The sequence below is a fragment of the Hemitrygon akajei genome, chromosome 2 (assembly GCF_048418815.1).
Source record: "Hemitrygon akajei chromosome 2, sHemAka1.3, whole genome shotgun sequence".
In the NCBI taxonomy this organism is placed as follows: domain Eukaryota; kingdom Metazoa; phylum Chordata; class Chondrichthyes; order Myliobatiformes; family Dasyatidae; genus Hemitrygon; species Hemitrygon akajei.
The window spans coordinates 43,371,589-43,515,767 of NC_133125.1; the positions used below are offsets into that span (position 1 = coordinate 43,371,589).

At 39.2% G+C, this 144,179-nt stretch overlaps 1 protein-coding gene across 3 annotated transcripts; it reads right to left on the reverse strand.

The window, feature by feature from the left end:
• Nucleotides 1-13,473: 13,473 nt before the first annotated feature.
• Nucleotides 13,474-90,624, reverse strand: ptch1 (patched 1). 3 transcript variants are annotated; one of them, XM_073071380.1, is made up of 25 exons: nt 90,470-90,624; nt 82,086-82,278; nt 62,888-63,077; nt 62,555-62,624; nt 62,360-62,451; nt 58,583-58,781; nt 58,226-58,347; nt 57,158-57,305; nt 55,292-55,423; nt 54,884-55,039; nt 53,185-53,265; nt 52,417-52,515; nt 51,162-51,287; nt 48,005-48,123; nt 46,271-46,682; nt 45,212-45,524; nt 38,866-39,008; nt 37,277-37,460; nt 31,886-32,166; nt 30,010-30,147; nt 28,863-29,005; nt 21,327-21,426; nt 18,235-18,489; nt 16,514-17,038; nt 13,474-16,263 (listed from the first exon to the last, which is right to left on the reverse strand). In XM_073071380.1, exons 1-24 carry the CDS (start codon nt 90,470-90,472, stop codon nt 16,514-16,516), a joined length of 4,224 nt encoding a protein of 1,407 aa, XP_072927481.1. In that variant the 5' UTR covers nt 90,473-90,624; the 3' UTR covers nt 13,474-16,263. The 3 variants fall into 3 exon arrangements, with proteins under 3 accessions (XP_072927481.1, XP_072927461.1, XP_072927471.1); XM_073071360.1 differs by lacking the exon at nt 90,470-90,624 and adding an exon at nt 83,425-83,956; XM_073071370.1 differs by lacking the exons at nt 53,185-53,265; nt 90,470-90,624 and adding an exon at nt 83,425-83,956.
• Nucleotides 90,625-144,179: the final 53,555 nt, after the last annotated feature.

The following is a 144,179-nucleotide window of genomic DNA, read 5'->3' on the forward strand; positions in this document are numbered from 1 at the left end:
TATATCCTCTATGCAGTTAGGTAAAGCTCCGGGACATGATGGTTATACGGTAGAATTTTACAAGACCTTTCATGAAATGCTTATACTGTGGCGACCCACTTCCTAGCGCATTCGAACCAGCTCACAAATAGCCAGTGCACCGGCATAAAGGCCAGTCCCAAAAGGGCGCCAAGTCTGCTTCACCAGCAAGGGGAAAAGCCCGCGCGGGACTGTGAATACGTGCCCCCTACAGCATCCGCACCCGGGACAGGATTGTGAATACGTGCCCCCTACAGCATCCGCGCCCGGGGAGGGCGGGATCAGGGAGGCTTTAAAGCGAGGCCGCGAAGTTCAAATAAAATCTTTTTGTAACTGCAGTTCATTGACTCCGTGTCGTTATTTCAGCGCTGCGTGTAGCACACCGCTACAATTGGTGACCCCAACTGCCCAAACGATATTTGGGCCGAAGATGACCGACGCCGCATCTGTTCATGCAGTTTCGTTGAAACTGCCAAGCTTCTGGACGCTGCGACCTCACCTATGGTTCCAGCAAGCAGAAACCCAATTCCACGTTCGGCAGGTAACCTCGGAGGACACACGTTACTACTACGTGGTGAGCTCCCTCGACCAGGACACAGCGGCCCAGGTTGAGGAGTTCATACAGTCTCCCCCAGCGGACGGCAAATACACAGAATTCAAAGCCCTGCTCCTAAGGACTTTCGGACTCTCACGGCGCGAGCGGGCTGCCCGCTTACTGCACCTGGATGGTTTGGGGGACAGACCACCATCGGCTTTGATGAATGAGATGTTGTCTCTGGCAGGAGGACACAAGCCCTGCCTCATGTTTGAGCAGGCATTCCTGGAGCAGCTGCCCGAGGACATACGCCTGCTGCTGTCCGACGCGGATTTCAGTGATCCCCGGAAGGGGCAGCCCGGGCGGACTTGCTGTGGAAAGCCAAGAAGGAGAGTGGGGCATCCATCGCACAGATCACCAGGCCACGCTCCCAGCAGCAGACCAGACCAGGCCCGGCAGCAGAGCCCACTAGCCCCAGAGGGAGGGGTGAGGAGACCAACGAACAATGGTGCTTCTACCACCAGCGGTGGGGAGCAGAAGCCCGCCGCTGTTGCCCGCCCTGCAAGTTCCCGGGAAACGCCAGGGCCAGCCACCGCTGATGGCTACGGCGGCTGGCCATCGGGATAACCTCCTGTATGTGTGGGACAAGCGGTCGGCGACCCACTTCCTAGCGCACTCGAACTGGCTCACAAATAGCCAGCGCGCCGGCATAAAGGCCAGTCCCAAAAGGGCACCAAGTCTGCTTCACCAGCAAGGGGAAAAGCCCGCGCACGGTACAGGACTGTGAATACGTGCCCCCTGCAGCATCCGTGCACGGGACAGGACTGTGAATACGTGCCCCCTACAGCATCCACGCACGGGACAGGACTGTGAATACGTGCCCCCTACAGCATCCGTGCCCGGGGAGGGCGGAATCAGGAAGGCTTTAAAGCGAGGCCGCGAAGTTCGAATAAAATCTTTTTGTAACTGCAGTTCATTGACTCCGTGTCGTTATTTCAGCGCTGCATGTAGCACACCACTACAATACCACATCTTCATCAAACGTTTACCGATTCTACATCCTCTGGGAACCTTCCTAAAACTTTTTATGAAACACTAATTTCACTGATTCCAAAAAAGGAAAAGACCCACAGGAATGTGTATCCTATAGACCTATTTCTTTACTGAATGTAGATTTTAAAATCTTCTCTAAGATTCTAGCAAATAGGCTTGAGATTATCTTGCCTAATGTTATCTCAAACGATCAAACAGGATTTATTAAAAATAGGTCCTCACATTTTAATATTCGAAGATTATTAAATATCATTTATTCCCCCTCAGCCAAAGAATCGGAATGTACTGTATCTTTGGATGCAGAGAAAGCCTTTGATAGGGTGGAGTGGCCTTATCTATTTCAGGTTTTGAAGAGGTTCAATTTTGGTCCAGGATTTATTTCCTGGATTAAATTGATTTATCACGCCCCGGTAGCTGCGGTTTTAACTAATAATCAAAAGTCTCCTTTCTTTAGATTATATAGAGGTACCCGTCAGGGTTGCCCCCTTAGTCCTTTATTATTTAATTTGGCTTTAGAACCACTTGCTATTGCTCTTAGGATTCTAATTCTGTGCAGGGTATTAGGAGAGGGGATAAATTACATAAGGTTTTGTTATATGTGGATGATTTATTAGTTTACATTTCAAATCCTAAGAAATCTATTCCTTCTATGTTATCTATACTTATGGAATTTGGTACTTTTTCTGGATATAAACTTAATTTACATAAAAGTGAATTATTTCCTATTAATAATTATTCTGATTATTATGATCAAATACCTTTTAATATTGCCAAAAACCATTTTACTTACCTTGGTATCAAAATTACAAAAATTTTTAAAGACCTATATACGTAGGTATAATTTCTTCCCTTTAGTTGAATATACTCAGCAGGCGCTTTCTAAATGGTCACCTATGTCGATGTCATTGATAGGTTGAATAAATGCTATAAAAATGGTTATTCTACCGAAATTTTTATATATATTTCAAGTAGTTCCCTCTTTTGTTCCAAAAACATTTTTTGATAAAATAGATTCTCTGATTTTGTCTTATGTTTGGAATAATATAAGCTCTAGAGTGAATAAACTTTTATTGCAAAAATCAAAAAAAGATGGAGGACTGGCTTTACCAAACTTTAGTTTTTATTATTGGGCAATTAATATTCATTATATTACTTTTTGGATTTACGATATAGACGACCAAGATCACCCTTCATGGTTACAGTTGGAGGAAAATTCAGTAATGGGATTTTCGTTAGCTTCTTTATTAGGAGGTCCTCTTCCGTTTTCACTCTCCAGAATAGGTAGACAAGCTCTTAACCCTATTGTTAAACATACCGGTACTTAAAAAATTTGGTTTCAATTTCGTAGATTTTTTGAATTAAATGATTTTTTACTTTCTAGTAATATTTATTCTAATTTCTTTTTTAAACCATCAACTTTGGATAAGGCTTTTTTAACATGGAAAATTAAGGGAATAAAAACTTCTTTAGATTTGTTTTTACAAGACTGCTTAATGTCTTTTTCACAGTTAGTGGATAAATATGATATCTATAATACACATTTTTTCAGGTATTTACAGGTTGGGAATTTTTTACGTGATTTTTTACCGAATTACCCCTTGGCCTGCTCTTTAAATTTGGCTTATGTTATTTTTCAGTTTAAACCTTTTCAAAAATGATTAATAGCTATCATTTATAAACAGTTAATGAATGCTCGCATGTCGCCTAATGATAGGGTTCAACGCACCTGGGAAGTAGAACTTCAACGTTCACTTACAGATAATCAATGGAGTAAAATTTATTATTTAGTCAATAATTCATCTATCTGCACACGCCATATCTTAATTCAGTTTAAGATAGTACACAGGGCCCATATGTCCAAAGATAAATTGGTGCATATTTTTCCTAATATAAGCCCGATTTGTGACAGATGTAACGCAGAAGTGGCTACTCTAACTCATATGTTTTGGTCATGTGTAAGTTTAAATAATTTTTGGAGGGATGTGTTTGGAATATTGTCTAAAGTTATAGATATGGATGTTCAACCTAATCCACTTACAGCAATTTTTGGGATTATTCCAGAGGAAGCAAGCAAAGTGTCTGCTTCTGCCCAACATGTGATAGCTTTTTCAACTTTACTGGCTGGGAGAGCTATTTTGCTGCACTGAAAAGAATCTAACCCACCTACTGTTTTCTATTGGCCCTCCTCCATTATGTCATGTCTAAGCTTGGAGAAAATTAGAAGCCAGACATTTGATACATCCTTTAATTTTGAACAAGTCTGGTGACCCTTTATTCAATATTTTCACATGATTTAATTTATTTTTGTTTATTTATTTTTCTTTATTCTCTTTGGGGGAAATCCTTATCCATGAAGGTTCGGAGATGACTGGAAGGATGTGTTTTTTTCTCTCTGTCTTTTTTTTCTAATTTTATCCTCAATTGGACTGCCCAATCTTTCTTTTTCTTTCCTTTTTTTTCTCTTCCTCTTTTTTTTGGTTTCAGTTTAGTTAGTGGGTTTTTTTCCTTATCAATAAAATTTCCAATCTTTTTTTTATGATTGCTATGAGGAGTTGTAGTTTTTTTTTACCATTGTATATATAACAGCATAATATTTTACCTATTTGATTTTGACATTATATACTTTCTGTTTTTACTATTGCTGTTTGTATGTCTTTTATATTATCTACTTGTTAAACTCCTCTTTTGATTTGTATATTCTTTATTTGGAAATCAATAAAAAAGATTGAAAAATGAAATGAAAATGAAAGTAATGACACAATGATCAGTAGATGCAAAGTGTTTGCTTAGACAAACTGTCACCTTCCCTGTTTCATTCCCAACAGGAGATTCAGTATCGCACTCTCCCTAGCTGGAACATCAATATATTGATTTAAGAAACTCTCCTGAAGACATTTGACAAACTCTCTCCCATCCAGCCCTTTCACAGTATGGAAGTCCTAGTCACGTGTGCAAAGTTAAAATCACCTATTGTCACAATGTTGTGTTTCTTGCAACAGACTGCAATCTCTCTATAAATCTGCTCCTCTAAATCTCTCTGATTCTTGGGAGGTCTACAATAAAATGCCACTAATGTGCCAATCCCTTTATTATTCCTCAGTTCCACTAATATAGCCTCAGTAGACTAGCTCTCCAGTTTATCATGTCTGACACTGCAGTGACATTTTCCCTGACTAGTAATACCACCCTCTCCCTTTAATCCCTCCCACTCTATCATGGCTAAAAGAATAGAACCTCAGAACATTAAGCAGCCAGTCCTGCCCTTGCTGCAACCAAGTCTCACTTATGGCTACAATGTCATAATTCCACGTGCAGATCCGTGCTCTAAGCTCATCAGCCTTACCCAAAGTACTCAATTAGAAAAAATATTCAATAAAATCTTCAGTGGATAGAAACAGGCCTTCCATTTGCAAATTTCTAAATCAGCCTAGAATCGATCTCTTGAATTTCATCTCACTGTTGGTGAGATGGGTTTTAGGATGCTGTCAATTCCCTGGAAGCAGATATGTTACAACAGAAATAAAAATTGAAAGGTTGTAGGATAGTTTACTGACTCATTCTCATCTGATTTGGTACTTTCTGATTGGAAGACCAATTTTACTCTGGTGATTAGATCGATTCTTGACCTCACAGTCTACCCTGTGATGCTCTTGCATTGTATTGTCTACCAGCACTGAACATTTCTGTAGCTGATGCTCTTTATTCTGCATTCTCTTATTGTTTTACCTTGTACCACCTCATGTATTGTGTCGGCCCTCCTTATCCTCGAGTTCCGCATGTGCGAATTCAACCAACCGCGAATCAAGAAAATCTGTAAGTGCTCTTCCAGCACTTGCTGTTCGAGCATTGTTTGCCTCGCGTCTCATTCATTCGCTACTTCGTTCCTGTGAAAAAATGGCTCCTAAAGAGCAATGAAGTGGTCAAAGCAATTCCTCAAAGGCTAAGAGGGAGCAAAAAGTGCTATCTCTTGCCCCGAAAGTAGAAATATTAGATCTTTCGAGAAGTGGCATGTCGCATTCTGAGGTGGGCTATAGGGTCAGTAAGAACGAATCGAGCATTCGCACAATAAAGCAGAAAGAAGCTGAAGTTCGTGGAAGTGTTAGTGCTGCCCCTACAATGGCAAAAATGCTCTCTCTGGTTCGTGCTAAAGTGCTTGCGAAGACTGAGAAAGCATTAAGTGTGTGGCTAGAGGACATGTCACAGAAGCATATCCCTGTCGATGGCCAAATTATATGTGAAAAAGTATGAGCACTACTGTGACGGGGTTGATGAGAGCGAGAGAAAAGAGTTTAAGGCTAGTAAGGGATGGCTTGCTGGCTATGTAAAGCGCTACAGCCTCAAGAACGTAAAGGTCACAGGAGAATCGGCACTGGTTCATTCGCTGCTTGTGTTGTGAGCAAGAGGAACATGTACAGTTTTTTTTCCTTGTCAATATTTCCTAAACATTACAGTATAACAACTATTTACATAGCAACTACATTGTATTAGGTATGATAAGTAATCTAGAGATGATTTAAAGTATATGGGAGGATGTGCGTAGGTTATATGCAAATACTACGCCATTTTATATAAGGAACTTGAGCATCCGCGGGAGGTCCCGGAACCAATCCCTCGCGGATAAGGAGAGCCGACTGTAATTTGATCTGTATCAACAGTATGTAAAACAAGCTTTTCATTGTACCTCGGTAGATGTGACAATAATAAACCAATACTGGCATTTCAAACCACCTGGCAACCTAACGGAAGGATTCAGATTTCACAGACGATAAGCCATGAAATGAAATGCAATTATACACCCATTGGCCACTTTATTATGTACAGGAGTGGAGCCTGGTGTTGTCTTCTGCTGTTGTAGTACATCCACTTCAAGGTTTGATATGTCATTCATTCGAATATGCTCTTCTGCACACCACTGTTGTAATGGATGTTAATTTGAGTTACTGTCACCTACCTGTCAGGCTCAACCAGTCTGGTCATTCACCTCTGACCTCTCTCATCACCCACAGAATTGCTGCTCATCGGGGTTTTTTTTGTTTTTCACACCATTCTCTGCAAACTCTAGAGATTGTTGTGCATAAAAATCCCAAGAGATCGGCTGTTTCTTAAATCCTTAAATCACCCTGTCTGGCATCAATAATCATTTCACTGTCAAAATCACTTAGATCATTGTTCTTTCTCATTCTGATGTTTGGTCAGAACACCACCTGAACCTCTTAACCATGTCTATAGACTTATATGCATTTAAGTTGTTGCTACACTATTGGCTGATTAGATACTTGCATTAACAAGGTGTGCAGGTGTACCTAATAAAGTGGCCACTGAGTGTATGTACCTAACAGCAAGATTCAGATTTCACAGCCATGAAACCAAATGCAAATATATATATGTATATATATATATATATATCACCTGAAACTGAGATGACACTATAGGTTTAATTAATGTTCTATGAAGTCAAGTATTTCCACATTATTATGCTGTGTGTTCTCTTTCCGATTTTCTATGTTTGTTAGTTTTTGGAATGTCTGTGGACATTCACAGAATTAAGCACTTTGCAAGCATGGTATCTAGTTTGACCAATCATCATGCCAGTACACAATACAGTAAATTGTACAAAATAGAAGTGCAACCAGATGGTCCCACATGAATTTGTATCATTCTGTTCCCATGTCTGCAAATTGATATTCCTCATTAGTTTGCCATTAATGAGGCCATACAATTTTAGAAAAGCAGTCACCTGGTAATAGTCTACTTTATTTTCTTGGAAAGCAAAGGTCCTTTTGCTTTTGTGAATCAGTGGGCCTGTGGTAATCTTGAAGAAAAAAAAAACTGGTTGAACAAATTCAGAATTTTGAGGTAATATTTTGCAGCTCACCAAGTAGAGTTTGTTGACAGAATGGGGTCAAGGAGGCATTAATATAAAACACAGAATGTGAAGCCATTTATTTTCAGACACCAAGAAACAGTAGCTGTATGCCTGAGGAATTGGCACTAAATTTATGTGAGCACTGAACAACTGAGATGCAATGATGTCTTCTATGTTGACTTTGTAGAAACTGTTCTTTATCCAGTTTCATGATTGCCTTCAAAACATCGTTCTATAATGTTTACTGTAAATGAAGCAGGTACTGTTAACTACAATGCAAGAAAGGCTTCCTGCAAAAGAAGTCTTTAATGACCAGATGCACAATAAACACAAATAAGACAAGTAATATACCAAAGATATTGCATATTTAGGAAAAGTCATCTTAGTTAAAGTCAAAGCTGTTAAGAGTAAAACTCCTTAAATGAAAGGTTGTTTGGTCAATAAAATTATTGGTTGAATCAGAGTTTTGGATCTGTATGCCCAATTCAGTATCCCAAGTATAATGTGCTACATTATGAGAACATTATCATTCACCTGGTGAATGATTAAACTATGCACTCACACTATGAGATAGGGTAATTGATATTAAATATTAATTTATCTCTGTAGATGCTGTTGAATCCAAGTAATTTTAATATTTTTAGTCTTTGCTTTAAAACTGTCCTGGAGGAAGTTTAAGTAAGTTCTTCCTACTTTGTGTTCTTAAAATAAACATGTTTAATAGGAGGTTATGAACACACATTTCCTAGGTTTCAGAATCAGAATTCAGGTTTAATTTCACTGATAAATGCCATATAATTTGTTGTTCTACAGGAGCAGTACATTGCAAAACATAATAATAAAACCTATACAATTAAAATAAGTATATATTTAACAAATTAAATTTAATTAGTAGTAAAAAAGAGAAGAAAAAATTAGTGAAGTAGTGTTCATGTGGTCATTGTCCTTTCAGAAATCTGATGGTAGAGGGAAGGAAGCTGTTCCTGAAATGTTCAGTGTGTGTCTTCAGGCTCCTGTACCACCTCTTTGATGGTAGCAATGAGAAGGTGACATGTCCTGGGAGATCTGCATGCTTCCCCTTCTGAAAGCTGGCAAGTATAATATATTGTGAATGAACATGCACCCCTCCCCCCAATAAGATAAGTTGCTGGCACATCTCTGTCTTGTAACTGCTATGTAAAACAATCACTGATATTTAAATAGAAGTTTTACACAAAGTATTGACAAATTTAATTAAAAAATTAAAAAGATTGGAGACAGTGCCGGTAATAGAGAAGGGATGCATTCAGACCGATGGTTTGAGATGTGTCTATTTTAATGCAAGGAGTATCATGAACAAAGCGGATGAGTTTAGAACGTGGATCAGTATTTGGAGCTATGATGTTGTGGCCATTACAGAGACTTGGATGGCTCAGGGGCAGGATTGGCTACTTAGAGTGTCAGGATTTAGATGTTTCAGAAAGGACAGGGAGGGAGGCAAAAGAGGTGGGGGATTGGCACTGTTGATCAGAGATAGTGTCACAGCTGCAGGAGGAAGTCATGGAGGGATTGTCTATGAGTCTCTATGCATGGAAGTTAAGAATAGGAAGGGATCAATAACTCAACTGGGTGTATTTATAGACCACCCAATAGTAACAGGGACATCAAGGAGCAAATATGGAGACATATCCTGCTGAAATGTAATAAAAACAGGGTTGTTGTGGTGGGAGATTTTGATTTCCCAAATATTGATTGGCATCTCCCTAGAGTATGGGGGTTTAGATAGGGTGGAGTTTGTTAGGTGTGTTCAGCAAGGTTTCTTGACACAATATGTAGATAAGCCTTCAAGAGGAGAGGCTGTACTTGATCTTATATTGGGAATTGAACCTGGTCAGGTGTCAGATCTCTCAGTGGGAGAGCATTTTGGAGATAGTGATCACAACTCTATCTCCTTTACCGTAGCATTGGAGAGGGATAGGAACAGACAAGTGAGTAAAGTGTTTAATTAGAGTAAGGGGAAAAATGAGGCCATCAGGCAGGAACTTGGAAGCATAAAATGGAACAGATGTTCTTAAGGAAATATACAGAAGAAATGTGACGGATGTTCTGGGGATATTTGCATGGAGTTCTGCATAGGTACGTTTCAATGAGACGGGGAAAAGATGGTAGGGTTCAGGAACCGTGGTGTACAAAAGCTGTTTGAAATCTAGTCAAGAAGAAAAGAAAAGCTTACAAAAGGTTCAAAAAACCAAGTATTGATAGAGATCTTGAAGATTATAAGGCTAGAAGGAAGGAGCTTAAGAATGAAATTAGGAGAGCCAGAAGGAGCCATGAGAAGGCCTTGGCGGACAGGATTAAGGAAAACCCCAAAGCATTCTACAAGTATGTGAAGAGCAAGAGGATAAGACGTGAGAGAATAGGACCAATCAAGTGTGACAGTGGAAAAGTGTGTATGGAACCAGAGGAGATAGCAGATGTACTTAATGAGTACTTTGCTTCAGTATTCACTACAGAAAAGGATTTTGGCGATTGTAAGGATGATTTACAGCAGGCTGAAAAGCTTGAACATATAGATATTAAGAAAAAAGATGTACTGGAGCTTTTGGAAAGCATCAAGTTGGATAAGTCACCTGGACTGGACGAGATGTATGCCAGGCTATGTGGGATGTGAGGGAGGAAATTGCTGAGCCTCTGGCAATGATCTTTGCATCATCAATAGGGAAGGGAGAGGTTCCGGAGGATTGGAGGGTTGCAGATGTTGTTCCATAATTCAAGAAAGGGAGATAGCCCAGGAAATTATAGACCAGTGAGTCTTACTTCAGTGTTTGGTAAGTTGATGGAAAAGACTCTGAGAGACAGGTCATGCCTTACGAGCCTGATTGAATTTTTTGAGGATGTGACTAAATATATTGATGGAAGTAGTGCAGTAGATGTAGTGTATATGGATTTCAGCAAGGCATTTGATAAGGTACCCCATGCAAGGCTTATTGAGAAAGTAAGGAGGCATGGGATCCAAGAGGGCATCACTTTGTAGATCCAGAATTGGCTTGCCTACAGAGTGGTTGTAGATGGGTCATATTCTGCATGGAGATCAGTCACCAGTGGTGTGCCTCAGGGATCTGTTCTGGGACCCTTACTCTGATATGGATGAGGAAGTGGTGGGATGGGTTAGTAAACTTGCTGATGACACAAAGGTTGGGTATGTTGTGGATAGTGTGGAGGTCTGTCAGAGGTTACAGTGGGACATTGATAGGATGCAAAACTGGGCTGAGAAGTGGCAGATGGAGTTCAACCCAGATAAGTGTGAGGTGGTTAATTTTGGTAAGTCATATATGATGGCGGAATATAGCATTAATGGTAAGACTCTTGGCAGTGTGGAGAATCAGAGGGATATTGGGGTCTAAGTCCATAGGACACTCAAAGCTACTGCACAGGTTGACTCTGTGGTTAAGAAGGAATACGGTGCATTGGCCTTAATCAATTGTGGGATTGTGTTTAGGAGCCGAGAGGTAATGTTACAGCTATATAGGACCCTGGTCAGACCCCACTTGGAGTACTGTGCTCAGATTTGGTCGCCTCACTACGGGAAGGATGTGGAAACCATAGAAAGGGTGCAGAGGAGATTTACAAGGATGTTACCTGGATTGGGGTGCATGCCTTATGAGAATAGGTTGAGTGAACTCGGCCTTTTCTCCTTGAAGCGACGGAGAATGAGAGATGACCTGATAGAGCTGTATAAGATGATGAGAGGTATTGATCGTGTGGATAGTCAGAGACTTTTTCCCAGGGCACAAGAGAGCACAGATGTAACGTCCTTGGAAGTAAGTACAGAGGAGATGTCGAAGTAAGTTTTTTTTACACAGAGAGTGGTGAGTGCATGGAATGGGCTGGATATGATAGGGTCTTTTAAGATACTCCTGGAAAGTAAATGAAGCTCAGAAAAATAGAGGGCTATGGGTAACCCTAGGTAATTTCTAAGGTAAAGACATGTTTGGCACAGCTTTGTGGGCCACAGGGCCTGTATTGTGCTGTAGGTTTTCTGTTTCTAAAACTATTATTAGATCAAAGAAAATTTGTTTTTTATTCCCTCACGCCACTGGATAATAACTGGATATAGGAATTATAGAGATGCATAAAGCTGGAAAAGGTTACAAAAGAATTTCTAAATATGAGTGTTCATAAGTCCAGGTAAGAGAAATTGTCTACAAGCAGAAAAAAATCAGTACTGTTGCTACTCTCCCTTGGAGTGGGTGCCCTGCAAGATCACGCTAAGGGCACAGCGTGCAATGCTGAATGAGGTGAAAAAGAACTCAAGGTTAACAGCAAAAGACTTCCAGAAATCTTTAGGACTTCAAGTCTCTGTTCATGTGTCCACTCTAAGAAATACACTGATCAAGAACGGTGTTCATGGAAGGACACCACTGCTCTTCAAAAAAAACATTGCTGTATATCTCACGTTTACAAAAGACCACCTGGATGTTGCACAACACCTCTGGGACAATGTTCTGTGGACAGATGTTGAGACAAAAGCTGAACTTTTTGGAAGAAATGCATACCACTAATATTTGGAGGAAGAAGAGCACTGCATACCAACACCAAAAACCTCAACCCAACTGTTAACCATGGTGGAAGGAGCATCAGGGTTTGGGGCTGCTTTGTTGCCTCAGAGCTTGGACAGCTTTCAATCGTTGAGGAATTCAAAATTGTATCAAGACATTTTACAGGAGAATGTAAGGCAAGTGACCATCACCTGAAGCTTAAAAGAAGTTGGATGATGCAACAAGACTGTTCCAAAACAGAAGAGTAAATCAACAACAGAATGGTTTAAAAAGAAGAAAATTCATGTTTTGGAATGGCCAAGTTAGCGTCTGGACCTTAACCCAATTGAGATGCTCTGACATGACCTGAGGAGGGATGGTCATGCAAGGTATCCAAAATATTAAGATATTAGGTACACAAGATATTAAAGAGGAATAGATAGAGTGGACAGCCTGCACCTCTTCCCCAGGGCACCACTGCTCAGTACAAGAGGACATGGCTTTAAGGGGTGGGAAGTTCAAGGGGGATATTAGAGGGAGGTTTTTTACTCAGTGAGTGGTTGGTGCGTGGAATGCACTGCCTGAGGCAGTGGTGGAGGCAGATGCACTAGTGAAATTTAAGAGACTATAGACAGGTATATGGAGGAATTTAAGGTGGGGGGTTATATGGGAGGCAGGGTTTAAGGGTCAGCACAACATTGTGGGCTGAAAGGCCTGTACTGTGCTCTACTATTCTATGTTCTATCCCAGAAATATTGAACTGAAACAATTCTGTGTGCAGAAATAGTCTAATATTTCTCCTCACTGTTGTTCAAGTCTGATCAGCAGCTACAGGAAACATTTGGTGGAGGTTATTGCTACTAAAGGAAGTTCTACCAGTTATTAAATACAAGAGTTCACGTGCTTTTTTCCAGCCTGAACAATGAGTGATTAAATAATGTCAATAATGACATGAAATATACAATTGTTTCTGTTATTAGAAGGCAGATTGTGTTTGTCTTATTATTGTGACTTAGATGAAGATTAGACCCTATTTTATGAGTAATTAATGCAGGTAACCAGGTAATTGCAAAGAGTTCACAAACTTTTTCTTGCAACTATTCGGTCAAGTTATTTTTTAAGATCACCATAGATCATTCTTATGTGTGCAACTTGCATCAATATGAACTGTTTCCACTTGAGAGATGGAGGATAGAGGCGAGTTTAGCCAAAATTCTTTTGGCCTCTGATATTGTGTTGATCTGCTTTTTAAAAAAAAAATAACTGCACACTGCAACTGAGCATGCTTATGATTGTTTTCCTAACTCAACCAAAAGAAATTCTCAGGGAACATATAGCTTGGATGAATGAATAAATAAACTATTTTTGCTACCGCATACACTTTTTCTAACTCGAAGTTTTCCCTGAACAAACCTTGTGGTGTATGACGGCAAATTCAAAACATTTACACGCAAGCCGAAGTATTAAAGGACACCATTCCAAAGTTAAGTTATATTATTTTTATTTGTTAGAAATTCTATCAGTGTTTGAACATTAATATTTAGGGAGCTTGCACAATATCCATTTCCCATGATGTAAAATGGATAAAATTAACAAGGCACGTTTTCCATGGAAATTGAAACCAAATTAAGTAACATTTAGAATAGTTGTTTTCTTTTTTAACACTGTAAAACATCTTCTCCAATTGTAAGTTATAATGAAAGTGTGCACTGAAACGGTCTCAGTTATGATCCAACACAATGGCATCATTACATATAAACTCTTTAAAAATATACTTCTGTCAAAAGACTTGATGACTACTATGTACACTACAAAAATAAATTTTCATATAAATAAATTATATGGCATACATTTATCTTTGTAACTGAAATGAAACAAACTCACCCCTACCGACACTGGCAGGCAATGAAACCCAGTTTGAATATTTTTCCTTTTGCATCCTCATACTAAAATCTACGTTCTTAATGTAACTGTTATATATCTTTCCTATTTAGTTATTAACATTAGTAAGCACTTTATACAGATTAAAAATCCATTACAAAGTAAAACATTACTGTAATAATGTTTCAAACAGAAAAATCCCTGCATTTTTGTTATAAACTGGCATACAAATTCTGTAAGAAACAATCTTATGATACAAAAATATAAATATCACAAAAATACATTTTTTCTTAAAAACATAGTTGCCAGCCATTGAGAAATTCTCCCTTTGCCAGTATGACTACAGGAGAAAATGTCTACATTGTGCAGAAGCAGCAGATAGTGGAGGAGGGAGAGGAGAAAGTACATAAACACATATCTGCTTTCGATAGACTCTGTGCTATTAAACAAATGGGGGGGGGGGGGGGAATAGCTGGTGAGAATTGATGTACACCAAAGCAAAAGCAGTGGGAAGCCACTCTGAACTTTTGACACCATTTATACTATGGCAGCTGAAGTTAGTTCCAATTAACACCATACATTTTTTTTGTGAATTCTGGATGATAATGGGTCACTGCAAGTGCCATATAGAATATCACACATTTCAATGCCAGACGTTCTTTCAATATATTAAAAAGGCAATTAAGGTTAACCCTTAGTGTGCTATTTGCAGTAGCTTTTTTTCCCAACATTTAAAAGAGAAGACAAACTTAGCTTATCTGAAACACAATTTGGCATCATCTGTTACTTCAATCAAAGTGGCATAATTGAAAAAGATACGCAAAATTCAAATCGAACTTTTGGTGTTAGCATTAAAATTGGCTGTTCATTATAAAGCTTTCCTAATTTTCCTTTCCATAAATCCAAGTTAGGGAAATACATAAATGGTGGTAGATCCAATATTGAACATCTGAAATATTCTGATGAACATTTGTTAGTTGTATAGAATTCCTTTGTCTGTTATCTCAATACATCTGATTATATCATTGTTAAAGAATTCATAAAAGCATTCACATATGAATTTTATGTGGATGTCTGTTACAAATATTACAAAGGAATTTTTTCCCCTATCAGCGTTCATTCACCATATATTAAAAAATCTAAATGAGGCACCTGGATAATTATTAACTGACGATTGTGCTTCAAGTTCTTGTTAATTTGATTTCAGAATATTCAACAGAAAGAAAATGAGATACTAGAGGTCATGATCCACAGATCCCTCTTAACACTATAGCCAAATAAATACATTCGAAGTGCAACTGCTGTTGGAATGTAGGAAATGTTTGTAATTCTTTCATATATTATATTTATATGTATAAAAAATTAATTGAGGTTGCTGTTGGAAAATTATGACCTTGTCTACCCACTTGGTTTGAGTACAATGATGCCAAACATGTATTACAGTAGATGAACTTAACATTAATATAAACCAGTGTTTTGAAGGCATAGTTCCTGTGTGCCTCTCTACATATTTACAAATAAAGATGGAACTGCAGTTAAACCTCCTTTCACAAGTTCACTTGACTGGATGTATTTTTACAAATATACAAATCTTTGCTAAAGAAAACAGTGTATGAGCTTACTGGTGGGAATTTTGCAAAAACATAGATTGACAATAAATAAAAAAAATTAAAAACTGTCGCTCTGTTAGTATGACAGTTAGAAACTGCAGATACAGTTTATCATTCAAAGCATCTGAGGGTGTCAATAAATATACACATACACACACTAAGGGTTAAATTAAAACAACATGGACATGTATAATACACCACAAAAAGAATCAAATAACTACAACTATCAAGGTCATAAAGATTAACGTGCTTTTCTTCATATCTGGTCATGAACCACGCATAGCGTGTTTGTAAGTTAACAGTGACATTTTATACTACCACAGATCTGTGATATACAAAATTAAAATATTTTAACAAAATGTGTACCTTTACAAAATCCTATCACATGAGCAATATTTGCATAGAATAATTATACAATTATACAATATTTCAAGCAGCAGCAACATATGCTGACATTTATGACTAAGTTAAGCTTAAATGTGGCACAGATAAACAGATCAATGTACATAACATATGGATCACATAAAATTGTTCCCAATCCATTTACTGGAGTTTTACAACTCGCAAAATTATACCTACTTTACATTGTACATTTGTATAATACATATGTATACATCCTTTAAATATTATAGAGAAGCAATATTTAACAAATACAATAGATTAACAGTTACAGTAAACTGTTTTCACAATTCAAGATCGCCTGTGTTCATAGCCTGTAGCTTTCAGGATCAGACTATGCAAATTAATTGTTTTCCCATCTTTGGCCATATCAAAAATTCCATTCTGTAACAGTGAAAAGAAAGTAAAACTATTAGGTGATGATAACAATATCTTCACATTGTATAAAATAGTTTTCAGACCATCATCTTTCTTGAATGCAATATGATTTACTAACACAAATGAAATTAAATCAGTTACTTTCTATCTGCTAGAAGAAACAATTTGTTTTTATTTTCTACCTAATGTAATTTAACTGTTCAAAGTAATTTTAAACAATATTGCATCTTTCACCAAACTTCCCTTGTAAACCTACCTAATGCGTTTTGTTTCCATTGCTCTGTGTTTCACATTCAACGTCTTCCAACTCTAAAACTTCCACCTTTGAGTCTCTTTCATAATGTGCATCAAAGGGCACATGAGGATCAACAAATGCTCCTTCATCAGTTTCACTGTATTCCTCGTAATGGGGGCATCCTCCAAATGCATTTTGGCTGGGGATTGGAGGATGGACAGCAACTGTAACCGAGGCCGTAGCAGTCACAGTGGTGATAGGCTGGCAGTACGTTGGTGCAGAAACACCACTGGCAGTGAATGTTGGATTCCTTGTCTTATGAAAATGTGATCTATGACTCGAATAATCATTATTGCTTATTCTGGAATGCCCATCGTGAGCAGTTTCAAAAGCATCCACACGCGGTCTGTAAGGAGGTGGTCGAAACCCTTCCCTTGCCTCCGAACTGTGGTCCCTGCAACTCCTCCAGGATTGCTGATGTTTGATGTTCTGTGCAGGTGGCGGCCTTGGTCTTGGCCGATGGAATCTGGATTCTGGCTGAACAACCTGAAAGTGAATTATCAAATGGTAAGGAAGTATTCACAATAACAATGTAAAGATTCTGAGTGAAGAAACTTCTCCTCATGTCAGTCCAAAATAGCCATAATCTTATTAAATGGTGGAGCAGATTCAATGGCCAAATGGCCTGCTCCTGCTCCCATTTCTTATGTTCTTAGATTCTCTTGATCCATTAAGCCACTTGTGCATTCCAATGAGATCACTTCTCATTCTTCGAAACTTGAGTGAGAAGGGATCTAGCCTATTTAATCTCTCCTTGTATGATACATGTGCCATCTCAGGAATCAGTCTTGTGTATCTTCCTGGCACTCCATCTATAGCAAAAATATTCCTCTTTAGAAAGGGAGACTAAATTATAGTAATCAAAAACCTGCAGCTGCTGGCATTCGGAAATAAACAGCGAAAGGACTGCAAAGATTTAGTCAGTCAGGCGGCATCCACAGAAAGAGAAACAGTTCATATTTTGTGTCTTCTCTTTCCATTGATGCTGTTTGACCTGCTGAGTGCTTCTAGATTTTGTTTCTACTCCAGATCTGGTTGCACCAAAGCCTTACATAATAGAGCAAAGGCGGCTTTTTCCCCCTTGAAATCAAATCCTTTAGCAACAAACATTGGCCTTCCTTATAGCTTGCTGCATCTGCACGTACAAGGATATCAGAGACCTTTTGAACATCATCTTTTCCCAATCTCACGCCATTCAAAAGATACTCAGTTGATTTTTTTTTTTACAAAGTGAAATAGTTAATCGCACGTTTCACCTACAAATGTACTGTCTACTACACTGCTGTGCACACCTGTGTATATAATATACATGTGCATCTCCTTGAAGACTCTTTGAATGCACATTGCTCCACACATTCCCACTAATCACCATTCTCCTACAATAACAGAAATATTCTCGAAGAACTCCAACAGATTAGTCAAACACAAATTCCCTTCATAGATCCAGGTTGGTTTTGCATTATCACGTTAATATTTTCCAAATATTTTGATGTTTTTTGCTTTATCATAGATCCTAGGGTAACAGGATTGTAATTTCCCCTTTTTTCTCCCTCCCTCCTTTGTTAAATAGTGGAGTCCATATCTGTACTCTTCAATTTATTGGAATCATTCCAGGATCTATCCAACTTTGAAAGAAAATGATAAGCAAAGAATTTTTTTTTCAAAAAATTGGCTTCACTTACTGCAGATCTAGGGAAGACAGGGTTTTCTGTGGCTTCCACCATGATTTGATGGGGTGGTGCTGAAGCACTGAGGCTAGATTCATAATGCTTGAGTTCTTCACTAATCCCAGAAACTGTAGTTTGAGAGCTGAATTCAGAATCTGAAGAATCGGATCCATTAGTCCCTTGTTCAGGTGGAACTGCAAATCTCACAACTCGAGGTGGTGGCTCTGGTGATGGAGTAGGCAACTTTGTTCTTCCTTCGGAAGGTGAGATCTATGGAAAATGTGAAGAATGATTAGTAATCTTCTGGAGTTCTCTTGGTTATAGCAGGTTACAATGAGGTGGCTTTTTAAAAGTCTGAAATAATTAGCCAAAAGCAGAGTCAATAATTCAGTTGATGGTTACCTCAGAGCCAGAAAAATTTAAGGATAAAACAATACTTTAATTGTGATCAAATGGTGGAAGACCAGAGAATAAAAAGTGGCCTTTGAAGGAGTGGTAACAATTGGATGACAACCATTAGCTCTGGTGTTGGCCGAAAGGTGGTGGCAAAGGCTAGTGACCAGCAAAAGCTGGGAATGTGAGCTATGAAAATCTGAAAAGGTGGAATTCAATAGATTGAAAACTTTAACACTTTCTTCTGCAGAAATTACTTGGCTTGCACAGAGTTTTAATGTGTAAAAACACTTAATGTTGGAAAAATAGTAAATGATATAGAATTTTTGAAATTAGATAAATTGACAACCCCAAATTAAATACAATGAATTCCAGTTAATGGGCCATCGCTTAATCAGGTCAGCCACTTAATTGGGACAAATCTTAAAGAACAAAAGAAATTCAAGAAAATAGCCAAGACTCCCTTAATTTGGGACACTATACCACTTAATTGGGGCAGAAGACTGTTGCTGAACTGGTTTCTAACTAGTGTCAGTCACGTGCACTTGTGTGGCCGTTAGACACTATACAATGCTTTAAGCGAACAGTTTTTAAAATAGCATCAGTTGTGTGTGTTTGTCTTAAAAAGGCAGCGATTTTTTGTCATTAATAGTTGGCAAAAAAATAAGCAGCAAGACAATTCAGAACTATTTTGCTCACTGAGGTTTCAAGCAGTCAGGCTTGGAGGTGCTAGAAACATCTGGGAGTGAAAACAAAACAATTTGACTACATCAACAAGTTGGAAACTACGAAGAATTTGAAGATATCGACAATCATCTTGAATGTTACAACTAAAATGAATATTTGGAAGAAAGAATCATCGACAGCATTGTACGAAGCCTGTCCATTATCGGCACTGATTTTGTGCATTTATTGTCAAAAGACGAGAACACAGATGAATTCCTCTGTGGATAAATATTAAGAACTAGTAAGTAGCTTTATAGTATTGTAGTAGTACCGGTAATTTTCTAATTTGTTCTGTATTTCATAGAAATACAGAATTGTTATTCAATTTGTCTATTTTATTCCTTTGTAGCTACTTCCATGTAACTTCAGCTATTTCAGGCAGCTACTTAACTGGAATTCACTGTATGTCCCAAATTGTTCAGAAAAGTAAGGGAGGGAAACAGAAGATCTTGGCATCATTTCTCAGATCTCCTGTTCTACAGGAATTGTGGTCTGGTAACTCGCACGAATTACAGATCGGTTAGTTTATTTTCGTTGGTGAGCAAGAAGTTGCTAAGATAATGTCAAGGGGCAATATAAACCTTTATTTTGAAAGCCATGGATTAAACGGGAATAGTTATTACTCATTAGTTCAGATCCTGTCTGACTAACCAGAGGTAACAGAAAGCTTCAATGAGGGCTCGTAGGGGATGGGTGAGTGGGTAAAAACAGAAGAACCAAAGGAGGATTTTCTTGGGCAGGAATGTATAGACAACAGTTTAAAAAAGGAAAGAGTGATGGTGAACAGGGAAAGTTTAAACAATAATGCCCCACAAAGGAGTCAGTACAGGTTAATGGGTAAGTCAGAAAGATCATGGGAGCAAAGCCTCAATCTTGTGGAAGAAATTACATTACGAAGAGAAGGTGGTTGATGATGGAGAAATTGCAAAGTGAAAAAGGCTCAGAATTGAAGTAGTTGGACAATGTTCTTTAGTCATGTTGCAGATGGTTGGATTTTCATCTTCAAGAAATAAAGTGGTCAGATGTGAGCAGCTAAGCTCACACACCCAGGCAAGCCTGAGCCTCCCATATTTCAGGTGAGATAACAATCTGGGGACCCCATCTGCTTTGCAGATTTTAATCATTAGCATTTTGAAAAGAAGGGAAATCATCTCCAGTTCTCTGGCCAAAATTCACTCAATTAGCAAAACTAAAAAAATGGCTACTTTTGCGAAATGACAAAGTGCACTCTGCTTTCTACATGACTACATTTCATAACTGGCTTTGAAGTGCTTTAAATTATTCTTAGATTAGAAAAGGTACTATAATCTTGTGAATAGAGCGGGAGCAGAAGCGGGATAAATGGAGACAGATGCATGGATTTCAGAAACGACGTATCCTTGAGTTCTAGCATGACATTTGAAAACTGCAGGGGCAGAAAAGGAAAAAAAAAGTTAAGGGGTTACTTTTCCTTCATTCATTTATAAAATGAATTTGGTGTTGGTTTGACCAACCATTAAGACAATGGAAAGCTCAACATGATTAAGTCAAACGTAGCAATTGATGGTACATCAGTATACCAAGTGTGTTCAAGTTTCCTTTTTTGGTTGACCAAGCCACTATTTGATAAGGTTGACATTTTCCTGGTGGTACAAGGATCAAAACTGAACTTGGTGCTCATGAATCTAGCATTTAAATCCTTATAACTTTTGTGGGCAAGATTTTAAATAAATGTTTTCTTTTACAGTTTTTGCAATGCAGTAAAAATTCATCATCTGCATCTGAGTGACTTCGTGGTAAGCACAATTTTAATGGCTTAAATACACCAACCCGAAGCCATGCTTGAAGATTTTGGATGTTAGAAATCAGACAACATTGTTGTGCTGTTTCTCTGGACTTTGTTTGTCTTCAGTCAGAATACAGTATTCACAAATTTACCTTCATTCCAATATCAACTCATTAGAAGCACAAGTATTCAACAGTTATCATGAAGAAAATGATAAACATACCTCTGGAAGTGGTCCAAAGTAAGACAGCAGCACTGGAAGCAAGACTAACCCATTGAGAACACCCAGAATGGTTAAGATAGCTAGGACTGCAAAGAAGTACCTGTAATAATTATAAAGAACAGTGCAATTAGTTTCAAGGAATTCCTTAAAATGCTAATTTTTTTTGCACATTAAACCAAACCTTAGTGTAAATATAAATTCAAAGAAAATATCACAGCAATTATTTACCTTTCACATCACTGAGGATATATCCTACAACAAGTGTTAGTTGACCAAAAAGAGAGAAGAGTAAATTAGTTGGTTAATTATATTGACAAACAGTATGAACTGTTATTCATGAAGCTGTTACACATACAGAAAAATACGGAACGTGGAGTGAATGACTAAAGAGGTTCATACAGCATGAACAATGAAAGAGGCCCCATTATCGTAACCCCAGCAGAAGCAAAGGGTGTAGAATTTAAAGAAGTTAGTCTAGAGCAGGGGTTCACAATCTTTTTTATTTCATGGACCTTCACCATTAACTCAGGGGACCGAGGACCCCCAGGTTGGGTACCTCTGTTCTAGAGGCAGGGGAAGAAATGTATTGGGCAGCTAACCCACTGTGAAACACTGCTATATCTCACAAAAGAAGATGACTGTGCTGCTCCAAAGAGTGCTATATGAGATCATTCTTACCCTCAACCATTAAGCTCTATAATGAGTTAACTTGTAGCTGGGGAAGTGATGACCTCCCCCCCACCCCCCGCCCGTTAGTCTGTTTGAAGCAACTTATTTTTTGTTCTTTCTTACTGCTCAATTAATATTTGTATACCTGTACTTTTGTAATGCTACTGTGACACTGTCATTTCCTTTGGGATCAATAAAATATCTATCTAATTATTATCTCACAAAGTTTATCAAAACTTTTTGTCTATACCACTTAGAGATGCTGAATTGCAGTTTTACTAAATAGTTCATATTAAAATCCATTATAGAGCATAAACCTGGATTCTACTGCTGCCAATTTGACAGTAGATTGTAGCAGTGTATTTTATAAGAGCAGTTCACAAGTGTCACCACAGTGCAAACAATATCTTTTGTAGTATAATTTAGCACCTATGAATAATCTTGTTTTGGGTCAGGTGTTAAATACATTTATTAAAGTATATATACACATATACTGTACAAGTTTGAGATTCAAAGACAGTCATTCAACGTGAGAGAAAGAATAAATTGTGCAAACAATTTTTTAAAAACGTGCAAACAATCCACAGAACATGAACCACAGAGACCAAAAAAAAACAAGTCTACAGCCACGGAAGTTGATGCAAGTGGCAATGGCTGAAAGCTGTAGTTGCACAGTCAGTTCAGCGTTGAGGCGAGTGGCAATGGCTGAAGTCCGTAGTTACACAGTCAGTTCAGCGTTGAGGCGAGTGGCAATGGCTGAAGTCCGTAGTTGCACAGTCAGTTCAGCGTTGAGGCGAGTGGCAATGGCTGAAGTCCGTAGTTGCACAGTCAGTTCAGCGTTGAGGCGAGTGGCAATGGCTGAAGTCCGTAGTTGCACAGTCAGTTCAGCGTTGAGGCGAGTGGCAATGGCTGAAGTCCGTAGTTGCACAGTCAGTTCAGCGTTGAGGCGAGTGGCAATGGCTGAAGTCCGTAGTTGCACAGTCAGTTCAGCGTTGAGGCGAGTGGCAATGGCTGAAGTCCGTAGTTGCACAGTCAGTTCAGCGTTGAGGCGAGTGGCAATGGCTGAAGTCCGTAGTTGCACAGTCAGTTCAGCGTTGAGGCGAGTGGCAATGGCTGAAGTCCGTAGTTGCACAGTCAGTTCAGCGTTGAGGCGAGTGGCAATGGCTGAAGTCCGTAGTTGCACAGTCAGTTCAGCATTGAGGCGAGTGGCAATGGCTGAAGTCCGTAGTTGCACAGTCAGTTCAGCGTTGAGGCGAGTGGCAATGGCTGAAGTCCGTAGTTGCACAGTCAGTTCAGCGTTGAGGCGAGTGGCAATGGCTGAAGTCCGTAGTTGCACAGTCAGTTCAGCGTTGAGGCGAGTGGCAATGGCTGAAGTCCGTAGTTGCACAGTCAGTTCAGCGTTGAGGCGAGTGGCAATGGCTGAAGTCCGTAGTTGCACAGTCAGTTCAGCGTTGAGGCGAGTGGCAATGGCTGAAGTCCGTAGTTGCACAGTCAGTTCAGCGTTGAGGCGAGTGGCAATGGCTGAAGTCCGTAGTTGCACAGTCAGTTCAGCGTTGAGGCGAGTGGCAATGGCTGAAGTCCGTAGTTGCACAGTCAGTTCAGCGTTGAGGCGAGTGGCAATGGCTGAAGTCCGTAGTTGCACAGTCAGTTCAGCGTTGAGGCGAGTGGCAATGGCTGAAAGCTGTAGTTGCACAGTCAGTTCAGCGTTGAGGCGAGTGGCAATGGCTGAAGTCCGTAGTTGCACAGTCAGTTCAGCGTTGAGGCGAGTGGCAATGGCTGAAGTCCGTAGTTGCACAGTCAGTTCAGCGTTGAGGCGAGTGGCAATGGCTGAAAGCTGTAGTTGCACAGTCAGTTCAGCGTTGAGGCGAGTGGCAATGGCTGGTCCGTAGTTGCACAGTCAGTTCAGCGTTGATGCGAGTGGCAATGGCTGAAAGCTGTAGTTGCACAGTCAGTTCAGCGTTGAGGCGAGTGGCAATGGCTGAAAGCTGTAGTTGCACAGTCAGTTCAGCGTTGAGGCGAGTGGCAATGGCTGAAGTCCGTAGTTGCACAGTCAGTTCAGCGTTGAGGCGAGTGGCAATGGCTGAAGTCCGTAGTTGCACAGTCAGTTCAGCGTTGAGGCGAGTGGCAATGGCTGAAGTCCGTAGTTGCACAGTCAGTTCAGCGTTGAGGCGAGTGGCAATGGCTGAAGTCCGTAGTTGCACAGTCAGTTCAGCGTTGAGGCGAGTGGCAATGGCTGAAGTCCGTAGTTGCACAGTCAGTTCAGCGTTGAGGCGAGTGGCAATGGCTGAAAGCTGTAGTTGCACAGTCAGTTCAGCGTTGAGGCGAGTGGCAATGGCTGGTCCGTAGTTGCACAGTCAGTTCAGCGTTGATGCGAGTGGCAATGGCTGAAAGCTGTAGTTGCACAGTCAGTTCAGTGTTGAGGCGAGTGGCAATGGCTGAAAGCTGTAGTTGCACAGTCAGTTCAGCGTTGAGGCGAGTGGCAATGGCTGAAGTCCGTAGTTGCACAGTCAGTTCAGCGTTGAGGCGAGTGGCAATGGCTGAAGTCCGTAGTTGCACAGTCAGTTCAGCGTTGAGGCGAGTGGCAATGGCTGAAGTCCGTAGTTGCACAGTCAGTTCAGCGTTGAGGCGAGTGGCAATGGCTGAAGTCCGTAGTTGCACAGTCAGTTCAGCGTTGAGGCGAGTGGCAATGGCTGGTCCGTAGTTGCACAGTCAGTTCAGCGTTGAGGCGAGTGGCAATGGCTGAAGTCCGTAGTTGCACAGTCAGTTCAGCGTTGAGGCGAGTGGCAATGGCTGAAGTCCGTAGTTGCACAGTCAGTTCAGCGTTGATGCGAGTGGCAATGGCTGAAAGCTGTAGTTGCACAGTCAGTTCAGCGTTGAGGCGAGTGGCAATGGCTGAAAGCTGTAGTTGCACAGTCAGTTCAGCGTTGAGGCGAGTGGCAATGGCCGAAAGCTGTAGTTGCACAGTCAGTTCAGTGTTGAGGCGAGTGGCAATGGCTGAAGTCCGTAGTTGCACAGTCAGTTCAGCGTTGAGGCGAGTGGCAATGGCTGAAGTCCGTAGTTGCACAGTCAGTTCAGCGTTGAGGCGAGTGGCAATGGCTGAAAGCTGTAGTTGCACAGTCAGTTCAGCGTTGAGGCGAGTGGCAATGGCTGAAAGCTGTAGTTGCACAGTCAGTTCCGCGTTGAGGCGAGTGGCAATGGCTGAAGTCCGTAGTTGCACAGTCAGTTCAGCGTTGAGGCGAGTGGCAATGGCTGAAAGCTGTAGTTGCACAGTCAGTTCAGCGTTGAGGCGAGTGGCAATGGCTGAAAGCTGTAGTTGCACAGTCAGTTCAGCGTTGAGGCGAGTGGCAATGGCTGAAAGCTGTAGTTGCACAGTCAGTTCAGCGTTGAGGCGAGTGGCAATGGCTGAAGTCCGTAGTTGCACAGTCAGTTCAGCGTTGAGGCGAGTGGCAATGGCTGAAGTCCGTAGTTGCACAGTCAGTTCAGCGTTGAGGCGAGTGGCAATGGCTGAAGTCCGTAGTTGCACAGTCAGTTCAGCGTTGAGGCGAGTGGCAATGGCTGAAAGCTGTAGTTGCACAGTCAGTTCAGCGTTGAGGCGAGTGGCAATGGCTGAAAGCTGTAGTTGCACAGTCAGTTCAGCGTTGAGGCGAGTGGCAATGGCTGAAAGCTGTAGTTGCACAGTCAGTTCAGCGTTGAGGCGAGTGGCAATGGCCGAAAGCCGTAGTTACACAGTCAGTTCAGCGTTGAGGCGAGTGGCAATGGCTGAAGTCCGTAGTTGCACAGTCAGTTCAGCGTTGAGGCGAGTGGCAATGGCTGAAGTCCGTAGTTGCACAGTCAGTTCAGCGTTGAGGCGAGTGGCAATGGCTGAAGTCTGTAGTTGCACAGTCAGTTCAGCGTTGAGGCGAGTGGCAATGGCTGAAAGCTGTAGTTGCACAGTCAGTTCAGCGTTGAGGCGAGTGGCAATGGCTGAAAGCTGTAGTTGCACAGTCAGTTCAGCGTTGAGGCGAGTGGCAATGGCTGAAGTCCGTAGTTGCACAGTCAGTTCAGCGTTGAGGCGAGTGGCAATGGCCGAAAGCTGTAGTTGCACAGTCAGTTCAGCGTTGATGCAAGTGGCAATGGCTGAAGTCCGTAGTTGCACAGTCAGTTCAGCGTTGAGGCGAGTGGCAATGGCTGAAGTCTGTAGTTGCACAGTCAGTTCAGCGTTGAGGCGAGTGGCAATGGCCGAAAGCTGTAGTTGCACAGTCAGTTCAGCGTTGAGGCGAGTGGCAATGGCTGAAAGCTGTAGTTGCACAGTCAGTTCAGCGTTGAGGCGAGTGGCAATGGCCGAAAGCTGTAGTTGCACAGTCAGTTCAGCGTTGATGCAAGTGGCAATGGCTGAAGTCCGTAGTTGCACAGTCAGTTCAGCGTTGAGGCGAGTGGCAATGGCTGAAGTCCGTAGTTGCACAGTCAGTTCAGCGTTGAGGCGAGTGGCAATGGCTGAAAGCTGTAGTTGCACAGTCAGTTCAGCGTTGAGGCGAGTGGCAATGGCTGAAGTCCGTAGTTGCACAGTCAGTTCAGCGTTGAGGCGAGTGGCAATGGCTGAAGTCCGTAGTTGCACAGTCAGTTCAGCGTTGAGGCGAGTGGCAATGGCTGAAAGCTGTAGTTGCACAGTCAGTTCAGCGTTGAGGCGAGTGGCAATGGCTGAAGTCCGTAGTTGCACAGTCAGTTCAGCGTTGAGGTGAGTGGCAATGGCTGAAGTCCGTAGTTGCACAGTCAGTTCAGCGTTGAGGCGAGTGGCAATGGCTGAAAGCTGTAGTTGCACAGTCAGTTCAGCGTTGAGGCGAGTGGCAATGGCTGAAAGCTGTAGTTGCACAGTCAGTTCAGCGTTGAGGCGAGTGGCAATGGCTGAAGTCCGTAGTTGCACAGTCAGTTCAGCGTTGAGGCGAGTGGCAATGGCTGAAGTCCGTAGTTGCACAGTCAGTTCAGCGTTGAGGCGAGTGGCAATGGCTGAAGTCCGTAGTTGCACAGTCAGTTCAGCGTTGAGGCGAGTGGCAATGGCTGAAGTCCGTAGTTGCACAGTCAGTTCAGCGTTGAGGCGAGTGGCAATGGCCGAAAGCTGTAGTTGCACAGTCAGTTCAGCGTTGAGGCGAGTGGCAATGGCTGAAGTCCGTAGTTGCACAGTCAGTTCAGCGTTGAGGCGAGTGGCAATGGCCGAAAGCTGTAGTTGCACAGTCAGTTCAGCGTTGAAGCGAATAAAGCCACATGGAATAGTGAGCTGACACCGGTTCGTCTATCACCTCAGCCTTGACGCCTTAATCTGCCCCGGCGCTTAAATCAGATCTGCTCTCAGATCTGGGTCCCTCAGCTTCAATCCAGCCTGAAGTTTTAGTCTGGTCCCAAGCCTGCTCCAGTAATGGTCACTTCAGCAGTAACTGTGTTCTCGAGAGTCCAGTTTGCCAAATATTTCAGGATACCACAAAAAGGCCAGGGCGTACAGACAGTTCAAAAACACACCTCCCAGAGGAAAATTACAGGCTGAAGGTTGCAGTAATCGTAGTCCCGAGAAAGTATATTTAGTAGAATTGTTACCAGTTTCGTTACTTGCCTGCAATGCTTCACCATGTCTCGCCAGCACCATCTTTGTGAACAGGTTTATTCAAACATACAATTGCCCAAATGGTTAACCATTCTAGATTTCAAGATTATTTCCCTGGAATCTTCATGAATGCAAAGTAAACTTTTAACCAAAGGAGAATATCTTACTCTCTAGTATTTATTCTAGCTGGGGGGAATCCATGTCGATGCACTTATGAATAAAGGATTCTAGGGCACAACAATGGATAAGGCTTTAAAGGACATCATTGTACAGCAGCACAGTTGGCCTAATACCAAATGCAAAATTTTCTTCTTAAAATAAAGGTTACATCAAGTAGCAGTGACCATCTTCTTTTTAAACTAGTAATGATATCCATTTGTGATTTTGTTAGCCAAGTGCAGACTTTATCATTATAACTCAATATAAACTGGTAAATAATCTTATCATATGGATAACAGAACCATGTTAATGAGAGATTACATTATAACCAAAAAATGGTCTGTTCACTTCAAATATATTGCAAAAATTAAGCCATCATTGTCATTTAGCTTATTGGCTGCCCCATTTTGAAAACCAGTGAAAGCTGCTTTTGAGCCCTATCCCCAGCCTTGCAACAAAATTCTGTGTTTGTTTTATATTTCACTTACAAAAACATGCACAGACCAAGCTCAACTCTGCTGTAGCAAAGACAAAAAGCCGAACAGGCTTCTCACTTTACAATAAATAAACTATAAAATATTGAATCCATAATTACAATTCAATCATATAATTTAATTCATAATCAGGGGGAGAAAAAAAACCATACCAGTTCACTAAATAAGGCCAGTATAACGCTGATAATCGACTATCTGACTCATTTGGAATTCGTGATGGCTTGGCACGTGGCTCACCAGGTGCAGTTTGTTGTGCTCGTCTCCTAACTCATGGGGCACCCTAGTTTCTGTACTTCCTTTCAATTCATTGGGCCCAGGTGAGTTGTAAAAAAAAACAGGAACCCCAAACCCCCACAGGTTGGAATTAGTCATTTCCCATTGTTGGAATTATAAAAATCACAGACCTGACAAAGGTTAAAAAGCAAATCGGGTAAAATAATTCTCAATCAGTCACCATTACGTTAGTTTAAATATAAATTTTAGCCTATAAATTATTAGAAGGTTTAACGGCAAAACAATTTACAGTCAGCATCAGTGACAAAGCATTACAAAATTTAAGATGAGATGACCACGCAGTTCAAAAGGAACATGGCAAATGAGGTACAGAATTTCTGGCACTAAACAAGAACAGCAATTCCTTACCGTACAATAAAGTCAAATTCAGAACCGGCAAGCATGAGAACTCCAAGAAGTGTTGACACAGCTCCGTCTAGCACAGGTGCAAACATTTGCTCCAGTGCAAGAACTACCCGCCTGTTTTTGTCTCCTATGGCTGTTAAAAAAGCCTGTGAATGATAAAAATCAATGGTGTCAGATATGGATTTACTAAAATACATTAAATGAAATCTAGAAAGCCGTTCCAATGGCTCAGCTGTGATTTTGCCGATCAAATTAAATATCTCAAGTATATTTTAACCATAAAAGTAGAAAAATCATCCTTCTTATTTAATAACTTTTAACCCAATGATGTCCAAGAATCTTTTTTAAAAAAGTTCAATTTATCTAATTGTTTTTGGGTTTTAATGGAACTTAGTTATGGCAAATGGTTAGGAAGATGTTTAACCCAGAACATCTGTGCAAAACAGAAATGTATATGTAAAATGACAGCCATCATCCATATGGTGACTCCTCAGTTCTATTGTTTTAAAATTTCCTTTTTCTCATTGTAAAGTAAACCAAGCAGTATTTAAACTGATTGTTATTTATGATTTCATTCTGACAAACAATGTTTTATTTGGAGTACTTGAACAGTATTTTTCAAAGGGCTGTTCTCAGTCATGTCTGCCCTTATGTACAGAAGGTGTTTTAACAGTCAAATCCTACTACACTACACCATGCATTCCTCAAATATCAAATCAGCACATAGACAAGATTTGCATCAATATGTTAAGCAGAAATATATTTTTACTTTTATTGAAACATGCTATTAAACTTCCATTTAGTGAAGGCTTTATTTCATGACTTCTTTTAATTTACATTTTTAAAGATGGACTTTACTCAAGGCATGTCATCAAATACTTACTGATACACAAAATTTATGAGACGCTTCTGACCTAACCAACTTCAAAGTCATATTCAGATTAAACACCGTTTTTGTTACTTGAAAGTAACCAAAACAGTTTTTTTTGGTATATTTTTCGATTAAGAATTTCTATGTGTAAGTAGTGAAGATTTGTATGAGTCTTAAATCTGGAAAATACAGCTGCTCAGAGTGGCTTTTAATAAACTACATGCATTGTTTGTACTCAACTTGTCATAAACACAAGTCAGTTAAGAATGGTTTACATACCAAAGCTACATGAACGGTGAATTCCACTCCAATTCCAACAGAGGCAATAAGGATCACTACAGGAACTGCACTCAGTTTTATTCCAATGAGACCCATCATTCCAAAAAGTTCCACTGTCATCAGTGCTAGAACCAATACCTTAATGGAGTTTAAAAAAAAACATGAAATTACATTAGCTTGCTATAAGAATTTTGTAATTTGATTGGATATTCCACCCCACCCCACAGACTTAATATTAATCTCTTCAAAAACCTTTTTTCCAAAAGCAGTTTGAAATGTTCTAAAAAGTGATTTTAAAGCCTTGCATTTTTGAGTTTGACAGATTCTGATAGAGCTCTCTAAATGAGGCAGCATAGCAATTCCCTCACCCTGCAAATAATGCCTCCAATATCACACTGCAAATAATATTCACCAACAACCCAATTTAAAAGTACCTTTTTAAAACTTATAGCACTTAATAAAAAGATGAAACAATAAAAGCGTTCTGAGCCAGAGGTGATATTAAGGAGGGTGATGAACAGCCTATGGACCAATGAGGACAGAATTGTTGGTTTAGGATGTGAATGAGTTGTGTTTATGGAGGGTGGACGATGAAAACCTGTCAGGAAAGCACTGAAATTATCGAGTCTAGTGCAAGTTAAAACATGTATCACTGTTAACAGTAGACTGACTGAGGCAGAAGCAGAGAAAAATAACATTACAGAGATGGTATCTATGATAGAAAGGACAAGAAGTTTATAATTAAACAATTTGTGAAATGGTGTAGACATATTTGTACAATATATTCATAATGCAACATGCAAGTGAAAAATAGGAATAGGGAGCAAAGACATTTTGGAGCCACCAGAACTGCAAATCCAAGATGAGAGTGTGCAAGATCCTCTAGCTACAAATGATTGAATGATGTTGCAACCAGGGTAATAACATTGTGGCTGAAGAGCTAGGCAAGGAGGATGTTGAGCTCTCCTGCATAAAATCAGTGTCAGGTCTGTGACAAAGACAAAGAAGGAGATTGTACCTAGGTCAGATTCAGAGTTGTTCTTTGTGTTGTGTAGGGGCAAAAGCCACATTACACAGGTTCAGAAAGAAATCCAGACTATCCTAAATACTTCTTCAAAATGCTTTGTAAGTATTGATGAATCTGGGTATGCAAAAGTCCTCCAAAGACTTACATGCTTCTACCAGCTAATATGTTTCAAATTACTGGTCTCTTTGCTCCTTGAATTAAAAAAAAAGGTCTAGTTTGATTAAATTTGAGCCAAAGACACTTTTCCATCTAGTTGCGACACAAAGAAATATGTACCCCAATAGAAAAAGTCACTAAATTTCACACAGAATTTCAATGATGTTTCGATAATGCAAAGCAGAAACCAAATATAATTTTTTTCTTTTATGTTCTGACCAACTATCTATTTAAGAAAGTCCTGCAGTGTTTGATGTGAAAGCACATTAAACTTCAATGAAATTTCAGGGCAAAATCTTAAATCATTGAACACTCCATTCAACATGTTGCATACTAAACATTTCTCTTCAGAAAACACACTGATACACAAAATTTGCTAGAGTATCTGATAATTAGTTCACATCTGGTATTATTAACCACCTCTAATGCTTTCACCAATTTTGCTCTCACCCTGAAATTAGTTAAAGCAAGAGCACATTTATTGCTTCAGATGACATACTCTTTGCTAAGCTTGAAACTAACTCCTGGTTTTTCTTTCCACTGCTGAAATTTTCACCCGCCGTCAATTTTCCAAGCCGAATAAACACCTCATGGATGATGTCACAGGCATACCCAGACATAAACAAAACCTTTCCCGACTAAAGAGCTATACCAAAAGGAATTCAGCAGGAACAAAGCTCCTTCTAAACTTACAATGATCCCAGCCGTCCACGGGTTCAACAGGAAAAGGGCACACACCAGGAAAGTGCATGCCAAGACTACGCTGATGGCCAGCAGCAACCAATGTCGGAGTCCAATGTATTGTTCCCAGAAGAGAAATGGATAGCCATTTGGATAACTGGCAAGTCCTTGGTTAGTGAAGTTGCTGCAGATATTTCTGACTTTCTCAATAGCTTCCACAAAGTCCGATGTTTCACGCAGTACATTGAGGTAGAAAGGAAACTGGGCATATTCAATCGGCTCAGCTGCTGGAACTAAACAAAATAAATCAGTTTACATTTATATATTTAAAAAAAACTTGCATTTTCAGTGCTATCTGAATTGTGCGAACGAGACTTAGAAATGCTTAGATTTATTCTACTATTGTAAATCAAAATTACTCAGCAAGTAAAAAAATTTTCTAAGCCTACAAAGAAATGGCTGTCCCTACAGTTCAGATGAGGCCCAAGTTCAGATCCTAGTCTGTGCCAAATTTGCTAATCTTAGCCAAGCTCTTGAGCTTATATAACCAGTAGCAAAGCTCCTGTGTGGAAGTGAAAATATCTTGAGTTTCTGGTTGCTATACATTTCTTCCTGATGTTGGTGCCTACATGACAAAATGAAGACAGAATTAGGGAAAGGAGGATAAATTATTAGAATGGGAATGAAATTGAACTTTGAGCAGGGCACAGAACAAGGAATACTTAAGATGCAAGTAATCCACTAATTTGGAGATAGCACCCTTGCCAAATTTCAGTACCACCCCCCAACTGCTCCTTTCCAGTTTGCCTTATAGCATCAATAAAACTGCTGCATCATTTGTGAAGCAACCTTCAGATAATTCTTTGGTAAAAGCTTAAAACTTTTGTGAAGACTTTGCAGATACCTATCTGGCCCCCCTACAAAAAAAAAGTAGAACAAATTGGTCCATCATTTAAAAGCAATACAATTCAACTCCTTCACTCCAAGAGCCACAATGCATTGTAAAACCAATTATTATAATCTAAGTTTCTTGCCAATAATTATATATCTATACACATATTAGTAATCTAAATAGCATTAGAAAATAATAATATATTTGTAAACTATAATCACAATACTTTGTATTTTATGTACAGAATCAGTTTTTGAATCCATATCAGAAGTTTGTATCTGGGTGGCCTCAGTGGCATAAAATTTAAATATTCAGACCTAATTAACTGGTGAACCCAAGTTTGATCATAAATATGACAATTAAGCTTTTGTTAGAAAATCAAAATGCAAAAAGATCTCTACATTTGCAAGTCTAATGGTTATTTTTTTTTCAACTGAATACCTTTCCTTTCACTTAAATGCAAGACTACAAAAAAAAATCCCCAACAAAACCAGCATTTAGTTTTTGCTGCTGTGTGTTCCAGACCCTGCAGGGTCATTCAGCTGACTTGCTAAACATGATTTGCCCTATTATAATCTCAACTATAAATTTTCATTAAGACAAGACTTGGCTGGCTGCCACCAGGCTCCAGGGTTTGGAATACAGTGAAACTTCATTATCCAATCACATTTTCAGGAGCTCACTCCACAGACCAATAACCTCAACTAGCAAGCAGTCATATAACTGAAACCTGAATTGAAATTAAATCAGTCCAAGTTCTCTCCTGGAGACATAAAGGACCCCCCTCCCTGACCAATACTCCACTGAATAACGGTGATGAAGCGCAGGTGTGCAAGAACCCACAGACTGGTATCATATCATTGACTAATGGTTATGCAAAAGCCTTTACAGTCTGTGGAGGGAATAATACATGTTCCTTTCCGACAGGAAATATAATGAATTCTAGAACAAAAATACACATGTAATATTTTCCCTCACTTGGCCTACTGCTTTCTTTTTTTAAAAAAGACAGTGAAAGGGTTTACATAGAAGTCTGAGTTATTTTTGAAAACAGAATTTAGGCAGGGGCGCCAGAATGCAATGCATTCTTTTAAAATTATTCATTTACTATATTATTATAAGAAAATAATATTTTATAAATAACTTTGATGGACTTCATTAAGAGCTTTCCACACCTTGCTCCAATTTACAATCCCCAAGCTCCCCAAGGCATCATAATTCTATAATAAGTTCCAAGTTTTATTATTATTGTACTGAGAGTTACTGTCATAACATCACAAAAACATCAGTATCTTTGAGATTTCTGTGCCTGCATATTATATAGTGAAATCCCAAAGATTTTTTCAGTCCATCTTTTGTTTTGATTATTTTATTTTAAAACACAGCCTTCTCCAAAAGCAGTCATGAGAAAGCAGTTTGAGTTGGTATGAATGGGGTATTCATAAATTAGCCCTACTATTAAATCCCCTAAAATGTGAAGTTTTGTTGCATAACATTTCAGGAAATTTGTAATGATGTACTATCCAAATTATCTGGAATCTCTCATCAAAGCTTCTTTGCAAGTACCTCCCCAACCTCTCTGCCAAGAAGGACAAGAACAGGCTATACTGTGAGTTACACACAACCCTGACCTAGGAGTATATCATCACATCTTTATGGTCACTTGGTTCCTGGATATTCCTACTCAACACCAATCTGGGAGCACTTGCGGCAGGAGGACTGCAGCTGTTTACTATTGTCCACCCAATCTCTTATGGCGAGGGATTTTACTGAATAGTAACATGCTTGTTTTTCATTTAATGGTCATTTCTGGAAGACCACTTTCCTTTCCACCCATTTTTGTTTTGTCCTTGAAAAAGTCTACCTTCTTGATACTTCCAGTCTTCGCGGTGAAAGTGTTTGAACTTTTTTAAAAAAAAGTTTTATAAATTATTTACTAAAGTTATTAAAAGTTGTGCTATTCCATCAATAGCTTGCTCTCTATGACGATTCTATACAGGGGTTCCTAACCTGGAGACCACGCACCCCATGGATAATGGCAGGGGTCCATGGCATTAAAAAAAAGGTTGGCAAGCCCTGCTTTCATGGAATTGGCTATCCAATAAGCTCGATGCCATCACAGCTGCCAATACACAAAATCCCTTTGACTTGACAGCTGATAGAAACTGACCTTGAACACAAGAATATAATAAACAGGACCAGGAGTAAATCACTTGACCTCTTGGGCTTGCTTCACCGCTCAACAAAATAATGGTCGACCACCTCAGTGCCACTTTGCTGTATTATCCCACATTTTAGAACAGCATGCTTGTTCCTGGTTAGTGGGCATTGTTGGATATGCCAGCATTCATTATCTAGGCATAACCGTCCTTGAACGGAGGGAGCAGTTAAAAGTCAACAACACTGGTGAGCCAGATGTTACATACAAGCCAAAGAGAAAAGGATGGCGTATTTCCCTCCTTTAAGGACATTTGTGAACTAGGTGGGTTTTTGCAACAAGCCAATAGCTTCACGATTGCTAATACTGAGACTAGCTTTAATTCCACATGTTTATTTAATTACTTGAACTTGTATTTCAATCCCACATAGTAGCTGGAAAATGTGTCTCTGGCTCAATGTTTCAGAATTTTCACTGCTAGCTTGGCAACCTAACTACTATGCTACCTTACTCCTTGATGCCATACAAATCTCTCAACACAAATCTTGATTATGGCCAAGGACTAGACCTCAATATCCTTGTTGGGTAAACAATTCCTAGATTTATTGCCCTCTCAGTGAGGGTTTCTTCTCAATTCACCCCAAATGACTAATCCTTATTTTGAGACTGTGACCTCTACTTCCAGGCACCGGACAGCAGAACAGATTTTAAAAAATCAAGTACTCTCAGTCAAACCCTGTAAGAATTTTATATGCTTCAATGAAATCACTTCTCATTCTTCTAAATTCAAGGCAGAATACATTCAGTTGGCTTAACAACTCCTCACACGACATATTTTCAGGAAACTATCTATACAACACTATCACAAGTTTAACCTTCTTAAGTCAAGAGATACTTATAACAAACTTATTTATGAATACACAATCTACATTACAACAGAGATCATGACAAATGAAAATATGTTTTCAAATTCCACTGACATAAATTATGAACTTAACCAACCTGCAGATACCCGAGAGCGAGTTTCACCTTATTTTGCAGTGGCAGTGTTCTCTTAGTTTCCTGCATTTCTATTTCTAATATAGTGAGTTCAATCCCATTTCACTGAGGTACAAAAGTTAGTTTTGTGCTTTGACGCATGTCTGAATAATTGCAGCATTAGCAGTCTAGCCGTCACCTGTCTGAGATGTTAAACTGGTTTCCTATCTCCTCTGAAGTAGAGGAAGAAAAGCATTATAAAACTGGAAAAAAAATTTGCAGGTAGTGGGATGACTTAGAGCTCCCCCGTATCTATCACGTTAGCTTCCACTTTGACCTCTTGACCTGTGGCCTCCTGCCACAATATGTCCGATACAAGCTTTAAGAATACTTCACTTTCTATCTCAGTACATTGCAGCTTCTGGACTCAATGCTGAATTCTACAACTTCAAGTAACCCACTTGCTGTCCTTATCAGAACTTCCCCTTCCACTGTAAGTCATCCATTAGTTCAAGTTTTCCTGTCTCTGTTTGCAGGGCATATCATTCAGTCTTACACTTTGCACTTTTCTTAACATACCTTTGCCGGTACTCCTGAACTCTAACTGTCTTCACTTCAGCTTTCATTGTTTTTTCTCTCATTAAACTTTGACCATATGACTTCTACAACTTATCCCCATGGCAATCTTAGCTTCACTTGGAGACAGATCATCAGGAATATTCCCTTCATCCTATCCATCCTTTCCTCACCTTTTCTGCAACTTAAAGCAACGTTGTTTTCGCTCTTTTCCAGTTCTGCCGAGGGGGCCTTTGACCTGAAATGTCAACTCTGTTTCTCTTTCAACACACACTGCCCGTCCTGCAGAGCGACTGCAGCATTTTCTTTTTGTAAAACCTTAGTACTTCTCAAAGAAGAAAAGATGAATTATTCCTGGCTAAGATTTATCCTTCTGTTATCATCACTTTAAATTATCAAGCCATTTGTCAAGGGCTACCTACAGAGTGGAACTGCAATTCCTGTTTTCTGGAATCTTGTAGCGAATAAGTGAGTGACATCACCATGTATTGGCATCAAATAGATTTCTACCAACAATGGTGTAGAAGTTAAATCAATGGTCAACCAGAAGACTGAAATTCTTGCCCATTTTTAAAATTTTCTCCAAATATACACCGAACTATTTTGTCCCTCCTTCCTCACCCCCATTGTTTTAATCTGGCTTCGATGCTAAAAATAGCATTTGCTTTCTTTAAAATAATAACTGCCATAATAAAACAGAACTTAAAAGATCTTTAATTACAACTGCACAATCGGCCCGAGAAAATGACTAAAATTAAGAAATTGGTCCAAACAGGGGAAGGGGAAACAGTGGACTTACTTCTAAGTGCAGTTTCAGGCCTGTTGTCCACCTTATCATGAACCCATTCAGGAGGATGTGGCCGGATGTTTGCTTGAGAGGCAGCGTATGCCACAGGGTCATTGCTGACCCAAGCTGTCAGGTAGATGTAAAAAGCATTGGGGTTGATGATTCCATCAGCACTCACTAATCGCTGTTTAGTCAACTGCAATGGGATGAGAAATTGTTTAGATCACAGCATTTTTCTTTCACTAATTTACCTCACAGCCGTGAGGTAAAAGGAAGAACCACAATAATCCTCATATAAAGCAATCCTGCTGTCAAAAGGAATACATCACAACCTAGTTTTACTTTTATTAACAGCTTCAAAGTATATCACAAATTTTACAGCATGTACTATTACATATTTCAATACTTAAAGCAATATAACAGACAAACCTAAAAAGAGAGCGAAAGAAAATTTGGCAAGAGTCCACATTCACGTCTGTGTGCAGTTAACCTGTTGTTAATGCCAAAGGAAATGCCACCCAGCAAATGGGGGAGAGCTATAAAAATAAAACAACATCTGCGCAAATTTTGCTAGCATTGTTCATCTGATCTGTGTATATTCCGATAATGCACCCCGCAAAAAACAGACAGAAGCAGAATCCTGCATCGTTCAACTGTAGAGCACTCTTCTGTAGAATGCTCACCTCAAACAGAAAGCAGCATGGATTTTAATGTCAAAAAGAGCTGCTTTCATTGCCAAAATTTACACATTGTGGAGGAGGAAATGAAAAGTTAAATGACATATATGGAACATGTATAGTTTATCTTTTAAGTGCACTTGTCATGTTCTGCTTTTACTTTTTCCTTTGAATGACAGGAGTACTGAAAAATATTTGATTCACAAGCTCTGGATTCAATTAATCAACAGGATTCTCAACAACTGTACGCCTTCAGCTGTATATGGAATCAAACAGTGTGGCTAGCAACCCCTGTGGGCATGGCACACTTTTCTCCCTCCCAGGCACAGGAAATTACATCAGAAGTTACAGTTCCAACACTTATTCCCACAAGTTACACCTGGTAAAGAATGAACTACTGTATTTAGAGCTTACTAGGGTAAATATTCATTCGGACAACTCTAAATCAGTATTTCGTGTCTTAATTCATTCAGTGTTAACGGGTACGCTGTAGCCTGCAGTAAAGCAACACATTCTACACCACATAATAATTTTAAACAATGTACTCTGTAAAACTGTCATCTTGAATATGGTGGAGAACATAGAGAATAAGCAGGACTACTCTCAGAACATAATTGATGGGACTTTGCCAAAGAAAGGCAAAAAAGACAAATGGCTAGAACGAGAACCTAATTGCTTTTTCAGAGCTTAGTACTATTTCAACTGAGAGTTCACATTGGTAATGAAAGCAGGCAAAAAAAAACTGCAATTCTGTAACCTTGTGTACAGAAACCATGTGGAGAAATAATGCATTACTGCAAAAGAGGCCACAAAATTGTTCAAGGAATTTTGGGTTCACACGTAGTAACTCAAACACAGACGAAATTCAGCTATTTTTTCCCACTTGTCAATAAAGAAGATGTCGATATGTTTGTAAAGCCTTACCTGACTTAAGTCAATTGGCTTGTGCCTATTGCCAGTCTGAATTAACAACTTGTACGCCAGAACACCATCATCAGACCCATTTTTGTAATTGTTGTGAGTAATCTTTCCAGCTTTCCATTCCCTATCAAAGGTGTCTTGCAGACCTGGTGACCAAGAAGTTGAAATATTTTGTAAGTAATAAATAATTTGCATTTCCAAAACATACTATTTTTCACATAAAGGACTTCAGCCTCACTGCCTGCAACCCAATTGAAAAACTAATTCCTTCCTTATTGGATCAGAAAAAAAAATACTACTTTAGAAGATCGGCCTTGAGCAAACTCTTCTACCCTCTCTACCTTTAACATATAATTATTCCAGTTTACATTGGAATAAAATCCACCCCCCCCAAAAAAAATTCAGGCACCACAGTAGCGTAGCAGTTTGCACAATGCGATTACAGCTTGGGGTGTCAGAGTTTGGAGTTCTGATGTCATCTGTAAGGAATCGGTATATCCTCCCTGTGGAATGGATGGGTTTTCTATGTGTGCTGTGGATTTCTCCCACATGTCAGTTATTGGTCATTGTAAATTGTCCCCTGATTTTGCTAGGGTTAAATGGGGGGGGGCTGCTGTGTGGTGCTGCTCGAAGGGCCGGAACGGTTTATTGCATGCTATGTCTCTAAATAAAAATATCTACAGCTTTTGCTCTCTAGAAGCTCTTTATTTCTTTATAAGCTATTTAATAATAAAACCCTTGTGTACTGGATATATGCACCTTGAAGATAATAAGGTCAACATAGCCTCATGAAAACCCTTGAGAGGAGTGGAAATCCAGTAGCTTTAACAGCTGTTAAAATACCAAAAAATTAATCTTGCATGCTATAATTGTCATTATATACAACTTCATTTTCAGCGTGACTGGCACCAAAGTATTTATTCTACCTCCCCCCCAAACATTTAAAAGACTTTGCCTCGCAATTTACCTCATTTATGATCTTGCACTTTATCATTTACTTTCACTGCGCTCTTTTGGTAACTATTACACTTCATTCTGCATTGTTATTGTTTTACCTCTTTCTAGTTTAATGCCAGACATGATTTTCACCGTAGTTGGTATATGTGACAACAATAAACCAACAGTTTCTGTCTCCAAATCCTCCAACTTAAGTTTTCAATGTTTAAACGTCTTTAAGCTGCCTGCAAGTGTCCTTCTTTGTTAAAACCAAAAACCACAAACACATATATGCAAACACTTGTGTACTTCATGGTATACACCTTTCTCTACCAGTAATATTACAATACCAGGTTTCACGGAACGGGCTGGAGGAAAATGTATACAACGCAGAGAGAAAGCAGTATGAAACATCCAAGTTATAAAGAGAAAGGAACTCAGCCGTTCCTCAAGCACAGCATGAGCTAGCACTGTGTCCTCAATTCATTCCATCTGTTTGACTTGGGCAGCACTTACAAGCCGTGAGATCTGTTGCCAGCACGTGTAAAGATCACAGCCAACACCTATTCACTCTGAACTGCTATTTTCCTCTGCACCCTTTTTTAAAAAAAAGTACCAAAGATCAGTGGCTGTTCCAAGCAGGTAATCTGGATCAGATTTGGAACAGGAAGCCACAACCCTTACAACGTGCCTCTGTGTGAGCAGATGACAAACCACATACCCGACATTTAGACCCACCTCACAGCTGCACTGAAGCTGTAATCAAAACCATCATTACAGATCTGATAGGTTAACTACAGCTGTAAGGAGATAAGGGTAAAGAAGCCAGGCACAAATGCCATTGCCTGAGGCCTGAGCTAGCTCATTCCAGATTGAAAAAAACTCCCACGTAGACTTGCAGACTCCAACTTAAAACAAACTGATTTGAAACAATGGCGAGAGCTTCAAAAGCACAGAAAGCACACCTGCCAAACTTGATGCACATTCCCAGACATGTCCTGGAATGAAGAGGAACCAAGTCATAAATACCACCTAGGTGATTTCAAAGCACTTCACTCAGTGTGGCCTCAGTTTGCACATGCTTTCAAAGCTTAGTTTCCCTAAATAATAATCATGCAACTGGATTATCTTCCACCCCATCACCACAAATACCTACTGGCACTACAGTCATGAACATGTTGTCCAACCAATAATGAAAGATAGCTGCCCAGAAATTGAACACAACTGTGCTTTTTGAGAAAAAAAGGTCATGCATGATGCAAATTCATTCCGAATCTGGAATGAATTGTATTTGGAATCATCTCTAGATGAGAATGACAACCCTTGCAAAACTGGACCAGGCTCTTCTTGTTGCAGTTCACATGGGTGTGTCTGACCCAAGGAAAACAGAGGCCCATCCAATTACAAAACAAGTTCGACATTGCACCATTACCTATAACCAACTGAAAGCAGACTTTCCACATCAAGAGAATGCCATTCATAATGAAACAAGCAGCAAATCTCAGGGAGGTCATCAACAGGATTGAGCATTCAGATGGTCTTCATTCTGACATCAATGTTAAGCATTTGACAGCTTTTGTTTTACAATGCTCAAGATACAAGTCTCTCTCTCTCTCATTACCAAGTCTAATTAAAAGAAAGCAACTGTGCAACATGCTAAAAACTGCTTCATGGATCACCTCACAACACTGGGGTGCTGGCATTTATTCATGGGTCTGCATCAGCATAGGAAAATGGGGTGAGGGGAAGGGTTTGTCACACACACAGTACCTAAATGGGTACCATTTAATTTCTCACTAATTTAGATATTAACAAACCAAACAGTATTTTGTTGTTTTAAAAGTGACCAGAACATTTCCTAAATTTATCATGAATTACAATAGAAAAAAGAGTCAAAATTATAGTGCATCTCAGCTTATAAAGACAATCTTCCCTTGTTTTGCAATCAACAAAGATAGTTGAATGGCATAGATGCCTTTCATTACAATCCTGTTGGACATCATTATTCCTACTGCTCTCCTGTTATCTCTCTACCACTGTTGTTATGAATCCGAGTCTTCATTGGCCACAGTTCTCAATGTGGCAACACTAACAACACTGGAATTGCTGCCAAAAATCATAGCAGACTCCAAAACTAGAATGAAGAGGCAACTTCAAGCGGCAACCAGCAACAGTAAATCAGTTAGTGTAACAAAATTATGGAGATGACTGAAAACTCATGGTGAATAGTGTTGATGAAATCAAATGACTTTTACGTATTTAACAGCAAAACAAGCAAGTGGGTTCACAGCTAAAATGGATTAATCCCAGCTATTAATCTGCTTCAGTGCACACACGGACGCATGTTTTCCAACAGGGGTCACTAGATATTGTTAAAAGGCAGGGTTTGCCTGACCTTTCTCTTCTCAGATTAGCGATGCTGGGCCATCTGTCACAACCACAGTTGTAAATGGCTTTGTTTATAGTGGCTTCTGCATTTGATGATCAAAGTTTCATAACTCAGCATTTAGTGGGAACTATCAGCAATTCTGTCAAAAATATACCCAGCAGTTAATAAGACAGGCACTTGATATGCCATTCTCAAATAACTACAGAACATGTGGAGATATTGACAACTTTTGTTCTTCCTCTACAAAAAAATTCTAGTTTTTCTATGAACGATTATACAGGCTGTCCTTGGTTTACAAATGCTGCACTTATGGATATATTATAAAAATATAATTATTTTATTAAATACAAAAGCTCATTGTACATATACAAGTTCATTCCTATGAACGGCAGAGGTAGTTTCTGCTCTCTCATTTTTAGTAATTGTTCTTTCTTAACAGTTTTATATGGCTTTCATGCAATTTGTTACAATACTGTGGTTACACAAAAATATCACCCAATAGGGTATCATCTGATAAAATCAACATGGATGCCTGCAAAAGCAGAACTTATTTGTTACCTGGGAATATTCTGTATGTCACAGTATCACCATTTGCTTACATGGGTTCTAAAAATGCATCTCTTTGTAAGAAGTCATTTATACTGTCATCACTTTCTCTCGTACTATTTTTCAGAAGCATGATTCTGCTAGCAGGGTTCCAATGAAAAGTCATCAGCATGGAAGTTCACGGTTTCAGTCTCTTTAAAATGTTGACTGACCTGCTCAGTGTCACCAGAACCCTATGTCTGAACAGCAGATTTCCAGCATCTGCACTATTTTACTCTGCATAATTTGATAGTAATAGTTTAATTTCCTCCTCATTAAGAATATGCAGCAGACTTTACCAGCTGCAAACATGTAAAGTAGTGGTCACCAACCTTTTAGGCCCAAGATCCCCTACCTCGGCCTTAGTGAAAGGCAAGATCGACCCCAGATCGATTAGTTACATGCATGCACACCGGGGCAGAAAAGACCAGAAGTAAAACCCCGCAACCCGGAAGTAGAAATAATGTATGAACACCAGGGCTCACCACTTTATTTTTTGCACCGTGGACCGGTTTAATATTGACAATATTCTTACGGACTGGCTGATGATGGTGGGGGGGTGTTGGGGTGGTGTTAAACGCGACTGGAATACAGCGATACTCGAAGCAGGTTCCTTATGTCCAGTCTATTCCGCAATTTAGTTTACGTGGCTCTCAGCTGCTGTCCCGCTTTCTCACGTTTTTTCCACTGGGAAAAAACTCAACGGGTTTGTCTTTAAGTGCAGGGTGCTTGGACTCAAGGTACCAAAGCAGTTTTGAGTGCTTCATTGCCTCATTAGACAGCCTCCGGGCCCGAGCTCCAGCCTCCCGCCCGCCAGCCAGCCACCTTGACAAGGTGCGGGGGCCGCAGCAGTCACAGTCCGGAGAGAGCGACCAACCAAGTGAGGAGTGCGACAGGGCACACGTCCACTCCCTTGTAGGATCTATCAGCTGACAAAAGTTTGTTTCAGTAGATCACAGTGAGGTAGCTGCTCTGCTGCTTACAAAACCCTAAACCCAAATTAGGTCGTCTGTGAATATTTTAGCACCAGGTTCCCCATGAACAGTCAGTGTGCTAAACTGGTTTAGAGGCGCCGCCCATCTGTCTGCGCTCCAGGCCAGTAACAACGGCTCTTCTCGCCGGCCACATGAAGCGGCCGGTTACCCGAGACCAACCAGTGATCCCTGACGTGCTTGGGTAATGACCTTGCGTGTATTCAAGTTCAACAGCGGGCGTGACAGGGAATGAAGAAAGGTGCAGCTGACTCATATCATTTTCTCGTAGCCCGGTGGTTGGGGACACTAAAGTACAATGTAGTGCATGGCGGGGAAGCTACACGCATGTGCACTGGGCAGAAAGAATGGAACTAAAAGCCCGCAACCCAGAAACAATCTCTCAACAGTACTTGTGTATTTATTTTTCTTCCTTCCCCCCCCGCCCCCCACCCCGGGATCTACTGGGAAAGTCTCAAAGATCGACCAGTCGATTGCGATCGACGGGTTGGTGACCACTAATGTAAAGGGTGAAATCTGCAACACTGCATCGGAAATATGCAGTGGTGCATTCTTATAGTGAAAGCAGGTGGGTTTAGCATCCCAAGCTATCTGTATAGCCTTGCAAAAATGAAGTTTCTACCCATTCTAAAATAAGACTATCACCCCAAGGGAGGCAAAGGGTTGTCAGCTAGCCATACAGTGGGAAACCATTACTTCACTGGGTCTACACTGATCATCCTTAATAATCCCAGTGTTCACAAAGAGTTATTATTTGTCCTAGATAAAAATCAGCCCATCTTGCCTTTAGGAGAACCAATGCAAGCAAAATAACAGGTATGATGTCTGTGTGGAGTGGGGGGACAGAGGTAACTACAAGGGAGCTGGTAACTAGGTGTCAAATGCAGGGAGAGGTGTGGCCAAACACTCCTTTGCTGGCTATTCCTATTAAACTTACCAGAACTTTTTTTTCCTGGAGGTAAATGTCCACAATGCACCTTTTGTATCACAGAGATTTCCCGTTGAAAGGCTAATCAGTACAGGTTATCCACCCCCACGAACTCCAACTAACTCAGCAGCACACAGAATTAAACATTCTCACTTAACTGCAGATTTTTGAGGACCAGAAATCTTAAGAAGATTTTGACTGATTTTCTACATTAAAGATCAAGGGTGTTGCTAAAGTCATTCCTCTTGATTCTACCAAATATATTTGGTCATCGGAATAAAATTCTTTCTTCTAATAGTAAATATACATCATTTACAACTTGTGGTTATGTGATAATAAAACCTCAAGAAACATATCAAAAAAATCAATAACACGTTCATACAAATGTCAATTGGAAACTTCTGGCTCTGCATCTCTGTAAAGTGCTTTTCTGAAACATGTACAATTTCTAATGATTTTTTAAAAATTTATCCTCCTATTCCACAACTTAAAATAAGAGGAAAAGATTGCTGTTCTTACCTTGTAACCAGTCACAAAAATAGTGCAGCCACATTCTTGGAAGTTCTCCATTTTCTTCCAATAAAACAAATTTCACATTTCTGAAGCTTTTGTGCAGATTATACAGCAGATATTGAGCATTTGGATAGTCTGTTTCTTCTTTAGTTACGATGTACATGTTGTAGAAAGAAAAGTATTTGAACTGTGCTGCAATAAAGTCATATTCTCGTGTGTCACGAGGCACAATATCTGTAAGATCCAATCCATCTCTGACTGTTGTTGTTCCATACAGACTGATCCCAAGTAAACCCAAAAAGAGTAATATGACTGCAATCTGTGATAAAAGGGGGAAAATAAAAGTCAGATTAAGCAATAAACTATTTAAGGCAACATTTTGTCCCAGCTCAAAAGAATTAGAATCAATGGCAGTGAGAATTGATTAAAAAATTAACCGGTGATATATTCATATACAGTGATAAAATTTATTATTTCCTTTTCAGGTTATATTCCCACTTCATACTTTCAAAATTTGCTGTATTTCACTGCATCACTCTGATCGGTGGAAATTATTTGTTTTTCTATGACTTAGAAATACTGTTCACAATCAATCAACCAGCTCCCTCCAATCCTCTATCTGTACACATTGTTATTCAGCCTTGAAGTAGTTGCATTATCTAGGTTTCTGGATGCAATGAGATTTGGTAAGCTTTATGAAACTACTGCTCAGACAGAAAATATCAGAATTTTCTGACTTTACCTTCCCATGTGGCTGAATACAGATATTTTTTGTAATACCTTTTAATTAGCAAAACAAAGAGAATATAAAAAGGAGAGAAAATCTGCAAATGCTGTAAATCCAAGCAACACACACAAAATGCTGGATGAACTCAGCAGGCCAGGCAGCATCTATGGAAGGGAATGCAGTCGGTGTTTCAGGCCGAGACCCTCACCTTCCCGTCCTGCTGAAGGGCCTCGGCCCGAAACGTCGACTGCACTCTTTTCCATAGATGCTGCCTGGCCTGCTGAGCTCCTCCAGCATTTTGTGGGAATATAAAAAAGGGGTTTGATTCTAGTACTCACCTTTGTTGTGGGTTTTAGCAATAGCAGTGCATAATGTTTTTCGGCAAAAGAAGAGAGAGTCCACTTAGTGCAGGGTGGATCTACACAGTTAGTACTGGGCTCTGTAAACTGGGACAGAAGATCCCGTGTTGAACTGGCGGTATCTGGACTCTGAGTGGTAAGTGAATCCTGCGTAGACTGAGTGACCGGCTGAACGGAAATCTCAGAACGAGGTTCTGCAGTTGTATAGTACGCCTGGGTATGAGGATCATATTCTGTGCGCAGCTGGACTGTAGACTGCATGGTAATTTGGGTTTCATGGGTAAAGTTTTGATTAACATAAGGGGGCGGTGGTGCTGGTTGACGAGGATGGTTGTCATTCGTATCTCTATAAGCTTGCGGCTCAATCTGAATCACTCGGTTGGCACAAGGGCTGAAAGAAAGTAGAACAAAAGATGAATGCGATGGTAGTGCCATTACCACATTCACTCCAACTGTCACTTCATTCTTCTCAAATGCAACCAAACACACTGAGATTACCAAACACATATCAGCCCATTACAACACACACAAAAATTCTGGAGGAACTCAGTAGGCCAGGCAGCATCCATGGAAAAGAGTACAGTTGACGTTATAGCCTTTACACTTTTTCCCCCCCCTACTGATGAAATTTAAGTTAGGGAGAAACTCCTATATTTAATGCTGATTAGCCTGATACGAAGGATCAAGTGGCTAACGGTGGCTGAAGAGCTACAAAAACTAGGCCACTTTAAAAAAAAACCAAAACAATCTCTTTTGACTCACTGCAAATCAGCAGCATCCTTTAATAAGACCCAAAAAAAATGAAATAGATTTTAAATTTAGGAGTCAGGGAAGGATAATGGGGCTGATTCAAGGTCTGGAAACCAAAAGAACTGTGCATTCCGCAGGCTCTGCCAATTTTAACAGCAGGTTCTGATGACTTTTGTTATGCCCTTGCTTCATGCCAATCACCAGTCAGACCAATAGGCTGATGGGTGGACCAGAGACACAAGGCCATTGGTGGTGGTGGTGGTGGTGGTGGGGGGGGGGGGGGGGGGTGGTTGGTGGTGATGTATGCGAGGGAAAGTCCGGAGTTCTGAGCTAGGCAACAATAAAATGAATGGGTTGAGGTCAGTAGTTTTACATTTTAACCTGCGAAAGGTTACAATGTTATGGTGAGACAACCAAATAAACTTTGTGGCCTTCAGCTTTACTTCATTAAACTCAGGAACATTCATAATCTACGATGTGAAAATTCCTTGTTAGTTTTGCTGCAACTGAACATCATTCAGATTGAATGCCATACATGCATTGCTGTCCAAAACCAAAATCTTGGTTATTCAGAATTGCTGATTACAGACGCTTTCCCCTCAATTTCATACATAATATTTCTAGATCAATATAACTAAGTATTTTGTAAAATGGCATGACAAATTTAAGTAGTTAAACATGAATGGAATTAAATCAGTTCTACTAAAATCCATGGGAAAATCAGCAATTCTCTCCCGCAGACCATAACTACTGATTTATCTCTTACTTTTCCAGGGGACAAGAGTTTATTGCTCTTCAAACAATTGTGCTTCCAGTAAATTATTCAGTCAGAAAGCACCATAAAAACTTATTCTTACTCCACCTCTCAATAAAAGCAGTATTACAAAACTGTAGGGGATATTTATTCACATACCACAGAACCTTAGTAAACTTAGAAAATTTAACTTTTCAGTTGCTTCATACCTTGTAAAACAGCAAAGGATGTCGAGCTTCCTCTCCTCCCTCCGATAAAGATCCATGCTGAGAATGGCAGGGAAGATGAGAAGAACCATAGCAAAGTTAAAGACCACAACAACAGCAGCCTGAAAACAGAATTGAGTAGGTAGTCCATTTGAGAAGGCGGTGAAGAAAATATCTGTATACAGGTATATTACACATGAAGTTAGCCATAACTTCAACATTTTTAAGCCCTGCCTTTAAAACGTTTAAGAACAAAAAGGTTTACATTATCCTTTAAAGGGTTACTTTTATCTTTTGTTATTTGTACATTTAATGTCTTATTCAGTTCTTTGGATTTATTAGTAAATGCAGCTTGCACAATAGTTATCACAAGTCAAAACTCCATGTACTACATATGCTCCGTGCCACAATGAAACAATAAGAACTGTGAAAGGGTAGCACCAGCATGAACAGCAAGACTTTCTCTACAATCCCGTGATAATTCATTCCTCTCTCTCAACCTACACACTGCCCACAATAAATTTCACAATCATATTTGCAATTGTGTGCTTTCATGGCTTATGCAAAACTATTTTTATACTTTGTTTCTTAAATACATATCAACCCAAATGTTCCAGAAAATGTTTAATCTTTTATTTCTTTTGAGATAACGTCTCAGTGGTGCTCTGGAGAGATAGAAAACTGATGGCCTTTAAAAGCATTTTTCATAGAAAAGTAATAATTTTGACAGTGACAGGGATTAAGATTTAGAACCAAAATTAATTCAGGTCTCTGAATTTTCAAATACAACATGTATTCTCATTATTTTAGAATTCAAATAATTCAAACTCCTCAAATATGCATTATCAATAAGCTGTTCAGGGCAAAACTGGTTACTTCATGCTAAGGTTAAAAAGAATAAAAGCCTGTGCAAAAGATCCATAAAGAGAAGCCAGCATGACTGGCTGCTGGGGCCCAGCCCAAGGTACGGGCTGTATGTGCCATTCCCGGGGGACCACCCAGAGAGCATGGGTATATACTGCTCATCACCTCTGGCTATGCAGATGATGAGGCCTGTCACCCACAGTTCCCACCTTACTTCTGCCTGCTTGCAACTCTGCTAGATCCTCCTTTTGTTGTCCTTTTCAATACCCTGTTCTTAACTGCTGGAACAGCTTTTCTTTAGAGTGCAATTCTATTTGTCATACAATCAAGGCAGGGGTATACAAAGGTTAAGGAATTGGGGAAGGGGGCTACGTAGGTCATTCACTCCACTTACTCAATCTGCCACAATTGTGCCAAGGATTTCACCACCACCACCAACCCCCACCCCATACTCTCTAAGGGTTTCCAATGAATGTTAAACATTTTATAAAAATGTATACAAATGCACTTAGAAGTATTTCATCCTGTCTTCTTGCGCAAATTCCACAAAATTACCAAGCTAGATCTGATTAGCTTAAAATACACTACCACACTGTTTATCAACTGTGACACCATAACCTGATCAAACGTAGATTAGCTACATGATCAACAATACATCTGGAGAAAACTACATCAAACATTCAGAAGAAAATAACAGTGAAAGAAACGAAACTACTGACGTGCAAGGCTGAAAGCAGTCTGCGTTTCCAAGATCTAATCCGGAAACCATTTATTCTCCCTCAGCAATTGGATTGTTTTACAGATACTGGGCCTCAAAAGACATAGATACTTTGATAATTATCTCACGCTGTCTTAAGGAAATCATCAAAGTCAATTCCCATTCTGCCATATGAATCAATAGGGGAATTACTTCTTTTTATTACATCATAAGGGGAAAAGAAGAGAATAATAAGGAAAACAAGAAAACATCGTTTTCTGTTTAAAGTTTCATTCAGTGCAACTAAATGTGTCTTTTGGCAAGCCAATCAAATTGATTTGAACAAGTGGTTTGGAAACTGAAATCTGTTTCATCAAAACAGTAGTGTTTTGTTTCTAATCGGTCTGATTAGTCTGTTATGACAGTTCATTTTATGCAATGCTTTATATAAAAATACTCTTAACCTTTTCTGCCCCTCTCCACTTCAAACCTGTAACTGTAACCAAATGGACAAATTATCACTTTTGATTTCAAAGAACTAGCTCTGGGTCTTTGAATCTAGCTGCTGTGATATTATCCCAGGTATTGTGAAAAATTGTAACCCTTCGCTTTTGTTGGGGAGGTTACCATTCAGACAACGTGAAAAATGAATGGAGACTTAGGTTACAAAATGCAAAAATGCTCCTCTGAAATATTACAGTTAACCTCCTCTGCAAATGTTAACTGACCTCATAAATTGTTTCCACGTTAAACTGGAGCAATTATGTTTCAAATAAGCAATACTGAAAATGAATAAGGTCTTCCTGATGTCAACACCTCAGCTAACTAGCAAGATTTACCTTTGATGTTTCTGGCTTTGGTTAAAAAAAAACTACTTGAAACAAGAAAAGTTAAATTTAGATTTTCCACATTTTTACACTATAGATTTTAGCTCAGATCATAATGAATTGAGATATTTTATTGGCAGTCATATTATTGGTTTGCAGACATGCAGAGAAAGAAACTAATATATAAATAGATATGGAAAACTTACAAAATATCTAGAAAGATAAAGGTGATTTTAATAATAATTTTAATTTGATATGCAGAGCAATAAAATCAACTGAAAACAAAAATAAATTCAAAGGATTTCAGTTTCACTCTAAATTCAGGGTCTATAGTTCTGGCAATTGAGACATTGTTATGTCAATGAACTATCACCACATTCAAAATATGACCAAAATTTCATGATAATTGTGCAAATATATGAGAAGTGGGACTACTGCAGTAAGCTGCAAAAGGTTTCTCTGCTATTCCTCTACCTAATCATCGAAAACTTTGTGCATTTTGGCTATATATTTTCTAACAAAGGATAACGTGTTGTTAGAATCTTACAATAGTAACAGAATTAATAGAGTGAAATTCACCCAAGAGCAAATTGTTACTTTGTTAAATCAGAATTCCTATTGTTTCACACATTATCGATGACTATTCCTTATTTTCAGACATCATAACACTATGTTCACACATCAAATACAACAGTATATGACTTTTAAAACAAAGGTTCTGAATAGAATTCAAAATTCTGAATAGAACATTGTATTGAATAGTTTCACGTACTTGCAAGGAAAATGCTCGTAGGGCAGGGATGGGTATTAAAGCAGCCATAAAAAAGGCAGTCACATTGCTGATTGAGGTAAGGGCCACACTTGCTCCAGTTCTCTTTAAACATTCTCCTGTTCGGTCCTGTGGGAGACAAGTTAAAGAATTTCAAACCACAATCATCTTGGTTATTCCCCCCAAAAATATTAAATGATAGAACACATTAAAAGTAATACATTCATTCTGAATACAAGCATAAAGCATACAGCACTGGTACTGTTCAACAAAAGTAACATTAGTGAATGAAGGCAGTTTAGATTACCATCTTGGCTTGGAAAGCCAATGTTATTCAAATACTACACTAATTACAATCAACTTTCCATTTTAGGAACTGGAAAAGTTTTTAAAAAAATTTTGTTTGAAGACACTCTTCATGTTAACTCTTTAAAGGCTATAGCCACCATTCCAAAGATACAGGTTGATTTTAAAACCATAGTTAGGCATGTTTTTTTATAGCTCACAAAACTGGACATTGTTTTTGAAGTCAAAAGCTCCTCATTATGTCAGGGGGGAAAAAAAACAGCCTCAGCCTTCTCCAGTGTATGGAAGTCTAACCACATTCCCTTCAGATAAAAATGCATCCCAATCCTATTGTGCTAGGGAAGAAGAGTTCTTTTTAAAAAAAAATTAAAGCCAAACTATTTGCGTTTTTGATACAGTTATTCCTGTGGCATCAACAGATCCAGCTGTTGGCATATCTGCGGGACGATAAACATAGGCGCCACTCCTCTTCTTATACGTAAATAAGGGTGCAGCAATAAAATACAAGACCACACACATCAAGTCAGTCTGATATTCAGAGCTAAAAGGACAATGTTCTCCTGCCAACTACACTGTTTACTATTTGAAACCACTTCTAAGCATCTGCAGAAGCACGATGCTTCAAGCTTGCCAAAAAAGGAACTGACAAGTCAATCTTATCTTTGGCGAGTTGGAGTTAGGTTTGGGGTAAATGTGAAGAAGAGATAACTGACCAAATGGAAGAGAAATTTCCTTTTGACCACCACTTTAATATGGACCTGCAGAAGCCTATGCCCAAAATAAAGATTAACTATGTCCTTTGCTACAATTAAAATACTGATGACTATTTTCTATTCAAAGTACAGGTAGTTGCTAATTAGGTCCAAAATACTTTTGTATGATTAGAAATAACATAAGAAAAAGTAAACAAGTTTCAAAATGATGATGAGTTTTCATAAGTTTTCCTTCTTACCTCAAATGGAATTCTTTTATTGTGTCCCGTTTCACTGAATGCATGTGCTAAGAGGAAGACATCATCCACACCAACACCAAGAGCAAGAAAGGGCAAAACCTGCAGAACGTGAACACCAACAGCATCTCAATTCACTCAACAAGTACTTCAGATGCTGAATTATTAACCAAATAATGTACCATTTTAATTCGCACAACTGGTAAAATGAATAAACAATCATCACTGAATGCTTGCATTAAATACTCTATTCCACAAAGTGCTTGCAAAACTCTCAATATTTCAATGCAAACTCCAACAGACCTCACAAATCAAAATTCTGATTGGCCTGCTCTGCTGGCAGAGGCACTTTAGACAAAGCTGTATGTGTACCCTAAGTTCCAACGTTATCATGTACTGCAGGGATGAAGTTATTTGTGTAGACAGATCAGGCAACTAAGGTACCCAGAGAGCATACATGTAGAGTCCATCATGATCCAGCAGTAGATAGCCCAAAATAACTATGCAAGGTTACGTCTGAATCTTTCAATGTGGCAGAAAAGTCCCCCAAGACTTTGATCTCCAAAGAAATGCTTGAATTTAGTGACAAGTAATGATGTTTGCTGAATGTTCAGTACCATTCTTAGCTAGTAATAGCTCTGCTAAGGCCTTCTAGGGGTGTGCTGGACAAATTCCAACTGTGACATAGGAACTCTCCCAAGCACACCCCAATGATATAGGGTGCAGGGGAGGGGGAATGCAGATTGATGATTTTCCCACAGCCTCCCATACCTGAAATATGGGACGGAATCTCAAGACGCACCAGGTTCCACCCCATTCTCTGGCCTTCTGTCCGGAGATCCACTGGGGTTCCTTAATGTTTAAGTATTAAGAATCAGTACTTTGAGACATTTATCTATGTTAAAGGTGCTATATAAATGAAGATGTTGCTGCAGTAGCAGTAATGAAGACATCAAACTCAAAAAAAAATCACAAGAGTGAGGATGTTTATTTCATTAGTATTTAATCTCATTGTCATCTTCAATAACACACTTTACATTTCTTGATTTGTCAAATTTAAGCTCTGGAAGTTAAACAGTGTGTTTAGATTTCAAATGGACTAGTTTACATGAATTTTAAGCTATGAGTCAATAAATTTGCTGCTAGTGCTGTATTGTTCTATAAACAATATGCAATGATAGCAAAATGACCAAAGCAATATGAACACAGTGATGTAAAATTTTACTGTCATGGCTAGTGACGTACTAGAGTGTCCACTGGGTAACACAACTTCAGAGTCAGCAGTTCAAACAAACCTATGGCAATACACATAGGTTTACTCCAGATGAAACGAAAACACTGCTACGAAGTCAAAGAAAGACACAGTCTAGGACTCATTCAGATTAAGGGTTTCATTGTTTTCCATGATGAAACTCAAATTTATACAATTTTCTGACGAGTCTTGATTTTATTGACTTTCAGGTCAACGACCTGTGATCAGGATGTAGGACAAGGATCAGGACCACTATCCAAGATGTAGGGTCCATAACTCAGTAGCCATGCTAACTAACCCGGGTAGCCCACTGAAAATTTGGTTTATAATTATGTTGCAGAAAATAAGGTGAGATTGCTTTGGGAGTAAAAAAAAATGCTGGATTCTGGTTCACTGGTGCTGCTGACCCTTGTATCTAAATGAAGCAAGCATCAGAATAAACACTTCTTCAACTGGGCATTCAAAATATCTGAAATGACACCAATACTTTGAGCAGAAAACATTACTTCGTCACATTGCATGACCCGGATGATATTGAAATTACAAATTTTTGTTTTATCATTTTGACAGTTTTGAAACAGAGCCCAGATAAGGAAATTTTAAAAAGGCTGGAAATTTTGTTCAGGGTAAGATTACATGAGAGCAAGCACCCCGAGCATTAGGTATCCAGCTCTGAAAGCAACCCATTTAATTCCCTTTCCTGAAAATATATTCTTTTAAGTGATTGTATTTTAAGTTTCTCCAAGGAGCTATTCAAGTAATCCAACTGCTGAGTGAAACACTGCAGTAAATGTGTTCTGTTGACATTTTTGGGTCACACCTACCTCTTTGTACTTGTGAAATTTTCAGGATTGCTTTAAAAAAATCTCAATTTAAAATTAAATGCTGTAAAATCTAAAATTCAGCAGGTTGTGATCTAACGAATCAAACAGTAGTTACTGCACTGTCAACGATGGTAGGAATTTGAAATATTGCAATAGAGTTTTAGCCGCTGAGTTTGCAAGGAAAATCTAGCCTTATCTACTCTGTAAATAGCCTATTCAGGCCCTTGATGGAAAGGCCAACACCAAGATATAAATCAATTTAATCTCCAAAATAAAAATTTGATCTGCAGGCAAATCCACAAATAAATTACATCTAATGGATATCACAACACAGCATTAGTAAATATGACTGACTAGGCAAATACTTAACAGATTACTTGACTTTATATTATACCTGAGTTGTTGCAGCATTAAATGAAATTCCAATCAACGAACAAAGGCCCAATCCTGCAGCCACTGACAGTGCAACCAACAAAACACCTGCTAGCCCAACAGCACCCTGGGACTTAGCACAGTCCCATCGCAGCATGGTTAAACAGGCATAGGCAAGCTGCAAGCAGAACACAGGAGAAACAAACATTGAAATCCAAATTATTCTGATGTTTTTCAAACAAGAAATTACTCAAATTCATTTCTTAATCACTGCTATAAATTCACACTTTTGTTCCATACACACATAAATGCCATAAACTATGTTACAAGGCTGTACATAACCAGTGCTTAATTGGCAGACATTATTTCTGAGTGATAAGCAGTGCTATTGATTGTATGGTGACACCTTGAGATGCACAGAATGACTTACCATTAATAGATAGCCACCAGCAACTCTTATAACACTGACATTGGAAAATGACTTGAGGATGTCCTCAAGGGTGGTAGTAGAGAACGAAAGAACCTTGTGGGTCGAATTCTGTGCAACACTTTGATGGACAACCTGGAACAGAAGTATACATAAAAGAAACTTGAAAAGGCGATTTAACTAAACATTTTCTGTGAAAATGTTAGCTTTCTTGTAGTAAAGCATAAGAAGATTGAAATAACCACTACATCATTTAAAAACCAATTAAAACTGAACATTATCCACGAGTAACCTAAATCAAACCAGAAAATAAGATAAACTACTGCATATTTGTCACCATAGTTTAGCTGCAATCCTGATTTACAAGCATTTAATGAACCTCCTTTTCTGCTTGTATGCAAAACAACCTTTGTTTCTCCAACCCCCCCCTCCCCCAACCAATAGCAAAAGTCACAGCTTAGGCAATTCATCAAGTTCTTCTTCACTCCAACAAAAAAAATTCTTCAGAGCTCCTCATTCACACTTCATTGGCTGGCCAGCGCACAGGGTCACAGGCTGCTTTACAAAGGTCACTGCCCGGGAAACAAATGCCAGATGATGTCACATGACCCCACCAATGGGACTGCAGCTGTGAGAAGAATCTGCGCCTAGCTAATGTTTTCCAGACACCTTTTTTTTTTAATAAACAGAGTAACAATCACAGTGGGTGACTGTTGCTCAATTCAGTTTAGGCTTTGTTTGTTTCCATATTATGCTAGTAAAATGCAGCTGCAAACAAATATTATCGTAAATATGCTTGAAACTTTAGCCCAATGTCTGTTTGCATTAAACTTGCAACGGTCATAGGCAGCACTGTGAAGAAAAACTATACTGATGATTCTGAATCCCAACAGGTTTACCTCAAAATCAAGCACTGCATAGCAAGACATTAAAAAAAAACTGTGCAAGCAGAGACAGAAGCAGGCTTCACGGCAGGAAGCCACATCTGGAGGCTAAATTGACCATTTGACAGACACATCCTTCCTATTACACATAGCCTTACATGCTATGTTTTCTAAACTGAAATGCATCTTATTTCCAACACTCTATTTTAAAAGAAAAATATACAGAAGATCAAATGTGATTTTACTTCAGCACTGGAATTTTTCACTGATTCTAGGGGTTTTATTTTGTTTCACAAGGTCAGGTAATTTTGGTTTTTAAAAAATTTATATGCAACACATTAACTTCCAGTTTCAATTATAAATTCCAATAAAATAGCTTACAACAGTAAATAATCCCTGTACAAAGTCTTTCATTGTTGTGCATCATTTTATTAGAGTAATTTTTACCCAGTTATCTAAGCATATCACTGACTAGTTTAACAAACATGGCTGATCATTAATTTAAGTACATTTGGAAAGTCATTTTCATTGCAAAATGACTGACACAAAATATTTTCCTAACATGTAATTTATTGGTGTAGAAAACACAAAACTGAATGTTTAAATCAGGTTTTGAAGGTGTTTGCTGTTACTGGGGGGAGGGAGAGGGAAAAATATAAAAAAAATTAAAGCCGAATTTAACAGTTATCCAGGGGCAGTTTTGTACAAAGGAGCTGGAAGAAGTGCAAATCTCTGATAATTGTTTCAAAGTACTCATGCAACATATCTTTCCCTGAAGTGCATTGACTGGTGTTATGTAGAGCTGACAGAACAGTCATACAGTATTGCACCCAGCAAGAAACAGCAATGACATCACTGATCAGAGACGGACAGTGAATGCATACAGTAGTAGATGACCATTTCCTTAAATGTTAGTTATATTCTGATCCAACATACAAATTTCAGCATGTACATAAGAACTTTCATTGCTTCTTTTTGATTTTACCTCAACGTATTTCCTTTGCCAGGCCTCTAGAATGGCCGCAGCTTTGTCCAAATTCCAGTTGATATCCGAAACGTAGTAATAACCCTTGAAATGCTCGTACATCTGCTTGGGAGTCATTAAATGAAACATGCTCTGGAAAGCTTGGGCACTGAACACAGGTACAAAGGGATGGGGGATGGGGCAAAAATAAACATCATCAACTCAGTTTACCAAGTCAGAAATGAAAAGCTCAAAATGTCTCAGCTACTTTTCTCCACCTTCTAAAAACCTGACTTTTACATTTTTGTGACTTGTAAATGAACATTCAAAGGTATGACTCAGATTTTCTCTGTGACAGAGAAAGAACACATTTTATTGACTATTAGCTCTCCTATTTCTTATTAATTATTGAATAAGTTCTACATAGTTCGGAGTAAAAGCAAACACCACTTTAAGTTTTATTTCTAATATGGCTTCAAGTGTAAGCTACTTATTGCTTCCCTCCTTTTACAATGCTACTTCCTTCGTGGACTAAGGTTAACAATGTCTCGGAGGCAGAAAGTCATAACGAAGGACTGGAATATCATTGTCATTAGTGATACAACATTAGTATTCAGATAAAAATTTAAAAATGGGAGTCAAGCCGAAGGAAACCCTCCTCCCTAGTAAGCATCGCTTTCCCATCGAAGTCGATGGGAAAGGATTCTAGATTGCACTTTTTTTATAACAATTTTAACACAACATCCACCCTACCCAAGTAATAAATCATATATACGGAGCACATCTGCTGGAACCATCCGGACTAAAAAAAAATCAAAAATAAGCATATTTATAATTATTCTATAAGATCCTTTAAGTGCAACAGGAATCCAACTATTTTAGAGGTGTCTTCCTTTATTAAAAATTGGCCATTATCATGACAACCTTTTCTAATTAAAAAAATCTTTTGGAGTGCTTCCTTTCACCCATTTGCTTTGTGAATATTTAGAGCATGGAATGAGGCCCTGAGACAAGATTACTCCATTTGCATACAATTCTGTTATTTTACGGTAATTAACTATAACAATGGTTTCTGGTTCAGTTGCCTACCTGCGGAGTTTTCCACTGCTGTTCTTGGTGGTACCTCCTAATATTAGCTCCTCTTGCCAATGCATGTACTTTTTAGACAGGCCTTGGCAGCCACCACTTAGTATATGGGCAATATTAAGAGGCTGTAAATGTAATAAGCATCATCAGGCATACAATTATATAATGTCATGACTATATAACTCGAAAGCTTATCAGAATTTTCAGTTTGACTACAAGCATATTACCATTGATACTGCAATGCTTGAGAAGGATTGTTAGGTTATATGCAAGTCAAAAATCCAGTAATAAACGCAAATCATCCCTGATATAAAAGAACTGTACAGAAACAGAAGTAAAATATCTACAGTTACTGCTTACTGTTGTTGAGTTCTTGTTAGGGGCAGTATGTGGGCAGTCAGGATCTGCGGGGTTCAGGCAAGGGCGATCCATGTAACCATGTCCCACACCAGCCTTGGTCAACATTTCTTCCCAAATATCCACCTCATGCTTTAAGTTCTTTAACTCCTCAAGGAATTCTAAGGGGTCAAGATTTGTCCATTGCAACTGTGGCTTCCCTCTGTCAAGAAATAAATTGCACCTTTAAGTAAACTTTCACTAAAGACAGCTGCTACTTATTTTGGCAATTTGTGTTTACTATTTGGGCACAGGTCAAAAAAAAACCCCTAAATATCTAAAACCTGAATGTTTGGGAGGCACGGGGTGTAGCTGGTAGAGCTTCAGCAATACAGACTTAATCTCTCCTTCAGTGGTGCTGCATGGTATTTGCCAATTTGGTATCTGCCAATTCCCCATGTGGCTGCAAAGACTTCCCTTGGTTGCTTAAATTTCCTCTCACATTCCGAAAGAGTGGTGCTAGGTTAATTGGCCACTGCTAATTGCTCCTAATGTGGCTGAGTGAAAAAAATCTAGAAGTTGATGCAAACGTGAACAGAAAAAAAAGTTTCAGGGAAAAAAAAGAGGGAATGTGCTGCTCTGCAAGCAGGTATAGACTGCATAAGCTAGAAATTTCTTCCCATTTTTAGGGAGGTATAGAATGACATCACTGGCTTGTAAATACTAGAAAATGCAGGGTAATTATATTAATTCAATTAATTCACACAAAAATCTACATTACACAAAACTTTTCAATATCTCTCACAGATATTCTTCGTCACAGAGAATGAATCGTTCTGCTGAACCCCTGTCAAGTCTGACCTGGTGAAAGATCCAGCACCCAAATTTTCCAGTGTAATTGCAGATAGTCCACCTCTGTCACTAGACTCCACAAGCAGTCTGACATTAAAGCATGGTCAGACTGACAGTGACAAGTAACTCTCAGGATGTTAGGAGCATCCACATTTGCATGACTGAGCTTCAGAAATCTTATGGATTGTCAATCTAGCCTGCTTACATAAAGGTAGTGCACTGATAGTATAAATTTTCAATTATTGTTGCTTAAGTATTCCTAATTGGTTAAAGTGTTTTAATTTTCATTTTTAGTAAGTTATGCTTTTCTAATTATTTGTTTTGAGTTCAAATAATTGGGGCTACTATTAAAACACTCAGCAACATTTAAGATTCTTGAAAGATTTGACAGTTGACTAAGCCCAAGGAGATGGCTGAAGTTTTTTGTAAGCTCTTTTGCAGGCTTGTTCTAGGATTACATTGTGCAAAGCCATTTGAGAATTAAATTAGCAGATCTGGTAAATGTATAAAAAAAACCCGTAGGATAGGTTAGAAGCTAAAGCGGACGGCTCACCACTGGCTGCAAGTGCAGTTGCATTGTACATGCAGTGAGCCATGATTTCATGTAAGCAGAGAGGTATCCGACTATAGTCAACTTTCTGTTCTGTTTGTAGTAATAAAATAGTGTTAAATTGAAAAGGGGTGGCATAAGTTCCACTGCCAAACAAAAAGCTAATGAATAGAGTGTATTGGAATTTAGGAGTGGAAAATTAATAATACTGAATTTACCACTTAGCTATGAATTTAAAATCTATTCCACCACATTCTGCTGTGAATTTTAGTAACACATTTAGTCTGGCATTTCAAACACATTCAAAGAAGCTTAACTATCAAGTTTAGTAATAATCTGAAATTGCTATCAAAAAACACAATAATCTAAAAGGATTAGACATGATATTCAAAAGACTGAATGAAAAATTCATAATTCATTGTATCATTGCAAAAACAATTTTTAAAAAAGTATTTTTGAAGAAAACAAGGAGAAATTTTGAGAGGACTCAGTTGTTAAAAGGTCTAAAAAGGCATGTTACCGGATTAATTTCAATTCTTGATCTGCATCAAAAAGGGAAGCTAATGCATTTCACAGGAGAAATTATAGAAATTCAAATGAACTCTAGCGCCTCCTGTCAACTTCCAGCAGCAATGAAGTGCTACAAATGCACCCTTTTATCATTCACCAGACTTAGCTGAAAACCTAACAATAAGTTGCCAAAAATTCCTCCCAAAATTAAAGGATGTCGATGACAAAAATGTGAACATTTACATGTTGGAACGTGATGGTATCAGCATTTCTTCAAATCCGACCCACGTAAGCACCAAAAATGTGGATGGTTTTATTCTCAAAAAAAACCGAATAATTCTTTTTCCCCACAGGGTTTAATATAAAATACAATCATACTTCAACTAGATATGCTCTTCCAAATTCTGCCTCTTATGCTTCATTGGTTAATATTGAGAGATAAATTTGTTATGAATATGCAGGCTCTGCCAGCCCGCATACACAAGTGTTTCTGTCATTAAAGGCTGTCACATTTACACATTGACAGGGTAAGAAAAAGACATCCAAATGGATCAACAGATCATGACATAATGTCTTCTCTATTATAATAATCAAAGCTGTTTTTATTCCTAAATCGTAGAACCTTACCTTTATTACTGCTAATGATACCTTACTTCTTTATAAACTTTGACAACCTGGCAATCAACCAACATCCCCCTCCCCTTTTGAATTTCTTCCTGCTGCTGACAGATTAGAGAGCTTTTGGCTGGGTTACTTTGCGGTTCAAACCACATTGTATCTGCCTAACCAGGCTTGAGTTATTATTTCAATTCTCCCAACCAGAAAACACAAAACCCTTATTTACAATTCAATTTTTTTTACATTATCTGCTTCTTGACCCTGCCTACATTTACAAGAAGTCTCAAGACACAGAGGGTAAATAAAATAACACAATTTGATTTGGGAATCAGAATTTTGAAATCTACACATTCCGTGATTAAAATGCCAAACTTAACTGACTGATAAAGAGCCACATGTGAGAAAATATGCTTTCATTACTCTCTTCTAATTGATGTTAGCAGCCAAATATCTTTGTTGATTGATGAGAACGGGCAGTAGAACAGAGACCAATGTCATCAAATTATTAGCTATGTAAACATAGTAGAAAGGTTGTAGGGTAAATATTCGTTCAAGCCCCACTTTGGTTCCACCAGGAGACTTGAGCCTTGCAAAAAGAAAGTAGTCATTGAACCCATTAATTGGCTGAACTGCTGGTTCTTGTCAGGATGGTATGGGCATCTTACCAAGCTGAAGGAATGGATACTAGGCCACATGCCTTGTCTGTAGTCAAGAGGGTTTGTGTGGTTGTGAATTGGCATTTGGAATGCCATGGACTTGATGAGCATGCCTATTTCCCCTGGATCAACTGTTAGTCGGTGAAGAACAGGTGCTGAGCCTGCCTTGGTGCACCATGTCTGATTTCTCCATGGCAACCCTAGACTGGTGAAAAGCCTACAAACCCAAGGGTTCTAAAACCATCTGCTTAACTCTGTTTAAATAGTTGTCTTTGGAGAACAAGTTCTTAGTGCCACTCTCATTGCACCCATTTTGCCCTTACAGCAGGCACTTCAGTTCCAGTGTCAACTTTATTATCTAGACAAAACGTTAGCTCAAGACATAGCTAAAGAAACAAGAGTTGCCTGGTTCTCAAGTTTTTGAGTTCACAACAATGAATGAACTCATGGAAATTCTGAACCTATTTACTGACTGCATTCTACTTTGTAGTCTGTTATGCCTTTTGAATGATTTATATATATTTAGTAAAAATATAAAATGTGAACAAAAAACCTCACATAACATTAGCTTAAAAAATCCAAATGTTGACATTATAACTGAAGGCAATTACTTACGGTAGGTAGACTGTTCCTAATTGTAATTTAGCACCTTCCCAGAAACAGTCCAAAGGTGTGATTATTAGACAGGGATACAATTTTTCGATAAGCTGATAAAAACAGAAGCAATCACTCATTTTAGCAATGATCAAAATTGAAGTAAACTTTTATTTTCTGTAATAGTTTTGAATTTCAATGGTACTCTAATCTCACCTGGTCCATCCAACCTGTTTCTGTTACAAGTGCTCCTGATTTATAACACAAGTGGTCTAAGGTCCACTGTCTAAAGAAAAGAGGGAGAGAGAAAAAAGTATTAAAACATGCACACAAGTTAAATATGTGCATGCAGGAAGATTAGATGGCAATGCAACAAAATGACACGATGACAGGACTAGACTTCACAGACTTGAAAAGGTAGCACTTAAGTACATTTCCAGTTAGAGTCAATTTTCTTGGAAGAACAAAGATTTCCTTTGAAATAGGAAATAAAGTGCTTCACGCAAGGTAGTTAACATTGAGAGATGTGATTAATTCAATGTGACTTACTTGTTGTACAAATAAACTTGCACTCTGCTGGCTTTAAGTGCAGAGTCAAGGTGTTGCTGCAGTGCTTCAACTGTTAGAATATTAGCACCTTCCTCAGGTGGTGTTTGAATCATGATCTGTGGATTGAACATGGCCTCTTCTCCTATCTTCTCTCGCGTGTATGATAGTTCTCGACTCACTCTGCTACCAACTATGGAAAAATACAAAATAGCTTAGTAATATTGGAATGCAGAATGGACTAATCAATTTCAAAACTATTGATTACCCATAAATTAAATTGCGAAGTTTATTTTAATCAGATCATATGACAATCACATTGCTGAATTTCTGATTGATACCATGATTATTTTTGCCATAATTCCTTACAGTATTGATACTTGTGAAAAATCAGGAATATGATTGCTCAAATATTTAAAAAGATAAATACTGAATCAAGTTGAAATGCTGTTGGCACTTGATATAGATGGGCAGTACTTTCATGGGTATTCTATGTATGTCCTGCAACAAAATAATCTCAGAATAAAGCAGTAAATAGTCATTCCCCATTCCAAATGGTTGCTTTACACATAGAGCCATTTCCATTATTTGCCTGATCCTGAAAGATGCATGCCACAGGCAAAAATCATATTCAAAATAACCAATAACCTTCTCATATCTTACTTTACACAAGTAACAAAATCCCATGGCCAAATTACTACCCTACGCCTTCCTTTGATCCAACATAATTTCTCTTAAAAAAGCTTTTGAAAAAAAACTTTTCTAGTTATGCCATTTTTGCTGCTTGTGCATTTAGAATCGCTCAAGAAGAAACAAAAGCTTGGATGTGTTTCCAAGTCACTAGCACAGACTCTTCTTTAAATACGAAGCAAAAGGGCAGGCACTATAATAGACATGCAATTCACCCTACCTACCTATTTTCTCCATTATATCTAAAGGATTTTTAACATCCCATGTTATACACAAAGGTTTACCCCAATGTCTCCTGCTAAATCATACATCTTAGCACTAATATACACTTAATTTAACTTTTATCATTTGCATAGTTACACAAAACACTATTAGTTAATGTATGAGACACCTCAGTTCCTTGAATCGAACAGCTAAATAATATTTCATATCCCCAATTTATTTAAATGTATGCAGCTTGGATATTAACTGCGCATTATGTAAATCAGCACACTTCTAAAATTGATTGCAAAAAGAAAATCCAATGTTTTGTATTTTCCTATTTTAAAAAAATCTTTGCAGTAGGCAGGTAGAATGAGCAGAGAGACATTTCAACTTTCATAATGCTAAGAAATATTGTATCTGCAGCTTCAAAATGAAGAAAGATTCTGTAGAATATGGAAAATGTATTATAGTCTTGGTTTCTACAAATTGCATATATTCCATGATTTTGTTTCACTTTATTGAAAATCTTAAATATCCAAGTACTTTTTATACATAAAATCTTTGTCAAGATTTTTGTCAAATGTTAAAAATTAAACTTTTTCTAAATATCTAGAAGTTATTCGCAACTTCAATATTTGTCATTTTCTTAATGAATCAAAATATTCATCTGAAATCTTATGCCATCTTTCTTAGAAGCTATAGGTTATAACATCCAACATAAAGTTTAAACAATATATTTTTGATTAAATTTTATAGATGCTTTAATTTGTCATTCCAATTCTTTAAAAATTTGATATTCCCAGTGAAGATTATTATTGGGAATGGATTTCTGTTCTCTACAAAACTGTGTCAGTCCCCAATATTCATGCTGAATGGTTTCAGATCCAAAGGCCTGTTTCAATGTTCCTGAAACCACAATCTCATTTACCAGTATTTCTAAACAACACTGGAATATTCCTGGATTTTGAAATCCTAGTACAATGTTAGACTCCAGTCTTCTATCAGTTCCTTTCTTGATATTACAAATGAAGAACATAACTTTTCATTTGAAACATATGACCCACTACGAGCAGCACCACCAGGACGAGGAACTGTATATTGCGACTTAGACATCATCTGTACAGGAAAGCCACTCTCACCATCAGCAAATGAGATGTGGGTGCTTGTTACTCAGATCAGCCAGATGAATTGGACCATTTGTTTGGGGTACAAGCTCACAGAAACCATACAGGCCCTTTTCCGTAGTGTCTGCAGTACAGTGCATTTTGTACGTTACCAGAATGACAACCAGCTTCTGAAGAACGAGAAAACCTGCAGATGCTGGAAAACCAAACAACACACACAAAATGCTGGAGGAACACAGCAGGTCACGTAGCATCTATGGCAAAGAGCAACTAGTCGATGTTTTGGGCCTAGACCTATTTGCTGCCTGACCTGCTGAGTTCCTCCAACATTTTTTGTGTGTAACTCCGAAAGAACTTCACTGGGTGAAATCTAAACAACTTTACTGTGGCCATTTCTCTGAAATTAGGTATTTCTCAAAAACTGATTTCTTTGCTGAATACTTTGGTAATCGAACATAGTATACTTGGGAATTTATTTCCAGTAGTCTCAGACTTGAGAACTTTATTACAATAAAAGAAACAAACAACATGTGGACTAAAGGTAACATTTCAGTATAACAGAATAAATTCTCTTTAAATCTGATTTTTTTAAATCAAATGTGTTATTACATAGGCTGGAAGATTATTGTATAGTACTTGACTAATTTTGCAAAAAATTTGACTTATGCACACAAAAGGACTGATAACTAATGCAATTCCTAAAATGAACCAATTGGTCTGTCTACACAAGGACCTCAAACCTGTAGCAAAATGACTATTTTCTACTTAGACCACAACTTTAAGACAAAAATTTAACTTAAAGATTGTTCTAACTGCAGAATTTTAATTAATAAGCCACTTGACAAACTTTAGAGATTTGCTTCATTTGTCTCGCGTACATTGAACCAACAGTGATGCGTAGTTTGCAACAGATCAAATCAACAAGAATTGTGTTGGGGAAGTCCTCAAATGTCACCATGCATCCAACACAGCATGCCCGCAACTCACTCACCCTAACAGTACGTCCTTTGACACGTGAGAGGAAACCCGCACCGCTACGGGGATAACATACAAACTCCTTACAGGCAGCAGTGGGAATTGAACCCTGATCAGTGACTGCTCGTGTTGTAAAGCATTGCACTAACCGCTATGCTGCTGAGCGGCCCTATTTATGGGAAATGTTGCAAGTTATCCTCACAACAGGTAAAATAATCAAAGTGAGTTAGAAATACTCAGCATTCACTATAATAATTTATTTTCTTTACTTCAAATCCAAATTATCAGTGCAACCGGGAAAGTAATTTTGTGCACCATATACCATTATTTCCCATCATGACAATTACTTCCTGGTTCTAATTAATCACTATATTGTGAAACTCGAACTCCATGTTTTTTTTCTACTCTGAACCTTAATTTTCCTTTTCTGTAAAGAGTTAGGCTTTGCAATAGTAATCAGCGTTTTGCAGAGAGCCTGAAGTGATTCACTTACACAATTCATTAACAATCACTCACACAGAGCTTCCATTACTCTAGCAAAGAGACAGTCAGCACTAGTGTTTAGTATCAAGATTGCTGTAACATTTTCCAGCACCACCATCAGCCTAATCAAAGAAAAGCTGAAATCTGAAACAGTAGAGACCCTGACATCCATACGGATAAAATATTGCCTAATAAGATACATTAAATCCTCAGCAGGGTCATGACAAAAAAAACTTCAACTGCAGAACCTAGCCTTTCATTCAATACCAAAGCTACTCTATTAGGAATTCTTGCTTGAGATGATATTTCCTTTTGGGATCAATGGAATTTAACACTAATTTGCATCAAAGACAAATCCTGACCAGGACAAGCAAGTTATTCTTCATCGTTTCTCAAAATGACTAACTGTTTACTATCAACAGTAGTTATTATTTCCAAAACAAGCCGCTGTCAAATTCCATTAGAGATCTGAAGAAGTTGGACTGTTGATCAATGTTATATGACATTGCCTCCACATTTGGAAAGAGGAAAATTTCTGAATCCCACCATTGGAATGTACTATACAATCACACAGGCAATTGACTCCACAGTCTTTGCCCCTCTGTCTGTACTTTGCAGAACTTTTTATGTAATTAACTACAAAATACACAGAGGTACCTCATTGTAATTTATCATTTTCCAGTGTAAGATTTCAATAAATAGCCTGTATTTTTGTTACTTTCAAATGAAAGCAAATCTTAAATCCAGCACAGAGATTTTCATCAGTATCAAAAATCCATAATTTTAGCTGCTTTAACCTGGATATCTTATCTATCTTCTGTCATCTCAGTTTACATAGACCTGAACAATGAGAGGATGGGAGCAGAAACATAATTTGGGACAATAGAAGAGTAAATATTAGTACAAGATGAACAGGACATGGGGCTTTAAGCGGGAATATAGGATCAATGGTCTGAAATGTTTATGATGTTCCTTTTAGTTAACCCAAGCAGAATATTTAAACATTTTTCATTTCCCCATTTAATAATACACTTGACAGACCAGAAATGTGTTGTGGGGAATAAAGCAGCTTTTGCTGCACACTATTCTAACAGAGGAATTCTAAAGGGCAGATATGCTAGCTATAAAAATGGAATTTTTCAAGCTGGTGTCAATGATTTTCTGCTCAATCAAATGTACTGTTTTGTAGTATTTTCTAGAATTATGTGTAAATAGCTACCAAAACCTTTAAATTGTAAACTACATTGTAAGAAACAGCTTGAATATTTTTATTACACATTAAACTAGGTGCAACAGGATTTTAAAGTATAATAGTCATAAAAATCACTTGGGTACCAAAAAATTAATTTTAAATGTGAACTGTCATTCTCTTATTTTTCAAAAATCAAAGTTGACATAAATAATAGTTTTTAAGCATAACCAAAAACTGCTCCAAGTATGTGGGTCAGGTAGCATCTGTAGAGAACTGAAATTTCCCTCTTGCTCTTTCTGAGGATGCAGCCACAGTTGCTGAATCTTGCTAACATTTTCTGTAATTTCAGACTTCCAGCAACTACAGGTTTTCTTTTCAATTTTATTATAATGGCTTTTGATATAATTTTAATTGTGCTCTTCAAAACATTTTAAAAGTTTAAATTTAATTTAGACCATAGAGGTTTTCAGCACTAGTGTCTGAAAATCTATTTTTTTCTTGGAATGGTTCATAATCTTAAATTTCCGGGTTAGATCATGTGAAGCTGGTGACACCAACTGATACAGCCTCCAAGACTGTCATGTCAACACACCCAACAATGCTCACTCCTGTGCAAAATCCCTAACCCTCCAAATGACAAACTTCTTGATTCCAACTAGCCCGTTCCATCTTCTGATCTCCCATCACCCACTGAGCCGATCGTCTCTCAGCATAACCCCCATCACCCATATGGGACATCTGAACAGTAGAAATCACAGTTCCAGGGTAATGTCAAATCAAATTTCTACTCCCCTCACAATGAAATGCAACAATTAAAGTAAACTGATGCAAATGTTATCATTATGTATCTACACTTATTGAAGTCATGTTAAACTCCTTAGATTCTAATCACAAAAAAAATCATTAGGAACTCCATTTTATGAATTTATTAAGTATGCCAGTCCCTAGAAACAGATACTCATTTAATGGACTGAAATTATCTAACATCCTCCAAGAGCCAATTCAACCCAATCAGTCCATCAATCCCATTCCCCAATTTACTTCCTTGTAAACTATTGTCTTTCACATGGCTTGACTTCTCCTATCACACACCTACAGCCTGCAATGTTAAAATAACCAAACAATACTTAACTTTTCCAGAAGTGTCTTAGGGTCAATAATGCTTTGGGCTGATGATGCTATTTAAAACAGTTGTGATAGGCCACCAGCTATTCAGCTGGGAAAACCTGCTCTGTGGTGTAGGTAAAAGCTCTCTCTCCCATTTTCTCCTCCTTTCAATACGGTTTATCAGCATAGGATGATCAACTTTTTTTATATCTGCACCTCCCTTTTCTGATCATTCCCATGGGTTTCACCTGAAGGGAATTTTTTGCCAACATTTTTAAAATCGATAAAACAAAAATCATTAAACTTCTCAAATGTGTAAAAAAAATTAAACTGCATGAATCTTGAAAAATAATTTTTTCAGCAAATACAATAGTAAATGTCTACCTTCAGTTATAAACAAAGGCTGTAATTGATAAGACTAGATTGATTTTCAGGTACAAACTTATCAAGGTCTCAAAATAACATTTGAAACACTGCACCCCTACTTTGAAAACCATTTGGCCCAAGTGTCAATCAAGATCATCCTTGCACTTGCCTTTACTGCCTATCTTCTTCATTTTCATTGCAGTCCATCCTCACCAAACTCATCTTCTGCTGGATTCATGACAACATCACGATTACAGTTCTTACTGCTCAACTTCCCTTACTTGCCCCAGCCTGTCAACCCAGTAATAGTTCCTGTTCATGGGTACTATTCCACTCCATTTGAAAATCCAAATTCCCTCCTCAAAAATTGCATCCTTGACTTCTCTGTTGTCAGCAACTAAAAGCTTGCCTCTTACACAAAGCAGTTTAAAATGCTAGTTTATGATTCATGCACGTGAATAGAGCCACGATCTTCTAACTTTTCGACATCTTGGAATCAGTGACCTACAGAGCTGTTGAGCTCTATAGAATTGCTATTGTTTGCTTCCAGTCATATCTGTCCAATTGCAGACAGAACAGTTTTTAATCAATGGTTCCCTGTCCTACACTTGTAGTGTACCGTGTAATTCTGGAGTTCCTTCCAGGGTTAATCATAGGCTCCTTCCTCATTCTTATCTACATGCAAAACCAGAAAAACAGAAGAGGCAGCTTCCATAACAAGGCAAGGTCATGCATCAGAACAAAATGAACCACAACGCTGACAGGGGTACTTGCCTAAAACCAAAGGTGAGGTGCTAGAATCATTCATGTTAATCAGCACTCCATTATAAGGAGGAATTTCAAGTTTCTGATGTCCTCTGTCATTTCATGAACTCCAAGGTCAGCAGTTAATTTATAGGTACTGCATCAAGTGCAGGCATTTCTATATTAAAATATATTGTGACATGGATTAATTAGAAGTGTTCAAGAAATTTCTTACATAAGCATGGTCACAATAATTTACTTCAATAAATTGTATTGAAGGAATTGAGCCCCTTATCACGTAAGCACTCAGGTTTTATTTTAGATGACAATAAAGGCTTTTACCTATTGACCAAACTGAAATAATATTGAAAATGCTACCATCTGCTGTTTGCACCATCTCCCTTGCTGTGACGTTTTACTCAAAAGTGCCTTGCACTGGTGCACATCTTCAGAATTCCTTTTCATACTCACTCACTCTGCCAATCCTGATCAGGTTGAATCAGCATTTCCAAATGTGTAAATCTCAGATCATGTCACTGCCTGCATGGTTTCACTGCTTGTATGTACACTGTGATAGTGCTGTTAAAATCATTCAAGCAAACCTCTGTCTCACATGTGTGAATTAAAGTTGAAAATTACTTCTGAACCAATATAACGCTACACTTTTTGTTCCATCTGTGGTAGCGATGGAATTTGCAGTTTAATACTTGAATATTCCATTAGCCATCCATTAGTACTGAAGTTTACTTTGGGAATTTCAGCAAGTTTCTGCTACCCGCAGACATAAAAGTTATCTAGACTAGATCAACTTTTAAATGAATGAAATGAGTGTTCAGTCTCACCTATACTTCATGGCACAAAACTGAGTATCAACATTGGATATGAATAAAATCGGAAAGTGAAGCCCTACTGACTGGCCAACAGCAGCAGTAATGGTGGTCAAAATACCCACTTTCACCTCAGTATTAGTGTGTTAAAATATCAATCCTCATTCCTAAAATGGCACGGGGGACATTTCTTCAGTCAAAATTGTCTTCTTTTTCACTTTAGTTTCAACACTAAAAACAGAAACTTCAAAAATAATCACATTGGTATTGATACAGGATACGAATGCAGCCCAAAAATCAATGGACATGCTTGTTCTACTAGCACAAGCTTAACAAAACCAGCACTGATAACTCCATCTCCTAACCTAGCTCGTGCTAATAGAGCTAACCCTGTACAAGTTTAAATCTGAGGATTAGTTGATTTTTTAAAAATTCAGATTGCAATGATGATTTTATACTGACTGTGGAGATAGAGCAAAACAATTCTGCGGGCTGGTCTGGCAATCCTCAAGAAAGTAAAAATTAACCAGGTCTGGGATATCTGTTAAATTGCCCAATTTCTGTTTGGGATTCTGAGCTGGGAAGCCGGGATTCCCGAAAGAACCCGCACGTTGAATTAATCGTGGTGCCTAATTTGCAGAATCTGAAGTCAGAAAATTTATAAAGAATGGAACAGTACCCCTCCAACCCCATTCCCAAGTTACTCTGACGCACCTATTTGAGGCAAACAAATCCCCTCCTCTATTACATCCCATTTCAATTACCAGGAGAAAACTGGGTCTTCCATCTCACTCAGGCTTCTACAAATAACTTCCACATTCCTTCAGTCAACATAATGTGAAACTGAAAAGAGTTCATCTTTACCATTTACACAGCATTAACATGCGTGTGAAACATAACGAAGCCGATCAAGAGTGGTATTAAGATTTTGCACTTTAATATCGAAGATACTGTTTCAGCTTTCTTTCCTGAAGGAGACAAATCAGGTTTGGGTACCATCCGATGGACGCGGAAATCTTCTAATACCATGCATAAACTAGTTCAATACTGACACTTGGCTGAACTAATTCTGCCGTCAGTCAAAGTTCAGGCATGCCTATTTTCCAGCAGGTGTTTCTGATAACAAGCAGGAAACTTGGTTTGATTTTATTTTCCACCTAACTGCTGGCTTGGAGACCAACTGCAGAGTGTGCTTAACTGGATCACTTAACTCAGCAAAGATCAGAGATCAGACTTGAAAGCTTGGTCTACCCGAATATGCACCCCACCATTCAGTGCATTTACTCCTCGCGGCAACACAGAATTAGTGGTGACAGTTTGTAGAATTCAATTTTTAGGATTTCCCTGAATCATATATTACAGCAAACATTCACAAATGGAAAGCTATGAGAAATTAACTTTTACATTCTTTTTCAAAGCTATTTGATTTTTATTTGTGACAACATTAAACATCGTTGGTTAAAACTGAATTCAAAATAAGGAAATACTATTTACTTCAAACACCTACTCTTTTAACTCAACCAGTTTTGCACAGTGTCTCATGAAACACAGCGACCGGTTTTTAGGCTGCAACTTCATGTCAATACGTTCACTTCTGTTGCGTCACACTGACCCCATGCCTCTTTTGAAGCTGACATCACCAATCAGTTCTGAACAGGCCTCACCTCTCGGCAACAAAGTCTCTTTTCATTGGTTTTCCACTGTAGGCCACATGGGCAAACACAATGGCAGCCTCCAGCTTCACACAAGCTCCCCAGTCTGTATGGATCATTTTGGAGTGATTTATAACCAAAACTTTTCCTTCTGCATCTGTGCAGGGAAACACACTTCACTGGGGGCCACTTTCATGATTTTGTTGCAACTAGGATTAGTTGGATTAGGGACTGACTCATAAGGACCCCCTGCAGCTATGAGGAAGTTTCATCGCTGGATCAGTGTGATGCTAACCATTCTTCACCATCAACACCACAAATCTGTCATAAAATAGATACAAAAGTAAAAACTGCAGACACAATTTATAACAAATGACTGATTCCACTGAAATATCCAATTATTTTCTCTTAATGTTTGTTTTCTTGTAATGGGGCATGAAACTTGTACTTAGTTTCCCATCAAATGAATGAAAATGTCTCCAAAAAAAACCTTGATGAAAAAAAAAGCTAATAAGCCCTTTCTTTTGCCTCTCATTCCAAAACTGTTGCTACTTTTTAAAAGTACTTCACTAACTTAAGACCTTTTAGTCATTGAAATAGATGCGACTTTACTTGGAAATTCAGGTGAAAAACAGTCAATCAACAAATATAGGGATGCACTGAAGCTGGAAATCCACTACAGAAAACAAATTTTTGGAGCAACCATGATGTTTTTCCGAAGTGTTATATGTTATACTTCTTTTGCTCTTCTCTCTCTCGTTCTTTTTCTCCTCTCTTCTGTTTAGTGCATTCACTATCAAAAGAAAGGGGGTAAGAAAATGGAGGCTTTGACCTGCAGCTGTAACACAATACTTTCACACAGCCCTGTCGACCCCCTGACATAAATTTTACACCGCAGCTGGCATTTACACACTTAACATTTCCATATGTATAGCGTGGTCTGTGCTAATTATGCTAATCACCTGTCTAACTCGCCACTGCGAAAAATGGTTGTATTTAGCAGTCCACTGCTTACAAATACAGCTTACTGTGTGGCTGAAATGTACATTCAGACAACCCTGAATGGTAAGATTTTTCCACGTTGCTGGCTTCATTCAGACTGCAGAAAAATTTATTCAAGTCAACTGGTTTCGGCCTGCAACAAAAAAGTTACGAGAAAAAAGTGAGTGTGCTCCTGCCCTAACATTCTAAGTCTGCTTGCAAGCAAAATGATAAATCAATTGGTGTGGGAAACAAACGAAGAGATATATTGTGCAAGGCATGTGAAACTGTTGCCTTAAAAAAAATGAAAACCGCTAGGTCCACCCATTTTTTCCCAAAAGATCTCAAGGATGAAGAACGTTTGTTTCTCTTACAGCAGGTATTGAAACGAAAGTGGTAAGAAAAACTTGACAGAAACCAACTCTTCTATTAAAAAAAAAGAATTACCACTCAACAATAGAAGAATTTTAGATTTTTGGACTTGTCAAAGAGAATTTGCCACAATCATTTTTGTTTTTGAATTTTGAGGGAAATAAAACACTTGTATCTTTAAAGAGAAAATTATATCCATTTTGAGGTCTTGCATAGTAATCACCTGCGGAATGAGGAATAAACCACAGAGATTGGACAAAGATTTAATTTAAGTACTATCACTTTTCAAATTTAATTATTTTTACATCAAATACTTTGAAGAGTTTTAAATTGCACAATCCATTTTGCAGAAAACTAGCAGAAATAAATTGTGTTAGTAGGATTTGAAAATTTCTTACAAATAATAACCTTTTTCAACAGGGAGGCAATTACATTTAACTCAAATTCCACTTGATTTTAAATTCAGTTGCAGTTCTTTGGCAGTCCAGAGCCTTATAATAATTCAAATGTTAACTGTCAGTTTTGTTCCAAAACCCAGCTCTGCAGCCAAAAGAGAAATAACACTACAACTACTGTGGTCATTTCACAGCAGAGAGAATTTTTAAAAGGGTGGGGGGGGGGGGGGTGCTGCAGAGAGTAGTGGGATGGAGGTTTAGACCACCCTGATTCCATGGCACAGTATTCTGTTTACATTGTAGGGCTTGATTGTGTAATACATATGGCATTTTTGGGCAGGATTCCTGAGCCTTGGGCCAAAAGTCGTTTAGTAATACTATTTTAAAAAACTGTACACTAGCCATTTATTTTCTTTTTCCTTTTTGGAAGACTTTTATTTGGATATTTATCACTAAGCACGATAGCATCAACCACTTTGCCCTCTATTCCATCAACAATGACATAAGTACTTTTTAAATCTAATTTAATCATAAACACTTAACACTGAAACATCTTAATCTACATATACAGCAGGCCAATCTGTTGTCAAAACACATTCCCAATAACGTAAAAACATGTTAATTGACCAGTTCCTTTGAACCACCAACATCTCAGCACTGGGTCCAAATTTATCTGGACCAAGTTAGTCCCAAAGCAGAACAATGAAAACACAATGGAAATTAAGGCGCATTCTAACTTTTTTCAATCTGAGATCAGCTGCTGCCAGGATGTGGTGAGTATCTGGTGGACATAGTCTATCAGCAGGTCACGGGGAGGTCAGCTTTGAAGGAGAAATCCAAATGAAATATAAACATGGCAGGATGGAAACGAAACAAATCTCCCATAGCTCTGTCCAGCCAGCACTAATCTGGGCATCAGCTGCGAAGCAAGATCCAAACAAATGGATCTCTCAGCTCATAAATCTGGAAGCTGTCTTATTTTAGCCTTCAAGCACAGAAGGGCACAGCCTAAACATTGATCCATCACACAAAACCATTTATAAAATCATGATTGGATCTTGTAAAATTCATATTAAAATGTACATGCATTGTTCCGGGCTGTCCAGCATTAAACAGAGAGGGGCTTTGAATGTCAAGGGGCTTTGCAGTGAGATACTGGTAACACTATATTAAGTAACTTCTTTACATAATTTGCATTTGTCTTACACTTAAATGCTACTTCACTGACATATTTTAAATCAATACAAAATATAGGGCATGATAATGTAATAGCTGTGTAACTGGCCAAGCCCCCAGCATTCTGGACTATTGAGCATGCAACTGCAATAACAGCAGCAATAAATTTTAAATTGAATTAATTTAATCAATCCGGAATTAAAACTAGTTTCAGTGATGATGGTAGTGAAACTAAGCCTGTTGTAGAAGCTACTACATGGTTCACAAATGCCCTTTGAGGAGGAGAATCTTCCACCCTTATCCTTTCTGGTCTTCAGATCCACAAATGTGACTTGGACCAATAATTGCCCCTGAACTGAGACGACAGTTAAGGATGGACAATGTGTGGCAGTACTTCTTATAATATCCACACTCAGTGAATGAAAACCAATACAGGACTGAAGCAGAATCTATTTCAACACACAAATATTTAAAATAATCTACTTCATTTATTTACAGCAGTGAAGAGTTTTTGATGAATGAACTTTCCAATGTATTACTGAACTGTAAAGTTCAAAATATTAAAACGTTATACCAACTTCTAAAGTTTGGTAAAGCTATACCGATGTCTAGCTGAAGACTTTCCTGCTTACAAGTGTTAAAAAGATTAATGTTCAATGTTGAACTCTAAATTAGAAATATTACAGATTCATGATTAGTTTGAACAGGCAAGGCAGCTAACATTTTTTTTTAAAAAGCCTTAAGGCCATGAACTAGTAATCTGACCTTAATGTGCAAATGTAAATAAAAGTCAAATTGTTTACTGCAGCAGTTGTAGAAAAATTTAATGAGCTTTTATGATAATAAATAGCAACTTATTAAATCAAAGTCTAGCATTTCATATGCCTAAGACACTATTTTTGGAACTCCTTGTTTATTAATAGTTACTTAAACCAATAAGTTCCCTGGGCTAAATGAGCTTTCTTTATCCAAGGGCATGTCTGCAAAACTGAGAGTATAAATGAATCTAACCTGGAATTGCAAAGCTGTCGACTGTTCAAAATGCACTACTATGAACTATAGAATATAGCGCTGAAGACCAAAGGGGGAGAAAACATCAAGCACTGGTCCAAATACTGGTAAGCAGGTCTAGCTTAGATGGGCATCTTGGTTAGCATGGACCACTTGGGCAGAAGGGCCTGTTTCTGTTTTCCATGATTATGGCTCTCCACATCTATACACCCTCCAACTGCAAACTCTTCCATGAATCTTTTAGTGTCTTTCACAACGTGAAACTTTCCAAGGTACTGTATGGGATTTAGGGAGTCAGAACACTTTAGCAAGAGGAATAGGTGCTTGGGGAAATTGTCTGCACAAAATTAAAGTATTAGTATAACAATCTGATGCTTTTACAACTCAATGCTAAAAATTACTTTGTGTCTCAATTAAAATGCGGAGCAACTGGTTCTACCCTTCATATTAGATGCAGTGCCACATTTTAAATATTGGTTGCAACTTTTGGTGCCTTGGTTATATGAGAATAGGTGTTTAGGAGAAAAATAACAGTATTAGAACAGCACTGCACAGTACAAGTCCTTCTGGGATTTTTGTGGTGAGGAATTAATCATTGGTTCATAACCTTAAATGAGTAAAAATTTAATCACTAGCCAAAAAAGTCACTGAAGTCAAAGGAAAAGAATGGGTAGGAATACAAGAAGCAGCCAAGATGCTCATGTGAAATCAGTATTCAAATCCAAAGGTGAATCTCATCCTCGAACAGATGATGTTTCATTTGAGATCAAGAAGGATGTGACACAAAATGCTGAGAGCCATACATGACGTAGATAACAGCAGTTCTGATGCAGGGTCAGTGTAATGTTAACTCTGTTCCTCCCTTCATAAAGCGCTGTCTCACCTGCTCATCGCATCTGTAGTCCCCACCACCACCCATAGATATCAGCAGAGTCTGGCCAGCATTGAAAATGCTATGCAAAATTGAAATAAACAAGTCTGAAAAGAGACAGAAGACCAGAAAAAACTCCACTCTACCTCAGCCACCCAGCACCTGCCACAACACTCTTCATTCAGGTCTTCCCCTAAGCTAAGATAACACCTAGTGAGTGCACTCTAGATACACACCTGCAATGAGGTTATAAGTTTAAGAACATACTGACATGATCAGCAGCACTAAGGATATCAAAAAAACAAATTTGCTCCTGTTCATATCGTTCTGGACACCTGACATATACTTCTCTCAGAGAACAGAATTCTCTTAAGATTTGGTGTTGGAAATACCAACCAACACCAACTTTAAAGCTGGATGCCTGCATTTTGAACACTGGGTACAAGGAAGATCATGAAAAGCCCAGCGTTTCGAAAAGTAATTTATTATGCACTCTACTGTTAAATTTGCATACTGTCATGTCAATGCTGCCCATTTGATTGGTGGTTCTGTTACATGCATGCTTGGGCTGTTACATTGAACTACACTGCAAACTGTTAATATTAAATTTTGTTAATGCTGACTGCCTTGTCACAATTTGTATGTACTGTATTGTCGAGGTTTATTTTGCGCAATAACTGAAAGCCATATACACCTTCAATGTCACTATACTTTTCATTTTGAATTCACCATTTCTGGTAATTTTAGGTTTGTCCTTCAGGTAGGTTTTTCCACATAGGACAGGGAAGTTCAGTAAAGACCGGCATTAAGACAAAAAAGTATCCTAATGTTCACTAGCCATTAAATTCACTTCATGTTCACACAGTATTGTGTGTAGGAGGATCTTGGAACTGCTGGAAATGTCAATAAAGAATAATTAGTACATTTCCTAAGAGGAACCTAACCATTAAATTTATATCATGGCAACATTATGTAATACAAGGGAGTATCCTGGAACTGGGAGGCCCCATTTGTCAAATAGCTTGCTTAGATTGAGATAGAGTGACATGCTGTCGCCAGGAATATTAACGGAGATTTTGTGGACCGTGGATGCAAAACTATTGGATGGAGTGGGAGTACGAAATATTTGGGGGAAAAAAAACAATTATTTCTCTAACAGTCTTTGAAAGACATAGTCTTTATACGCCTGCAGGTCACTTTTCTCATTTTGTTTCTCAACCTACTCCTAGACACTTTTCTGCTTTAGATGCAGTCGCTGATAAATTTAAACTTTTCATCAACATCAAGCATTTTACTGTACAAGGATGATGATCAAATAGTACTGCGAGTGCTGAAATGTTATCATTATTACACAGTGGCAGAAAAAATAAAGAAATCTTAAAGTTGACTGTAAGATGCAAGGCTGGTAATTTAAAATATTATTTTAAGATTATCAGTATTAATTACATCAGGTTCCAGAAGCAAGTAAACCAGTTTATGCAGTGCAGGATAAAGGATATAGTGTATTTAAGTATGGCACTTGGCAAGAAACAGGTTGGATTTTTATCAAAGAGGTCCCTCTCCTGGAACATTATTAAACAAATTCATAACAACTCGCAGTTCCTCCTGTTTCGGGCCATTGCTGGCACAGCCAGTCCTTTTACTACTCATCTTTTATTGCCCTTGAGAAAGTACAAATAAAGTTACCACCTATCTTGAAATTCTGCAGTTCTTCCTATGAATGTACCCTCATAGTGCTGTTTGGGAAGCGGTTCTAGGATTTAGATCCAGCAGAAACCATGAAATGCATCCAGGTCAGGATGACAGATAACTTGGAGGGGAACGTGCACTTGGTGTTCCTACGCACTGTTGCCCTTGTCCTTCGTAATGTTAGATTGCAGGTAGGGAAATGCTGTCAAGAGTAATGAAGATGAGTAACTGTAACGCTCTTTGTAGCTAGCACACATTATGGCAATGGCCCAATGTGAGAGATGACATGCCAATCAAGCGCCCTTGATGGTGTCAAGCTCGAATCTTGTTGGGTGCTGCACTCAAACAGGGAGCCATTGGACCTCCTTCATTATTTCCTTTTACAGTGGTAAAGTCTTTGTGTGTCAGGAATTACTCACCACAGAATACCCAGTCTCTGATCAGACTGGTTGTATCCTGGCCTGCTACGATGACTCCAATACACTGTAACACAAGGAGCTGCAGAGAGCAGTGGTCGCAGCCCGGTCGAATAGGGGCACAGCTCTCCTCATCACTTGCATCATTTACAGGAGGTGCTGCCTCAACAAGGTAGCATCTAACATTAAGGATACCGACATTAGGGCCATGCCCTCTTCTCACTTCAAGAGTACAAAGGCCTGAAGTCGCAAACTACCAGATTCGAGAACAAGTATTGCCTACAACCATCACATCCAGAACCAACCTGCAAAAGACTAAATGCTACATCAGCAACAGAACACTACAGACCACCTGCTGCAATATATGGATTTTGTTCAAATCAAAACATGAGTGCAAACACAAAATAGTCTTCCTTCCCTCTTCACAGTGTGATAAATTAATTAAAATACAAAAATTTATGTTTTACATGGTGTTTGAACCTGTAATTGCACTGACGATTAAATGTTTTGTTGCTCCTGTACCTCGCCAAGCTTGTGCACTTGACAATAAACTCAACTTGATCTTGCAGCAGCAGTATTTTAACTGACTAATGTAACAGGCCTTCTGGTCAATGGTGGCTGCCAGGATGCGACTGGTGGGAACTCAACGACAGTAATGCTATTGACTGTTCAAAGCAGGTTGTGAAAGACTTTTTGGAGATGGTCATTGACGGTTAGTTGTGGCATGAATATTTGTTCTTTCTTATTTAGCAAGAGTGTTTGTGCTGAGGATTTCTAATAGATAGATGACCTAAATAATTTTCATGTAAACAAGGACATTTTAATACATGTTCAGTTTTTTATATCATAAAAAGCAGAAATCCAAAAGAAAATGATTTTCTTCCCCCGAAGGAAGCCTATAAGAGTTTCAACGATTCTAGAAGCAAATGACATTTAAGTTTGCCCACAATCAATCGCGGGAGAAGGGTATTTTCTTTTTGGTATTGATTATGCCATATTGCTTAGGGGTGTCAGTTTTTGAATTACACTGGGAACTGTGCACACACTGATGCAGCAAGTATTGATTGAGTTGCAATAGCTGAGAAAGAGGCCAAGAAAAGTTAGGGCAAAAGGTCATTTCTGATTATATTAAACCTTTTCCAAACAAATTTTATCCACTTGAGGGACTGTTTGTATCATTCAGGTAAATTGCGCATTTGTTTACTCCAATATCACTCACGTTTGTTGAGATTTATTGAAATTTCTAGCATTTGGTGTGGTTCACAGTCTTTAGAAACCAAAAATCTTGTGAATGTCAAATGCAGTAAAGATTGTTTTCATCCATGCTTCTTTAAATGGGCTGATACTGTACCAGTTTCTCAAATATGCATATACAATACACGTGTTATTATGATATATGAGAAATGTTTCAAATCTTTGATCAAAAGCTGCCAGACTGAAGCTTGTAAAGTGTCATGGCTGGTATTTTTCCTGTCACTGCATACTCCAAATTTTGCAAACCAAGTTGGGTTTGTCCCTTTAGAGAACCCAACCTCCCACACCCGTCCATCACCTGCATAACTCCCCTCTGTTCAATTCTTTGCTCTGTATTGCCTTCTGTTTATACACTTAACCACAGAAGTATGCAACTGCTGCTCTTTTAGTTTATTTGTGCAGTGCCCATGTTGGTGACCAAAGAGTTACACACTCCACTGAGAACACACACAGCTACACAAGATTCCTGCTGCTGTCAGCCATTTGGGGAGCGGGAGGGACGACAGAGGGAAAAAAAAAGGCAATATGTGAAGCAAAAGAGAAGGTAAAAAAAATTTTCTTAAAAAACACAGCCACAAATAACAAAAAATAGTTTAAACAAATAAAAGTAGAGGTATAGCTAACAGAATAAACTTTGGAGCTGTTACACTAAAACGTATATAAGTAATCCTTGAGATACTGGTAAATATTTAATAACTCAAAATGACTTATGATTAGTCCCAGTTATTCAAAGTTATGTTAGTCCGAGTTATGTTAGTCTACTCACACCTTCAATTAAATCGTCCCTTAACACAACATATTCGCATGCTTCACAACTATTATTAGGTACTGCATGTCAATCATTTGACAGGATTTGGATAAATAACAATGTTTTCATTTCTCTCTACTAAACAATGAAAGCTGTTCACTTGCAGTATTAAAAAGTTCAATAACTGTATTTCAGTTCGTAAACTACTCACGCATCAATGAACAATTCACCATCTTAGCCCCATTGTTTTTAATCACTATAATGTAGATCAAAGCTCACAAAATCTTTAATTGAACTTAGCTTCCTACCACAGGGAAAAAAAAACACTACTTATAGAAAACTCCTTTTAATGCAATACTGACTTGCAATTACATTAAACATACGTCACCTCCCGCTAGCTTACATTAATCTACTTTGCAAACATGCGTTCCAGTCTGTACGACTTCACTTTTTTCCTGAGACAAATGTTTTTTTGAAAGTTGAAAGCCGTCCAAAACAGGACCACACACACACACACACGCTCACTCACAGAGCGCTGCAGCGACCAGACTCGGCTGCTGGGGGCACTCACAAAATGGCGGCTTTGACAAGCTCCACAACTAAAAAAAAACTTTTAATCTCACCCCCCCCCCCCCCAATTCCCGCCAAGCAAGGTGCCACAAATCACTCTCCTCACCCCCAACACCAGACGCCGTGAGCTTTACACAAACGTAGAAATTCATCATAAAGGATTACAGCAACTTCTTTGTAACTTTGGCTTGGCTGTTAGCCAAACAGACATACAATAAACAATCCCCACTCTGGCATGATGTTTCTTCATCACTGCGCCCCCCCCCCATTCTTTTGGTAGCATTCATTCTCTATTTTAAAGTTGGATTCGGTTTAATAAAACAAACGCTCCCGGGGGAGGGAGAAAGGTCTTACCTTCCACCCACAGCTCCTCGACATCGGTTTCTAGATTAGCAGCCCTTAATCCTACTGCGAACGCCCCAAATATTAACAGGCCCACAACGAAGAACTTTCCACAGTTCCTTTGAATGTAACAGCCCAGATTAAAAAACAGTTTCTGAAATTTAGCTCGAAGCCACAACGGTGCTTTCCTTCCAGTAGCCTTTCCCTAAAATAAAAGAAGACACACTTGAGAATCTGAGGGAACTCATCGGGCAATTGCATCCTTAAAGAGACAGCACTCCTTCCAACTGACGATTTCTAGTTGCAACAAGTCGTTCTGTGAGAAAGTACAGCTTTAAACCCAATGTTTTAAATTAAACTAGCCCCATTAAAGAATTTTCACTGCCCATTGGATTATATTATATTACGTATTGTGTTACTAAACGTGACGGCAAACGACTGTCACTTCATCTGTCTAAATTGCAATCCAACCTGTAAGTAGTGACAAAGCGGGGGTGAAATACTGTTGCAAAATGAATTGGAGTCTCATGCTTTGCAATCCATCGGCGTAATTGTTTTAAAATTGCAAATAAAGTAAGAGGGCAGCCGAAATACGTGCAAATATTTCATTATATGGGGGGGGGAATAAAAGTTAAACTTCGAAAGGATTAATGTGTTAAATTGTCGTCATTAATGTATTCAAGTAACGGCCAGATTTTTCTGGGGGGAGGAAGATCTAATGAGATACATGATAGCAAAGAGTGCATCCACGTGGTTGCCCTGCTGTAACATCATAAGCCTGAGTAATTCATTTCCATAGCAGTATCAGGACGCTGTGATCAGAATTAGGAAGTGAAGCAGCCATCTGAGAGTTACGACAATATTTGCGAACGGAAGAGGGAGCCACATGGATTTCAGCTTATAACTGAGCAGATACGATCGCTTAAAGAATGTTTCGCTTTTTGTTTACTTTAAAACTTAGAGCATGCAGCCAGGGTTTTTCAGTTTTTAGTATCTTTTCAAAGACACGCCGGAATCCGCATTGCCGTAAAGCATTTCCACGCAAAAACATGGCGAGTTGGAGAAACAAGAAATCCCACACACACACGCACACACACACATCCAAGTGGGTCGGTGCTCCCTCCGTGCTACTTGGGACTGCAGCAATCGTGGAAGCAGCGCCTGGGAGAGCTCAGCTTTGTTTTCTCTCGCTTTAAACTTTCACTCCTACTAGCAGCTCAGTGATAACACGGGGAATGAGCACCGATGCCCCGGCGATTCGCTTCCCCACTCCACCGCTTCTGGGGAACACAAAAGGCTCCCAATGCACAAAAAAGCAAAAACAGAGAGGTTTTACAAACTGGAAATGCACCTTTGAGATCTGATCCAGCGCGAAGGCAGCATCGCAATAGCTCGGCCGTTCCAGATAATCTAAAACCGCTGTCGGATGCCGCAGGTTTCTCCTTATCCTCCTCCTCTTTTGCTGAACATGGTCCTCCTCCTCCTCCTCTGTCCTTCGGCGCTCCGTAATGTTAACAGTCGAGGCCATGTTGTTGATGGGACTTGGGCAGTATAATCACACACCGTCTTAGGTTCCACCAAACGGGCACTTTAATCCTCAACAAAGTAGACGCTGCCTGGCAAACTTCATACTCCTCGTAGCGATGGCGAGTCAAAGTTTGCGCCTTCCATTCCCACATTTCGCGATCTGGGGGATCCTGGCGTTCTTCTACATTCACGGGGCACAGTGCACTTTAAAAGAGATTCGGAGAGGGCAGCTTGAAAACGTTCACCTTCTTGCAGAGACTCGGGAGTTTACCCGCACCGATCACTCGCTTGAACCATTCTGTGCAACAGGCCCTGAAGCTCGCTGAGCCTTGATTCAATAGGGGAAAAAGCCTCTCTCTCCATTTGGGGGGTGGGGGGGTGGTGGTGGAAGGAAAGCAAAAACCCGCCTCCAGGGCCGTCAGATGGCTGGGAGAAGGCTTGTATTGCCTGGCTCTGATTGGCTGAGGAAGGTTGAAATTACTCAGCAAACACGACTATTATTAGCTGCTTAGCAACAGCTCACCAAAGTAGAGAGACCACCCAGGCTGTGAATGCATCCATCCCCACTTCAGGGGAGCCGCGGTTCTGCTGAAAGAAATCACAGTCCTTCACTCCGTCACCATGTCTCTCCCTCTCTCTCTTTTGCACGCACTTAGTAAAACAACTTCTATACTTTAAACAGGGATACAATTTCGATATTTCTCCCCTTTAACAGAAAATTGGGGTTTCTGTATTCTACAGGGAGGCAGATTCTCAAGAGTGTTTTTAAGATTTTTGTTGAACTGTTTGCTCTTGTTTAAATGAAAATTCTTTATCTTGGCCTGGAGTTGTAACAAATGCTGGGAGGTCTCAGTTGAATTAGCAGGCTTGCTCGAATGACAGTCCTCGTATCGTGCAGTAGGAAGTGGGAGATCTGTGTGTGTGCGTGCTCATGTTTTCCTCCGAAACCTTAAATAACTGCTCTTTCCAAAAATGCGCAAGTGATTTTTTAAAATCCTCCCCTCCGCCCCACGCAATAAATAAGAAAGACATCCGAGTGGATATAAATTTCTGGAAATGTTTAAGCGTTGTTTCTTGTTCCCTGTCTGGGACGTTAGAGACAAATCGAGCTATCTTCATTTTTTCATATCATAGAAATCCCACACAACCCTCCCACCGCCTCCACACAAACCACCCATACACATTTTCATTTTATTCATTGAGAGATAGGGGAGTTTCACTAGGGGTCATGTGACCGGCGTACCCAGGGCGACGCGCTGCCACAATGTGAGAATGGCTGAATTACGGGAGTATCAAAGGAAGAAAACAAAATCCTCACTGGTCCTGTCAAACCCCATCAGGATCAATGTGATTTGCATGGATAATTAACAGACTTCTGTTAATTTCTAGAAGGGAAAGGGATAGCAGGGGACAGGACGAGGAAAGGAAACCTGCGAGGTTGAATTTCACATTCATGTGCGCCTGTGCGTAAGGAATTTGAGGAAATCCTGAACTCTTAACAAGGTCTATCTATTCGCCCTCATTCCGTGCTTTAAGTAAGGTACATGGCGCCTTTCAGAACACTCCACATAGCGTTATAGTCAATGAAGTCGCAACTTCAATGTAAGACACCTAGCAGCTACCTTCCTCACGGTGAATTCCCCGAAGAGAACAGGATGACGGACAGGTCATCTGCTTTCTAGAATGCTGAACTGAGCGAAACTATCGGCCAGGACACAAGATTAATTGCTCTGTTTTTCTGGGAAACATGGGGTACGCGACATTGTACATTCACTTTGGGGTACAGAAAGAACCTCGCTCTAATTTCTCGTCCGGCAGGAGGAACAGTACCCTTTCAGTGCTACATTTCGGCGAGTCTGCCTAGACTTTGTGCGGAAATCTCCAGAGTGGGATTTCGACTTTCTGACGCAATCTACTAAACTGCAACCACACAGGGTGGAACATTTGTTAACTCACTACGTGAAAGTTTGAAGGGGGTATACGGCCCTTCAGGAAGACTTTATCCCGATCACTTCATTCGATATTGAACTATACAAAGGCCGTAAATGGACTTGTTGATGCATAGAGACATTCAACCCAAGAACTGCACCTTCATCCCACTAAGTCGTTGCCGAACATTCAGTTCGCAGCTATACGAATCCCATTTCTCATATAGACACGAGAGATTCTCCAGATGCTGGAAATCCAGAGCAACAAGCACAAAATACTGGAGTAATTCAGCAGGTTAGGCAACATCTATGGAGAGGAATAAACACCCAACTTTTCAGGCCGAGACCCTTGATCAGGACTTATTCTGATGAAGGGGCTGGGCCCGAAACGTTGACTGGTGATTCCTCTCCATAAATGCTGCCTGACATGCTGAGTACCTCCAACACGTTATCAAATCAATACTATAAGTTTGCACAGGGTGTTCTAATAAATCCACGTTAACATTGGGGTACAGTGAATTATTTCGTAAGTAGACATCGTCTGGAGTGCTGAAATGAGAATATATTGGTTACATGCACAGTGTTTCGAATGGGTGTACGGAATAGTTTATTCATTATTTCTAACATTTTCATGAAGTTACATGGAAGTAGATTAACATTACATAGTCAACAGAAGAAAATGATTCATTTTAACCAATAATGTCAGAATAAAACTTATAAAGTTCGAGTTAGATTCAGATTTAGACGTCAATACTATTTACCATCAATTGACCATACTTTTCACAACAAAGCATCTTGGTGATGATACTAAATATGAACAAACTTAACTCATTCAACAAATGTCTACTACTTTCTCAACCTTACATTAAAACAAATACAATAACTTTTTATTTCAACTTAGAACAATTATATTTCATAATTCATATTCATATTTACAATCATCAATTCTCATTCACCGGTTTAAATACTATAACTTCCTTCACTATAGCTGAATAACTTAAACGTTAGTTAACTATTGTTTCATCTTAGTTTATCTCAATTCCAATACAACTATATTTAACTCATCGCACAGATATACAGCGAATATATATAGCATTTTTATTAGTATTAACTTTAGAGTTTGGTTTTTGAATGAAAATATGGTCTCTATTATAAATTGACCTGCAAGTATATAGATTGATATTATATGCTGCCTGCCCTGCTGTGTTCCACCAACATTTTGTGTGTGTTGTAGATTGATATAATGTTCAATTTGGATCTGGTGTAAAAAGTAATGAATGTCATACCCCTAAGCGAACCTGCTTTCACAAAGTACATCGTACACTGCGCCCCTTAGAGGTCCCAAATAGCATTGCAACAAAGAACGAAGATTGATGAATTGGTCAAAATGCATCTGCCACAATAGCTGTTTTTTTTGTTCAAATTGGGTTTTATGTTCTCTAGATCTGTGTATATATACAATTCAGTCTTCTGTTTGCGCATTTTTGTATCTCGTTTGTAATAAACATTTATAAATATCAATACCACAACAGATTATACGTGACAGACGAAAATAATATCCAATTCAAGAGATAAACATAATCCTGAAAAACGTCAAATGATGGCAATTTTTCACAGGAATAGATCCAAGAAAAGTAAAATTAATCTTACCCTTTCAAATGGATGCCTTTTTTGCACATTTTAAGCTACATTCAAAATCTATTTTTTTCTCTATCGTAGCTACCACGAAAATAAGATCAATTTTCTTTGTATGTAGTCTACAAATGGCATCATTTAACTTTATTAGCACGTTTTGTTAACTTAAAACTTTATAAACTTAATCAGAAACTTTCAGTTAACCCAACTAACATTGGTACAATGACAACATGAGGAATGTGTGTGTTATCTTGACCGAAATGGGAATTTATCATGTTTCACTACAATCAATCAAAAATTGTTGCATACCTCACTTTCGTGCATCGATTATTAACTTCCTGTATTACTTGTTGTGCGCACTTTTGCAATAAGTAATGCCTTTGTAGGTGATAAAGCATAATGGCACGAAATGTTTGACTTTAAAAAAAGATGCCATTTCACCTTTGCTTCCAATTTATTAAGCGATTGTTCTACTTTAAAGAAAATGTTTAAAAGGAAGGCGCGTTTTAATCTCGTCTCCATAGCTAACTGCTTTAAAGGCAAAGGGAATGGATGGGGTACATTCGGCATGTAATTGCCTTGCTTCTGTATGGCTGCAGAGAAAGGGAGAAGCGTGAGCTCAGACGCACAACCTGGGTGGTCAGCTATGGATGCCCTCAATTTGCCTCATTACTAATGCATGCGAGTGTTCCATTCCGAAGCGATAATGTTGTTCGTAATCAATCTAGCCTTATTTACATTTGGAAGCTTTGTTGTCTTTAATATGCATGCCTTGTTCATGTAAACGCGTTCGACGACCGGTTGGGTTAACTTCAACAAATCATTATAGCCCCCCCCCCCCCCCCATAATAGTCAGAACCTTTTTTTCCCAAATAGATTTAATCAATTTCATTTGTCATTTGGGGATTACTGAGTACTGTATTTGCACTTTCAGAGTTTGACTCTTTCCTTCTGCATTGGAAATATTGCACCATATCTTCGGAGTACATTGAATCAACTATTTAATGTATATTAACACATATCCACGATTTACCTGATGTAACATTTTAACTTAATTTTGCTATTTCTCATTTGAGATTATGATTAGCTGGAAAAACACATAATCCAATATCACGCATCCTTCTTTCTTCCATTTTTCAGCATTCTTATCTGATTTGATGACCTCCACCATGTTTCATACTTAAATTTTACAGAAAGGATTAAACTGTTATCTATCCAGTTATTTGTTGTTTTTTTTTTCAAAAAAGGAGAGTTTTGAACTATTACTTGCTTTCCTTAAGTGTTTATCCATCCATCTACAGTGTTCTGTTTCTCCAGTCTTTCATTCGTCCTGTCACTAGTCTATAGATCTTAAGGCATTTCATTACTTTCTTCTGTAAAATAGAAAATGGTAGTGGACATGCGTCCATGACACTCTCAGGAATCACATCTCACAGCAATCTTCTCTAAATCCAACATACACATGTTTTTTTCATCTTTATGGTTTACAGATTTCATTCATTTTAAGCAGACATGGAGCCAACAGTACAAAAAGAGTAAACTCTATAAATTACTCTCTGATTGACATAAATCATTCAACCCATTCTCGATTGCAATAAGTATGAACGAAGTGCGACCCTCCACATGAGTTCTGAGAGCTCGTACCAAGTGTATCTTTGGAACTATATATTGTAACCACCAGATATGAATTAGAAATAAGTATACATGTATACACACGTAATGTTTAGATTCATCTGTGTGCATTAACCCCGGCTCTAGTTCTAGAATACTGAAGGAAAAGGCATTGCCCATCACTTTAAACCACCTCTAAATCGCAACCCATTTTACATTTTCAGTGTTGCTGATTTTGTCCAGTCTAATTGATTGGTCAGTTTGTGAAAGATGTTTTCAATTTTCTTTGAACTAATTTCAGCTAACAGATTTTTCAACTGAAGTTGACGTTGTCCTCCAATGTGCTTTAATCTTCAAACACAGCACACAGTAGTTTTTCTTGTAGCTGGTTTCAATATGTCAAGCCTCCCCTCTGCTTCTCCCACACACGATGGGGGGAAAAGCACTACTCACATAAACTGTCAAAATAACGCAACTAATTACCCCTGATCGAGCTGAAAGAGAAGTACATTGCATGCTGCCCGGAGCATGGATACCGAATTAGAGATAGAATACACAGACATATATACATCGACAAACTCACACAATTCTGCTTTCAGTAAGTAAGTTTAATCATTTCAGGGGCCATTCATTTGACAGCCTAGCATCACGTCTTGTCGAACACGATTGGCGACACGATCCTTTGACCTACTGCTGTAGCAACAAATTTATTAGATATATAGGCGTGAGAAATGAAAGGAAGTAAAACAATTCCGCTTCATTGTACTCACCCTTTGACTCTGCTAATCCGGTTTACACCTCACGCCTACATCACTCAATAGGACTATTACCAGCAAAAAATAAAGGGGGGGGGGGGAGGAATGCTGAAGTCTAAGAGGGAAACTATTTAAGCGAAAATGAAAAAAAAGATTAAAACATTCATTTACACGCGCCGATTTTCAACACTCATTTTCATGGTGGGACTTACTTTTTCAAATGGCCACGCTTTAAATATAATTATCGAGTTTCATTTGAGCCTTTGATCCAAATAAATGATTTAAGAACTTTTTTTTATTGTGAGGAATCGCTCTGTTTTATAAGACACAATTCGGGTTACGTTAATCGACCGACTCACTGTATAGACGTTACTTAGGTAGCATTTAAGGTATAATCTACACAATTGGTAGAAGTAAAGCAAATATTGTATACATGAACACTTCAACATCGTACGTGTATTAAAGCCAATGGCAAGTACACCGGCACGCCCGCTACTTACAGAAGTTCAACTTAAGAAAATATAGATGTCTTTTTATTTCTGATAAGAAGGCAGCAGTAATCAGTGATTTCTCGTCCCAGACGTGCACCTCTAAAAGAATTGCACTAAACGGAAGCTGGGGGCGACCTCTCGGATTCGTGAAAAAGTGTTCGAGGGATCCTCAGGACCCCCAGCTCTGATATCTTTTCTATTAACCCCCCATCTGTTTCAGCAACCAGTCCAAGCTAAACTGAGTATTTCTAATGGAATCAAACAGCAAATCGCCTCGGATCTTTATCAACGCTGTTATACTACCCAACCATAATAATCCCACTATTAGCTACAGAAGCAGAGGCTAAAATAACTGTATCAGTAACACAACAAGCTTATGCCATCTGCCAAGAGTTCTCTCCAAGAATCTGCGGTCTCTCTGTGTTCAAATCAAAGATAACTTCACTTACCATCTTTCTCGAGCCTCCCCTGTATGACCGTGCTGGTCTTGCTTTGCGCGATATTTTCAGGAGTTAAGAGATGTTATTTTTCCACAAAATTAAAAAAAAATGATTTTAAAGGAACAGGGATTGTAATAATCCTGCTAGGTTGCAGTCATTCTGCTGTGTGCTGGAAGGTCTCACAATTACATGCCTGTTTCTATTAAGCAGCGCGGTCTTCGAGGTGGGTGGTCTGCTCTCAATAGGCAGGACCTGTCACCGTCACGTGACTGCCCAACACCACCGCCACCCCCCGCACAATAAACTAAACTTAAATCTAAACTAAACTAGCGTGTTATCAGTCCTGTGTAAACACCCAGTACAGAGCAAACTATAAGAAACCAAGTACTGTGTTCAGTCCCTGTGAGATCCCGACGAAGCGTTCCGAAATATTGACAACTAGAAAAGGAGATTATTTATCCACTGTTTGACATGACACCAACTAATACTCTGTGAGAAATGATAAATAAATGGTTACATTCTCGTGGATAAACTATCGTTACATAAACACGACTCATTTCAAAAGGCGGAATTGCGCAATTGTATATTTTGCATTAACTCGTTTGACAAAATCATTTAGTTAATCTTTTGTAGCAGCAATTGAAATGCCCCAAAATATTGGTCAATACACAAAGATTGCGATAGATGTGAACATGTGCCTACATTCTATTTCGGCACTGCATCCGCAAGAGAAGCGGTCTTACTGCATTCTGATACAATTCAAAGCATTTTAGGTGTTAAATAATATACTGTTATTTCATTGCTTAAAATCTACATCTTCAGTTTTGGGGAGGTGGAGATAGGAAAAGGGAGACGAGCACGCAAGATTCAGGAGGAAAAGATGCATAGCATTGAGTTATGGCGAAGAGAAGATGCGAGGAAGAAAGAGATACAGGAAGAGACGAAACATACGCGAAAGGCAGAAAATAACTGGGGGAAAAAACGAGACACCAAGACGGAAACTCCGAATGAAGTAGAGAGATACACAGCAAGATAGATAGTTTGCAAGAGGGTGTGTGGCTGAGAAGGGTAATATTTGTAAGGGGAGAGGGAGACTGGAGAGGAGGTGGGTGTTGAAGGAGGTTAGGGCAGAGAGGCAAGTAATAAGATTGAAGATGCGGGTGGTAGGGAAATCCAGTTTGAACGTGTAATACATCCACTTGCAACGTGCAGTGATTAATTTATCTTGCCGTAGATTAGTTTCTACCTATAAGCCAGAGCCAAGTTATAACCAGATACTGTAAATGCATACCGGCCAATCTTGAATTCCATGTTGTGTTAGTTGCTTGCGGATGCACAACTGATAATCACGTGGATTGCTCTCTCCGCAAACTGAGTCCAGGTCGAGTAGCAACTCAATTCTGGCAATTTTCATCATCGGAAGATACATTTGTTCATTTTCCAAAGGAAGTTCTTTTTGTAGTACATTTATAGAGATTGCAAATTACTATTTCAGTCATGGAAAACTTTCTTCACTTGGGAGACTGAAGACTCCATGAATGCTGGAGGATATTTTGAGCTGCTTTAAATACAGCTTTTATCTTACCATTCCAGAAGACAAAGATGGAAGACAGGCAAGGGTTCTAAACGGAATGAAATAATTTATTTCTTTGAGAGTAATCCCACCCTTTATATATTTCAGACATTTGGGTTTTTATTTGGGAATGTAGACATTATCACATTTGGGATTTTTTTTCCAATCAGTGCAAGCAGCAACCTTTGAATTTCTCTAAATAATGTTGCTCAGAATAATGGACAACCAGGTTTCTTCAAATGGATTGTATAATAATTCAGAGAAAACTTGATATGGACACCTCCACAGAGAGGGAAATCATTTTCAAATAAGATTAACAGCAATGGAAAGTGTATGTTGGTTCATATTTCACCATCCTGTTAAATGAAGGTAACTTGCTAAACTTAATGGAATTCTTCCCTCCTCTGCTCCACCCTCCCCCCTACAATCCACCACCAAATCTCTGTGAGTTTGGAGACATGGAGCATCTCGGGCCCTCTCCCAGGATAGGGAGCAAATGAGCCCAGTCTGGTTCACTGCTCTTGGCTGGGCTTGGATGATTTGGCTGGGCTTTGCTTACTGATTGAGTGAGATATAATTCTCTTGAGAACGTGGCCTCCTGGGTTTAATTAATAAATGTAAAATCATCATTTACCTTCCCTCAATAAGCGGGCATTGTGTTGCAAGGAAGTTAACACATGTAGGGAGACTAAAATTAAGTAATTCATCACTTTCAGATGCGTTGCTGTCTTCCAATACACTGCAGGGTATGGCCTCTGTGAAATGCATTTAAAAGCAGTCAGAGTTCAGCCTTGCTTGATATCTGCTTAAATGTTTTTTCCTAAAACTCGCTTTTACTGGACTGGGTAACCCATTTAGCCCATGATCCTATAAAATAACACTGAAGACTTTTGAATGATTTCTCACATTCACTAAGCATCAGCAAACAGATGTTTTAGATGGTCTGATCTATTTGTTGAGTTGTACAATTTAGCACAAGTCAAATGATAAAACATGCATTGGTACTGGTTATTATTTTACTCATTCGCATCAGCTGACCTTACATAAGTAAGCCAATGAAAGTTTTAATTTGCTCTTGGTCATGGAGTAAAAACTGGTAAGGTTAGCTGAATGAAACATGCAAGAAGATATTTCTGTTTTACACACACACACACACACACACACACACACACACACACACACACACACACACACACACACACACACACACACACACACACACACACACACACAGATGTGCCACTGTTTTGCACACATGTAGGTGTTACAAAAGATCATTGCTGGATCATCTGAGTTTTCAGGACAACCCATTAACTTTCATGGTTATTTTTGTCAGTACAAGCCCACGTAATACAGAATATTTCATTTTATCGCTTATCATGTGGTTGGGAAATGTGGGACCTGATGTGGCAGTTAGGAGGCATTTAGAGCTAGATTTAGTATTTTTGAGTGAATAATGTGTTGTTAATGGTAAGTCTGTACCATAACTGGTAGACCATCATACTTAAACATACTGTGCTGCTATGTTATAATTTTCATCAGAAAATATAGAATTAAAAAGAAATACCATATATAGCAATTCAAAAACACCCTGTGAACTAATTTCTGTTCAGGAGCAGTTAAAAGCGTGGTATTCAATAGAAGAAGTCTATCTTGTACTAATTTTCTTAATCGCTAAATATTTTTCTTTTTTGCAGTCACACACCTAATTGTAAGAAAAAGAGGAAGTTGAAAAGTGATTTTAAAATTACGAAAGGATCCCCTAAGGTGGGTGTAATGAAGATGCTTACACTTGTGGCAAAACTCCAAAATTAGGAACCATGAATATAAGATAATTACTAATAAATTCAGTGCAGAACTTAGAAACTTTCTGTACATTATGCCACTGGCATTTAGGGCAACAATGAAGGTCCTCCATCTCTGGCAGGGTTCAAGGCTTCCTTCGTCATGCCAGTAGCTTCCTCTTAGTTTTCACTACCGACAGTCATGCGAGTCCTGGGTGGAGACTTGGGAATACCGTCGTACTCAGATGTAGAAGGATTCTTCATTGCTGTTTCTGCACCAATTTTGTTTTACTAGTCTCGGTTGCCAGCTCTGTGCTGAACCCGTGAACCTGCACGTTTGGTGGATCACTCTTAGTCTGGCCTCTACCCTTTGACCTGTTTGACATGAGTGACCCTACCAAAATTCAAAACATAAAGCCCTGACTCCAGCCAACACAATTCTCTGAGTCAATGAGGCACACTAGTCTCCAAACCCAACGACAACGTTGTGATCTTCTTGGAGGAGAATTTAGAAAGGTCTACTTTATTTAGTGAGTGGTGAGAATATGGAACTTATGGATGTGAAGGAAAGAAATATTGGTAGCTTGAAATAAAGTAAGATGGGAAGAAAGCTCACATGGAACACATCAACATTTGTTTCTACTGTATACATAATCCAAACCACGTCCCAGTCAAGTATTCTAATGATTCATAAAATGTTATTCATTCTTTCTCAGCTCAAGCGTACCTCTGCATCATTCACAATCCTCAGAAATCTCTCAACAATTCCATTCTTATGCATGCATTTCTTCTTGAACACATTTTCCTTAAAGACACAAATATAATTTAAAACCCTGAATAGCTGTTAAGATGGTTTATTAGACCTCCCACCATTTCCATCCACATGGAACTGCCCTTTCAATATGATTTATGGTATGGGTTTGTTCATACACAAGTGTAAGTATGTTAGTTTGTAAAGATGGTGTGGTCTAATTTTTTTTAAATCATCAGTTTATTAAATTTCACAAACATTTTAAAAATCAAAATTCAATAGTTTTTTCTGAAGGGTTTTATATGGATGAAGATTACTCTCTGCCCTTATTCAGCATGCATTAACTTAACTTTCTTTGCTCCTGCCAATTATTAGACCATTATTGACCATCCTAACACTTGCTATCCCCGAGAGGACCACAACCTTGTTGTGGTTTGGAGGCTTGCGTGTCTCAATGATCCGGTGAGCTATGCTGGCTGGAATCAGGGCCAGACTAAGAGTGGTCCACTGGTCCACCAGGATTGGGGGTTCAGCTCAGGGCTAACAATCCTGACTGGTCAAGCAAAACTGTTACAGAAACAGCAATGAAGAATCCTTCTACATCTGTGAGCAATGGTATTCTTGAGTCTTCACCAGGGACTTGCATGGCTAACAATAGTGAAAACCAAGAGGAACCTACTGGCACGATAAAGGAAGGCCAGAACACTGCCAAGAACAAGACCAAAATTGGTTTCTGGAAGGTCTGACCTTGAACCACATCTGGGACACAATAGAGAAGATGGCCAAGGACAGACAGAGATGGAAGACCTTCACTGCTGCCCTAAACACAAACTGCGTAACAGGCAGCGAGTAAGTAACATTTGTTAGACCACCTTGTTGGTCTAATTGTTGGAAAGTAATTGGAAGGTAAAATCATTGCTTAACGCTGTTAGTTCAGTAGAAAAGTCCTTGGATAAGCAAATCAAAAGGTTCATTGTGATGCAGAAGTTTATTTGCAGTGGATTTTAATGAACCAAATTTTTCATGCAGTTCACCAAGTCACAGTTCTTTTCAAAAGATTCCCACTTTATTTTGCTGGTGTAAAGCTATGATAAATCAATTCCAACAAGCTTTTGCCAATATTTGAATAACATTAGGGTTCTAATGCTTATTTGTCATTCATTATTTGTATTTTTTTTCTTTCAGTTTCGTGGAAGTTTGCAAAGATGAAGGATTTCAGGTTGCGTACTATATCCATTCTCTGATATTAAATTGAACCGTTGAAAATGCATGTAAGCATTTGACTTTCATTTATGTGACGCAAATATGAGGAATACTTACTGCTTGGCTGGATGGGTGCAGCTCAGCAAAATCCAACAGCTACTTACACTTTCAGAAAGAAGTAGATTGATGTCTCAACCATCTCCTCCACAAATAAGTTACCATCACACACTTACTACTGGATCCACCGCAGTGACTTGTCGATTCTACGACATATAATTCAGGCTGAGATTAGAAATGAACCTTTTTTCAAATCCTACATCCAAGAATGGAACCACAAACACCCTGCATTCTTCCCTTATCTTGAAGTAAAATGTTAGTGAATACTTCTGTAATCATAGGTATCTAGTCAATATATTGAAGTCACTGCAGAAATACACCATTCAAATTCCTTGCAGTAATGTATTAAGCAATACAGAATGGAGTGAGTGGCAATTCCATGGAGCAAAACTCCCAGAGACTGCGAATAAAAGTATTGCGGCTTCTCTCATGAAAGTTATTCATGAGGTTGTAGCAACCAAGATCTTAAACTTACAGTTCACTCTTAATTCTGGATTATTCGGTTTAGAGGATTGGTCATTTGAACTTTATAATGATGGTCGATGATCTAATCAAGAAAGAAATCCCCATCAGCCACAATATGGCAGGAAACACCTACTCCCATAATGCCGGTGCATCATTAAACTTAATGAATTCCACAGAAGGACTCAGAGAGTGCTAGGTAACAACTACAAGATGACCTGCCAAATTGGGATCTGAGGGGCCTGCAGTAGTTGACAGATCATTTTATGACTCAGCATGAAAAAACACACTGCAATTTAATCCCATGGGGCATCCACTGAGGACAAGAAGTCGGCCACTGAATTTACTGCACTCACCAAGGGGATAATATATTTGGAAGCAGAGGAACACACCAAACTTGACAATGTGGATGTGTCAGGAAGGACAATGATACATCCTAAATACTAAAATAAAGTGAATACAATTTATTTTGATCACCTTTTGAGTTTTCTCTATCTCTGTGGGAATGGCACTGTGTGGAAAATAAAATCAGAATTATACAGCACAGAACTAGGTCTTTCAGCCCAACTCTTCAATGCCAACCAAGTTGGGCTAGTCCCGTTTGCCTGTGTTTGGCTCATATCTCTCTAAAAACCTTTCCTATCCATGTTCCTGTATCTTTTTAGATGCTGTCATTATACCTGCTTCTACCATTTCCTCTGGCATCTCATTCCACATACCATTGTGTGAAAAAAGATGCTCCTTTAAATCTTTCTGCTCTCATCTTAAATCAATGTCTTCTAGTTTTAGACTCCTTAACCCTAGGGAAAGGACTATGATCATTTATCAATGCCCTCCCTGATTTTATAATATTACCTCTCAGCCTCCTTCACTCCAGCTTATAACCCTCTTTATAACCCAAGCCCTCCATTTCCAGTAACATCACTAGAAATCATTTCCATACCCTTTCTAGTTCCATGACATCTTCCTTTGAGTGAGGCAACCACAACTGCACGCAACATTCCGACATCTGTTCTAATATTTTGTATAGTTATGACAGCCCAACTCTTGAATTCAGTGTCCTGATAAATGAAGGCAAGCATGTCAAAAATCTTTGTCATTGTCCTGCTTACCTATACCATCACTTTCATAGAACTATATACTTAAACCCCTGGGTCTCTCTGTTCTACTACATTCTCCAGTGACCTGCCATTTACTGTGTAAGTCCTGCCCTGTCTTAACTTATCAAAATGCACACACTAGTTTTTAATAAGGGGCCCTGTTTTCTCCCTATTTACCTTTTTGCTCCTTATATATTTATAGAATTTTATTTGGATTCTCCTTTACCTTATTTGCTAAAGCTGATTTCCCTTTTAAGTGTACCCCTACATCCCCTGTACTCTTTTGATCCCTGTTGCTTGTAGCTGACATATGTTTCTTTATTTTTTTCCCTATCAGAACCTGAGAATCCCTTGTGAATTGGGGTTCTCTAATCCCGCCATACTTGCCTTTCACTCTAACAGAAACGTGCTGGCCTTGAATTTCCCCTGTCTTGCTTACTTTCCCCTTAGCTGAAAGCAGCCTCTCCCAGTCAACCTCTACAAGTTCTGATCTTGTCAGCCTTGCCCCCTATTTAGGAACTTTATGCAGATCAGCTTTATCCTTTTCCGTAACTATTTAAAAACAAATAAAATTATGATCACTGGTCCCAACATGCTTCCTCACTAACACCTGAGCCACTTGCCCAGCCTCGTTTTCAACAGGAGGTCATGTGTTACCCCACACCCACCCCTCACTAGAAGGGCCACCTGCAGTGTACATTGCTTCAGAAAAATTTTCAGGATACACTTAAATTCCGCGCCCTTCAAGCACTTAGGTAAATGGCAGTCTCAGTCAATATCATGGAAGTTAAAATCACCTTCAATTACAACCCAATAGCTTTTACAGATATCTGTAATCTCCCTACATATTTGCTCCACCGACTGTATAATACAATCCCATCAAGTTGATCATTCCCGTCTGTTTCTGAGTTCCACCCTCACAGTCATGCTGGCTGACTCCCTAGGAATATGGCTGGATCTGCCATAACTTCATGTCAAGGCAAAGGGAACTCTTAACAAAACTAAGTTGATATCAACTTCCCGATCGCATGCATGTATCGTTACAAAAATAGGTCAGTAAGATACGAGGCAGCTCAGTCACTGTGCCTCACTGTCCACCACATGGTTCATTTTACCTGGAAATGACAGAAGGTCAATTTCAAAGGGAGATTTCTTTATTATGCTGGGCCTTAGTAACACTGCAACAGAGATTAAGCTAAAGGCTGGAATTATAGAAGCAGGGCTTTCTCGAGTGGTTTGGAATGAAAAGGCAGGACAAGAATGTTACAAGTGAATGAAAATCAGTCCAATTGCACAAAAATCTGATCAGTCTAATACAGCTCATAGCAACACAATCAGCCTGCTTTTAATCATCAGCAAAGTGGTGGAAGTTGTGTTGGCTCCAAGCTTTATCAGAACTTTGGCCAAAAATTAACTGAAGTTGAATTCCAGAAGTGAGGAGAGGTTGCTAACCTTCATATCAAGGCAGCATTGACTGCGTGTGCCATTGAGGAGCAGTAACGTTGAAGTCAGTGGGAACTGAGGGGAAGACCTTCCTGTGGTTGGCATCATTCTTTGTGCAAAGAATGATGGCCGTGGTCTGCAAAGGTCAATCATCCCAGCTTCAGGATGTTACTGCAGGAACTCCTTAGGACAATCTTCAGCTGCTTTGTCAATGACTTTCCCTCCATCATCTCTCCAGAATGCAGGTGTTTACAACATTCATTTCCACTTGTAGCACCTCAGCAAATGCAGTGGTTCCTACCTCTTTGTAGCAAGGCACACAGCGGAGGCATCTTGGCCTGGTATGGAATCGCCAATGCCCAGAATGAAAATGCCTGTAGAAAGTGGTGGATTCTGCCCAGTCCATCACAGGAAAAGATTTCCCCACCGTTGAGTACATCTTCAAGGAGCGCCACCACAAGAAAGCAGTATCCAACATCAAGCACCCCCAGCATCCAGGCCGTGATCTCTTCTCACTGCTGCCATCCAGAAGGAGGTACAGGAGAAAAAGGATCCAGTGCTTCCCTGGCGTATATGACGAATAAACTCTTCTCAGGCCTCCAGCTGGGTACAGGTATTGATGACAATCTCCGCCATCTTCTTCAGGGATGATGCCTGGGCATGTCTAGGTCATTGGAAGTACTTATACCAGCTGGAAGCCCAAGAACAGTTTATTTGAGGTGCAGGAGCTTTACGTCCCACACTGCCCAGTTCAGGAACTGTTATTACCTTTCAACCATCAGGCTCTTGAACCAGCACGGATAACTTCACTCACCTCAACTCTGAACTAATTCCACAACCCATGGTTTCACCTCTAAAGACTCTACAACTCATGTTCTCAGTATTATGTATTTATTGTGTTTTTTTGCATTTGCACAGTTTGTCTTCTTTTGTTTGCCATTTCTGTGTGTAGTTTTTCATTGATTCTATTGTATTACTTTGTTCTATGTGAATACCTGCAAGAAAAGGAATCTCAGGGTAGTAAGTGGTGACATAGAGTATATGTACTTTGATAATAAATTTACTTTGAGCTTTGAAGTGACCAATGACGTCACCATAGGACCTGCAGACCCTTCCATAGCTGGGGCAGGAGGTGCTTGACGAGGCATGTGGGTGGATATTTTGGGAGTTGATGTGCTCCTACTACAGCATATGGCTTCACATGAAATTGAAGTTCTCAATGTACCTTCTCCAAAGTGACTGACCATGAGCCAGGAATTGGTAGTGATGTTACTCTTCTTTACGAAGGCTTTCACAACCTGCTTGATACGTTTCCTTCGTCTTTCTGATAATCGCTCACCGTGGTGAAGCTTAGAGAAGAATGCTTGCTTTGGTAGCATGGTTTGAGAACAATTTAAACTATCATTGGTCTACATCTCTCCATTCACGAAGTGTTTGTGTGCCTGTCTAAGTCCCACTTCAAATGTTGCAATTATATCTGCTTACACCTTTTCACCTACAGCATGTTCTAGCCATCTACCACTCTCTTCGCCTGGAAGTCTCCTTTAAACCCTCACCCCGCCCCCATCTAAAAGCCACATCCTCTACTATTTGATGTTTCCGCTGAAGAAAAAGATTTTGATTATCTATCCTATCTAAAACAGTGCCTCTTTCACCTCAGACGGCTGAAGAAGTTCGGCATGAGTCTTCCAATCCAGGGGCACCACTGAGGGCATACTGACTGGCTGTGTCATTGTCTGATATGGGAACTGTACTTTCCTCCAATCCAGGGGCACCACTGAGGGCATACTGACTGGCTGTGTCATTGTCTGATATGGGAACTGTACTTTCCTCCAATCCAGGGGCACTACTGAGGGCATACTGACTGGCTGTGTCATTGTCTGATATGGGAACTGTACTTTCCTCCAATCCAGGGGCACCACTGAGGGCATACTGACTGGCTGTGTCATTGTCTGATATGGGAACTGTACTTTCCTCCAATCCAGGGGCACTACTGAGGGCATACTGACTGGCTGTGTCATTGTCTGATATGGGAACTGTACTTTCCTCAATCACAGGGCACTGCAGAGAGTGGTGCGGACAGCCCAGCGCATCCGTGGATGTGAACTTTCCTCCATTCAGGACATTTACAGCAGGAGGTGTGTAATAAGGGCCCATGGGATCATCAGGGTCTCCAGCCACCCCAACCACAAACTGTTTCAGCTGCTACCATCTGGCAAACTGTACCACAGCATTAAGGCCTGGACCGACAGACTCCAGGACAGCTTCTTTCACCAGGCCGTCAGATTTATCAATACACATTGATCTGTTGCATATCTGATTGTACATTGATCTGATTGTGTATCAGACTGTACCTACATGACACAGTTTTAGTATTTGGCCAATATCCTCCCACATTTTCCCTCTTTATTGTTTGTACATTGCGACGGAGATGCAATATAAAGAATTTAACTCCCTTGGATGTAGGAAATAAAATAAATACAATACAGTACTTTTTGCAGGTCACCCCTCCGTCTTTGATACTCCCGAGAAGCAATCCAAATCTGTCTAACCTCTGGTCCTTACAGCTGGTACTCTCTAATCCAGGCACCATTCTCTTGTGCCTTCTCCAAAGTCTCCATTTCTCTCCTGACCAGCTCAGCACACTAGTAAGTGGCCTTGCCGAAGTATCATACAGCTGTAACACAACTTCCCTCCTCTGACACTCATAACCCAGATCAGTAAAGACAAATGTGCCATATGTCTTCTTCACCACCTTATCTACTTGCAATGCTACTTTTAGTGAGCTCTAGACTCACATGCCATCAATGTACATCAACGCTCCTAAGAATCCTGCCAATTTCTGTACACTTTCATTTTACATTTGACCTCCCAAAATGCAACACCTCACCTTTCTCCAGTTTAAGTTCCATCTTCCATTTCTCTGCCCACATTTACAACCAGCCTCCTTCCCGTTGAATCTTTTGGCTGCCTTCCTCACTATCAACAGCCCCACCAATGTGCGTGTGTGTGTCTCAGCTGCCAGCTTGCTAAACAGTACACACAAAATGCTGGAGGAAGTCAGCAGGCCAGGCAGCATCTTTGGAAAAGAGTAAGCAGTCGATGTTTTGGGCCAGTCCTGAAGAAGGATCTTGGTATGAAAGATTGACTATTTACCCTTTTCCATTGATGCAGCCCGACCTGCTGAGTTCCCTCAGCATTTGTGTGTTGCTTTGGATCTCCAGCGTCTGCAGATCTTTTCGTGTTTGTGAATTTACCAATGGGCTTATATTTTCAACCAAATCACTAATACATATCAGAAATAACAAAAGTCTCAGTGCCAATCCTTGCGGAAAACCACCAGTTCCAGTGTTAGGCCTGTGAATGACATGAAACAGCAACTGGAATTCACTGTGTGCAATTAGCACCTCATTGTTGGTGGTATTGGCCTGGGAAAGAATGCTGATGTTGGTTTGTCTATCCTGCCAATGTAGAGTCAAGTTGGTGGTTCCTCTGTGCTTCTTGGAGCTGTCTGGTGTAGCTGTTGATGTTTCAGGAGCATACAGAAGGGCAGTAATCATAAGCTTAGTGCCAGATTCAACGCTTTATTATTGTCAAATGTTCTTTTCCTCAGATGTGCTAACACACTGAAAGTGGTGGTTATTTTCATTTTAAATGGCTGACTTCACTGAGAGAAGTTTCCTGAGATAGGTGAACTAGTCCTTTCCCCCAGGGTCTCCCAATGGTCTTTATTGTCAGTGACCGGTGTGGTACAGAAAGGAAATTTGTTTTGCAAATGTTATATATAAGATCCATTCTCTCATATTCTCTCTGGTGATGGGAAGTTGTTAAAGAAACCTATGCTTAGTGCATTTTGTTATCATCATTCTTAAGGTCAAACCCTTCACATCCGAAGTTAACTTACGCCACTATTTCTCAATTTTTAAGTCTCGAAAATGATTATAATAGTTGCACTTATTCAGTAATGATAAGCTTTCCATGTTATTACATGCTGTTTCAGAAAGTACATTTATAAAATATAATTGTCTAAACAGTTCAAGGCATTATAGAAAGAATGTGTCAGTTGGCATCTTACTTTGCTTCTGCTAGCAGAGGAACATCAGGGGCAGGAGTTGGTCTTTTAGCCTCTGAAAGCTTCATAGTTCAAACTACATTTTTAAAAATCAAGCTTTGTATACTTTATATAACCTTGAGGTTCATCTCCTTACAGGCAGGCGCAAAACAAGGAAACCCAATAGAAACCATTAAAAACAAAAGAAGACCATCAAACACCGCCGAGAGGGGGAACTGATGCACCATCAATAACTCACGCTGAGACTTAGGAAGCGAGATATCGGCTTTTATTGACTGGAAGAATAAACAACACTACATCCTGGGGAAAATGAGGGAGAGCAGCAGCCCACAGTCGCCTTTATACAGGGGTCTGTGGGAGGAGCCACAGGAGCAGTCAGCAGGGTCTGTGGGAGGAGCCACAGGAGCAGTCAGACAGGTATATCTAGTTCACCACAGGAACAAAACAAATAAAGCAAGCAAACAGCTTGAATGTGAACTTCGAATGCCAGATATCACTGCAGCGAATCCAGAAGCCCATCAGTTGCAGGCAACAGCCTCAGTGTAGCACAGAGACCGTGAAGGATCCGGCCTGGGTCGAAGGGCCTCTGCTGGGAGCTCTGGACCACAACAGTCTTTCATTTCTGTTTTCTTTCACCTGGCCATGTGGGTTTTGGCCCAGCCCCTTTCCTTTTTGGACTTTCTCCAATTACCCGCTTGTCTCCTCACTTGCACCCACCTGTTTCTATTTTCACTCATTACCCTGTCCATTTAAACCTTGCTTTGACTTGCATTCTCTGCCAGTTTGTCCTAGCTCTGACCTGTGTCGTTCTGGCCTGTCATTGCAACTGCTGCCAACTGATTTTGCCTGATTCTGTGTTTTTGGATTTTGCCTGTTCTTGGACCTGATTTTTGCCTGATGTGCTCTGGATTGTTTGCCCTCGCTGGACTGTCTTTCCTGGGTAAGACCTCTACCTGCCATTTTGGATTTGTGCCTGCCTCATGTTTTTGAAAGACTGTTGCCTTTGTGCTCCTTAATAAATCCTGGTAAAAGAGCATTTGTTGGTCTGCTCTTGAGTCCCACTGTAACCTGACAGAACCTGACAGAGACAAGCAAACCCCATTTGTCATTCAATTAAATCAAAATTTTATTTATCTGTTAATCATATCCTTTGGTTTTCTTGTCTGACAGAAATGTATCTGACTCAGTCATGGATGATTTGTTGATCCTAGTACTGAGATGACTAATGGAAATATGACTTTATGCAAATTCTCCCAGACTCTGCTCTCAGGTAAGGTATTTGAACCTCTTCACAATCAGAATCAGGTTTAATATCACTAGCATATGCCATGAAATAATCAAGATCATCAAGGGAAAAAGCTGAGCTCTATGTCAAGTAAGATCAAATGTTACAGTCCCCAAACACATGGACACACAGACACACACTTCATTTTCACATTTTATTCCCCAACAAGCTCCAATTCAAGCAAGGTGCATCATTTCCCTATGGGTAAACATGCTGAGTGACTAAGCACAAAGCTTAAACATCATGAAGGAGAAACTGTGGATGTCTGCATGTGATGATATTGCCAGCAGAGGAGTATACTTTCATAGTGTATTCTATTTCAGATATCAGAATAAACTTCTTTAAATCTAAAACAATCTGCTGGAGGAACTCAGCAGGCCAGCTACCACCTATGGGAGGAAAGAAATTGTTAACTATTTAGTTCAAAGCCCAGAATCAGACCTTGGTGCTTGAAATTGTAGCTGACTACTTAAATAGTAACACTTGGCCTTCATTCCATTACACTGAGAATGGTGGTCATCTGAAGTACTCTGATTTAACTAGGCAACTCCTCGCTTACACCCTCCTGTTGGTAAAGTTGACTTCCATAGAACTGTACTCAAATTGCTTATGGTTAATCTGTTCATGGATTAGAAAACTGAGGGAGATGTCTGAAGAGAAATTGCTGGGATTGGTGAGCTGCCAGCACTTGTGATCTACCTCTCTAGATAACACAATCTACGAGACAGAGCAAAAGCTTTATTGTGTATCAGCCTGAATGATGATGATCTGAAGTTCAACAATCATGAATCTCACAGAAATGAACTGGTGGTTTGTTAAGCCATCACCCTTCCCAAGTTTAACTGGCTGTTATGGCTGTCAAACAGTTTGAAAGTTAGTGAATTAAAATTTCCAGAAACACAAATACTATTAAAATTAAATATACTACTATTTCAGAAATAATCTTTTGCATTATTTAAAGGATACAGCAGTTTAAACCATGTAAAATACCTGTCTCACTATTGTATAGAGTTGATGAAAGCACATGTAATGTACTGGTTCATATTTTTACTGTTATACTGAATGTATTTCATATTGGTAGTTCTGTAAGAGCAGCCTGTTCTGTTTTCATGCTTGTTTGGGTTACTGTTGAAGATAAGAGATGAGGAGAAATGTGTGCCATCTAATTAGGTTGGTCGAATTAAGGGGAGGCTCCTCTGGTGAGGGACACTAAGGTTGGGCTTGGGGCTTTTGTTTGAGAGGAGATAGAGAGAAGACACTGGGGAGAGAGCTGGTCATAGCGTACGACCCGGTGGGAGACCCGTTTGTTCGAGATGGATGCGAGTGACGTTTAGAAGGCGGTGTGGGCATTCACGCTGACTGAGGGCCCAGCATGCGAGTGACAGAAGTTCAAGATGAGCTCCAACTTGTGCACATTTGACTGTTTAATTAGAATGGGCCCTTTTCTTTTTGTTACTAATCCTTAAGATTCATAAATATAGTTCCTTTTATCATCTGTTATTTCATATTATTTCCTGATTGAGAAGTTACAGAACCTGAGGCCTCTGAACCTCCCTCTGCAATTGGATCCTCAGCTTCCTAACTGGAAGACCACAATCAGTGTGGATTGGTGATAACATCTCCTCGCTGATCAACACTGGCGCACCTCAGGGGTGTGTGCTTAGCCCACTGCTCTACTCTTTATATACCCATGACTGTGTGGCTAGGCATAGCTCAAATGCCGTCTCTAAATTTGCTGACGATACAACCATTGTTGGTAGAACCTCAGGTGGTGACAAGAGGGTGTACAGGAGTGGTGTCACAGTAACAACCTGGCATTCAATGTCAGTAAGACGAAAGAGCTGATTGTGGACTTCTGGAAGGGTAAGATGAAGCAATACAACCAATCCTCATAGAGGGATCAGAAGTGGAGAGAGTGAGCAGTTTCAAGTTCATGGGTGTCAAGATCTCTGAGGATCTAACCCAGTCCCAACATATCGATGCAATTATAATGAAGGGAAGACAGTGTTAGGCAAGACTTCATTAGGAGTTTGAAAAGATTTGGCATGTCAACAAATACACTCACTTCTATAGATGTACCATGGAGAGCATTCTGACAGGCTGCATCACTCTCTGGTGTGGGGAGCAACTGCACAGGACTGAAAGAAGCTGCAGAGGGTTGTAAGTTTAGTCGGCTCCATCTTGATTTCTATACTACAAAGTACCCAGGACATCTTCAAGGAGCGGTGTCTCAGAAAGGCAGTGTCTATTATTAAGGACCTCCAGCACCCAGGGCATGTCCTTTTCTTGCTGTTACCATCAGGTAGGAGGTACAGAAGCCTGAAGGCACACACTCAGCAATTCAGGAACAGCTTCTTCCCCTCTGTCATCTGATTCCTAAATGGACATTGAACCTGTGAACACTAACTTACTTTTTTAATATAGCATTTCTATTCCCCCCAATTTTTAATCTATTTAATATGCATATACTGTAATTTATTTAGTTATTTATTTATTGCTATTATTTTAGTGTTTTTTTTCCCTTCTATAATATGTATTGCATTGAACTGTTGCTGCTATGTTAACAAATTTCATGTCACATGCTGGTGATAATAAACCTGATTCTGTATCTGATTAATTTGTAACAAATTACACAGCATCCACACAAATAGGGGCTTGGGGTGAGAGCACACCCCACATCTCATGAGTTTGGCGGGGCTGGAGGTTGTCTTCCCTAGACTTACACAGCTGAGGAAACCAGGGGGTTTCACACATTATATCTAAAGCTGGAAAACTTCAGGAAGCTGGTACTCTTCTGTTCTACTTCATGAAGATTTAGAACTATCACACTGAGCAGCTGCCAAGATGTCTAGCACTTCTGCATTCACAAACACTTGGGCAGTTTCAAACTTCTTGATAGTTAAGGATGAAAATGAGGATTTTGTTGTACAAAATAATTGGCTTTTTGAAGAAGCTTTGTGTCAATGTGATTCAATGTTATCTTCTATCTCTAAGTGACAGGAGCACTTCTACAAAAGAAAACAGCAATGGAACTAAAATACATCAGAACTTTGAAAAAGTAACTTTGAAAAAACTAAAATAATGAGAAAACAAAAGGGCAAAATGCTAATGTAAATCACATGGCTGGGAGAAACACATTAGGGTAAATGTAGTAAATCTGCACTGAGACAGTACAAAAAGAAACTTGCAAGGAATATCAAAACCAACCAGAAGTATTTTAAAAACTATATTAATAATATAGTGTGGTCTGGAAAAGGTGACCCTCTTAAAATATCAGTACAAAAAAAGAGACATAGATATTTTCAATGACACTTTCTGTCAGGGTAAGAAAGTATAGGATTTCAGGCATAAAAAGAAGCTAATATTAGATCAGACACATGGATTTATGTGAATAAATGATGTAATGAGTAAAATATATATGCTCAATGTAAGAGATACTCTGGACCTGATAGATACCCTCTCAAGTTTGTAAGGAAGCTGGTGATAACATTGTAGGGTAGATCAGAGGTATCCTGTGCTGAGTGACTCACCTCCTTGACAGCCCGAAACCTTTTGTCAGTGTACAAGCTGGACATCTGATGGAATACTCTTTGCTTGTCTGATAAAGGGCAACTCCCAGAGGTACCAAAGAATCTTAGCATCATCGAGAACAGACTGCTAACTTGAATGGCACATAATCAATCATCCTAAACTCCCTCTATCATTGGCACACAGATATTATCTATAAAATACATGGCAGTTACTTACCAAGGAAGTTCAACAACAATTCACAAGCCTGTAACTCTACCACTAAGGAAGACAAGAACAGTAGGCACATAGGAAGGCCATCAGCTTGCATACCATCCTGAACAGGATACATTATCATACATTAATAATAATAATTGATAATAATAAACATTATAATTTATTAATATATCATTATCCTTTCATTGTCATTGGTCTAAATCTTGGAACTCCCTCCCCAAAAGCATTGTAGGAGTTCCTTTACCAGAAGGAACTTAATGATTCAAGAAGGTTCAACATCATCTTTTCATTGAATAATTAAAATGAATGGATTGACAGCCAGAAACTCATTCTGAAAAAAATATAAATAAAATAAAAGTGATCAAATTATAGTTTTCTTAGTACCTTTCAGTATTGTTTTTGTTTATTAGGATTGAAAATTTGTTGAATTCACTTTGTAATTGTAAGCAAAGTAAAAGAGAGAAACCTCTGTCAAGGATAATGTGATTGAACATAGTGAATATTAGTGAGGATTTGAATGATAAAATCCACATTATTTGAAGAGCTGACTAAAGTAAAAGGTTTCTAGAAGATATTTGATGAAGTTTTGCTTAAGAAAATTAAAGGTCGTAGAATCGATATATAATTCACCCGTGAGAATGGCTGAAGAGAGGAAGATGGAAGAATGGTTTGAATGAGCAATATGTGACTAATACTTTCCCAGACGGATCTGTATTGGAGTTGGAATTATTAACTTATGTGTAAACAGCTTATGTGAATGGATCAAAAGCTACCTATTTAAGATTGTAATGGTATAAAGATGTTTGTTATTGTAAGCAATGTAGGCAGCATTAAAGTAAATGAACAACTCAGTGGCAAGTACTGCATAAAGACTTCATACTAAAGAGGACAGAGCATTTTTAAATGGTGAAAGTCAGAATAAGTGGAGGTCCAAAGAGGGAGCTCATGCATGTGGATCATTGAAGTGCGATGGGAAATCCAAAAAAACATCGAAACAGGCTAATAGAGTGCAGGCAACTGGAGGACACAGGAGTAGAGTTTATGCCCTCAAATATACAAAAGGCACTTTCAGTACCAGGCACATTCCTGCGCACCATACTGTATGAAGGACTTTGGAAGAAGTGCAATGGAGAATTGCCAGAATAATTCTCTGGCTTAATTTGCAAAGTATGCAATACAAATTTCGTTAAAGTTTCAATAAAACTTTGGATGAATTTTAAATAGAATAGACAAATGTAGGTAGAACAGATGCTACTACTACTAATGGGGTGGCAGGATAGAGATACATCTCTACTAAAGGAGGTGTAAGGTGCTCCTTCCCTCTGGTAGCCTGCAGGGCACCCTTGGGCAAAGTGTAGCACCTGCTTAGCTTTTTACTCAGGATCACATGAAGCCAAGGGAATGGATGGTTGTATGAGCAGCTGGTGCATATCACAAGTCCAGGCTATGTGACCACTGACGCCAGGCAGACAATCTCTGAATTGTATTGATAATGGCTTGGATCACCCACCTTGTAAAGACACTGTCCAGAAGAAGGTAATGGCAAGCCACTTCCGCAGAAAATTTGCCAAGAACACCCATGATCGCCTATCATATGACACGGCACACAACGATGATGATGATTATTAATTAATATACATATTTTGAAAGCATTTTATATATTAATTATAGGTATTATTAATTATGATTTTCCATTGATAGTTTATATAGTCCAATCACATTGACTATTCCACTAAACTGGCTCACCGCTGCAATATTATTGAAGTTTTCTCTCACTAACCCAGACTTACCCTTATGGTAAGAGAACCCTGGAGCACAGCAATGAAACATTTATGATCTAAGCTAGTTATCTGTCTCCTTTGCACACTTTTTCTTTCATTTTCTCCAGAGGTAGATCAAGCTGTCTTGAGGCTGGACAAAATTTGGCTCAAGTCATAAGCTCCTTTATTTCAATGTAAAGTGAAACACGTAAAAATGGTAAGTATGATCAGAATTGCTGGATTCAATCTATGCAACTCCTGGTTCCAAAACAACAACTGGTTTACACTATGCTTGCAGCACAATGGGTAGATATATTTATCACTAAACAGAAGGTACACTACAGATGCTGTGGTCAAATCAGCACGTACAAAAGCTGGATGAACTCAGCAGGTTGGGCAGCATCTGTTGAAATGAGCAGTCAATGTTTCAGGCTGAGACCCTTTGTCCTGACGTTTGATTTCAGGGATAAAAGTTAAAGTTATCCTAAGAAGTTATATAGGAGAAGCTTAAACTCAAAACAAATTTTAAGATATTTAAAAAAATAATTTAAAGGTTCAAAGGTTCAAAAGATCATTTATTATCAAAGTATACAACTCTGAAATCTTTCTTCTCCAGATAGCCATGAAACCAAGTAAGAAAAGTACGGCAGCACGATCATTAACTCCCAAATCCCTCCTCCCTGCACAAAAAAATGAATGAAAATGGAACAGGCACATCAACCTGCAAATTACCCTCCCCCCCATACAAAAAAAATGCAAGGAAGATTGGGCGAAAAACACAGAATATAACTAACTATAAGACTGCAGAAAGTCTATAGTCCAAGTCTATATCCATAACACAGAAAACCTGGGTAACATTTGCTGGGCACAGCGGCAGGCCTTTTCAACCCGGCAGCAAGCCATACCATCAGCAATCAAAAGGCACTCCCCTCTCCGGCAGCAGAGTGATCCACCTATGATAAAAAGGCAGGCAGCCGGTGCCCACTTTGCGCATTTGCCGTGATGTTTCAATCTCTCCTGTCGCTTTAATTGGCAAAATGGAGTCAAACATTGGCTTGTGCCCCGTTCCGCAGCCTGTTCACCACAAGATTCCCGCACGCAGCCTCTGCCTCCCGGAATTCTCTTGGAGAATGCAGAGTGCTGAAACACCCAAACGATCTCCAAACCACAAACCTCAGGCTCCAACAGTTCCAGAATCACATTCATGATGAAAAACAACTGGAAGAAGTGAAAAAAATGTTTCATGATCTATCCAGAAGATGTTGACCAAAGGAGCGTTGTACCAGAAGTCACGCTTTTCATGGGAAAATGGCTATGAAATGCTGATACAGAATGAGTGAAATTTATCCATTCAACAATATTTTAGCTCCTATTTTCCAGTTGTAGTTATACTGAAACTGCATGCACTATATTAAATTTACATATTATGTTGTGGAATCCAAAATAACTTTGGAATTTCCATTCATTGACTGCTAAATGTAGAAACTTTGAGAGTACTGTTAGTAATTCAATGCTCCTGTACAATCTGTACTGTTTTGCAGTTGACTTTTGCAATCAAGAGAAAATTACAGGAATTTCTGAAATGGTCATGCTGTGGATATGCTGAAAGCATTGTGGCTTGCTTGTATGAGGTGGACATGAATATTCAATGATGCACAAAGCCATAATTACCACTTGGAAAATTCTCTGGCCCTGAAAATCTATGAGTATGCTCATGGATTGTAACTAATATCAGAATCAGAATCAGGTTTATTATCACCGGCATGTGATGTGAAATTTGTTAACTTAGCAGCAGCAGTTCAATGCAATGCATAATACAGAAGAAAAATACAAAATAAAATAATAATAATAAAATAAATAAATTACAGTGTACCTATATTAAATAGATTAAAAGTCGTGCAAAAATCAGAAATAATATATGTAAAAAAGAGAGGTAGTGTCCAAGGGTTCAATGTCCATTTAGGAATCAGATGGCAGAGGGGAAGAAGCTGTTCCTGAATCACTGGGTGTGTGCCTTCAGGCTTCTGTATCTCCTACCTGATGGTAACAGTGAGAAAAGGGCATGCCTGGGGTGCTGGAGGTCCTTAATAATGAACACAGCCTTTCTGAGACACCGCTCCTTGAAGAAATCCTAGGTACTTTGTAAGGTAGTACCCAAGATGGAGCTGACTAAGTTTACAACTCTCTGCAGCTTCTTTTGGTCCTGTGCAGTAGATAGATAAATATATCAAAATTTAATGGATTTAAAATGAATTAATAAATGTTTTTAAACAATTTATGATCTGTCGGCCTCTCTATGAATCCCATTCTCTGTAAAACATTCACACTTTTTGTTAAAGTGTGTGGTCCTTATTCTCTTCCTTGGCTTGCTGACTCCTTCAAACTCCTTCCATTTGATTGGTTGCTTGTTCACGTTGGTGCTATGGATGTTGCTATATAACCTGGACATAATGCCTTCATTGGCTGAAATCAAAAGAATTCACTTCAACACAGTAATCGTTTGATCTTTCAGGAACCTTCTATGATGGCTGTTGTCTAACCACTGACCACATGAATAAGGCCAGTACAGGTTGAGTGCCCCTTATCCAAAAAACTTGGGGTGGGAAATATTTCAGATTTTGGATGTTTTTGGATTTGGTGCATATAATGAGATAGCTTGGCATTGCCATTATTGTGTATTTAATATTTTGGTAATATTTGTGTGATTTTGTAAATATGTTATTTGATTAAGCATTCTTTGTTGTTTATATAATTCATTATGGTTATATGTACATTTTGCTTAAAGTCAAACTAAGTTAGACTCGTAGTTCAGACTCTCCACCTTTTCCTTCAAATTAGTTTTATGTTTTGTTGTTACAAAACGTAACAGTGGCAATGAAGTATTTTTAAAATGAATCCTGTGACTACCTACCTATTGAAATGCAGTGAGATATCAAATAAAAAGAGCCCAGTAAGGAATGGTCAAGTTAAAAAAACGCAGCATGCCTTTCGTCCTTTGGAACAGCATGTTTTCTTCGCAGAAGGAAAGATGATTGAGTAAAAAAGGCAGAAGACGGAAGAATTCACGTGTTCATAAACAGTGAGTACTGGGTGATAATAATGATAAGAAAGGAGCGGAAATGGCTGGTTATATTGGAAAGATTTGCACGTTTGATTACACAACAGAGGACTGGATATTGTATACGGAATGGATCGAGCAGTATCTTGAAGCAAACAGAATAGCCAATGGAAGTGAGTGCCAATTTTGCTGAGTGCCTTGGATTTAAAAGTGTACAGTTTGCTTTAGGTTTCATAAGCGGAATCAAGAGGAAGGAGGGCCCATTTTAGCGTATGTGGCTGAACTGAAGGGATTATCTGAGCATTTTCAGTTTGGCAATTGGCTTAACTGTGAGATCACTTAGTTTGTTGTATCTTAAAAGAAAGCATTCAAAAACATTTTCTACCTGAAGAACAACTTATGTATAAAAGAGCAGTAGATATAGCTGTATCAAAGGAAACAGCAGGCAGAGATGCAACTAAGTTGCAGTCAGGAATGAGAGTGAGCATGAAAACAGAAACCAGACTGGTCAAACACTTTGTGTTACTGTTGTGGCAGGGGCTCACACACATCGGACAAAAGCAGATTGAAAGGCAAAACTTTCAGAAAATAAAATGAAGTAGTATGTTGGGCAGACAAAATAAATGCAATGCACAGGATAGAGAAAAAGGTAAAATGTCAAGTCGCAGTTTCAAAAACAGCACTAAACTGTTGATGAAAAATCTGATAATGATGAGAGTGACACAGGATTGTGTAGCCTTAAGATTTACAGTGTGAAAATTATCAATAGACAAGCAATATGGCTTACACCAAAAGTGGACAGCAAATTAATTAAAATGGAATTGGACTAGGTGCTGCAAGTCTGCTCAGGCACTCAATGTTACCTGGATGATATCATTGTTACCAGTGAGGAGATCAAGGAACAGCTCCAAAATCTAAAGACAGCCTTAAAAAGACCAGAAGGTTAGGGGCTTAGAGCACAATGAAACAAATGTGAATTCTTTAAACTAAGCATCACTTACTGTGTTCACACCATTGATGCACAAGCGTTAAACAAGAGTGCTGAGAAATTTCAAGCCGAGGTGGATGCCCCAAGGCCAATGGATGTGTCAGAGTCGCGGTCCTTTTTAGGATTTGTCAATTACTATAATAGTTTCCTGCCAAGCCTGGCCACTGTGCTCCATCCCTTGAACTCATTACTGCACTTCAGGAAGAAATGGCAATGGACAAAGCAGTGTGAGGTGGCTTTTCAAAAAGGTAAGGGAAATGGTGATGTCAGACACAATACTCACACATTATGATCCACACCAACAAGTGAAATTTACCCGTAACACCTCGCCTTATGATATAGGAGCAGTCATGTCTCATGTTATGAGTGATGGAAGTGAACGCTCCATAGCCTTTGCATCACGCTCCCTTATCACTGCAGAGAAAAATTACACACAGGTTGACAGAGAGGCCTTGAGTCTGGTTTGGGGTGTAAAATGTTTTCAACTAGAAAAGACCTCACACTGTCTCAGGTCTACCTGACCACCCAAAGTGCCTGGAATATGCAGAAATTACAGTTCCCCCTGTTTTTCTACCAGCACTGGAATGAGCTTGCTCTTGACAGGGGTTGCCTTATGTGGGAATTGAGAATTGTTGTGCTATCCAAGCTGAGAGCTAAAGTGTTGGAGGTGCTACATGCTGGTCATCTAGGCATGGTTAAAATGAAAGCATTGGCTCGAAGTTTTGTCTGGTGGCCTGGAATAGATTAGTAGATCGAGCAGCTTGCCGTGCATTGTTTGGGATGCCAACACATTTGATAGATGCCAAGAGCAGTGGCTCTCCATCCCTGGGAATGGCCTGCATCATCCTGGCAGAGGATGCATGTGGATTTTGCCAGACCATTCATGGGCACCAATTTCTTGGTAGCTGTGCATGTAGCTACAAAGTGGCCTGAAATGTTCCCAATAGCCTCCACTACAGCCTCATACACTTTCGATGTGTTGAGAAGCCTCTTCTCAACGACTGGTGTTCAAGAAAACATTGTCAGCGACAATGGTCCACAGTTCGTTGTGGAACAGTTTCAGTTGTTCCTGAAAATGAACGGAGAAAGACATATTACATCAGCATCATGCCGCTCAGTTACAAATAGCTTGTCAGAAAGGTTTGTCCAGAGTCTAAAGAACACACTGCAAGTAATATCAGCATCATAGACTACACCAACACTGAACGAGAAGCTTGTTAAATTCCTCCTTGCACGACACAACACAGCACACTTCACAACTAACAACTCACCAGCTGTGCTGTTCCTGGGTCATTCCTTGGGTCCACACTTGGATATCCTCAGAAGGAGTATTTAAGACATACAGGTGAGACAAATTGAAAGCTCCTCAAACGAGGAGATTCAGTGTTGCACTCTTTTGACAAGGGACTACAGAGCGATCAAAAGTGGGGAGTTGAAAAGATCAAGGACAGAACTGTACAACACTTTTTTCCAGTGGAGGTGGTGTCTGATGTCATCTGGAGACGATACATCGACCAGTCGAGGAGAGCAGAATCAATTGTTAAAGAAGAAATGTGTCCAATGTTGTCAGAACCACTTCCTGCAGTTCCAGAGTCAACTTTTACAACCACCATGGAGGAGGCCCCCAGAAGCTGAGACTGGTTCTTAGCCATAAGTCTCACCTGCCAGGCGGAAGGATGCCCCTTGTCAGGAAAGCTGTTATCCCACAAGAGTAAGAAAGCCTCTACAGTGAATAAATCTTTAGGCCTGAATGGGATAATTTAAAATTTACTGTGCTGTGGATGTCTGTGTAGTCATTGTATTATATAGTGTATGGTGTATATGATTAAGGTGCATTTTACATTGATTTGGAGTTTATAGCTAAGCAGGGAGGAGCATTGAGTATTTAATATTTCAGTAATATTTTAGTAAAAATGTAAATAAGTCATTTGATTAATCATTCTTTGTTGTTTATATAATTAATTATGGTTATATATACAAAGAATGTGAATGGCATATGTCATTGTGGTATCACATCATATGGGTGCACCCATTTAAAGTAAAATTTGCATTTCAAACTCTCCATATTTTCCTTTAAATTAGTTTTATGATCTGGAGTTACAGCTCATAACAGCCATCATTTCTGACTCTGAATTTGAGTGCTACTGTCAGCAGTCTTTGTCTTACACTTGTTCATCACACATATGTACTTAACAGTAAGAATTATTACCTACCATTAATATAATGACAGTATAATGTGTACAGGGTAATAAAAGCAGCACAGTAGTATGGGGATAGAATACCTGAATCAGATGTTGAACAGCAACAAACAATAGCCGAATTTCAGTCTCTACCTATGAGGTAGTGTTTTGATTAGAAGGTTATAGTGCACTGTATTTGTATTTTACTTTTTTAGGTATAAGGTAAGGTATAAAAATAATTGGCATTGTAGACTTGTTCTAGTGTTAGATTTTCATCAACAACAATCTTTGCAAACTCAATGAATTTCTCTGCTGCTTCAGGATCAGCAGTCGCTTTATCTTTAAAATTTTTTAAATCTTTAAAAATTAATGCCGTACCTTTTCTTAAATTTTTGCAACCAGTCAGCTGAATATTCACAATTATTTTCAATTTTCAGTTCATCGTGATAGATCGTTGCTTGTTTCTTGATCAGTATACCATTAAGCGGCACATATTCACTCCGACGCTGACAAGTCTACTCTTTCAATAGAATATTGAATCCTTATTTTTCACTTTATGCAGTGTTTTTGTAATTTTCATTAACTTTTGTTCAATACATATGTGGTGCGCAGAGACCTGCACATTGCTTGGGTACCTTCCTAGTGCCTTGAGGAATTTTCCTATTTTGGCGCTCAGAAAAGTTTTGTATTTCGGAGGTTTTTGGGTTTGAAAGTTCGGATAGGGGGTACTCTACCTGTAATAAGTTACTAAGGTGTGGCTCCTAGGTAATTTGATCTTGTTGCTCAGTTCTGCTGCTTAATGGATCTATGTCTACCATAAACTTTTCCTTCAACCCATTTGTATTCCTCAATGCACAATGGAAGCGGTTGTAATAGTTAGTCTTGAAAACAGTTGAAAAGTCAGTTGGATCTATCGGTGGATTGATAACTGTCTTATTGTATCTGATCCCAACTCCTATGCAAAAACCTTGTTTCAAGATTACAAAAGTGCGCAGGAAGCAACTGGTATGCAACAATATTGAAAAATAATATTTATGACTTTCTCAGCAGTGGCTTCTGAAATGCATTTGAGGTACCAAAGATTCATAATCATTATTGAGCTTAATTTCTATGCTTTTGTGTTTGCACAACTTTGCAACTCAGAGTATTGTGGAAAGCTGTAGAGAAAGGAATCATGTCTATTTGGATGAAAACTAATTCAGACTCAAATATTGGATACTCTTATGGCCAGACATTGGACAATGGAAGGCTTGTGCTGCTCTGTGGTGCAAAAGTCATGAAAGCACACATTTGTTAATGTGTTAGCAGTATACCCTTACTGGCCCAGCAATTCAGCTGAATTACACAATTACTTCTGCAGTTAAAAATGCAATTAAAAGCTGAGGCAATGCACATTCCTGATGGAAAGTACAGTACACAGTGACCACATGTACTCTGCTACAGAATCTTTTGCAATTAATTAGCAGAGACGATATCGTGGACTTTCCCCCTTATCCCAACCTTGCTCTTTTCACTGACTCTTTGAATTATTAGATAAAATCTTTGAACAGCATTTTTTTTCTTTACCATCAATATTTTGTTTTGTAGTGGCCACTAAACCACAGGGTGGAAGATACTATTGGAATTTTCTGTGCCTTCAATAATATGGTACAAGGAAATGATCTTTATAGCCAGATGGCACGATAGGCAATGAAGCTTTAGTAGGAAAGATGAACAGATGATCTTTTTAGTCCAGTACCAGAACATGCCAAGAGCTTCAGATCTGACATACCTCTACAGATACATACATTTCCAATTGCTGCAAGCTTCTTCTACTTACACCGATTAAAGAACTATATTAAAAGCTAGCCCAGACAATAGCAATGTAATTAGCTGCTGCATTTTCCTAAACAAAAGAATTAAAACATGTATCCAATCCTGACAATATGGAGGTCATGTTATATGATAGCAATCATATAACACAGCTTATCATTTGTGGGAACATTTGAAGGGAAAATATTAATGTATTGATATATTCAGTGACTTGAACTCAAGCTGCTCTGATGGAATGGACAACGTTAAATTCAAAATGAAATGGGTCCTTGTTGTTAATCCTCTCTGGAAGATACACAAGTTTCTCAGAAAAGAATGTTGCCCTTTCTTCTTTATATACATTAGCAGACCCCCAAATCCCTACAATATAAACAGAAAAATGCCAAGGTTCAACAATATATAATGAATAGAAATCTCAAAAGTTGCATCCTCATGTCCAAATCTCACTTCCCTTCTCATCCATGGTCCATACTCCAACTTCCGTTCTGATATATGCAGAAGGAAATCTATGATATGTCTTGGCAACACACTTGCTTTGAGTCAAAAGATTATGGGTTTTGAAACCTCCTAGGCTGATATTTTGTTGCTGAGGGACGTTGCATTGTTTTGGGTGCGTGCTTTCGAATTCATTTATTCTTTCGTTAGGGATTTGATCATCACGGAAAAGGCCAGCATTTACTGCACATCCTTTGAGAAGATGAGGGGCACGTTAACCTCCCATACTGTTTTTAGGTAAGGAGTTCCAGAATTTACACCCAGTGATAATGAAGTCCAGTGATGGATTTCTGAATCAGCGCGACGTGTGATTCGAAAGGGACTTGTGGGTGGCTGGTGTTCCCCAGTTCCTAATGTCATTGAGGTTCTGTGACAGAGGTTGCATATTTAGGAAGTGCTGCAGGAGTAGTCAAAGCAATTAAATTCAGAGCATTCTGTTCATGGTATACATCACAGCCGCTGCGTGTTAATTGGGAAGGGAATAAACATTTAGGATATTTGTTAGGATGCTAATCAAACAGACTTGGATGGCTTTGAGCTTGCCAGGAGTTGTCAAAGTGAAGCTTATCCTAAGCATTCGGAGAGCATGCCATCCCACTCCTGACTTATACCTCATACAACAGTTGCTCCTGATTTGCAGCGTCCTTCTTTAACAAACGTCATCTAAGTCAGTGATAATAAATCTGATCTTTTTATAAATCATAAACTTGCCGCTTTATGGCCATGAGGTATACAGCTCTCAGCTGACCACAACCCAGTTGGGGCATTTTGCTTAGACTTTCCCTTTGACAGAATGGCTGTGATTGGTGGCTCAAGAGTGTTTTAACTGGTTATTATTCTGCTTTGGGTGTTTTGTGAACTAGCACTCTTGTCTTAGTACCTTGGACTGGAGCAAATTAATAAAATCTGTGCACCCACTTGCCTTTCCTTCCAAAGATCATATACACTGCTGCATCACCCCGGTAAAGGGTGATGTACAATTAATACATACCCAGTAATGTTAGCACAGTGTCTTGTATTGCAGTTCAGTGAGCTAAGTAACAAGATTCATCATCGTCATTGTGTGCTGTGTTGTATGATGTGGGCAATCGTGGTTTTACATCTGTCTTTAATCTGAGAAGTTCTAATAAACTCTTCAAAACTTTTGCCTGTCCATCCCTTGATGTAACTTGACCGCAACTTTTCCTTCCATCAATTTTTCCCTGTCACTTCAAGATGTTTGGGTTTCCCTTCACTCAGTACATGTCTCAGAAATTCCATCTGCTGTTTCCTGATTGATGATATCAACTTTCTTCTTATTCCAGCTTTTCGTAACACTTCCTCATTTGTTACTCTATCTTTCCATGATATTTTCATCATTCTTCTCAAAAACCATATTTTAGTAACAAGGTTAGAGTGATTAAACAAACATTCTGTATGAAAGCATTCAATATTTAACTAACATAACCTCAGCAATTTGACTCCTTCTGAAGATTCCCCTCCTGTTGCCTTTATGCACGTTTTCTCATGTCTTGGCTTTCTCTTTGGATTTCCATGGATATTGGACCTTTTCTTTTCTTTGCTGTTTGTTTTAACATAGAAAGTTTTCACCTCTGACTTTCCTCCTCTGGATTGTCTCCAATGTTTGCACTTCGTCCATAACTGATTTTAGCTTCTTTTGATGCACTTTGGCTACACTGTATTGAACTGACATCAGTAAGTCTAGACCTTGTTTAATGTCACTCATGGGATATGCAGAAATCTTGAATTGCCTCCATACCCTTCCACACACTCCTTCCTTGTGGCATCCACCTCAGCTTGAGCTTGATTAAGCTCATTTCATAAATCCCTCAACAACAGAGCTCTGGCATGCACAAAACTCATTTTCAGAACTTGCACAGTCTTATCCACTGCAGCAGCATCAGCTGACTTGATTAACTTGTTAAAATGCTCTTTGCCAAATTTCTCACCTTCCATCTTATGACTAAAATAAATAAAGACAGACTCTCCTTCTAAACTGCTTGTAACTGATACATAGAGGCACAGAAACAGCCCCTTCAGCCAAACTTGTCCATGACAACCACAGCATTTTCTTGCCTGTCTCAGTTGCCCATGTCCAGCTGATTGCTCGCGAAGCCCTTCCCCCCATGTACCTATTCCAATGCTTCTTAAATTTTGCCATGGTACCTGCCTCAACCACTTCCTCTGGCAACTCATTCCAGGTACACACTGCACTCTGTCTAAAGAAGTTGTCTCTCATGTCTCTTTTAAATCTCTCCATCTCACCTTATATCTGAACCCTCTAGATTAGGATTCTAGAGACTAAGACCCTTCATCTTATCTATACCCATCATGATCCTATAAGCTTTTGTGAGGTCACCTGTGACCCAAGAATTGCCGGCGTGGCCAACCTGTCCCAATAACTCAGACCATCTAGTCCACCTAGCATTGTCATAAATCTCTTCTGCACCCTCTCCAGCTTGAAACATTACTACACCCCAGGGTTCTGAAAGTGGTAGCTGAAGAGATCGCGGAGGTATTAGTAGTGATCTTTCAAGCATCGTTAGATTTTGGAATGGTTCTGGAGGGCTGGAAAATTGCAAATGTCTCTCTATTCTGTAAGAAGGGAGGGAGGCAGAAGAAAGGAAATTATTGCATGACAAATCCGTCGGAAGTCTTTGACTAGATAACAAGCAGGATAGACAAAGGAGAGTCAGTGGATGTTGATTACTTGGATTTTCAGAAGGCTTTTGTCTGCTTAACATGATAAGAATCCATGGTATTACCGGAAAGATAGTAGCATGGATAGAAGATTGGCTGACTGGCAGGAGGCAAAGAGTGGACCTTTCTTTTCAGGTTGGCTGTCAGTCACCAGTGGCATTCCACAGAGGTCAATGTTGGGGCTGCTTTTTTCACATTATATGTTCATGACGGAATTGATGCTTTTGTGGCCAAGTTTGTGGATGATGTAAAGGTTGGTGGAGGGGCAGGTAGCATTAAGGAAGCAGGAGGACTTAGGCAGATTAGGAATAAGGGCAAAGAAGTGGCAGATGGAATATAGTGTTGGAAAGTGTAAGACCATGCACTTTAGTGGAAGGAATAAAGGCACAGAGTATTTTCTAAATAGGGAGAAAATTCAAAAATCAGAGGTTCTCGTGCAGGATTCCTTGAAGGTTGACTTGCAGGTTGACTCGGTGGTAAGGAAGGCAAATGCATTGTTAGCATTCATTTTAAGAAGACTAGAATATAAAAGCAATGATGCAATGCTGAGGCTTTATAAGACATTTCCCAGGCCACACCTGGTGTGTTGTGAGCAGTTTTGGTCCTCTTATCTAAGAAAAGATGTGCTGGATTGGGGAGTGTCCAGAGGAGGTTCACAAGAATGATTCTGGGAACAAAAGGGTTAACATATGAGGAGGATTTGATGGCTCTGGGCAAGTTATCACTTCAGTGTAGATGAATTAAGGGTGTCACATTGAAACCTATCAAATATTGAAAGACCTAGTGAATGCGGAATGGATGTTTGCTACAGTGGAGGAGTCTAGGAATAGACAGCAAGGCCATGACATCTATTTAGAACAGTGAAGGGGGAGGAACTTCCTTAGCTAGACGGTGATGAATCTGTGGAATTCATTGCCACAGGTAGCTGTAGCGGCCAAGTCATTGGGTATATTTAAAGCAGAGGTTGGTAGCTTCTTGATTAGTCAGGGCATCAAAAATCACAGAGAGAAGGAAAGAGCATTGGATTGACAAGGATAATAAATCAGCCCTTATGGAATGGCAGAGCAGGTCTGATGGGATGAATAGCCTTCTTCTGCTCCTATGTGTTACCGTCTTACGGTCTTAAACCAAGATTCACCTTCCTCTTCAGACGGGTTATAAAACTTCATCAGTGGTCAGTATCTTGACCACTGCCATGACTTCCATAGAGACAGATACCTGCCTTCAACATTCTCTGCTGCCAAATAATGACCCCCTGACATTCCCAAACCAATGGAACTGTAGATATTTATTTCTTATTCGTGATCAATCTGTTGGTGCTGAAGCAAGTTTGACAGTGTCTGTGAGCTCTGGACTTTTTTGCCTTTCTCAGGCTCACCTGTTCAGTGATAAACTTAGACCGCACCTGTACCTCCCCTACAACCAGCTTGAGAGTCTCCTAGAAACTTGCACTGTCCAACACTGTGATTCACTGAAACATGCAGCTCCTCTGTCTGAATACTTCAGTCTAGTCAGTACCTGTGATCACTATTTTAGTTATCCAGCCTATATCCCAAGAGGTAATCTGACCTAATTTTCTCCAATTCATCCATCTATGGCCTGAAGAATGCCCCAGTGTGGGTGTCCAGTTATTCAAATCATTGAGAAACCTCCAATAACATTCTTCCCTATAACAGATCAACATGCAGCAGAATCAGTACACTTGGCATTCATAATTGATCAAGTTGCTGCTAATGCCCATCATTAGACTCTGATCAGGTATATGGTCAATTCTATGGAATGTACCAACTGCTGTGAATGCGCTATACTGTGGCACTTTGTGCATCTAGCACGGTCACTCTGAGGTTGGGTGGGGCTCCCATAACATCCATGGTAACGCCTCCTATATTTTGCATTTCAACGACTTGTAGCATTCTTGCTTTGCTTTAGGAGGTTAAGGAGGTTCAGCTTGTCACAGGGCACTCTAAAAATCTTCTACAGATGTACCATTGGAAGTATCCTGACTGAACGTGGTATCATGGTCTGGAAAAGCATTTTGGTTGCTCAGCAATGGAAGAAGTTGTGTACTGCCCAATACATCACAGGCATATCCCTCCTATGAACATTAGTATCGACAGGAGGTGCAATCCCAATAAGGTTACATGCACCTTCATAGATCCCCACCATCCGGGCCATGCCATCTTTTTGTATCTGCCATCGGACGGGTGATACAGAAGCGAGAAGTCCAACGCCATAAATTTCCAGTACAGTCACTTCCCTTCAATCACTTGGTTATTGAACCAAACCAGATGGAATTATCTGATGCAATGTGCCTGTGATGCTGTGACATGATTTTAATTGCACTTGTGTATACAGATACTTGTACATATGACATAAGAACATAAGAAATAGGAGCAGGATCTGGCCCATCGAGTCTGCTCTGCCATTCAATAAGATCGTGACTGATCTGGCCATGGACTCATCTCCACCTACCTGCCATTTCCCCATAACCCTTAATTCCTCTACTATGGAAAAATCCAACCAACCTTATTTTAAATATATTTACTGAGGTAGCCTCCACTGCTTCATTGGGCAAAGAATTCCACAGATTCACCACTCTCTGGGAAAAGCAGTTCCTTCTCATCTCCATCCTAAATCTACTCCCACAAATCTTGAGGCTATATTCCCTAGTTCTAGTCTCACCTACCAGTGGAAGCAACTTTCCTGCCTCTATTGATTGTATTTAATGTATTTAAGTAAACTACTTAAGAACTTTTTAAAAGCTATTATTAATGCTTTTTGAGAGAGTGATTTAGATGCATATCATATTTTTACTGAGAAGTATTGTATGTAATTAGTTTTGGTGCAAGTGTATGGGACATTGGAAAAAATGTTGAATTTCCCCATGGGGATGAATAAAGTATCTATCTATCTATCTATCTTATCTATCCCTTTCATAATTTCATATGTTTCTATAAGATCTCCTCTCATTCTTCTGAATTCCAGCGAGTACAGTCCCAGGCGACTCAATCTCTCCTCAGAGTCTACCCCCCTCATCTCTGGAATCAACCTGGTGAACATCCTCTGCACCGCCTCTAAAGCCAGTATATCATGACAATGAGCTCAAACTGACTTGACTAATGTGACCTGCCGGCTTTCTATCAAACTCGCTTGCAGTGGTCATGTGACTTAGTCACAGAGAAGAGGACAACACCACTGCTGCACTTCTGCAGGTTTATTCTCATCAGTGCCACCGTGCTATGCCCCGAGGGAAAAAATATAATGTTTTCTCAGCACCTTGTCCCACTGGCAGCGAACACTCAATGAACAAAATGGTTGATACAACAATGTTTCAAAAGTCACACCATAGTACACATAGTTTATAAAGTTATATGCACACTTAATGTTTACTACATATAGTCAAACTGGAATTTTTCTGGACTAGTGGTTTTGTCTATTAGTCCTGCATTTATTTTTAACACAGTATTTGTTGGGATCTCTGTCTATAATTTTGATACTTTTCCCATCCGTTGCCTCCCAATGACAATAGTTTGAATGTTCTCATAGGCGTATACTGTGCTGTAATTATTCACGGTTCAGAATCATGAGATCATAGCAGTGTAAAAGCAATTTTGCTGATGTTAAGATGAAATGACTTGTATAGTAATTAAATAATGTAAACTTCGTTTACATTTTTGAGAACAAAAAATCACTTTAATCATGAAAATATGCTTGACAACTATCAGTGCATTATGGCTTTGCTTCGACTCTGGCTGTTTATTCCTTGACATTTGTACTCATAATTGCACATTGTTTAGATTGTCCAAAGGCTCAGGACAGTGAACATAAACAGTTAAACAAGCAAGAAAGGCCTACAAAAAGAGCAAATCAAGGGCAGTTGGAATACTGTCTTCAAACTAATGTGTGTACAGACTGGTTCTTTAAAAAGAGCTTTCAACCATATGTTATTAATATTCCATCCTCCTTCATTTGCTATTGTATGAAAAGTAAAATTAACACAGAAATTTTAACACTTCAGGACATGTGATTTGTATATAACCACATTCTTTTAAACATTGCTCCAAAAGCAAATAATTGCTTATGTATTTATTTTTAAGCTTTGTATTTAAATATAGAGGATTTAAAAAATTGTTATAGAAGGCTGACCTTGAATGGATTCTCCCAAGGATGAATTGTATTGAAGGCAGAGCTGAGGCAGCAACGCTGTAGATCTGTGACACTTGAGTTTTTGACCTCTTACTGGAATTTCCAAACATGACCCCTTTCAATGGTGTTTCTAAACCTCCTCTAATCAGAGAAAGAAACTGAGAGATAAACTAGCTAGAGATAAACATCTCTTTGATTTTGAGCTCAAATCATTCAAATGAACAGCAAAGGGCTAATGAAATGCTTTTGGCATAAAGTGGAGTAAGAACACAAAAGACGGAATGTGCCAGTGAAGAGTTTTGTAGGATACTTAACTGCTATCATGGAATTGCTGGTACATGATGTGCAAGATTCAAGGTGCAAGCATAATGACTCCGAATATGGAGAGAAATAGATGAACTGAAAGACAGTAATTGTAGGAAAGAGACGGGATAGAGAAATATTGGAAGCAGTGAGGTTAGAGGATTGGGAGGAGCATAAGAGAAGTGCACTTTAGCTTGACAAACCAAGCAAAGTCACTGAACTACTTTTGGGGGTTTGCAGCCATGTCTGGGAGTTAAGTTACTGACCTCCACAACAATCTATCTCATGGCTACAGCTCTTTCTGCAACTGATAAAGGCATAACTTCAAGAGTCTTTGACTAATGATTATCACAGATAATACTAATATATAAACTCATTTATGTAGCTTGCCTCAGTTCTTAAACATCTGCAAGGATATTAATCAGACCACAAAAGATAAGCTAACTTATGCACATTTCTTTAGTATGATCATTAACCAGTTTACTGTATATTCCAGTCATGTTTTAGAAAACTTATACTATTAACTGATCTTACTTTTAATTATAAATATATATAACATACATAAAATCATTGGAATTACAGCCAAAATTTATCATAATTATGAGGGTTAAGAGTCTGTTTTCTTTGAATTTTCTTTATTATTTAATTATTTGAAATCCGAAATTATCTCTTCTTAATATTGCCCCCTTTATGCTTTGGTAACTAAAACTGAAAGTAACATCAAGGCATGCCTTGAGCAGGGCAGAAACAGTTTTAGCTGATACTTTCTAGATTATATTGATATAGTATATATCAATATATAGTATATATATTGTATATAGTTTATATTTATATAGTATACTCTTCTCTCCCATCAGATTCCTTCATCTCCAGCCCATTACCTTTTCCATCCTCCTGGCTTCACCTATCACCTTCCAGCTTGCCTACTTCTTTTCCTCCCCACCTATTTATTCTGGCAGCCTCCCCCCTCCTTTCCAGCCCCGAAGAAGAGTCTTGGCCTGAAATGTCAACTGTTTATTCATTTCCATAGATGCTGCCTGACCTACTGAGTCCCTCCAGCATTTTGTGTGTGTTTCTTTACAGTTTCTGCTTTACCAATCTGTCTGCTATTTTTATCTCTTATGTTGGCACTGCACACGTCTTTGTACTTGTTTGCAATGCCTGTAATCAATTACTCCTATTTTCCTTTTGAAATTTTACTCAATTCTCTTTTCAGATCATCAGCTGCTTCGTACCAGGTTGATAGGTTCTTTATTGGTACGAGTGTCAAAGGTTACAGGAAGAAGGCAGGAGAATGGTGTTGAAAGGGATAATAAATCAGCCATGATGGAATATCAGAAAATCTTCAATGGGCCAAATGGCCTAATTCTGCTCCAATGTCTAATGCTCTTAAGGTCTTTACAATATGTCTAATTTTTGTTGTTGGGTTTCATCAGCAAATCTGACCTATTTGTTCAATAGGTTTCTGGAATCAAGTTTCTTATGAAGTTACAAAATATGAACACTGATCATTCAATACAACTCTTCATCTTGACTTTACTGACCTAGCAATGGATTACTGCTTTCACTTCCTTTGGTGTCACTTTGAGTTCCTACTACTCTCAGGACCAGCAGAGCCTTCAGCAAGCAGCTTTTGTAATCTTAGCACACCATCCCACCTGGTTTGTCAGACACGATTTCCCCTTTACTTAAATTAATCCACACATGTAGCTTTCAAATTGGGACTGTAGGATTATGGCCTAATGGACGAACTAAAAGAAAACTGTGGTGCATTTGTAATTTAACAGGATGTGAAGATTTTAAAGAGGGAGCTGTACAGTGAAGAAAATATTTTTTAAGTATTTAGAATGGCTCAACTGCCCTTTCAACTGGATAGAAAATATTTGGTGAAGTAGGTGAGGGAAAATGTGACAGGCAAAGATTAAATGAAGTGCATAGACACGTAGGTTTGCATTCAGCTACTGGGCAGATCAGTGCCCAGCCAGTTCTGTGGTGACAGCCTTAGTGGAGGGGTTTCATATCAGGTGCTTCTGAGGAAATTGTGTTTGGAAACAGGTTTGGTAAGGCCAATGGTACTTTCCCTGCAGTTGGTGACTGAATTCAGGCCCTGGTTTAATACTAGTTTTTCAAAGTTGTTGAAAGATGAGAAAATCTGCAGAGTTGTTATCAGGTATTGCTGTCAAATATTTGCAATTATAGCCAGTAAAGATCAGTTGCTTTTGTTCTCCATAATATATATTTTTTTCTTATGCTACTGCTCAAAGAAGAACATTTTGAGATTTAGATGCTCAAAGAATCATACAACATTATGGAGTGGCCTGAACATTACTTGCATGCCATCAGAACCTTTCTTGGAACTTCTGAGACCCTAACTGCCCTAATCCTTGATCAAGACAAGGGGATTTCTGCCTCTGTTGGTACCAGTGGAAACAGAACATTGGTGCTGCCTGATTTGTACTCCAAGCAAGAACCGTGAGAAGAACATCACACAGGCATGGTAAAGAAGGCAGATGGATGTTAGCCTTCACCAGCCAGAGCATAAGATATAAGAGCAGGGAAGTTGTAGTACAGCATTATGAAACATTGTGAGGTCACATCCGGAGCATTGTGTACTTTAGGTCACCACAGGAGGGTGATTACTTTGGAGACAATGCAGAGGAGATTTAGTAGGATGCTACCTGGAATGCAGCATCTCAGTCCTGAGGAAAGACTAGATAAATCGGGTTTGCTTTCTCTGGAGCAGAGGAGGTTGAGGGAAAACCCAAAAGAGGTGTATACAATTATGAAGGGTATAGATAGTAGTAAACTTAAACTTATTGTCATTAACTTTACCATGGCCTGAGGGTATCAGTTTAAAGTAAGAAATAGAGGTATAGAGGAGATGGAAGAAAGCTTTTTTTCACACAAAGGGTGGTTGGAATTTGGAATGCACTGCCTGGAAGAATGGTGGGGGAAAAGACTATCACAACATTTAAGAACTGTCAATATGAGCACTTGAATTGTCAAGGTAGAGAAGGCTATGGAACAAGTGCTGGTAAATGGGATTACATTGGCTTGAGAATTAAAAAAAACTGCAGATACTGAAAATCTGAAATAAAATAAACAAAACTAGAAACACTCAATAGGTCAGGTAGGAGAAACAAGGCTAATGTTTCAAATTAAGAGTTTGACATAAGGCTTCATTCCAGAGATGCTGCTTGATATAATGAGGATTTCCAGTATTTTCTGTTTCTACATTGGCTTGAGAGTTGTTCTCAGCTAAAGGACTGCAAGTTTAAGATAGTCTTTGATCTCAGTTACATAATCCATTCAAAGGGATTTCTTAAAATACTTTTTAGTTGTTGTATTTTCCTACATTGCTCAAAGTTCAAAGTTCAAAATAAATTTATTATCAAAGTATAAATATATGTCACCATATACAACCCTGAGATCTGTTGTTTTTGTGGACATATTCAATAAATCCAAAGAATAATAACCATAATAGAGTCAATGAAAGACCACACCAACTTGGGCATTCAACCAGTGTGCAAAAGACAACAAAATAAGCAAATACAAAAAGAGATAAACTATAACAAATACATTAGCAACAAATATTGAGAACATGAGATGAAGTGTCTTTGAAAGTGAGTCCAGAGGTTGTGGTAACATTTCAATGGTGGGGCAAGTGAAGTTGAGTGAAGTTATCCCCTTTGGTTCAAGATGCTGATGGTTGTGGAGTAATAACTCTTCCTGAACCTGGTGATGTGAGTCCTGATGAGCATGTCCTGGTGGTTGGAGGTCCGTGATGATGGATGCTGCTTGCCTCTTGACAATGTTTCGTGCAGGTGTGCTCAGTGGTGGAGAGGGCATTAACTGTGATGGACTGGGCTGTATCCACAACTGTTTGTAGGATTTTCCAATCAAGACCGTTGGTGTTTCCATACCAGCCAGTCAACATACTCGCCACCACACATCTATAGAAATTTGACAAAGTTTAGATGTCAAGCTGTGCTTTCTTTGCAATTGCATTTATGTGCTGGACCCTGAACAGGTCCTCCAAGTTAATAACATCAAGGAATTTAAAGTTGCTGACCCTCAGCACTTCTGATCCCCTGATGAGGACTGGCTCATGGACCTCTGGTTTCCTCCTCCTGAAGTCAATAATCAGCTCCTTGGTCTTGTTGACATAGTTTTTATGGCACCACTCAGCCAGATTTTCAAACTATCTCCTATATGCTGTATCTGTGGGTTGATTTTGACTTTGTGTGATAGTGAGTAATAGTGATGTTGGTATATTTTATGTCTCTCCGGAACAATGGGCAATCAATTCAGCCTCTAGCCTCTAGCATAGCTATTATCTACCCCTTCTTGGAAGAATAATTTCTTGTTATGAGCCTTAAGTTACATTTTTTGAATTTTAATTAAGGCCTTCATTTGTATTCTTCCAGTTTGTTTAAATATTTTTTAAAAAACCTTAACAATCTTATATACATTCTTTCTGGATCACTTTCAGACAGCAGATGTGAAGGGATTTTGACAGCTCTGAGTGGGTGAGGTTGGAACAAGTGAGTGAGTTAAGTGTGGTAAATAACATGGCATATCAGAAACCCGAAACAACCCCATTGACTTCCACACTAACCCTTGTTCTTCAGGTTACTTGTGACAAGTTCTCTCTGAGAAGATGGGTTGGGAATGTCAGAAAAAATAACTCAGCAAAAATAACTTAATCTGATTGACACAATTCCCTGAGTTTCTGGAGATTTGTTAGTGAAGCCAAAGCAGGAATACTTTGGCACTGGATAGAAACTGAATATTTAATATTCAAACTGGGAATAAAATGCACATTGTTATCACTGGGGAGAGATCGCTCTGTTATTGGAGAGGAGAGACTGCGCTCCAGGTTTTCTACATTTTCCATGTGGATTTGGACTGTGGAATTTTTTCCAGTGTTACGATTTTTTTGTATTCAGTGTTTATCTTGGGAAGGGATTTGGGGGTTGATGATTGTGCTGCCGTTCTTTTTTTCTCTCTTGGTTTTGTGGCTATCTGGAGAAGAAGAATTTCAGAGTTGTATATTTTGATAATGAATAAACTTCCGACCCTTCCAGGTGCTTCCTTGAGAGATTCCACTCAAAAGTTTTTCACAGAAGCTATATTGGGAGGTGAAAAAGCAAAGTTTGAAGAAGGTTTAGTTGAATTTGAGTAACTTCGTAAACATTGCTATTAACATTACAAATTATGTCAATGTGTTTTTGTTGTTTGTACTTTGGATCTCTCCATAACCACATTGGCATGACTGCTGTTTGCAATGCAATACTTGAGACTCAGAGTATAACCACAATGATTCTCAGGAACCACAGCAGTTCATCATCCACCTGTAGCTGCAGGTGAGAGATCTAGGAGGCCCAGTTCATAGTGAGCCATACCCACCACACTAAATTTACATCCAAATACCAGAACACCAAAGTCAGAGGAAGAGAATGTCAGGTAAAGTGGTGAAAGATAATATACAAACGTACTATATTGGAACAAAAAAGGAATGGCCTGATGTACTAGGTTCAGGTCCGTGGTGGATGGTCAGATATGGAGCTGTGGGAATGTACACATTAAAAAGGATGGTGCTCTGTAGATAAATTGGTCATGGAGCAATCATGCAGCGAGCAGGTATCCCCACTTGTTGTAAATGCCCATTTGGTCACTAATGTTCTTCAATGTAGAATATTTACTATCCTTTTCTAGCTCAGCTATACTGCAAGTGACTCCAGACCTTCAATGTAAATGGCTATCTCACTAGTTCATGGCAATAGGAATGGATAATAAATACTGACTCTGCTAGTGACAAGGGAGCAGAAGTGAAGAAATGGAAATACAGCTCCAGTGCCATATTTAAGTTTTTTTTTGATGACATCACTGTTGTTGGCACAATCAAAGGTGGTGACGTATCAGCATAAAAGAGGGAGATAGAAAATTTGTTGAACGGTGCCACAACAACATCTTACTCAATTTCAGCAAAAATAAAGAGCTGATTATTGATTACTAGAGGTCCACAAGCCAGTTCTCATCAGGGGATCAGAAGTGGGGAAGGTCAGCAACTTTAAATTACATGCCATTATCATTTCAGAAGATCTGCCTTGGATGCAGCAAACAAGTACTGTCACAGAGAAGACGTGGCAGTGCCTCTACTTACTCAGGGGTTTGCACAGATTCAGCATGTGTCTAAAAGTTTGACAAACAACTATAGCTGAACATTGGAGAGTATATTGACTGGTTGCATCATGGCCTTGTATGGAAACACTAATGCCCTTGAATGGAAAAGCCTACAAAAAGTAATGGACACAGACAAGTCCATTATGGGTAAAGCCCTCCCCACTATTCAGAACAATTACAAAGAGTGCTTTTGCAGGAAAGCAGCAACAATCATCAAGGAACCCCACCATCCAGGGCATGCTCTCTTCTCACTGCTGCCACCAGGAAGGAGGTACAGGACCACCAGGCTCAAGAACAGTTACTAACCCTTAACTATCAGGCTCCTGAACCAGAGGGATAACTTCACTCACCCCAACACTGAAATGATTCCACAAACTATGGACTCACTTTCAAGGACTCTATAACATGTTCTTGATACCTATTACTTATTTATTTCTTATTATTATTTTGTTTCTTTTCTGTTTCTCATATTTACACAGTTTCCTGCCTTTTGCACATTGGGTTGTTTGTCTTTGTCGCGTGCAGTTTTTCATTGATTCTATTGTGTCTTTGCATGTGCTGTGAATGCCCACAAGAAAATGAATCTCAGAGTAGTATATGATGGCATGTATGCACTTTGATTATAACTTGATTTTAACTTTGAAATGTTGGTGTTCTAAAAGTTTGTAGGAATAGAAGAAGCTACCATGATAGGGAGTGTTGGGATTCTGATTTAAACACAAGAATGGGAACTGGAGGTGTTTGCCAGCAGTCAGTTAAGTTGTAAGGAGAGACAGTTATTCCGGAAAGTTTCATGGTTGTGGAAGAAAAGGTCTGATTGACAACTAAACTAGTTTTCATTATGGGTGAGATGGAAGCTTTGAAACCTGCAGGACATAAAAACTTGAACTACAAGTACCTCACAGGGTTTTCACTCTAAATCACCTAGATAAATTGAACAGCTCATCAATGTAATTTCAGCTGGGGGAAAGCCATTTACAGATCATACAGGTAGTACCAGAGGTCAGGACTGAACACAGATCACTGGAGCTGCACCGTAGCACCAGAAACCACTGTCCCACAGCAATATCTACAACTTGGAACATCATTAGAAGGAAATTAATTTTTCTACCCATTTTAGCCTATATGTGACTCCAGACCCACATTTGAAATTGGAGGATGAGGAGGGAAATGGAAGCACTACTGGTAGAGCAGGAGACCCAGGGAAGATCACCATCAAGATGGGAGTAAAAATGGCCTGCATTTCCCTGGCTTGATCAAATCAAGGAATGCCATGAACTATCCTTTGGTCTTCTGGTGCCTCACCTCTGCCTAACAAAGTTGTTAAAATCCTACTGTTTCCCCAGAGTACACTGCAGATGCTATGGTCAAAACAAGATGTACAAAAATGTCAGGATGAAGGGTCTCGGCCCAAAACGTTGACTGCTCCTTTCAACGGATGCTGCCCGGCCTGCTAAGTTCATCCAGCCTTTTTGTTTGTCTACTGTTTCCCCAGCTGTCTCCTCCCTTGCTTTCCATGGATACCTGGGATAGATCTCATCTGGCAACGTGAAATTACTGACCTGTATGCATCCCATGACACCTAACACCTTCCCGTTTAAGCATGTCTACAGAGGCAATGTCTCAAGAAGGGACCCTGCCATTTGTACCATGCCCTCTTCCCGATGCTGACCTCAGGCTGGAAAAGCCTGAAGACCCACTCCTCAAGGCTTAACAATAGCTTCTTCCCCACTGCCATCAGGTTCTTGAACCAATCTGAAAAATCCTAACATTATGTCAGACCGTATTTCTTCTTCCTTTTCTCAATTTGTACTCATGTCATTATGTTTATTTTGTCATTTAAGTTATGTATAATTTATGTTAATTTAAGTTTATTTTAACTTATGTATGTCATGTCTGTAATGTGCTGCTGCTGCAAAAAGTTAATTTTCATGGCATTTATACCCTGTGTGTTTATGCCTAAAATAAACTGGAACTTGAATTTCTTAAGCCTGTCCTGCTGCAGTATATCAATATACTCCTTCTTGAACTCACTATCTTCCACAGCCTTCTCCTTGGTGAATACAGATGAGGAGTATTCATTTAGGACATTGCCCACATTACTCGGCAGTAAACATCTTTTGCTCTCTTAGGGTGCTCACGCTTTTCCTTGTTATTCTCTGTTATTCTTACAGAATGTCTTGATATTTTCCTGAATCGTACTTGCTATGAATATTTCATGGCCCCATTTTGCCCCTCTAATTTCTTCCTTAAGTCCTCTTTGACACCCTCAAGAAACTCAACCCATTCCAGTTGCCTTCACCTGTCACCTACATCTGAAGGCAGCAATTCAGCAAAGTGGTTAGCACAAACTTTTTACAGCACCAGCAATTAGGGTTCAATTCCCAATGCTGTCTGTAAGGAGTTTGTACATTCTCCCCAATACTGGGTGGGTTTCTTCCGCGGGCCCTGGTTTCCTCCCACATTGCAAAGTTGCACAGTTTAGTTAAGGGTTGTAGGCATCCTATGTTGGCATCAGAAGTATGGTGACATTTGTGAGCTGCTCCCAGTACATCCCTGTACTATTTTGGTCGTTAACACAAGTGACACATTTCAATGTATGTTTCAATGTAATGTGACAAGTAAAGCTAACCTTTAATAGACCTTAATCTATAATATGCTTCCTTTTCTCTTGATCAGCTTTACAATATCCTTTGTCATCTAAAGTTATCATTCTACCCATGTCATTAGTACCAATGTGTACTGCAACCTCTGGCTGTTCTCGTTCCTCTTGCCAAAGGACTCTGGCACCAGGCAGGGAACACACCATCTTGGAGTTTCACTCTCGGGCACAGAAATGCCTTTGTCTTTTCTTCACAAGCCAATCCGTTTCCATGACAATAATAAAAAAAAATGCAACCTGATTTTTGGGGAATTTCACACAGAGGCAATTTTATGGTGAAACACAGTAAAAGCTAATGTCAGCATGCATTGTCATTAACCCAGCAGCACGTTGAGTTATTTTGGGTTTCCATATCTAATTCCTCTGCAATGCTCACTTTGCATGTCAGACCGTGGAGCTAAGTACAGCTCCAAAGCCATATTCAAATTTGCTGACAATGCTACTTTTATTGGCCGAGTCAAAGGTGGCAACGAATTGGCATATAAGTGGGAGACTGGAAATCTGGCTGATTGGTGCCACAACAATAACCTCTCACTCAATGTCAGCCAAACCAAGAGCTGATAATTGACTACAGGACGAGGAAACCGTAGGTCCATGAGCCAGTCCTCATCGGGGATCAGAGGTGGAGAGCTTAAAATTCCTTGGCATTGTTAGACAGTATTCTGGAGTTTTGTGAATATAACAGATATGAATTCAAACAAGAATCAGGCTTCAGTTCTTATTATAAATGTAAATTCAGGAAACTTGCAATTAGCCTTCAGTTTTTTTTCATAAGTTGCAAGCAGTAAATTGAAGATAAAAGCACAGGCTGCTCCAGACAATGAGACTGCATTAATCAGGAACCAGACATTAAAACAATGGAATTGTGTTAATTGGCTTGCATCAAACTAGACCTTACTTGCACTATTGTGACTTGAGAGCAAGCTGGTAGGCCAGATGGCTGTTGTCACTTAGCACATCAAGCATGGTCACAGGTATAGGCAATCAATAGTTTTTGTGTACATATCATATTTTGTACTTAGAGACTCTGACAACATTAATTTTGGGTTTCTGGCTCTCTGTTGTCAAAAGATTTTAGAATATTTGTGTTAACTAGTTTCTCCGAAAGGTGTTTGGACCTTCAAAAGTGTCTGATTAATTGCAATGTGCTTCCACTGTGTATATCAAAGGAATCATTTGTCAACCCAAAATATTGAAGTAAACAATGGCATTGTAGCTATTGTATTGAATCACCTACTGTTACCTTTGACCTTAAGGGTATAAAAAATGTGAAGTACTTTTGGGTTTGTGAGACTCTACCGAGAGAATGTCCATAAGAATACTTGCTTGTTGCACTGAATAAAGACTTGTATATCACCAGCTTCTGTATCTCTCCAGTGTCTTTGTTCACAGTTAAAACATTTGGAGGCTCATCTGGGATACGTTCATGACCCACTGTGTGGCCAGTGACTTCAGCAGTCTAAAGGGGTGACTGCTTTTAAGAGTGGCTCCCCATGCTGAGATCTGTTCAGGTCAATGATCATAGGATCACAAAGTATCAAAGAACATGGTGGAAAGCTGAACTGGTCTATGTAAAAGAGTGGTGCGTGTGTGTGCATGTGTGTTAGTGTAAGAGACCAGCTATAAGACAGTTTTGAGTAGCAGGGCCACCAGCTGCGAAAGGTGGCTACAGACCACAAGGATGCCAGAGAGGTGCATTACGTAATGGGGGAATGGGGGAATTACGTAATGGCAAACATGTTTGTGAGTGTGTTTGTGTGTTTTAGAATAAGTTTGAAACCTTGGTAATAAGAGTTTTAAATTCAAGGGAATACAACAGGCATCATGAGTTCAACAGCAGGTAAGTGGAAGATTGCAGAGTCCTTACTCTGTGGTTTTAAATATCTACAGTTTAATTTTTATCCCTCCTTCATATTTTGCTTAGTATGGGAATTAGTGTGGAGATAATTTAGGGAGAGGATATACCCAGGTGGGTCTGTTGGGATGGCACCTGTAGAGGTCAGACAACATTAGGTTGAGAATCATAAGACCATAAGGAGCAAAATTAGGCCATTTGGCCCATCGAGTCTGCTCCGCCACTTCATCATGGCTGATCCATTTCCCTCTCAGTCCCAATCTCCTGCCTTCTTCCCAAATCCCTTCGTGCCCTGACTAGTCAAGAAATCCTGATGACCCCAAGCCAGCCCTTGACACTGATTACAAGCACTTCACCCCCGGGGGGAAGCAGAGCATTTTGTCTGAGCTGCCCTCACCCTAATTCGGAGTTCCGGTGCAAACTCAAAGAGATGATTGGAATTCACCAGGTGCACCCCAAAGATATACATGCGTTGGTTAAAGTGAAATGCCTGAGGAATATGTGGGATGGTATGGTCCAGGGAGTGCTGGATGGACATGGGCAATACTGGGAATGTCAGTAACAAGGAGAGATATTGCTTTTGTAAAGGGGAAGTGCGGCAGTGACTGTGGGGGGGGAGGTGAGAGTAACAGGGGAATGATATTGTCAGTGGTTCAGAGAGCTGATGAGCCAGCCATGGATTACGCAGAGCATAAAATTGAGCGTATGAGGAGTATTCAGGGAGGGCTAGACCCAGTCTTCCTAAAAATGTTGAAGGAGGGCCTGAGCTTAGCCCACCAAGAAGTTTTAGATTTGGCGACAGCAGTGGGATCAGGCTACCCCACGGAAGTATCATGGGCTGAGGGGGCAGACTAGAGAAATGGGAAGAGAAGTCATTAAGTGGCATAGTGGATGTATCTGTTGTGACATTACAGAGGCTTTGTGTGCCAACAACTAGGGCACCTAGCAAGGAATTGCTGGAATAGACATGGAAAGGTAAAGGAGCTGATTTGATATATCCTTGGCCTCTCAGGCCATGGTTGGAGGCAGGGTCCTGGTAAGAGAGGAGTGTGTGAGAAGCATGCACCAAAGCAGGCAGAAACCACAGCGATGCCCTCTCAGTCTGATCTGACTGCCAACCAGATCAAAGGTTTGGTGAGGACAGCATCTAGGTCAGAACATAGCCGACGGCAGCTTCCATTGCAAGTGCTAGTCTCCCACATGTGTACACAAAAGGTTTTATAGGGAGCTGACAATGCGATATTTTTGTGATACGGGGTCTTCAGTCTCAATAACTGACCTACATGTGCCCATGACTGGAGAGGTAACTTACATTACCAGTGCAGGGGGTGAAATGAGAGCAGAGAGAAGTGAGCCTCAGGTAGTCAGGAAGTACAGCTTCCTGCAGATTTCTGGGTCTGCCCAAACAATGAGGGTGCTATCCTGGGGATAGAATATTTGTATTGATTAATTTCTCCTAAAGCCCTTTCGACCTTTAGAAGTGTCTTAACATTTACAATGGGCTTCTACTATGTATGTCAAAGGAACCGTTTGTCACCCCAGTGTATTGAAGTAAACAGCAGCATTGTAACTGTTGAAATTGCATTGAATCACTTGCTGTTACCTTTGATCTTAAAGGTGTAAAAGAGGTTTTGTGAGCCTTTCTTGAGAATGTCTCCAGAAGGATGCCTGAATGTTGTAAAGGCTTCCATATCACTAGTTTCAATGTCTCTCCAGTGACTTCATTCACTTCACAACAGGTGCGACCATTTCAGAGAATCTGTCCTGGGGCCAACGTGTAATTTCCATTATAAAGAAAGCATGGCAGCACCTCTACTTTCTTAGAAGTTTGTGTAGATTTAGCATGTCACCTAAAACTTTGACAGACATCTATAGATGTGTGGTGGAGAGTACCCTGACCGGTGCATCACAACCTGATATGGAAACACCAACGTCCACGAATGGGAACACCTACAATAAGTAGTGAACGCAGCCCAGTCCATCACAGGCAAAGCGCTCCCCACCATTGAGCACATCTACAAGGAGTGCCACCGGAGGAAAGCAGCATCCATCATCATCATGCAAGCTGTGGCCTTTTCTCACTGCTGCCATTGGGTCCCACACAAACAGTTCCGGAACGGTTATTACCCTTCAACCATCAGGCTTCTGAACCAGTGTGCTTAACGTCACTTCGCTCAGCTCAGCAACGGACTATTTCACAAGCTATGGATGCACTGTCAAGTACTCCACTACTCATGTTCTCAATACCAGTACATTGAGGCAAATATATACTTTGATGATAGATTTACTTTGAACATTGACGTTTGAACTTCCTTCAAATGCCGTTGAATTTATGACTGAAAACAGAACATGTCATTACCATTAATGCTATTTTGACCAAAATTTAATGACCATCATCCAGACAAAGTTTATAATCTTTTGAATACAATAGATGGTTAGGAATTCTCTTCATTGCCATCAAAGTGTTTTCCTTTGTGGGAATTTTATAGAAATGTTGTATTACAAATTAGAATTCACCACGTTTGAAACAATGTGAACACCAACTAATAATAATATTTAAAAATTGGATCACCACAGGTAGGGGTGACATTCAGTGCTACTGCTTGCATCACACACTCTAAATATTTTCACGTTTCCCAAATCAGTAACTGGTAACATTTGGATGTTGCATTTTCAGTTTTATCATTGGCAGTTTAACTCAGTGGTGCTCCATAAATTGTAATGAACGAGTACCCATTTTACTACTTATGATAAACCTGTGAAATCAGTCTACTAAAGTTTATCATTAATTTTTAAATGGGCGTTCATTCGTTACATGCATTATGGTAGGGTTCAGTTCTCCTATCTGCTGAAACAACCACTCATCTTCCATGCTGACACTGAGGCATGTATTTGCCCGCTTGATCTTTCTAAGGATTCTACTTATTTGGGGATGACTATTTAGCAAATGGTACAAATTATTCAAATATTTGCAAATATTTAGTTAATATATTTGACCATCTTCTAAATTGCTGAATTCATAAATCTGTTTCAAAAATAAGCTTAATCTCAAACAGAATTGAAAAAAGTATGTAAAATTAGAGTGAAATTTTCATTTGATATGTCGATAACCTCTGATTTATTTCTAATATGAGCAGAAATAATCATTGTATAATCATGCATTTATGAAAAAGAGTTGCACACTGTCTCAGAGATTTATATTTTGTTGATAAATTTGTCCAAACAAAACTTTGTGCTGGATAACACGCTTGATTACAAAGTGTACTTTTGATCGAAAAGCAAAATAAAAGTGAGCTCCGTTGGCTAAATATTTTGTGTACGTGATCAACAGTAGTATATTCAGGCAGAGGTCCATTCCACTAGAAAGTGTGTTCGTGGGATGTGCCTGCTAGACTCGAGAAGATTAGTTTGTGCTGGTCTATTAATGGGTAACAATGGCATTAGAGATGAGATTTATCCTGAGCAAGCTAAGTACTGTCAGCTTTGGCTTGATCTCAGCAGTGAGATTTATCCAAAGCTGAATAGATATTGATCAGGCATAGATTATCATATAATGAACTCTAAGTTCATTTAGGACTTATTTTTGGTGAAGCAAAGTTGACAAACAAACAGCTACTCATTTAATTCTTAAGGTCTCTCTTGCAGTTAATGGTCACTGGAAAACCAAGGTGAGTTGCTGCAAAGCTTCTTACAGACTCAATGCTTTTGCAGCTTCTGGAATACTGGAGTATAGCTCACCGACTTCTAACAAAACAATATTAACCGACTGAGTAATATTGCTATAGCACTATGTATTTCTGAATAGAATCACTATGGTCAGGTCTGTTTGGTGTAGAAGTGTTCAACTATTTCATTAAAATGATCTTGTTATGTCTTGTAGGTACAAAACATTTAACTAAAACAAAGGAAGATGTGGGGTGTCCAAAAACGGGTGTAACTTATTCTTTACTTTAAGCAAGATGCGCACGTATCACATGGTAGTGTAATGATGTATGCAGTTAACGCTTTTTTACGTTTAACCCATAATTAGTTACTTAAACAAAAAAGAATACTTAATCAACCAATATATATATACAAGATTACTCAAATATTGAAATATTAAACACTCAACACTCCTCCTTGATTAGCTGCAGTATAAACTCCAACTCAAGAGTGAATGCATCTCAACTAAATACACTGTAGCTAATATAATACAACTAGTATATACAGACATCCACAGCATAGTAAATTTTAAATTGTCCCATTTAGGCTTAAAGATTTAATTGCTGTGGAGGATTTCTTACTCTCGTGGGATAAGAGAGTTTCTTACTCTCTTTCCTGTCAAGGGGGGATCTCTTTGTTTGGCAGGTGAGACTTGTGACTGCGAAAGAATCCCAGATTCTGGGGCCTCCTCTGTGGTGGTTTCCGGAATTGACTCTGAGACTGAAGGAAGTGGTTCTGACAGCTCTGGACACCTTTCTTCTCCTTTTCTCTCTCTGTATCTAATTTGATCCCTTTCTTTTTCTTTCTCATGTTCCTTCTCTCTTTCACACCTTTTCCTTTACTACCTTGATCTTGGGAAGGTGTATTTAGTTCAAAAGGGATCTAGTACTTTCCTGGCATACTTGTTGAATAAACCTCTCAGGCTTCAAGCTGGGTACACACCAACGTTTCGATGACAGAGTTTGACATCGAAACATCTGTTATAATCAATACCTGTACTCGGCTTGAAGTCTGAGAAGAGTTTATTCATTGCATTTGGTATTCTCTTTTTAATCCTTGAATTGCTAACTTTATGATCTGATCTTTCCTCTTTGTTTCCTCATTCACAACATCATTTAATGAACCTTGTTTTTGTATCTCCATTGTCTACTTTCTTTTTCTCTTTCTATTCGTCCAGCTGCGCTTTGGTCTTTGAATCTACTTTTACAAGCAGCTTTTTGCTTTCTACTTGAGCAACCTTAATGCATTCCGTGTAGGCTCTGGTTCTTTATACTCACAAAAGCTGAATACTTGCAACTTTCCTGAAGCACCTTGAATTCTCTTCCAGCTTAAAATGAAGCCACATTTTGCAAATAACTGTCTGATTAATATATCTGAAACTTTCTCAGAAAAGTTGCCCACAAAAACTGTTGTAGTCAGACTTTCACGCCTTCTCTGAGCAGCATGGTCCTTCCTTGGTCCAATATACTTTCCAACCAGAGCCACAGAGACTGGTACCAATGCCTGTTAGTCTTCTGTTGGGCAATGACTCCTGGTGTTTGGCATGGCGATTGTGTTTGGCATGGTGATTGTGATTGGCATGGCCAGTTGTGGCATCATCCAGCCCCTTTCTGAATTTGTTTTCAGTCGACTTTGTTGCAGTAAATGTGGTATGCAAATGGTGGGTGGATCGCTGATCAAGTTGTAGTTGTCTCAGCAACTCATAGAACCATAGAACATTACAGCACAGAATCAGGCCTTTTGGCCCTTCTTAGCTGTGCCGAACCACTGTTCTTACGAGTCCCACTGACCTGCACCTGGTCCATATCCCTCCATACACCTCTCATCCATGTACCTGTCCAAGTTTTTCTTAAATGTTAAAAGTGAGCCTGCACTTACCACTTCATCTGGCAGCTCATTCCACACTCCCACCACTCTCTGTGTGAAGAAGCCCCCCCACAATGTTCCCTTTAAACTTTTCCCCCTTCACCCTTAATTCATGTCCTCTGGTTTTTTTCTCCCCTAGCCTCAGTGGAGAAAGCCTGCTTGCATTCACTCTATCTATACCCATCATAATTTTATATACCTCTATCAAATCTCCTCTCATTCTTCTACACTCCAGGGAATAAAGTCCTAACCTATTCAGCCTTTCTCTGTAACTCAGTTTCTCAAGTCCCGGTAACATCCTTGTAAACCTTCTCTGCACTCTTTCAACCTTATTAACATCCTTCCTGTAATTCGGTGACCAAGACTGCACACAATACTCCAAATTCAGTCTCACCAATGTCTTATACAACCTCACCATAATATTCCAACTCTTATCCTCAATACTTTGATTTATAAAGGCCAATGTACCAAAAGCTCTCTTTACTACCCTATCTATCACCATGTCTCTACAATGCTGGTCCTTCTGTTTTTCCCACATAAAGTTCAATTTAGTTTGTTGGTTGTTGCATTTCACAGCCACGTATGTCATTCCCAAAGGAGTTAACTTTTCTCTAGTATAGGATCTTAGTTGATATCTGAAGGCTTCAGTTTGGTATCTTTGAAATGCCATTCAAACTCACTTTGTGGAATGACTGAAACAGCTGAATCAGTGTCTAATTCCATTTAAACCAATTTGCCGGTCGATTCCGGCGTAAGCCATATTGCTTGTCTATTGTTAATTTTCACATTGTTAATCTCAAGACTACTCAAGCCTGTATCATTGTCAGATTTTTCATTTTCAGCATGTAGAGTAGGGCTCTTTTTGAATCTGCAACCTGATACTTTAACTTTTCTTCTTCCCTGAGCAGTCCATTTATTTTTGTCTGGCCGACATGCTCTGTGTATTTATCCTACTTTGTTGAATTTTCTGCAAGTTTCACCTTTAAATCTGCATTGGTCTGGTGTATGTGAGCTCCTGTCACAATGGTAAAACAGTTGGTTTCTGTTTAGACATTGCAATTTTGTTCATGCTCACTTCCATTCCTGACTGCAACTCAATTGCATCTGTCTGCGGTTTCCATTGAAACAGCAACTTCCATTGCTCATTTGAATGTAAACTGTGCTTCAGTTAGGAGCTGTTTTAGAATGCTTTCTTTTAAGATTCCACAAACTAAACGATCTCTCAATGTATCATTAAGCTCGTGACCAAGCTGACAATGCTCAGCCAATCTCTTCAATACAGCGAAGTACACTGAAATGGACTCACTTTCCTTTTGATTCTGCTTATGAAACCTAAAATGTTCTGCAATCAACAATCACTTTGGTTCTAAATGTCCCTTCATTACCATTACAATAGCAGCAAATCTCATTTCTGATGGTTTGGTTGGAGCAGTCAAACTTCAAAGCAAACTCTATGCCTTTAAACCCAATGAACTCAACAAAATTAGCACTTGCTTCTTATTGATTATTTCATTTACTTCAAAATATTGTTCCAACAGCTCAGTGTACATGAGCCAATCACCCATTGTATAGTCAATCTCATCAATCTTTCTGATGTATCCAGCCTATTCAGATTTTTTAAAGATTATTATCACCCAGTACTCACTCTTTATGAATTCTGAATTCTTCCATTTTCTGGGTTTTCTTAAAAAAAATTCATGGTTTTCTATTTCAACATTGCTCTTGCTGCGTTTTATTTTATTTCAAACATCTCACAGCAACAGGCTGATAGCCGTGTGGGGTTTGTTTTAAAAATACCTCCTTGCCAATGTCATGTTTTATAACTTCAAAACATTAAACTAATTCAAAGGAAAGACATGAGAGTCCAGGAACTCAGGTGTAACTTGGTCATTACTTTAAGCAAAGGCATGAACATCACAAGATAGCACGATGACGTATACAAGTAATGTATTTTTACAGATAACCCATATTTAATTATTTAAACAAACAAGAATACTAATCAACCAATATATATACAAGATTACTCAAATATTCTTGAAATATTAAATACACAACACTCTCGTATGTACTTGAGTGACATTCAAGACAATATGAAAATAATTTGAATACTAAATCCATTTGGAAGACAAAGATCAGCAAAGAAGTAACACATCCAGATATAGCCAGAGAATCATTGCCGAGGCTTCCCTTCTTTCACCAAACCATCACTCTTTAAGTTTCTTAAGCATCTACATTCAGCTTCATCCTATTTTTCAGATCAACATCACTCCTTGGTAAAACCATCATCACCAACGGTATCAACAAAATCCCACATGTTGTTGTTACTTGGCTGTACCTCAGCACCATTATCTTGAACTTGCAAGTCAATTCCACTTGTAAACCAAACTGCATATTGCTATTACCTTTCTCAATGGACATATTTCTCCAGCTTTCCTCCCATTCTTTCCCCCAATTCTGACTCACCTGCTGTGC

Bases quoted from the DNA above. Each gene is read 5' to 3' on its own strand.
- ptch1 (XM_073071360.1), bottom strand. From the start codon at position 83,601: ATGGCCTCGACTGTTAACATTACGGAGCGCCGAAGGACAGAGGAGGAG. The intron at 62,625-62,887 runs GTAAGTCACATT...TCTTTTCTTTAG, and splicing joins CAAGTTTATTTGTACAACAA to ACAGTGGACCTTAGACCACT. The intron at 55,424-57,157 runs GTAAAATCAAAA...CTTCTGTTCCAG, and splicing joins GGCAAAGGAAATACGTTGAG to GTTGTCCATCAAAGTGTTGC.